Raw genomic sequence first — 144,179 nt, 5'->3', positions numbered from 1 at the left:
AAGGCCTGTAGACGGGGTGTATCTAGATAAAGGAAGGCCCGTAGACATGGTGTATCTGGATAAAGGAAGGCCCGTAGACATGGTGTATCTAGATAAAGGAAGGCCCGTAGACATGGTGTATCTGGATAAAGGAAGACCCGTAGACGTGGTGTATCTGGATTTTGCAAAAGCATTTGACACAGTTCCCCATGGATAGATTCATGCTATGCTATGCATGAATCTATCCTTTGGTCATAGAGGGGGTGGCTGGAGAGAGGGGGCGGTACCTGTGCGCCCTTTTGGATGCACCGCCACTGATAAACACATGCACATTCACATACATACATACATGCACACTCATATACATGCGCACACACACATGCATACACACACACACACAAGCATGCTCACACACACACATGCAAGCATGCTCACACACACACACACACACATACAAGCATGCTCACACACACACATACATACAAGCATGCTCACACACACATACAAGCATGCTCACACATACATACACACACACGTATGCTCACACACACACACACACACACATACAAGCATGCTCACACACATACATGCATGCTCACACGCACACACACACACATACATGCATGCTCACACGCACACATAAAAGCATGCTCACACACACACATGCATGCTCACACACACACATACAAGCATGCTCACACACACATACATTAGGGTTGCCACCTTTTCTTCAAGCCAAACCCGAACACTTTCACGGCGCACAGCAAATTTTTTGTAGTACGCGCTATAGGGTTTTAAAATACCTTGGACACCTTTTGGGTTACCCAAAGAGAGTAGCAATGAGGTGTGCTACGGTGAAAAGTGGCTGTGGCCAAATTGCATTAAGAGTGGACAGTGTCAGTAGAGCAGTGGACGGTGTCAGTAAGGCAGTGGACGGTGTCAGTAGGGCAGAGGACGGTGTCAGTAGGGCAGTGGATGGTGTCAGTAAAGCAGTGGACGGTGTCAGTAGGGATGTGGACGGCAGTGCATGGTGTCAGTAGAGCAGTGCACGGTGTCAGTGGATGGTTTTCAGTGGATGGTGTCAGTAGAGCAGTGGACGGTATCAGCAGAGCAGTGGACGGTGTCAGTAGAGCAGTGCACGATGTCAGTGGATGGTTTTCAGTGGATGGTGTCAGTAGAGAAGTGGACGGTTTTCAGTAGAGCAGAGGACAATGTCAGTAGAGCAGTGGACGATGATGTCAGTAGGGCAGTGGACGGTGTCAGTAGGGCAGTGGATGGTGTCAGTAGGGCAGTGGACGTGTCAGTAGAGCAGAGGATGGTGTCAGTAGGGCAGAGGATGGTGTCAGTAGAACAGTGGACGTGTCAGTACGGCAGAGGACGGTGTCAGTAGGGCAGTGAATGGTGTCAGTAGAGCAGTGGATGGTGTCAGTAGGGCAGTGGACGGTGTCAGTAAAGCAGTGGAAGGTGTCAGTAGGGCAGTGAATGGTGTCAGTAGAGCAGTGGACGGTGTCAGTAGGGCAGTGGACAGTGTCAGTAAAGCAGTGGAAGGTGTCAGTAGGGCAGTGGACGTGTCAGTAGGGCAGTGGACGGTGTCAGTAGGGCAGTGGACAGTGTCAGCAAAGCAGTGGAAGGTGTCAGTAGGGCAGAGGACGGTGTCCGTAGGGCAGTGGATGATGTCAGTAGGGCAGTGGACGGTGTCAGTAGGGCAGTGGATGGTGTCAGTAGGGCAGTGGACGTGTCAGTAGAGCAGAGGATGGTGTCAGTAGGGCAGAGGATGGTGTCAGTAGAGCAGAGGACGGTGTCAGTAGGGCAGTGGACGGTGTCAGTAGGGCAGAGGAGGGTGTAAGTAGGGCAGGGGATGGTGTCAGTAGGGCAGAGGACGGTGTCCGTAGGGCAGTGGATGATGTCAGTAGGGCAGTGGATGGTGTCAGTAGAGCAGTGGACGGTGTCAGTAAAGCAGTGGAAGGTGTCAGTAGGGCAGTGGACGTGTCAGTAGGGCAGTGGACGGTGTCAGTAGGGCAGTGGACAGTGTCAGCAAAGCAGTGGAAGGTGTCAGTAGGGCAGTGGACGTGTCAGTAGAGCAGAGGATGGTGTCAGTAGGGCAGAGGATGGTGTCAGTAGAGCAGTGGACGTGTCAGTACGGCAGAGGACGGTGTCAGTAGGGCAGTGAATGGTGTCAGTAGAGCAGTGGATGGTGTCAGTAAGGCAGTGGACGGTGTCAGTAAAGCAGTGGAAGGTGTCAGTAGGGCAGTGGATGGTGTCAGTAGGGCAGTGGATGTGTCAGTAGGGCAGTGAACGTGTCAGTACGGCAGAGGACAGTGTCAGTAGGGCAGTGGACAGTGTCAGTAGAGCAGTGGACGGTGTCAGTAGGTCAGTGAATGGTGTCAGTAGAGCAGTGGACGGTGTCAGTAGGGCAGTGGACGGTGTCAGTAAAGCAGTGGAAGGTGTCAGTAGGGCAGTGGACGTGTCAGTAGGGCAGTGGACGGTGTCAGTAGGGCAGTGGACGGTGTCAGCAAAGCAGTGGAAGGTGTCAGTAGGGCAGTGGACGGTGTCCGTAGGGCAGTGGATGATGTCAGTAGGGCAGTGGACGGTGTCAGTAGGGCAGTGGATGGTGTCAGTAGGGCAGTGGACGTGTCAGTAGAGCAGAGGATGGTGTCAGTAGGGCAGAGGATGGTGTCAGTAGAGCAGTGGACGTGTCAGTACGGCAGAGGACGGTGTCAGTAGGGCAGTGAATGGTGTCAGTAGAGCAGTGGATGGTGTCAGTAGGGCAGTGGACGGTGTCAGTAAAGCAGTGGAAGGTGTCAGTAGGTCAGTGAATGGTGTCAGTAGAGCAGTGGACGGTGTCAGTAGGGCAGTGGACGGTGTCAGTAAAGCAGTGGAAGGTGTCAGTAGGGCAGTGGACGTGTCAGTAGGGCAGTGGACGGTGTCAGTAGGGCAGTGGACAGTGTCAGCAAAGCAGTGGAAGGTGTCAGTAGGGCAGAGGACGGTGTCCGTAGGGCAGTGGATGATGTCAGTAGGGCAGTGGACGGTGTCAGTAGGGCAGTGGATGGTGTCAGTAGGTCAGTGGACGTGTCAGTAGAGCAGAGGATGGTGTCAGTAGGGCAGAGGATGGTGTCAGTAGAGCAGTGGACGTGTCAGTGTGGCAGAGGACGGTGTTTCAGTAGAGCAGTGGATGGTGTCAGTAGGGCAGTGGACGGTGTCAGTAAAGCAGTGGAAGGTGTCAGTTGGGCAGTGGATGGTGTCAGTAGGGCAGTGGATGTGTCAGTAGGGCAGTGAACGTGTCAGTACGGCAGAGGACAGTGTCAGTAGGGCAGTGGATGGTGTCAGTAGGGCAGAGGATGGTGTCAGTAGAGCAGTGGACGTGTCAGTACGGCAGAGGACGGTGTGTCAGTAGAGCAGTGGATGGTGTCAGTAGGGCAGTGGACGGTGTCAGTAAAGCAGTGGAAGGTGTCAGTAGGGCAGTGGATGGTGTCAGTAGGGCAGTGGATGTGTCAGTAGGGCAGTGAACGTGTCAGTACGGCAGAGGACAGTGTCAGTAGGGCAGTGGACAGTGTCAGTAGAGCAGTGGACGGTGTCAGTAGGTCAGTGAATGGTGTCAGTAGAGCAGTGGACGGTGTCAGTAGGGCAGTGGACGGTGTCAGTAAAGCAGTGGAAGGTGTCAGTAGGGCAGTGGACGTGTCAGTAGGGCAGTGGACGGTGTCAGTAGGGCAGTGGACAGTGTCAGCAAAGCAGTGGAAGGTGTCAGTAGGGCAGTGGATGGTGTCAGTAGGGCAGAGGACGGCGTCCGTAGGGCAGTGGATGATCTTAGTAGGGCAGTGGATGGTGTCAATAGAGCAGTGGATGGTGTCAGTAGAGCAGTGGACGTGTCAGTAGGGCAGTGGACGGTGTCAGTAGAGCAGTGGAAGGTGTCAGTAGGGCTGTGGGTGGTGTCAGTAGAGCAGTGGAAGGTGTCAGTAGAGCAGTGGAAGGTGTCAGTAGGGCAGTGGACGGTGTCAGTAGGGCAGTGGACAGTGTCAGTAAATCAGTGGAAGGTGTCAGTAGGGCAGTGGATGGTGTCAGTAGGGCAGAGGACGGCGTCCGTAGGGCAGTGGATGATCTTAGTAGGGCAGTGGATGGTGTCAATAGAGCAGTGGATGGTGTCAGTAGAGCAGTGGACGTGTCAGTAGGGCAGTGGACGGTGTCAGTAGAGCAGTGGAAGGTGTCAGTAGGGCTGTGGGTGGTGTCAGTAGAGCAGTGGAAGGTGTCAGTAGAGCAGTGGAAGGTGTCAGTAGGGCTGTGGGCGGTGTCAGTAGAGCAGGGGAAGGTGTCTGTAGGGCAGTGGACGGTGTCAGTAGAGCAGTGGACAGTTTTCAGTAGGGCAATGGAAGGTGTCAGTAGGGCAGTGGATGGTGTCAGTAGAGCAGTGGACAGTTTTCAGTAGGGCAGTGGAAGGTGTCAGTAGGGCAGTGGACGGTGTCAGTAGGGCAGTGGAAGATGTCAGTAGAGCAGTGGATGGTGTCAGTAGAGCAGCGGACCGTTTTCAGTAGAGCAGTGGACGGTGTCAGTAGAGCAGTGGAGCAGTGGACGGTGTCAGTAGAGCAGTGGAGCAGTGGACGGTGTCAGTAGAGCAGTGGATGGTGTCAGTAGAGCAGATATAGAGCAGTGGAAAGTAACAGATTAAATATCAGACAGTGCCTGTGCCCCCCCCAATAGAGATCTCCATTACAGAGAGACAAAAAAAAACCCTTACCTTCTAGAAGCCACTGCAAAGATGTGTGTGTGTGTGTGAACCTGTTAGGGGGCAGAGTCTGTAATACCATGTTTTCTCCTGAAAAAGCATCCCTGGTTGCTAGGATACCAGTCCAGTGGCCCTCCATTCACTGTCTCTGGTGGCATCGGTGACTGGGAGGGAGAGAGAGCACACAGACAGTGCAGTGTGACCTGGCTGCAGGACATTAGCCCCGTTGGAGCAGGGGAGGAAGGGGGGAGGTGCATGGTGTTTGGGGGTAGCTGACAGAGGGGGGGGTGACAGAGAAGAGTGTGGCTGACAGAGGAGGGGGGGTGAGGGGGGCTGACAGATAAAGGGGGCTGACAGAGAGGAGGGCTGACAAAGAGGAGGGGGGCTGGCAGATGAGGGGGGATTGGCAGATGAGGGGGGCTGACAGAGGAGGGGGGCTGGCAGAGGAGGGGGCTGACAGAGGAGGGGGGCTGGCAGAGGGGGGGCTGGCAGAGGAGGGGGGCTGACAGATGAGGTGGGCTGGCAGAGGAGTGGGGCTGGCAGAGGAGTGGGGCTGGCAGATGAGAGGGGCTGGCAGAGGAGGGGGGCTGGCTGAGAAGGGGGGCTGACAGATGAGGGGGGCTGGCAGAGGAGTGGGGCTGGCAGATGAGAGGGGCTGGCAGAGGAGGGGGGCTGGCAGATGAGGGGAGCTGGCAGAGGAGGTGAGCTGGCAGAGGAGGGGGACTGACAGATGAGTGGGGCTGGCAGATGAGGGGGGCTGGCAGAGGAGGGGGCTGACAGATGAGTGGGGCTGGCAGATGAGGGGGGCTGGCAGAGGAGGGGGCTGACAGAGGAGGGGGCTGACAGATGAGTGGGGCTGGCAGAGGAGGGGGGCTGGCAGATGAGGGGGGCTTTCAGAGGAGGGGAGCCGGCAGAGGAAGGGGGCTGACAGATGAGGGGGGCTGGCAGATGAGAGGGGCTGGCAGAGGAGGGGGGCTGGCAGAGGAGGGGGGCTGACAGATGAGGGGGGGTGGCAGAGGATGGGAGCTGGCAGAGGAGGGAGGCTGACAGATGAGGGGGGATGGCAGAGGAGGGGGGCTGGCAGATGAGGGGGGCTGGCTTGGTGCTGGGGGAAGAGAGCACACAGTGAGCTGCAGCATTCAGGATTCAGCGAGGGTGAGAGGGACCGGACCAGGTCCGACTCACCACTGTCACCATTCACCAGTGGCAGTGAAACTGCCAAAAATCATTAGCCCTACTGAAGCAGGGGAAGGAGGGGACCTGGGGTTGTGTGCTGCTGGCGGGAGAGAACGCATTTAAGACAGGTGGATGGAGGGGAATGCTCAGCAGTGAAGCCACACAGGACAGGAGCCGTAGGGAGGGGCAGGTGATGTTGGAGAGTGTGTATCACTATCCAGCGACAGGGGGGGTTGGGCTATGCTGCTGCCGGTGTTCTGCCTAATGGAGTCCGGCCATCCATATGTGTCCGCTCCGTACTGCGCATGCGCAGTACGGAGCAGACGAAGCTTCGGAAAATCTCCGAAGCTGAACGGCGCCTGCGCCGTGAGTGGAGGAGGTAGCCGCACTATCCAAGCGGACATAGGGTTTAGAATTTTAGAGGGCCCCTCGCGGGCGAGCTTCGCTCGCCACGCTTCGGGCTCGGCCTCGCTGCGCTCGGCTCTTTTTTATTCTAACTCTATGTCCACTTGGATAGTGGGGTTAGAACCTGGACTCACGGCGCAGGCGCCGTTCGTCCTCGGCAATTTTCGGAATCTGTGCTCCTGTGTACTGCGCATGCGCAGTACGCAGGGGACAGCGTCTGATGGAGGACCCTATTTGACAAGACACCGGGACACAGGACGGAGTACAGTAACTACAGGAGGGGGAGGCTATGCTGCTGGTGGGCTGGAGGTATGAACACCCACTTCCCACACTCACTGGGACCTATGCTGCTGTGTCTGGATTTCAGAAGGAGAGAAACACACTGTCAAAACCCGGACTGTCCGTGTCATTCCCATACAGGTGGCAACCCTAACATACATGCATGCTCACACACACATACATGCATGCTCACACGCACACACACATACAAGCATGCTCACACACACATACAAGCATGCTCACACACACATACATGCATGCTCACACGCACACACACATACATGCATGCACACACACATACAAGCATGCTCACACACACATACATGCATGCACACACACATACAAGCATGCTCACACACACATACATGCATGCTCACACACACATACATGCATGCTCACATACAAGCATGCTCACACACACATACAAGCATGCTTACACACACATATATGCATGCTAACACGCACACACACTTACAAGCATGCTCACACACACACAGACATACCAGCATGCACACACACACACATACAAGCATGCTCACACACATGCATGCATTCTCACACGCACACACACACACATACAAGCATGCTCACACACATGCATGCATTCTCACACGCACACACACATACAAGCATGCTCACACACATACATATAAAGACAAATGCAGTAGATAGTCTTATAAAAAAAAAAAGCCATACATTTACTTTTGCTTTTCCTGCCGGGTACTGCACTCTAGGGGGAGACAAAGAGCACACACTGTGCTTTTACTTAGGTTAATGCAGTGTTTCTCAAATGCAGTCCTCAGGCCCCCCCAACAGGTCATGTTTTCAGGTTTTCCATTATTTTTCACAGGTGATTTGATCAGTTTCACGACCTTAGCAATTACCACAGCCTTTTCATCTGAGGGAAATCCTGAAAACATGACCTGTTGGGGGGGCCTGAGGACTGGATTTGAGAAACACTGGGTTAATGTGAGGAGCTCCCGCACAGTGCCGATTTCAGTTCGGCTGATGATCGGGGAGCTCCTCTCAGCCTCCCCTCCTATCCAAGAGTACAGGGGGCCCTCAAGGACCCCCTGCAGCAAGGGGCCCAGTCGCCATGGCGATCTTGGCGACCCCTATAATTCCGCCACTGGTGAGCAGGTGAGGAGAGCTTGCACAAAGAGAAAAGCAACTTGCTTTAAAGTGACAGTGTTACTTTTTTTGCTGGACGGTGCAAAAGTCTGGTGGAGAGACTGCGAAGATGAAGCGAGGGTTTGAGCCTGCTGGAGAGTATTGCAGACGTTTTTTTGCTACACCAACCCCAGTTAAAGGGGACGTGCATGTTGTTGCCCCTGACAACGCTGGTGCAAGCAGGCCAGCTATGAATGTGCGGAAGCCTAAGTTTGAAAGAGGATGCAATTGGGGAAGCCCTATTAAGGCTCTGAAGCAAGAGCGCTGTTTGCGGTGCGGTGAGTGGGGTCATGTTGTGCCCATTGTCTCTCTCTCCAATACAAAGTGACATGGCCAGACAAAAGTCTACAACAATGTTTGGGAAGCCTGATTTGTGTGCCAGGAGGGATCAGCATGCTGAACGGAAGTTGGAGAGGTATGTGGTTCCCCGTAGCAACAGTGGTCATTTCAAGGCTGCAGACCACCACATGAGAAAAGTATTGCCTGCAGAGGGTTGTGGCAAGGTGAAAGCAACAATGCATCAAGGAGTGCAAAATCGCTGCATTTGGGAGAGTCAAAGTACAGCTGGAAGAGTGCCATCTCCCTTAGCAACAAGAAATGGGTGTTAACTGGAAGGAGGAGCTACAGTGGAGATGTGGAGTGGCGTCCCACTAAAGATATGTGCAGAAATGTACCATGCCTGGAATGTGGTCAACTGGAGCATGGAATTTTTTCTTGTCCCAGGTTATGGAACATGCCTGGAGATGTGGTTACTGGGCAGAAGTCTTTGTCCGCAAGCCCAGATTTTTGCAAACGTGTTTTCAGTCACCTCTGGCAACAGTGAGGAAGTACCTGTTGTGTTTGCAGGGGGTGCTAAGGAGTCAGAAGTGTCTGCTGCAGTTTCGTTCCATGGCAACCAGGGAGAGTTGCCCGGTAAAAGTGTGATAAAGGAGAGACAACGTACTCAAATGAAGACCGAGTTACCTGCTACAGATTATGGTAAGACTGTTGCAGTTTGTGGGACTGATTCCAGTGAAGTGGGAGTATATCCGGCTGGGAGATCAGCAGAAGGTGTAAAAATGGACTTGCTGCAGTGTGCTACCCTGAGTAGTGGGGAGACACAGGCAGGCATGTACTGGCCGTCGGGACTACCAGGAGTTTCCCGGTGGGCCGATGGCTCAGTGGGCCACTCTGATGTAAGGGGGCTGGTGATAGGACACTCTGATGTAAGGGGGCTGCTGATGGGATACTCTGATGTAAGGTGACTGCCGATGGGACACTCTGATGTAAGGGGGCTGCTGATGGGACACTCTGATGTAAGGGGGCTGCTGATGGGACACTCTGATGTAAGGGGGCTGCCGATGGGACGCTCTGATGTAAGGGGGCTGCCGATGGGACACTCTGATGTAGGGGGCTGCTGATGGGACACTCTGATGTAAGGGGGCTGCTCATTGGACACTCTGATGTAAGGGGGCTGCTCATTGGACACTCTGATGTAAGGGGGCTGCTCATTGGACACTCTGATGTAAAGGGGCTGCTCATTGGACACTCTGATGTAAGGGGGTGCTTATGGGACACTCTGATTTAAAGGTGCTGGTAATGGGACACTCTGATGTAAGGGGGCTGGTGATGGGACACTCTGATGTAAGGGGGCTGGTGATGGGACACTCTGATGTAAGGGGACTGCCGATGGGACACTCTGCTGTAAGGGGGCTGGTGATGGGACACTCTGATGTAAGGGGGCTGTCGATGGGACACTCTGATGTAAGGGGGCTGCCGATGGGACACTCTGATGTAAGGGGGCTGGTTATGGGACACTCTGATGTAAGGGGGCTGGTGATGGGACACTCTGATGTAAGGGGGCTGGTGATGGGACACTCTGATGTAAGGGGGCTGGTGATGGGACACTCTGATGTAAGGGGGCTGGTGATGGGACACTCTGTTGTAAGGGGGCTGGTGATGGGACACTCTGATGTAAGGGGGCTGGTGATGGGACACTCTGATGTAAGGGGGCTGGTGACGGGACACTCTGATGTAAGGGGGCTGGTGACGGGACACTCTGATGTAAGGGGGCTGGTGATGGGACACTCTGATGTAAGGGGGCTGGTGATGGGACACTCTGATGTAAGGGGGCTGGTGATGGGACACTCTGATGTAAGGGGGCTGGTGATGGGACACTCTGATGTAAGGGGGCTGCTGATGGGACACTCTGATGTAAGGGGGCTAGTGATGGGACACTCTGATGTAAGGGGGTGCTGATGGGAAAAAAAATCTGTGCTCAAAATTTAAGTGGGCGGGTCTGGATTAAGTCCAGGGCCAAATTTCTGTCCCAGTCCAGCCCTGGACACAGGTTGAAGCTAAACCTGCAGCAAGGTTAAGAACTCAAAAGCGAACTTCCGGTTCCGGCGCCGCATGGAGTGACTGCTCCTCCACTCAGCTCCCGCAGCGCGACCCTCTATTCGGCTTATAAAATCGGCCGAGCGGTTGGGAAACCACCAATCCACCCTTCTCATAGCCCTCTAAGCCATGGACAAGTTCCTGGAGAAGTCCGGCGCGCGAACGAACGCGGCGCCGCCCGCGACCGCGGCGCGGCCGCAAATTGAGGCCCCGGCTTCGGCCTACTCGGCTACCTTCTCCTCACAGCGCTCTACAGACATGGAGGTGAGCAGTGACCCATCCTCCCCTCGCCCTGCTCATTCCCCACTGACCTCTCAAGCTCATCCACCCCAGGGCACTCTCCCCACATCCCCTGCTGGTGATTCAACTACGGAACGCATTGCCCAGGCCGTGGCTGCTCTATTATCCCCCATGATCTCTGCATCGGTGGAAAAGGCCGTAAATGCAGGCATGCAACAGTTAAAGGCCCAAATAGGCGAACACCACACCAGACTAAATGACCTGGAACACCGCGTGTCAGACATGGAGGAGGAATTGTACCAGGCCCAAGCCACTGAACGCTCCCAGGACAGGACGAACCAATACATCTTACAGAAGCTCGATGACTTGGAGAATAGGGCCAGACGGAGTAACCTGCGATTCGTTGGCATCCCTGAGTCGCTTCAGACCTCCGAATTATCTGACTTTTGTGCGATCCGCATCCCAGAAGCCCTGGGCCTCCCGGGCCCCTGCACGGTAGAGAGGGCCCACCGTATGGGTCCCGCCGCACCTGAACGCAAATCCCCCAGACCCATAATTGCAAAGTACCTCAATTACTCTGACAAGGCCCTGATCCTACAGAAGTTCAGACAAACCCGTTCTCTTCAACTAGATGGGATCAAGGTCCTGATTTTCGCCGATTATTCCATCGAGGTCTCCAAGAAGAGGAAAGCATTTCAGCAGGTGTGCTCGGAACTTTTCAAAATGCAACTCAAGTTTTCCCTGGCCTTTCCGGCTGTCCTGCGCCTCAAAGCCCCAAACGGCGACCAGCTGACTTTTCAAGATCCCTCCGAAGCGGAGGCATTTCTACGCTCTCTTCACTCGGATTCGCACCCCCACACCCCATCCAAGTCATCATCGCTTAACCGCTCCCTGGACCAACGGAGCCCGTGGAAAGACTCGCCCAAACGGTTCAGGCCCTCTGCCCCGGACCGCCATCCCCGTGACACCCCTCGGTGAGGACATGGCAGTCTCCCTGATTCCTCCTCTGCTCGCCTTTCCGGCGACCCTTTTGCCGGGTTCACCAGACTTGTAAGTTGCCTTGTTAGATTTTCCAGTCATCCGACCAGGCAAGGATGGTTACTCTGCCTGATGCTTACCCGATTTCTATTATTTTTTTTAGGCCCTGTGCCAAGTTATGCTCCTATGTAGCAATCAAACCACCGTTGTTCTGTCTTCCTGGCCACCTCTACATCGACTGACTCTTTGTCCTCGCTTAGACGTGGCCCTGCCGCCATTGCGGCCATTATATTTGTTGTAATTTTTGGTTACACTAGTATCATTGTATGTTTCTTTGTTTTTATATGCTCTTTTGTTACGTATAATTCTACGGTCCACATTTTTTCTCTTCCTTTTATATATACGCTCCCCCCGTAAATTACCCGGTTTTCTTTTTTTTTGGGTCTTTTTCCTAAATCGCTTAAGCCGCATATCTATATGAAGCTCCCTCCTTACATGACTTATGACAATATTGTGCTCCCTCTGGACTCACTGTGCAAGACTAGCGCCGTACCATGGCACGTATTCTCTTTTTTTTTTTTTTTTTTGGCTCTCCCCTAGCACTTTTTACTGTGCTCATACTCCCACCCGAGTGCTTTTTCTTCATGCCTTGGGTCGTGCACTGGGGGCTGGCCTACACAGTGACTCCATGCGGAAAAAAGCGAAGTTCGCTCCAATGTTTTTGTTTACGTATGTGTTTCAGTTTATTCCCCATCCCCCCTGCCCCCCCACCTATCTTCCCATTGTAGACTACGTCCCCCCTCTCTACGCCACACTTTACGGGTTCCACTGCTACACAAGATTCTTTCTATCCAATCCACAATCTAGCCTACTCGGTCCACCGGCTAGCGTTAAATATACAACATCGGCCCATTTCCCCTTCTCGCCCCCCCTGACATGAACATAATATCCTGGAATGTGAAAGGCCTAAGATCGCCCAATAAGAGAATGAAGATCCTACGGCACCTAAAAAGATTGAAAACAGACATTGCCCTCCTTCAGGAAACCCACCTATCCGCTCCAGACTTTCATCGCATGCAGAAACTCTGGGTTGGAAAGGTCCTAGGTTCAGATGCCGTTAACCGTAAGGCGGGTGTTCTCCTGCTGATACATAAAAACCTCCCCTGCGAAGTATTGTCCACACACTCAGATTCTCAGGGCAGGCTCCTCTCAGTGCATATTCGCCTGGGAACCAAAGACCTAGTGATCACTAACGTATACGCTCCCAATAGCCCCGGTAAATCCTTTTACAGCAATCTGACCTCCTGGCTCCTTCGTTTCACCCAAACCCCCCATTTGGTCGGCGGTGACTTCAATGACATCCTTCACCACGTAGACGACAGATCCCCTCCCCCACGACATAGATTAAAAAATGCTCCCTCTGACACCTCCGTTTTTGCCTCCACCATGGAGTCCCTACATCTTCGCGATTTGTGGCGCCTGTCTCACCCGGCAGACAGGGAATTTACCTTTTACTCCCACCCCCATAACATGTTCTCGAGAATCGACTATTTTTTCGGATCTGACGACCTCATCCCCAATCTGTCTGAAGCAGAAATTCTCGACATTGCTATTTCTGACCATGCCCCGATTTTGACTCGACTTGACAACTTAGATCTTCCACCACACCCTAGACTGTGGCGCTTCCCCTCCTATCTCCACAACAATCCTGACTTCCAACACTTTATGGCGATATCCTGGCGCGAATACTCGGAAGCGAATTCCCCCCACTCTGATTCCCCCAACCTCTTCTGGGACGCTGGTAAAGCGTTTCTCAGGGGCCGAATCATCTCTTATGCGTCTTCCTTCAAAAGAAACGCCCTGTCCCATTATAAACGGGCCAGCGCAAGACTACATTTAGCCCAAAGATCCCTCTCCACTACTGACTCCCCCAACAATAGAGCTGAATGGCAGGCAGCCAAGCAAGATTTTGACACTTGGGCGGACACAATCGAACGCGCGAAAAGATCTCAACTTGACGCAACGCTCCACAAGTTTGGTAATAAGGCGGGCAAACTCCTGGCGAGGCTATGCAAAGGCGCCTTTCATCCGACGCACATCACCTCTCTCAAAGATACACAGGGTGCCCTTCACTCCACCCCGCAAGCAATTAATAAGGTGATGCTGAACTACTACACGGCCCTTTATGCTCCAGACCCTATAGATAATGCCTCCGCCCGCTCCTTCCTAGATAGTGTGCCCCTAACTAAAGTCACTTCTGAACAATTAGAAGCCCTTAATGCCCCCATCTCACTCACCGAAATCTCCTCCACGATCCGCACACTAACCCCATCCAAAGCTCCCGGTCCCGATGGTTTCACCAGTGAATTTTATAAAACCCTCTCCTCCATCACAGAGCCCACATTACACAAGGTATATAATGGCATCTGGTCCGGTGGTCCATATCTCCCCTCAGGGAACCAGGCTGTTATTAAACTCCTCTACAAAAAGGGGAAGGATCCTCTCGAACCAGGCTCGTATAGACCGATTTCCCTCCTTAACCTGGATGTCAAGATACTGTCCAAAATAATAGCCACCAGACTAGCTGCCATTATTCCCTCCCTAATTCATCCTGCCCAATCTGGCTTTGTGAAGGGCAGAACTGCCACCTTGAACATCCGTAAGGTTATGCTCGCTTTGGAACATGCAAAAAACAACCCTGATGGGGACTTTGCCATTATAACATTAGATGCGGAAAAGGCATTCGATAATGTCAGTTTTGATTGGCTCTCTATGTCCCTATCCGAAATGGGCTTCAAAGGCCACTTCTGCCACCTTATCAAAGCCATGTATTCCTCCCCTGTAGCTAAATTTGTTGCGGCTGGTGTTCTTTCAGATGAATTTCGCCTGCACAAGGGCACTCGCCAGGGGTGCCCACTCTCCCCGCTCCTCTTTAACATCGCCTTAGAACCCCTGTCCAGATATCTAACACACAAGGCCCCCCTTCACGGTATCCGCATAGGTCAACATGATCTGCGCACCTCCCTCTTTGCAGATGATGTGCTCATTTTTTCGTCGGACCCTGCCTCCGACATGCTCACCATTAAAGAGGTCTTTGACGTATTCAGATCCTGCTCAGGGCTTCGAATAAATTACAGCAAAAGCGAAATCCTCCCGATAGGCTCCCATCGTACACCCCCCTGGACGCAACACTCTATCTTCTCCACCGCTAGCTCCCACATCACCTACCTTGGTATTAAAATTGGTAAATTGCCTTCCTCCCTTTACCACCTCAACTACCCCCCTCTGATCACAAAAATTTCTCAGGAAATGGTGAACTGGATGGATCTGCCTCTCTCGCTTCTGGGAAGATGCCACCTTCTAAAAATGGTTAGTTTTGCCAGGCTACTGTACCCACTCCAAACCATCCCTCTGCTCCTTCTCCACAAAGATGTCAAGACTCTAGAGTCAGCTTTTTCTTCCTTTCTGTGGCAGGGCAAACGCCCACGTATAGCCCTAAAAAAGTTGCATCTTCCCAGACACGAGGGGGGTATTAGCTTGCCTAACTTAAGATTGTATAATTTGTCATGTTTGTTACGCACTGGCTTGGATTGGATATCCCAATCCTCCAAATACTCCAACTACTCTATGGAAGCCGCCATGGTCTCTCCATTTTCGTTGACAGCTCTCCTCCACTGTCGGTGGAAATCGGTACCACCACTGCTCCAACACAATCTCCTACTCCGGGACACTGCCATAGCTTGGAGGGAAACCAGGAAGTGCCTCAAGCTCCCCCCTTTTGTTTCCAGGCACCTCCCGATACAGGGGAACCCTACTTTCTCCCCTGGCCTTCTCCACAAGACATTCCACCTCTGGAAAGAGAAGGGCATCACAAGCTTTGCTACACTCTGTGACCTGGACTCTGGCCGCCCTCTGCCTTTTGCTCTCCTAGCAGAAAAGTTTTCCCTCCCACCAGCCCATGCCTTTCATTATAGGCAATGTACCAGCTACTTAAACGGCATCTGCAGAGAGGAACATAAACGCTTCACCTTAACTTTCTTGGACCGTCTGCTCAGAGATGATACCTACAAAATATCAGACGTCTACAAACCTTTGCTCCAGCGATGTTCCTCCCCCCTGACTTCTTCATCTGTCGCCAACTGGAAGAAAGACTTTCCTGACCCGGATCTAGTAGACAAAATTCTGCACGGTCTCAACAAAGTCTACCGACTGACTCCCAACGAACTTTGGAGAGAAACGCAATTGAAAATTGCCCACCGGGCATACCTTCCCTTCCTTCCATCTGCCACTGACCAGGACACCACCAAGTGTCCCCACTGTCTTCTTAACAGGCCCTCGCTGGCTCACCGCTTCTGGTCCTGCTCCTACATCTCATCATTCTGGGATCGGATACTCGCCTACATCTTCAAAGTTACCTTATTGAAACTGCCAAAGGACCCCCTCCTTCTCATTTTTGGTTATTGGGACCCCCTCTTGCTTCCGTGGTCTCCCACCGGTGGCCTCGTGCCCCCTAATTGCACACCTTGCAAACCTTCCCACAAAGACTGGGCTCTCCTCTGCTTGCTACTAGCCAGAAAATCTATTCTGAAAAACTGGACTTCTTCTCTTCCCCCTTCCGTGGATCAGACGCAGAAAGACCTCCTTTTACTCCTCTACAAGGACCGATGCAACGCAAATTTTCGGGACGTAAAAAGCAAAGTCTCGCTTCTACGCACTGTGGCTTCCCTTCATACAATTCACTCTCCCCCCGGTGGACATTACCAATCTGGATCACTACACTTTTTTCTACTATGGCGCTTCTCCATCTGCTCTGGGGATCAGCCCCCTCTCCCCCCCTAATGGCTAATCCGCTCTCAACAACCCACTACCCCCCAGGATCCACTCTACGGAACCCCCCGCCTCTGGGACTAAACACGAGAATCCATGGCTCCTTGCCCCCTCCCCCTCCTTCACCCCCCCCCCCCCGTTTACCCCCCCTCCTGTTTGCGTCCCTTCCTTCCTTCCCCCCCCCCTCCCCCCCCCTTTTTTTTATCTTTACTAAATCTTGGGAAATGTCATTTTCTTGGTTAACTCTATATTGCTATTGCAACAACCTTTAGCCTCAGGATCCATCCAGTTATTGTTGGTTTTGTCGCTCTGTTTTACTTGAGTTATTACTTGATATTTGATTCCTTTGTTACAGTATGTGTTGTACGATTAATATGTTGCAGTCTTATTCTGCTCTCCTTCTCTTCGCATACCTCATCTGTGTTGATGGTCCTACTGTACTGCACTTACTTTTGTTGCATATATATTATTATGTCTGTTTCATTTCTCAATAAATACTCTTTAAAAAAAAAAAAAAAAAAAAAGAACTCAAAAGCTGGACTCTGTGTGTGCCTGGTGTAATCCACCAGAGTGCTGGAAGTGGTAACTTAGGGGTGACCAATACAGTTTGTGTGCCAGGTTCCCTAGTGACTGGTGCTACAGAGATGCCCAGGGAAACCTACCAGGAGCCTGCAGTGGTGAGGCACGTGGTTTCGCAGGACAACTGTGAAGCCGCCCTAATGTCCAAAATAATGCCTTTGGAGAGGAAGGGTGGTGTACTGAGCGGTACACGGGGTGCTGAGTGTACTGACCAAAAACAGCCTGTTAAAGTTTATAACACTGCTATGTCTATGAATGCTGATGGTAAAGGGTTAAGTCCACTGGACAAAGCTGAAGGTACACAGCTGAGTGGGTTAGCACCCCGGAAGCAAGGTGGTGATGGTGTATTGCAGCCTGCCTTGTTTGAAGCATTAGCAAAGAGTAAAAGCATGTTGTCAAAATGTGATTTATATAGAACTGACAAAGGTACTGATTGTGCTGCAGAATCCCAGGTGCCTCCTAAAGCAGATGATGAGGTGCTGCTGAGCCCTCATAATGGAAGCACAATGGATTGGGACAGTTGGGCCAAACAATTGCTAGCCATGTTAGACAAGGCTATGTTGGGCGACAGGGGTGTGAATACAATTGCTATGCCAGACAGGGAGATTGCAGAGCGACCGATGGTTGAGGTTATGCGTTGGTCACTGCAAGGGATGTTTCCCTGCACTTGGAAGGACCAGATCAGGGCGCATGCATGGCAGATGTGGTGCTCACAACCCAGCCGCTTAATGTCAAGTGTCAAGTTGACATGGTAATCAATTTTGACTTGCAGAGGCTTATTAGTGAGTTAGAGGGGATGAATGGGAGACCTGCATCTAACAGTGTTCCAGAGGAGCATCAGGTGGTGATGGATACCTCCAGTGAGGTGGAGGCCCCCTTAAATGTTGTGACCCCTCACGCTGCAGTGAATGAGCCCCTCTATGTCTCTGATAAGGGAAAGGTCCCCAAAAATGTTTTGCATATTGATGTGGAGTGTGTAGAATTTACAGATATACTAGTGGAACTGTTTGAACTGATGAAAGCACATTCCTTGTACACCTGGGTGCCTCTGTTACAGTCAGATGTGGTAATGCTGCCTGGTACCAAAGGGTGGAGCCAGGTAATGCAAGCTGTGCTGGGTAACATTAATCACCAGTGGAACTGGGTGGTATGGTGCTTAATAGTCTGGAAAGTGATGTCACAGTTCCCTGTGAGAGTGCTTCCGGATACGGTTCAGTACGGAAGGTGCTCTAGGGGGCTGCTGGAGACATCAGAGGTCTCTCCGCCTGGTTCGGTGATAGACATGTGATAGACATGTGATAGACATGTCTGCTGGTGCAGTCCGAGGTGCGGCTGAGCAGGGTATAGTAAATGGTGTGGATACTGCCTCACCCGCTAGACCTCGTAAGAAGGAAGGGCCAGATATGGACATGGCAAAAGCAGAGATTCTGTCTATCACCCGCAGAGAGGTACAAGTTTGGGTACCCGGAGACGCTCTCAAATATAGAATGGAGAGGAACAAAAATCGTGACATGGAAAAGGGTGAGCTGGCAAAGCTTGGTACTGGTGAAAATAGGTCATGCGTTGTTCAATGTCAATTGTTAGGACAATTGCCCTCAGAGATTTGGACAACAGGTGAAGTGAAGCCTTGTGAAGATCCCATAGGGGATAGCTGCTCACATGTGTGTTGTCCCTCCTTGGACCTGGCCCTAACAAATCCCGAGCAAGAAAGAACTGACGGTATTGGTAATTGGAGAAATGGTGGTGTATTCCTGAATGTTCGTGTAAATAATGGCCTTGATATGAACATGAATAATTTCTTGGAAAATGAGCGTGATACACAGATTTTGAGCTCTGGGGAGTTGGTGGTCAAGGGTAAAGGCAAAGGAGTTGGTAAACCCAAGAGACCTTTTGTGATGGGGAAAACAGGTACCAGTGAGGGAAAAGGTAGTTCCTCATCAGGTGTAGTGTCTGAAGCAGGTTCAATACGGAATCTGGAAACTGAGTTGAAAGGAAGTAGCAGGAAAGGCGATGGGCCACCAGAAAATAAATGTGAGCTCAGGAACCCCAAGGACAGAGGGGGTAGGCTGAGGATACAGAACTGTAGGACTCCTTTGCAATCCAGTGTAGGGCGTGCCTGGAAGCACACCCAAAAAAAGGGTCTGGCCTACGTAGCTGATGGCCAGCACAGAGGTGTCCCAACTGCTATGGTGGGTGCAGGTGTTTCTCCCTCCGGGTCGAAACAAGGGGGGGGGGATATGTGGTAGTGTGGTACCTCACAAGTGTATGGACCCAGTATTTTCAACCAGGCGGGTTGAGGGGCTCCAGTGAGCGTGCAACGTTATTATTATTTACTAAATTCTGTTTTGGGATCTGGAGCCCGGGGATTTCGTAGTGATCTGGGTGGGATGAAATCCCCAGTCCTGGGTCCAGATTTTGGGATTCACCAGCACACTGACTGGTCAGGTGTGTGTTGGTCTATTTCTAGACACCTGACCACGGTTCTGGGCTCCACCCTCCCGAGGAGTCCAGGCAAGCAAGGGAGAAGCATGCATGTCTGCATGATGTAGTCAGAGGGCCCAAAGCTGTGGGATGAGCAGTGAGGAAGAGTAAAAGAGGTACAGTCCGTGATCTCTGTTATATGGCCAAGAGGGCTGAAGGGTAAAGCCCAAATGGCAGTATGGCTGGCCATAAAGCCAGGTGGCTTGGTATTTTTCGTTTACTACTACTACTACTACTACTGCTGTGAAATTGAAACCCCTGCGTGGGAATTATTGATGGACATTTTCTTTTCTTTTTTTTTTTTAAATAAAAGTGGGTCAAAAAGCCCTTAAATTGAGTTTCCGGTGTGGATTGGTCTCGCTAGCGGGTGCTACACTTGAGTTAAACAACCCCCAATATTACAACACACACACACAAATCTCTGTGCTGGGTCTCATGCCTGCGATCGCGGGTCACCCGCCAGCGGCTCTTAAAGGGTACAACATACCCATACAGGGTTTTGCCCAGAAAAGCCCTTCTGCCAAACTATATGGGCGTGAGACGGTTGGCAAGTGGTCAGATCATTCATTGCTGATTGTTAATAACATAACACGATGACAGCAGAAAGGAATTCCTTTTTTGCTCTCATTGTGTTATGTTATTAAAGCCGAGTTCTGGGCTTTTTCTGTTTATTAAAAGTCAGCAGCTACAAAAAGTTTAGCTGCTGACTTTTAATAAACAGACGCTCACCTGTTCCACAGTCTGGGTGATGTGGCCGCACGGAGCCTCACTCCCCCCTTCTCTCCTTGGCACCTCCATTGAAACTGGGCACCGGGCCGTGCACAGCTTGTGGCTTAAAAAAATAAGAAAGAAAATTGGATAGGGGTGGAGACAAGGAATGGTGCTTGGAGATGAGTAGTGGGTGAAGACATGGGATGGTGCTTGGAGGTGGGTAGGGGTGGAGACAAGGAACAGTGCTTGGAGGTGGGTAGGGGGTGGAGACCAGGAATGGTGCTTGGAGGTGGGTAGGGGTAGAGACAAGGAATGGTGCTTAGAGGTGGGTAGGGGGTGGAGACCAGGAATGGTGCTTGGAGGTGGGTAGGGGTGGAGACAAGGGATGGTGCTTGGAGGTGGGTAGGGGTGGAGACAAGGGATGGTGCTTGGAGATGGGTAGGAAGTGGAGACAAGGAATGGTGCTTGGAGGTGGGTAGGGGTAGAGACAAGGGATGGTGCTTAGAGGTGGGAAGGGGTGGAGACAAGGAATGGTGCTTGGAGGTGGGCAGAGGTGGAGACAAGGAATGGTGCTTGGAGGTGGGTAGGGGGTGGAAACAAGGAATGGTGCTTGGAGGTGGGTAGGGGTAGAGACAATGAATGGTGCTTAGAGGTGGGTAGGGGTGGAGACAAGGAATGGTGCTTGGAGGTGGGTAGGGGTAGAGACAAGGGATGGTGCTTAGAGGTGGGTAGGGTGGAGACAAGGAATGGTGCTTGGAGGTGGGCAGAGGTGGAGACAAGGAATGGTGCTTGGAGGTGGGTAGGGGGTGGAAACAAGGAATGGTGCTTGGAGGTGGGTAGGGGTAGAGACAATGAATGGTGCTTAGAGGTGGGTAGGGGTGGAGACAAGGAATGGTGCTTGGAGGTGGGTAGGAGGTGGAGACAAGGAATGGTGCTTGGAGGGTGGGTAGGGGGTGGAGACAAGGGATGGTGCTTGGAGGCGGAGACAAGGAATGGTGCTTGGAGGGTGGGTAGGGGCTGGAGACAAGGGATGGTGCTTGGAGGCGGAGACAAGGAATGGTGCTTGGAGGGTGGGTAGGGGTAGAGACAAGGGATGGTGCTTGGAGGTGGGTAGGAGGCGGAGACAAGGGGTAACTTGGGAGACGAGAGTTCCCCCACCTATTCTCTGAGAAAAAAAACCCTGATTAGATCCTATAACATAAAAGTTCTTTAACCACTTCAGCCCCAGAAGGATTTACCCCCTTTCTGACCATACATCTTCTGACAGAACCCACTGTCACTGTGTACATTGTTTCATAGTTGCATAGTTAGTAAGGTTGAATAAAGACACCAGTCCATTCAGTTCAACCTGAGCGAGTGTCTCCCCCTATGCCTGTAAATTGCACACTCACATTGGTCCCTACCTTCAAGGAGCCTACAATCCAAGGTCCTTATTCATATACTAGGGCCAATTTTGAACAGAAGCCAATTAACCTACCTGCATGTCTTTGGAGTGTGGAAGGAAACCAGAGTACCCGGAGGAAACCCACGCAGGCACATGGAGAACATGCAAATTCCATGCAGGTAGTGTCATGGTTGGGATTTGAACCAGTGACCCTTTTTACTGCTAGGTGAGAGTGCTAACCACTACACCACTGTGCCACCCACTGTGTGTTTTGGAGGGGGCTGTGGGCTCGCCTCCTACCCACAGACTATGGTGGCCCAGCAGAGAATATGAGATTTGGAGGGCTATTTGCCGTCTTCCACCACATGGAGAAGATGCCACCTCCAGACATTTGTGTCCAGAGCCGCCAGTTCATCGGAACCGGGTGAATGCGGTATCTATGGCTGGGCTTGTGGAGTCGTTTCTGGCTACCTAAACCTATTGGCCCGGCTGGGCTAAATATATACTTTTATTCCACAAACAATGTACTTTTGGCTGATAAAGACATACAAGATGGCGGTATTCCCAAAACATGGGGCTATGAGACTTTGGGACAAAATGGCATTGAGATAATGTAATGTAATGCTGCATCCCTTCTCCCCCATCCCCCCCCCTGTTGCTTTGTTTAATTGTGTTGGGTCATGTCATGTAGACAGAAGGTCTGGAGACACATCTAAGCAGGGGATGTGTAAGGAGGGGCTGCCTGCTTGTCATAATCCCTTTATGTGTTTCAATTGTAGTTGTTTGAATATACAAGTGTTGAGTTTCCATTGGTTCTTCCTTGTCCCCTCCCCCCTCTATGACAAGGCTAAGGGGAGGGTTGCTAACTGTGTTTAAAGTGTATTTTTGAAACTTAATAAAGAGTTTATGCTCTGCATGTTTAACCCTCAACACCTGTGTGGCTTGTCTGATGATTGAGGGATTAAGGACTGGTTATGGCGAATCTGCAGGCTATGGGTACGTTTGGAGGACAGGAGACACAGGTCTGGCGGAGGTGCTCAGCAGGGGTATCCAAGATCCATCACAGTGGTGGCAGAAGTGGGATGTCTCCTGCAGTCCGGAAAAACATACAAATCACCACTGGGATTCAAGGTCCGGGCAGCCACCGAGGAGCGATACGGGGACCAACCAGCATGAGAGTGGAGTTCGGGAGGAGCCTGCAAGGCATGCGGAAGAAACATCGGGGACCAGCGACAGAGAACACCATGCTCAGCTGGGAGGATGTGATCCGCCAGAAACTCTAGCAAGAGACGCTAAGCCACGAGCGGCACCATCAGGGGAAGATCCTTCCCTCATCCACAGAGATGTACTGGACGCAGTACCATACGCGAGAGGTGTTCCTAAGGGAACAACCACGAGATGAGTGGAAGACGGAGCTCAGATGATTGGTCCAGGAGGAGATGAGGCTGGACGTCAGCTACAGAGCCTTCCGGTGGTTCGCGGCTCAACTGTGGCCAGGTACAGCAGATGGCAGCCCGACAGAAGGCGTTGGCTTTGGCGGCATAGGGCTACTCCATCAAAAAATGTACAGAGACCCAGACTTTGGGAGCATCGAAGAGTGGTGGCTGGAAGACATCCTGGACTTCAGAGATGAGGTGCTGGACCTCCCAGAAGAGGCTTGTGACCTGGAGGAATTGGAGTTCCAGGTTGAGCAGGAATGGGAGCTCGAGATTGCAAACAAGCAGCTGTTTGACGATGATCAGCAGCCTGGCATGGCTCCCGTTGCCTGGGACTGTCCGGGAGAAATAACGGACAGTTGCAAAGATGCGGAGCAAATGGGGCCAGGGGTGCCCCTACGTTTTCCCATCCTAACCGCAATGGAAGAAGCGGCGATGATACAGAGGGCACTTACAGTGCTAGAATGCCGGAACGCATCGGAGGTTCCCCAGGCAATGAGACAAACTAATAGCATAAAAGTCTTGGAAGGGGGAATTGAGATGGGTGCTGGAAGGCTGGCAGATGGTGATCAGCAGCAAGTCCAGAGTATCGCATCTGGTGCCCCAGCAGATGCACTGGCTATGGGGCAGAGCGCTGCTGGCCTCTGCCCACCATCAGAGTTAGATCCAGGGAGTCCGAGGGATGACCTCAGTAAGCTGTTTCCCCAGTAGTAGATATTCCCCCGGGAGTGGATAAAGCAATTCTCCCTCCCAAGCACTTGGACCCTACCCCATTGTTTATATCCCCAGCAGAAGCGCTCGCAACGCAGCAGAATGCCGCTAGCCTCTGCCCACCCTCAGAATTGGATCCGGAGAGTCCAAGAGTTGATCTTTGGGAGCTGTTTCCCCAGTAGCGGATAACCCCACCGGGAGTTGAGAAAGCCATTCTACCTCCCCAGCAATTGGACACTACCCCAGTGTTCACCTTCCCAGCAGAAGCGCTGGCGATGGAGCAGAGCGCCGCTGGCCTCTGCCCACCCTCAGAGTTAGATCCAGGGAATTCGATAGATGATCTCAGTGAGCTGTTTCCCCAGCAGCAGATATCCCTACCAGAAATGGAGAAAGCAATCCCCCCTCCCCAGCACTTGAATACTACCCCAGTGTTTATCCCCTCAGCAGAAGCGCTGGCTGCGGGGCAGAGTGCCGCTGGCCCCTGCCCAGCCCTCAGTATGCTTTTGGAGGGTTTGGAAGATGGCCCCTGTCAGAAGTCGCCCTGGTGGCTGGTCACAGAACCGGGAGAGGATAATACCCTCTCCAGCGGCTGAACTCTACCTTTGCATATGTCCCCCCAGCAGAAGCACTGGTTACGGGGCAGAGCGCTGTTGGTCTCTGCGCAGCATCAGAAAAAGAGATGGAGAGTCCGGGAGATAGCAGCTGGTAACTACACTAGGAGAAAATAAAGTACCTTTTCCTCCCCAGTGGCTTAGCACTACCAGCCTAAGCTCCCTACCAGCTGAAGCGCTGGCATTGGGGCAGAGAATAATTCAGCTCCCCCCAATACCTGCAACCAGCCCCCGTATCAGGGGAGTGCGGACAGCTGGTTCCACTCTGCAGTGGCTGCTTTTATTCACAGAACACCGCATGTGCGGTTTTGCTCGCCAGAGTCATACTTTTCCTTTTCCTGTTTGACCGAGGTGGGAATTTGTGACTAACGTGGGTCCTGGCCAGTTGAGGGTCAGCGACTTGGTTAGTCTGTTTTTTTAAAAGGGGAGAAATGTGACAGAACCCACTGTCACTGTGTGTTTTGGAGGGGGCTGTGGGCTCGCCTCTGTAATGGAAATTTGTAGGTTCTGTATATAATTGTATTCTATTTTATATGTATTGCACAATGCCCTCACTGTGCACACGGCACTAATAATGTTTTCAGTACATGTTTTGCATTCTTTCGAGTCCTGATTAGAATTAGCCTGCCTATGTTACGCCCCTTGTTACCATAAATGTACAATTGTAATATTAATGTGATACCTACATAATCATGTGTATAAAAACCTTCAAATGCATCATAATAAAGGAGAACGGTTATTTGGAAAGATGCTGAGCGTATCTTTTGTGTCTGTTCCCTACTGCAGTAGTTATTATTAATTTGGAACCACTAATCAATATGAGGATAGGCGTTGTCTATCTATAAAATATCCATTTCACCTCCTACCCACAGACTATGGCCCAGCAGAGAATATGAGATTTGGAGGGCTATTTGCCATCACTTACCACCTGGAGAAGATGCCACCTCCAGACATTTGTGTCCAGAGTCGCCAGTTCATCGGGAAACCGGGTGAATGCAGTATCTGTGGCTGGGCTTGTGGAGTCGTTCCTGGCTACCTAAACCTATTGGCCCGGCTGGACTAAATATATACTTTTATTCCACAAACAATGTACTTTTAGCTAATAAAGACATATACAAGATGGCAGTATTCCCAAAACATGGGGCTATGAGACTTTGGGACAAAATGGCATTGAGATAATGTAATGTAATGCTGCATCCCTTTGTGTTGGGTCATGGCATGTAGACAGAAGGTCTGGGGGTGTGTAAGTAGGGGCTGCCTGCTTGTCATAATCCCTTTATGTGTTTCAACTGTAGTTGTTTGAATATACAAGTGTTGAGTTTCCATTGGTTCTTCCTTGTCCCCTACCCCCTCTATGACAAGGCTAAGGGGAGTGTTGCTAACTGTGTTTAAAGTGTATTTTTGAAACTTAATAAAGAGTTTATGCTCTGCACGTTTAACCCTCAACACCTGTGTGGCTTGTCTCATGATTGAGGGATTAAGGGCTGGTTATGGCGAATCTTCAGGCTGTGGGTACGTTTGGAGGACAGGAGACACAGGTCTGGCGGAGGTGCTCAGCAGGGGTATCCGAGATCCATCACACATCTACATAGATATTTGATCCCACAACTAAAATGACATCGTTATTTATTTTTCTGGAAGGCGGTGGGTGACACTTCCGTCTCTTGAAGAGCGATGGGTGATGGGTATCTCGGGTATCTGACACTTTATGGTGTTTTGGATACTTTGTCCCCCTCTGGTCTCTGCGGTTCCTCCTCACTAAGTGATCACACTCTTCTCTAATGATATAACGGCTGGTGGGAGGAACCACTACAACCCGCAGGAGACGAGGATTCCAACAAACCCAACATGTCTGATCCCAGCAGTGTGCAGAACAAAAATTAAACCCACCGTCCACCTCAGAGGTAAGTATGAAATGTTCAGATTTAATAATGTAATTCATTAGCAAAATACTACAATGACCAATAATAGAGATAATGCTATAGCTGCTGGTAACCCAGCGTTGCTCCATACTTATTAGTGGATACATGTTTTTGTATTCAGGTCAGGTCTGAACAGAATTATGTAACATTTGGGGAAAAATATACAACCAAGAAGTCCAGAACTTGAGGCTATTAGAGCAAAAACCTCCACAGCCACCATGTATTTCCCTCTGGTGCTCAGATAGGCCGGGATCATGGCGATCCAGACACTGCAGAACACCAGCATGCTGAAGGTGATGTACTTGGCTTCATTAAAACTGTCCGGTAATGTCCTGGCTAAAAAAGCGATAATGAAACTCACAGCGGCCAGAAGCCCCATATATCCCAGGACAGAGTAGAAGCCGATAACTGAACCCTCATTACACTGAATGATGACCTTCCCCTGATAAGAGTGAGTGTCCCGATCCTGGAAGGGAGGAGAAATAGACAACCAAGTGACACAGATTAAGACTTGAACCAGTGATAAGACACAAATGATAAAAGTCGGTAGTTTGGCTCCCATCCATTTCCTCCAGGGGCTCCCAGGTTTGGTGGCTTTAAAAGCAATACACACCATGATACTTTTAGCAAGAAGAGAAGAGACGGCAACTGAAAAGATGACACCAAAAGAGGAGACATGGAGCATGCAGGTCACATCTACTGGATGGCCGAGGAACAAGAAGACACAGAGGAAGCTCAGCATGATGGAGACCAGGAGAAGATAGCTCAGGTTCCGGTTATTAGCTTTAACAATGGGGGTGTCCTGGTAATGTATAAATATCCCCAATATTAAACCAGTCAGAAGACAACAGAGGATGGAGACAGCCGAAAATACTACAACAATGGTGTCATCAGTGTAGGAGAGAAATTCCACCAGTCTTGGAACACACCGATCCTTCTTCTCATTTGGCCATTCTTCATCAGGACATTTCATGCAGTTTTCACTGTCTGCAGGAAGAACAATACAAACACAATGAACATCGGGGTCAGAGCTTCAATCAGTGCATTTTAGGGCCTCAGGAAATGAGATTGGCCGTCACTACATCAGGATTGATCGATTCTCACATATACAATATATCCCATAGTCTGTAGACTCTATAACTTTCACACAGATAATATACACTGATTTGGGGAATTTTCACCAGAGAAATGGAACAGAATACATTGCCCTAAATATATGAAGAAGGATCATTTATTTGCAAAATTTTATAACAGAAACAAAGCGAAATGTGTCTGAGTGATTGTCATTCAAAGTGTGAGAGTGCTGAAAGCTGAAAATTGGCCTGGGCAGAAAGCGGGTGAAAGTGTCTCTGGTATTGAAGGGGTTAAACACATCAGAATCAGGTGTCCCAATACTTTTGGTAATATAGTATCTGTAATGGATCTGATCAGTCTTTACATTTCAGCTGTTTTGGAAGAGGAGAAGTTTTCTTTTTGTTCTATTGTCTTTAATGCTCCATCAGTTGGGGGGCGGCAGACAGACCTGACCATGTACCCTAGACTCCTAATATTGCACATGTACAATGATCACACTGAAGGAAAGCTTGCGTAATGTCTAGAGCACCTTAAATACTTCACTAGGTATTGGCACATCTCCTATAACTAATGCTGCCAGGTAATTTACTTTCTACAGGAAGTAGTGTCCTCTGAGAATCGGTAATTGCCCTTCATACTCACCTGTAACTATTTTGATCTGCTCTATCTCAGGGTTGGTCATCGAGGTCCTTTCCTTTGATCTTTTCTAGCACTTCGAACTCTTGGATACACCAAGTATGTCCCCTCCCACTCAGTTCAATAAGGGTGATGGTGATGATGGAGGTATAGTCCAGCATTACTGATCAATTGTAGACCTGCACTGATGGGAATGGGTGTCCTGGATCTGTTGCAGGGCATATAATCCTATAGATAAGAGTTTTTGCCTCTCTTTCTCTCCCTCTCCCCTTCCTTCTGTACACCCCCCCCCCCTTGCTGCCCCCCCTCGCTCCATCCTTTCCCCGTCCCCTTTCCCACTCCTGCCCCCTCCCCTTCCTCCCCTTTCTCCCCCCCCTCTTCTTCTTCCCCCCCCCCCCCCTTTTTTTTTTTTTTCTCTTCAGGCACTGTACATCCTGGAGCAGACTCCAATCAGTTATGGAGTATTTCAAGTCTAGCTTAATATGGAACCTGCAGGCAGAGGGTTACCCTTAGACTATCAAAGTTACCGAAAGCTTCCATAAGTCTTTGAGGCACTATTCTTCTTGTTTAATGGTTTAAAGTTGAAGTCACTTGTTATATGTTGTACGTTTTGTTTTTTTTTCGCTTCTGTCCCTACTCAGCGGTCCCATTTGGGCCCTCGCTGACACACCAGCTCCCCCTTCTATAGGTGGAATAATATCTCTATCTCCACCTCTGGTACATCCCTAGACCCCATACCCTCCTTCCCTTAACTCTTTCACACATTTTCTTCTCTCTCTCCCCTCCTCCCCCCCCTCCCCTTTTCTTTTTTTTCCTTTCCCGTCTCTGTCCCTCCCACGAGCCTTTCACCCCTCCTACCTTGTCTCTGCCCCCGTACTCCTTCTTCTGGAGCCGAGGAGGGGCCACTTTCCCCCTCACTGATTCTCCTCCCCGGCTGACCGAGTTCCACACCCATCAATCTACCAAACTATCCGAGGTTCTTTCCTGCTTAATTGCTGCATAATAGCCATGAGAAAGAACGTGGCGCCCACTCCACTCCTGTCGTTTGAAGCGTGTGTCGTTGAACGTGAAGTGCCTTAATCTTCCCGAAAAGAGGTCTCAAATCTTAACCTCTCTGACCAAACATAAAGCCCACTTCATTTTCCTTCAGGAAACTAATTTCCGCTCTGACGTGGTCCATAAACTATCTAATCACATCTACCGTACATTAGTTCACGCCACTAACCCAGAAGCTAAAACAAAGGGAGTCTCTATCTTAATCTGTAGACATGCCAACTTCCACCAGACTGACTCCCTTGTCGATCCAGAAGGCAGATTTGTTTTTATCAAAGGCACATATGCCTCAAAACCTATTACACTCGCCAACATATACTCCCCCAATGAACGCCAGGTTCCCTTTTTTAGGAACATTTGCAACCTTCTCTCCTCTTTTCAATCAGGCCTGGTTCTACTGGGAGGAGATTTCAATGTTCCGCTGAACCCGGTTTTAGACTCCTCTTCGGGAACCTCCTCCTTGCCATACCAAGCCCGTAAGGCAAATTAAACTGCAATTACAAAACTTAACACTTCACGACGCCCAGGCGCACTATGTTCCCCTCTGAGAGGGACTATACTTTTTACTCAGCACCGCATGGTAAATATTCAAGAATAGACTATTTCTTTCTTTCCAAATCAGACTTACCCCTCCTCAATCAAACAACTATAGAACCAATGTTCCTTTCCGACCATCACCCCATCACGATCACCCTTACCTACCCGAGTCCTGCACCACAACTAAAACCTGGAGATTTAACCCCTCTCTACTTATTGACCCAGCGACCTTAGACTATTTGAAAACACACCTGCGTCTGTATTTCGAGGAAAATACTACCCCTGACATCTCCACTGTGTCCCTGTGGGAAATGCACAAATGTGTAATTCGCGGTGAGCTTATCACAGTAGCAGGGAAAGCTAAGAGGATCCACCAAGAAACCATTTCCTCCCTGATCAGGAAAATGAAACACTTAGAAATATCCCACAAACAGTCGCACGCGCAGTCCACACTACAAGATTTGTTACATTCCCGTTCTCTCCTCTTGGAGGAATTAGGCAAACAAACTAGGAAACGCTATATCCTTGGTCAAAGAGTCTTCTAAGAGCATGGGAACAAAAACGGGTGCTTTCTGGCTCGCACAATCCAAGCTTCCAAATCCTCATCTACAATTCACCACTTACGAAGTGCTCACGGAACATTCTTGTCCAGGAACGATGATATAGCTAAAAAAATTGAGAACTTTAAAATTATATAAATTGCAACAGACTCACCCGGGCTTAACTCCATCGGCCTCACGCACAGATCGCATTAAAGAATTTCTCCCACAATACTCTCCAAATCCAATATCCTCCCAACAAGCCCAGGGCATGGAGACCCCCCTAACTTTAGGAGAACTGGAGCTAGCAATTAAACAGATGAAAACTGGTAAGAGTCCAGGCCCAGATGGCTTCACTCCAGTATTATAAGTCATTCCTCGACTCCCTTGCCCCTAGACTTCTTTTCACCTTCAATTCACACGCTGATTCCCAGGTGCTGCCTGAAGGAGTGCTTATGGCACATGTAGCTGTAATTCTGAAGGAAGGCAAGGACCCTACCCAAGTTTCAAAATACAGGCCTATCTCCCTCTTAAATGTGGATATTAAAATCTACGCTAAAATCTTGGCCAACCGACTGCTCCCTTTGATTCCCAAGCTTATTTCCTTAGATCAGGTGGGTTTTGTCCCTGGTAGGGAGGCCGGGGAAAATACCATTCATACCCTGAACCTCCACCACTGGCTCACATCCTCCAAGACACATGAATTCTTCCTCTCTCTCGATGCCGAGAAGGCATTTGATAGAGTGGCCTGTGATTATTTGCGGGAAGTGCTAGGGGCAATAGGTCTGGCACCCCGCATGCTCTCACACTCATACTGACCTTATACTCAAACCCCTCAACTAAAGTGAGGGTTAATGGCCACCTATCGGATGCCTTCTCCATCAGTAATGGCACACGTCAGGGCTGTCCTTTGTCCCCCCTAATTTATATTTTAACTCTGGAGCTCCTTCTCAACAGAATTAAAGACAACTCTGACATTGGGGGTCTGACAGTGGAGGGGAGAGAATTTAAGGTCGCTGCCTTTGCAGACGACATCTTGTTGTCCCTGAAATCTCCTCGCATGTCATTGCTCAATTTATTGAAAGATCTTGAGCTCTTTGGTAGTTTGGCCAATCTCAAGATCAATTACTCAAAATCCCAGGCTCTAAATGTATCGCTTCCTACTCGGGAGGTTCTTCATTGTCAAGAGGCTTTCCCTTTCCGATGGGAGAGGGAGGCGATAACGTACTTGGCAATCAGAATCACCGACCGGCTGTCAGACCTCTATATGTCAGAGGCGGCGTACACACGGGCGGACTGTCTGCCGAAACTAAGTTCGTCAAACAGTCCGCTCAAACTTTTGAATGAACAGACTTGCCCACACACGGCACTTTTTTTGAGCGGATTTAGTTCGTCATACTAAGTCCGCGCAACTTTTGAAATGAACGGACTCGCCCACACACGAGGGAACAGTCCGCTCATTTCGAGCGCGTGTCAAGGTAGGCGGGGCCCGCGACGGAGACGTTGCGGGCTCCGCCACCTGGAATTGACTTAAAGGGGAACCCCCAACGCCGAAAAAAATCGGCGTGGGGGGTCCCCCCAAAGTCCACAACAGACCCTTGTCTGAGCACGCTACCCGGCCGGCCAGGAAAGGGGGGTGAGCGAGCGCGCCCCCCCTCCTGAGCCGTACCAGGCCGCGTGCCCTCAACATGGGGGGTGCCTTGGGGAAGGGGGGCCGCGCGGCCCCCCCACCCCAAAGCACCTTGTCCCCATGTTGATGAGGACAAGGGCCTCTTCCCGACAACCCTGGCCGTTGGTTGTCAGGGTCTGCGGGCGGGGGGCTTATCGGAATCCGGGAGCCCCCTTTAATAAGGGGGCCCCCGGATACCGGCCCCCCACCCTATGTGAATGAGTATGGGGTACAATGTACCCCTACCCATTCACCTGTAAAATAAAAGTACCCAAAAAAAACCACAACACATGAGATAAAATATTTTATTGCACAGCTCCGGGGGTCTTCCGTCTTCGGGGGTCTTGTCCCCCTCTTCGGTTCTTCTGCCAGGCCACCACACCTTCTTATAGCTCTTTTACAGACGGTGGCCCGGTCTTCTGTCGCCGCCTTCCGTTCTTCTGCCGGGCCACCGCGCCTTCTTATAGCTCTTTTAGAGGCGGTGGCCTGGTCTTCTGTCGCCGCTGTCGCCTTCCGGTCGCCTTCCGGTCACCTTCCGTTCTTCTTCTTCTTCTTCTTCTTCTTCTTCTTCTCCAGGAGATGTTGACACGTCGCTCTCTCCGGCCGGAATGCCAGAGCCGCGCTGCGCGGCCACTTATATAGTGACAATGGGGCGGTGTCACATGGTATATGTCACATGGGTTGGTCACATGGTGACCCCGCCCCCTTACGATGTCATAGTCCCCATGTGACATCAACCCATGTGACCAACCCATGTGACATATACCATGTGACACCGCCCCATTGTCACTATATAAGTGGCCGTGCAGCGCGGCTCTGGAATTCCAGCCGGAGAGAGCGACGTGTCAACATCTCCTGGAGAAGAAGAAGAACGGAAGGCGACCGGAAGGCGACAGCGGCGACAGAAGACCGGGCCACCGCCTCTAAAAGAGCTATAAGAAGGCGCGGTGGCCCGGCAGAAGAACGGAAGGCGGCGACAGAAGACCGGGCCACCGCCTCTAAAAGAGCTATAAGAAGGCGCGGTGGCCCGGCAGAAGAACCGAAGAGGGGGACAAGACCCCCGAAGACGGAAGACCCCCGGAGCTGTGCAATAAAATATTTTATCTCGTGTGTTGTGTTTTTTTTGGGTACTTTTATTTTACAGGTGAATGGGTAGGGGTACATTGTACCCCATACTCATTCACATAGGGTGGGGGGCCGGTATCCGGGGGCCCCCTTATTAAACGGGGCTCCCGGATTCCGATAAGCCCCCTGCCCGCAGACCCCGACAACCAACGGCCAGGGTTGTCGGGAAGAGGCCCTTGTCCTCATCAACATGGGGACAAGGTGCTTTGGGGTGGGGGGGCCACGCGGCCCCCCCTTCCCCAAGGCACCCCCCATGTTGAGGGCACGCGGCCTGGTACGGCTCAGGAGGGGGGGGCTGCGCTCGCTCGCCCCCCTTTCCTGGCTGGCCGGGTAGCGTGCTCGGACAAGGGTCTGTTGTGGACTTTGGGGGGACCCCCGCGCCGATTTTTTTCGGCGTTGGGGTTCCCCTTTAAGTCCATACCAGGCGGCGGGGCCCGCGACGTCTCCTTCGCGGGCCCCGCCTACCTGGAGACGCGCTCGAAATGAGCAGACTTTCCTCCGGACGGGAACAGTTCGCTCATTTCGAAAGTACAGCGGACTGGCCTACACACGGGCGGACTGTCCGCTCAAACACTGTTCAGCGGACAAAGTTGAGTGAACAGTCCGCCCGTGTGTACGCGGCCTAACTTTCACATAGCCCTTTCCAGAATTCAGACTCATTTCAAGGAGTGGATGGGCTTGAATGTTTGCTGGTTTGGTCGTTCTGCACTGATTAAAATTATCATTCTTCCGAGACTACGTTACCTTATGCAACTATCCCCATCCACCTCACCCCAGCTTTTTTCTCTACCTATCGCAAAGCCTGTTCTGCTTTTATCTGGAAAAACTCCCCACCTCACATAAAGTACTCTCGTCTTACGCTTCTGAAAAAGGAGGGAGGCATAGGCCTGCCAGACCTATTTAAATATTACCTGGCGTGTCATCTCACTAGGATAGTGGACTGGAACGTACACACCACCAGAAAGACCTGGGTGTCGCTGGAAAAATCTCTTGCACCAGGCTCTTTACATTTACTGCCCTGGTTAGATCGCAAAACTGGCCACAGGCGACAGTCACACATCCTCTAATCTATCCTTCCCTTTTGGCCTTTCGTGGATCGATGGGGTCCGGGTTGTATACCTCAGTGCCAGGTCCTTTAACTTCTCTAAGAGAGAACCCAGCTTTTCCCCTGGGGGACTCTCGCTCCTTTTTTCTCCATGAGTGGCCACAAGATGATGTCCTAGCTATCCACTTTTTCTCGAAAGGAACCCCTCTTACCTTCGAGAACCTGGTAAATATCTCTAAAACTGCTTCTTTCTCCTTTTGGTCATATAGGCAAATTCATAAATTTCTCTCGATCCACTCACACCAGTCCTGTTGGACCAGACAACTCACCCCCTTCGAATCCCTTTGTCACCAAAAAACAATGCAAAGGCACCTAATATCCACCCTCTATGCTCTTCTCTCATCCTCATCGACCCCACAAGTGCTCCCTAAATGTAGCCATCCAGGAAAATAGTTACAAAATTGCCACAAGATGGTACAGGACCCCCTCAAGGCTCCATAAATGTTCCCCCTCCATCCCCAACACCTGTTGGAGGTGCGGAAGACAAGAAGAAACTATGCTCCATGTCTGTTGGGCCTGCGAGCACCTTCAACTCATTTGGAGAGAGGTTAGCGAAATTATTTCACATGTCACCACATATACCTTGGATTACACCCCTGTACAATTTCTCCTGCATCACACGTCTTTGTCAAAGAAAAAAATACTATAAGGCCGCGTACACACGGGCGGACTGTTCGCCCAACTTTGTCCGCTGAACAGTGTTTCAGCGGACAGTCCGCTCGTGTGTGGGCTTGAGCGGACAGTTTCAGCGGACTGTTTGACAAACAAAGTCTTACGGAATTTCCGTAAAACTGTTCGCTGAAACTTTGTTTCAGCGGACAGTCCGCCCGTGTGTGTGCCAGTCCGCTGTACTTTTGAAATGAGCGGACTGTTCCCGCCCGGAGAAAAGTCTGCTCATTTCGAGCACGTCTCCAGGTAGGCGGGGCCCGCGACGGAGACGTCGCGGGCTCCGCCGCCTGGAATGGACTTAAAGGGAAACCCCAACGCCGAAAAAAATCGGCGTGAGGGTCCCCCCAAAGTCCACAACAGACCCTTGTCCGAGCACGCTACCCGGCCGGCCAGGAAAGGGGGGTGAGCGAGCGCGCCCCCCCTCCTGAGCCGTACCAGGCCGCGTGCCCTCAACATGGGGGGTGCCTTGGGGAAGGGGGGCCGCGCGGCCCCCCCACCCCAAAGCACCTTGTCCCCATGTTGATGAGGACAAGGGCCTCTTCCCGACAACCCTAGCCGTTGCTTGTCGGGGTCTGCAGGCGGGGGGCTTATTGGAATCCAGGAGCCCCCTTTAATAAGGGGGCCCCCGGATACCGGCCCCCCCACCCTATGTGAATGAGTATGGGGTACAATGTACCCCTACCCATTCACCTGTAAAATAAAAGTACCCAAAAAAAAACACACGAGATAAAATATTTTATTGCACAGCTCCGGGGGTCTTCCGTCTTCGGGGGTCTTCTCGCCGGACTCCTCCGCTATCTTCTTGTAGCTCTTTTGCTAGCGGAGGAGTCCGGCTTTCTTCCTCCCCGCCGCCGGCCTCTTCTCCCGACTTCGGGGGTCTTGTCCCCCTCTTCTGTTCTTCTGCCGGGCCACCACGCCTCTTATAGCTTTTAGAGGCGGTGGCCCGGTCTTCTGTCGCCGCTGTCGCCGCCGCCTTCCGTTCTTCTTCTTCTTCTTCTTTTTCTTCTTCTCCAGGAGATGTTGACACGTCGCTCTCTCCGGCCGGAATGCCAGAGCCGCGCTGCGCGGCCACTTATATAGTGACAATGGGGCGGTGTCACATGGTATATGTCACATGGGTTGGTCACATGGGTTGATGTCACATGGGGACTATGACATCGTAAGGGGGCCGGGTCACCATGTGACCAACCCATGTGACATATACCATGTGACACCGCCCCATTGTCACTATATAAGTGGCCGTGCAGCGCGGCTCTGGCATTCCGGCCGGAAAGAGCGACATGTCAACATCTCCTGGAGAAGAAGAAGAACGGAAGGCGGCGGCGACAGCGGCGACAGAAGACCGGGCCACCGCCTCTAAAAGAGCTATAAGAAGGCGCGGTGGCCCGGCAGAAGAACCGAAGAGGGGGACAAGACCCCCGAAGTCGGGAGAAGAGGCCGGCGGCGGGGAGAAAGAAAGCTGGACTCCTCCGCTAGCAAAAGAGCTACAAGAAGATAGCGGAGGAGTCCGGCGAGAAGACCCCCGAAGACGGAAGACCCCCGGAGCTGTGCAATAAAATATTTTATCTCGTGTGTTGTGTTTTTTTTTTGGGTACTTTTATTTTACAGGTGAATGGGTAGGGGTACATTGTACCCCATACTCATTCACATAGGGTGGGGGGCCGGTATCCGGGGGCCCCCTTATTAAAGGGGGCTCCTGGATTCCAATAAGCCCCCCGCCCGCAGACCCCGACAACCAACGGCCAGGGTTGTCGGGAAGAGGCCCTTGTCCTCATCAACATGGGGACAAGGTGCTTTGGGGTGGGGGGGCCGCGCGGCCCCCCCTTCCCCAAGGCACCCCCCATGTTGAGGGCACGCGGCCTGGTATGGCTCAGGAGGGGGGGCGCGCTCGCTCACCCCCCTTTCCTGGCCGGCCGGGTAGCGTGCTCGGACAAGGGTCTGTTGTGGACTTTGGGGGGACCCCCACGCCGAATTTTTCGGCGTTGGGGTTCCCCTTTAAGTCCATTCCAGGCGGCGGAGCCCGCGACGTCTCCGTCGCGGGCCCCGCCTACCTTGACACACGCTCGAAATGAGCGGACTGTCCCCTCGTGTGTGGGGAGTCTGTTCATTTCAAAAGTTGCGCGGACTTAGTACGACGAACTTAGTTTGCCGTATTTGTCTGCTCAAAAAGTGCCGTGTGTGGGCAAGTTCGTTCATTCAAAAGTTTGAGCGGACTGTTTGACGAACTTAGTTTCGGCAGACAGTCCGCCCGTGTGTACGCCGCCTAAGTCATTGGCTATGCATATGGTGAACGCTGGAGAACGCTAGGAGAATATCCAAAATAAAAGAAATGGAGGAAATGATCCACATTTCACAGGAAAGAACACACAAATTCTCAGTCACCTGGTTGTGCTGGATCCACTTCACGACCTCTGAATGCTTTCATCAATATGTATCATAATTGAAGACACATGAATTCTGCTCCTAACTGTGGGCTCTTACCGGCCGGGGGGATGGGGTGGGGAATGGCCCTTCCAGGGGGCATCAGCGGCGGTTCCCACTCGACCTTCTCCCACCCTGACCCCTTCCCTCTCCTTCCCCCCCCTTTTTTTTTCTTTTTGCGATGTTCTCCCTCCTCTCCCTGCATGACCTGCTTTTGCTATTTTGACATTTCTATCCTTCTTAAAAAAACAAAAAAACAAATAAAATGTTTGGGAGTTTTGAGTAATTAGTTGATTTTTCCATGTAGGAGAGGAGTGCCGGAATCGCTCTATAAAAGGATAAAACACGGGGATGACAGAGATGTACAGTACTTCATAAAGACAAATACAAACCTTACCAGAAATGTTGGAGATCTCTCCTTCTGGACATGAGACACACTCATAGCAACATTTATGAATTGAAGATCCAAACTTTTTTCTGGTGCCGGGAATACAGGGATCCGAACATCGAGATACCGGAACCTGAAATCAGATATTATTATTAATATTATTATTATTATTATTATATTTTAAAGATCCATCATATTTCATGAGGCTTTTCAAAAGTGTTACAACTGAGGTTTGGCTTTGCCTTCACCATGGGTTCAAGTTGAATTCTTCAGGTTTGATATCCAATCAGGTGGGGGGGGGGGGGTCCTCAGCAACCTGTAGATTGCGGACAAGTGACTGGTGGATCGGGGTTTGGGTTTGCTGACCCGCCATTTCAGAGCAGTAAGGGACGCCTTATAAAGTTGGAGGAGCAGTAAGTAAGGACCAAGAGCCGCATAATCCGATGTCTCCTCTGTAGTGTCGGCTCCTGCCCCATGCCAAGTGACACCGACTGCACTCCACCTCTAATCCCAGCTAGTGGTCTCCAGAGTGGTGCCAGCAGCAGAAGGAAGAGATGTTCAGGTCAATGTGAAGCAATACACCAAGCATTTTAGTATAGGGCTGCTTTCACAGTGATGTGCTGCGGTTTACCCACACCGCGGGTGCAGTGCAGTGTACCTGAAGCTTTCCTGGGGGTTTGCTGCACTTAGCCATAGACTTCTATTATATCCTGCGGGTTTGCTTCACTTATCCATAGGCTTCTATTATATCTTGAGTGTGTGGTGCATTTCTGAATGCAGGAGGTTTTTATACGCTTTCAGAAAGTGTCCCACACCTGCAGGATATAAAAGAAGTCTATGGCAAAGTGCAGCAAACTCTGGAGAGTTGCAGATGCATTGCGCTGTACCCATGGTGCAGGTTAACTGCAGCACATCAGTGTGAAAGCAGCCTTATAGGGGCTCAGAACACTAAGGGTTAATTTACATTTGTAGTTTGGGGGGTGGTAAAACCTTAAAGCTAAGATGTGTTTTTACTGCTCCAACCACGCCCCCTTTCCCTGCATTTGACAGGAGTGTACACATATCACAGCCGTAGCAAACGTTATAAGCCCTGCTATGGTTGATGGGTGTAGCACCTGCCAAGCATGACCCATTTAAGTGAATGAGGCTGCTCTGTAAGGGTCCTACAACCTTGTGCAAAACAGCAAACAAAGGGTTAAAGCAGGCAGCGTTGTGTTGCTTTCTCACCACCTGCTTTAACCCCTTGGACCCCACAGAAGCATGCAGTTACATGGTGCTTGCGGAGTGGCCCTGTTTACTTAAATAGGTTGCTGTTGGCAGGCGGTAGCACCCACCAAAAGTGATTTGAGTGTGTCTGACAGGTGGTAAGGAAGCGATATGCACACAATTGCGATACAGTAGCACAGCAATTAGAGGTTTGAATCGGGTGTGAGGAGGAGACACTGGACGACACTGCCTGGTGATCTTTGACTTCTCCCATGTTGTTCAGGTAGATCTCCACCTCTTTAAGGTTGCCTACCTCTGCAATCAGGGGTCAGTATTTTGGGGTATTCATTTTTTGGGGGTGTTTATTATATGTAGCACCCGCCTAGATAGGTGCTAGAATGTAGTTAATTAATATAGTGGGGTCTCCTAATCCTCCCATTGAATCTCTCCAACAAACACAAATCTCTACTAAAAAGAGTCTCCCCTTTACCTGGACTGACCAAGCTGTCCCATTCCTGTGAATTAAACTTTCTCCACTCCCAAACCAGCTAGACGACAAACTATAGAGCCTTCAAAAAACAACTTCCCCAAATACTCCATCAATTGCGAGTTTCTGGACTATCCAGCCCGGGGAGAATGGTCTCATTCAAGATGATCATTTTGGCCAAACTCATATACCTAGTTCGCAAAGTAGTATTGCCAGTTCCCCAAGCTTTTTTTACTCCATACATGACAGATTACAAAATTCATATGGAATAAAAAGCCACCTAGATGCGCTCACCACATATTAGTAAGACACCATAACCAGGGCGGGGTAGGGATTCTTCACATCCGTATCTACTACTATGCCTCTATCTTGGACCAATTATACTACTAGTGGCACCCATCCTCCAACAAAACTTGGTCAACTGTGGAATCCCCACATCCCACAACTTACAATCTGCTGGACACCCTTCTCCTCACCACTGCAGGTTCCTCGTTACCTACAACACCCTCCTCCCCATCATCTAGAGCATCATTACTGGCTTGGAAGAAGTACACACGGAACACACCACCCAACCAACCCTGACATGCCCACCCCATCCCTCTTAGATGACTAGCAGGTAAAATTACGAATCTTAGCCTCCAGCACTGGCACACATGTGGAATCAACTCCCTACTAGATCTCAAGTCTCAACAGCCCTTAAATACCTTCAATGACCTCCAAAACAAATTTCCTCTCCCAGACTCTGAAGCATATACTCATGTAAGGATCAGCCACTTCCTTTAAGTTTCTAAACTCCCCCATGTAGTCTCAACCCCCAAAACACTAAACAGACTCTACTCCCAGCCCACATACCCAAAGCATGGAATATCCACAATATATACAGCTTTAAATGACTGGTGACCCTACTTCCAACTTAAATACTTTATCGAAATGGGAAGCAGAATTTAATCTCAGTACAACCCCTACCATGTGGCAGAATGCCTTCAAATACACATCTGCAGCATCCCATTGCTCCAATCATTGGGAAACCTATCAAAAAACCCTACACAGGTGGTACCTAACACCCTACAGATAATCAAAAATTTACCAGAACTCTCCCCCTACTTGCTGAAGGACCTGCATCAATATAGGTACTATTGCACATCTTCTTTGGTTTTGCAGATCCCTTAGCTCCTTCTGGAGGAAAATCTTTTCCTTAATTTCCTCTATATCACAGATCTCTTGAGCACCCACCCAATCGTTAGCCTTACTCCACTTGGGTATAGAAAAATGTCCTCCCAGGTCATGAGTAATAATACATCTCCTACTTGCAGCAAAAGTAAATATTGCTAGATACTAGAGAACTACAGAACACCCCTCCCTGGCGTCTACACTTGCAGACCTCAATCTCCAATGTGAGATGGAGTGAATAGTAATTAGGAAAAATGTAGCCATGGACAAGTTTCTTTTCAAGTGGTCTTCTTGGATATCACATTCTAGATGTACTGTACAAGTATAATGTTCTTGTTGAATGTTCCTTGATGAAATGAACTTCACTGGATCAATATGATGGTACTCCTGTTCCCCCCCTACTTCCTTTCCGCCCTTATCCTATCCCAATCCCCCCTCCTCTGGAGCCTCCCTCACCAATATATCTGCCTGTAAAAATATTACACTGACCTGTTTTGAATTTACTTTTCTTGTCAATATTCTAATGCCCCGTACACACGGTTGGATATTCCAACGGAAAATGTCCGATCGGACCATCTTGTCGGGAAAATCCGCCCGTGTGTGGGCTCCATCTGACTTTTTCCATCGGAATTTCCTACGGAAAAATTTTGAGAGCTGGATCTCAAATTTTTCGACAACAAAATCTGACTTTTTCCGATCGTGTGTAGGGAATTCCGACGGACAAAGTGCCACGCAGGCTCAGATCAAATTATGAGACCAATGCTATTGGCTACTAGCTTCTACGTAGTTCCATAGTACACAACGAATGTCACCACATTCGGAATGATCAGATTTTCTGTTCATTTATGTTTTAGGAGTTATTCTTTGTTAAGCTCCAGTTGGAACATCTGCCAAGATTTACCATGTAATCAGTGGCACATCATCCATGTGTGCAGAGTGTTCACTGTACATGGGCTCCCAAAAGGGGGGGACCACACTGCACACATGGATGATTGTTCCTTGATCGGAAAGATAATCGGTGTGTGGCGGGGGGGCAGTTGCAAGCTATGATCTCCCTGCATGGCTTTTCAGACAGCTGCTTCTCCTTCTCTCCCTTCAGCTGGAATCCCATACAGGGAGATTGGTGTTCGCCAATTGTCCCTCTGCCACACCGATCACCCCCCCCCAATGTCAGCCGTGTCCTTCTTCTCCAGCCCCGTATTCTCCAGACCCCCGTCCTCCTCCTCTGATGGCTGTATCCTCCTCCTCCAGCCATCATGTTCTCTGCCCCCGTCCTCCTCCGTCCCCACTCATTCCCCACACACACAACTGGCTCCCTCCTCTCGCGACAGCTGCGGGGGGTGTGTCAGGATGGAGAGTGGAGGAAGGAGCAGGTAAATATGTAATTTACAGGCTCCTTCCTTTTATGAATTGTAAATAGAGAGTGATCGCTACCGAACGCTCTCTATGTCCTGTAATAACTGAGCAGAGTAATCTGTGTGTTACTCAGCTTCAGGTTATGAATGGATGGGAGCCTCTGTCTTCTGTCCATTCATTTTCAATGCCGAGAAAGGGACTGGGGGATCTGTGTCTTCAGCCTCTTTCTCTGTCTCAAAGGGGAGACGTAAAGGATCTGCAGAGATTCCACATCCTAAAAACACTTAATCAGCAATATCGGCATGAGGGGCTTCATAGCTGCTGGTAATCCAGGACTAATTCATTTTGATAAATGTCAGATGGTCCACGAAGTCTGTGGACAAACACGTTCTATTACCGGTAACAAAACCTTCATCAGCACTAAATGTCCAATTGAAAAGCACGGTGGATGCAGGGCTGCCCAGCAGCTCGATTGCATACTAGGCAATTTCTGGCCAGTGGTCTATTCTTATGACCCAGTAAGCCAGTGGATCTTCGACTGGAAAGCTCTCCATCCATGTATTCACCCCTAGATAATCATCCACCATGTGATGCTGATGGGATGTGGAAGCTGATAGCTCTGGGTGGTGGATACAAAAAAAATTGTGAAATGCATCACTTAGGTGGCCACCTTCTTCACTGCTCCTCTCTTGACCAACAGAAGCCTCAAAAATATGTTTTCCTTGACACTTTAACCTACCAGAGTCAGGAAAAGCATTAGATAAAATACTTTTTAATGTGTCTTCAAGAGATTTCATCTTCTGCTCTCTCTGTGGAGATAGGATGAGTTCTGAGACTTTTCCCTTGTAACTCTCGTCAAGGAGGGTTGCCAACCAATAGTGATCCTTCTCCTTTATGCCACGTATTCTTCAGTCCTTTTGCAGGCTTTGAAGCATGAGGGATCCCATGAGCCCAAATTTGCGATGGCATGAGAAGCAGACTTCTCTAGGTCACTGAGGATTACAGTATCTGGAACTGCCTCCTCCCAGACACCTACTACTTCCAAGGGTCCTGGGGATGGAGAACCATCTCTTACTGTTTGACGTATGTCTTCCTCTGCTTCAATGCCTCCAAAACTGCCAGAAACCTCCTCCCTCTTTAGTAAAGATGGTATATTTACCTAAATTCCTATACTTTTTTCGTAACTCTCCTCTGCTACCCTCAGCTTACTTTTTTGATGAATCTAATGGCATTATATCTTCCCTCATGTGGAATGGGAGACCCCCACGTCTGGCTATTTCCATGCTACAGTTGCCTCTCACACGGAGAGGTCTGTCATTGCCTAATTTTCTTAATTATTAATTCAGTGTTTTGCTGGCTTATATAAGGATTCCAATTTCTCTCATAAATGGCTGGATTATCATCAGTTCTGTATCCTGTGTTTCTTGCTCCTGTTTGATTACCTGTTACTAGGGATGAGCTTCGTGTTTGAGTCGAACATACGTTCGACGCGAACATCGGCTGTTCGCCCGTTCGGCGAATTCCGAACGTTATGGGCCGTTCGCGCCAAATTCGTGTGGCGCTCACGGCCCCATCACAGTACATTGCTGGTTCATGATTGGCCAAGCATGCACTGTGACCTCGCATGCTTGGACAATCACAGCGCCAGCAGCGAGGAGAGTCATTATTGGCCACAGGCAGGATGCCTGTGGCCAATCATAGCTCAGGCTGTGTAGTGCATGCCCCACACTATATAAGGCCGCCAGCGCGGCAGCCTTGTGTAGTGTGTTGGCGTCTGAAGCAGTTAGTGGGTGTTCTGTGTACCTTCAACACAGTACACACCGATCATTATCGGCCGATTTTTTCGATCTTGCTCTTCTGTAGTGGTTGTTGTCTGCGTGCCCTGACCGCAGTATACACCACTATATTCACCTCACCTATATAGCTAGTGATCTATCTTTTATAATAGAGCTTGCAGTCAGTAGTGTTAGGAGCTTGTGCGTGCTGTCTGCGTGCTCTGTACCCAGTACACACCGCTATATCCACCTACATAGCTCTTCTCTATTTGAGCCCACTTACCATCTGCAGGAGTTATTGGAAGTTGTGTGTGCCTCCAGCACAGCACAGTATACATCTGTATATACCCCTTTATCTCTGGTGTTCTATAATAAAGGCATCTGCAGGAGTTAGTGGGTGTTTTGTGCCTCCAGCACAATATACACCTGTATCTACCCTTTATTGCTGTTCTCTAATAGAGCCATCTGCAGGGCTTAGTGGGTGTTGTGTGACTCCATTACAGTATACCCCTTTATCTCTGGTGTTCTATAATAAAGGCATCTGCAGGAGCTAGTGGGTGTTGTGTGCCTCCAGCACAATATACACCTGTATCTACCCTTTATTGCTGTTCTCTAATAGAGCCATCTGCAGGGCTTAGTGGGTGTTGTGTGACTCCATTACAGTATACCCCTTTATCTCTGGTGTTCTATAATAAAGGCATCTGCAGGAGTTAGTGGGTGTTGTATGCCTCCAGCACAATATACACTACCCAACTGCTGTTTTACCCAACTCCCTTCAGGCCATTACCATGTCTGGAAGGCCAGCAAGGAGAGGCAGACAGGCGTGAGCTGATAAAAGAGGGCAAGCAGGCTATGTGTCTAGAGACAACAGTGCTGGTCGTGGACGCAGTGCATTGTCATCAGCACGTGGCCATGGGACATGCTTGTCCTTCTTTTCGGCAGCTGGACATGTTGAACCGCAACATGCCAACGACTTGGTAGAGTGGATGACCAAGCCCTCTTCATCCTCCTCATCCTCTCTCACCCAGTCTCAGGGTACTAGCAAAGCAGCTGCCAACGCATCGTCTTCCCTTGTCTCAATGTCATCATCAGTGACTCCTTACCTAGACCCACCACGTCCTCCTGAGGAGTCTCCTGAACTCTTTGAGCACAGTGTTGGGTACATGCTCCAGGAGGATGCCCAGTGTTTTGTAGGCTCTGATGATGACACTCAGCTAGAGGAAGGGAGTAGCGTGAATGCAGAGACAGGGGATGCTCAAGAAGGACAGCAATCTGGCAGTCATGTTCCACAAGCTGCAGCATATTGCCAGGTTTGCTACAGCAATGAAGAGGAAGCGGATGATGAGGGCACTGACTCCACGTGGGTGCCTGGTAGGAGAGAGGAGGAGGAGGCACATGTCCAATGAGGCAGGATGCCCTCCGTGGGCCAGCTTAGGGGCAGCACACCGACTGAATCACACCGCAGAGCTCCGCCTGTGCAGGGCGCTGCCTCTGCGCGTTATTCTAAAAGTTCTTTGGTGTGGGCCTTTTTTGAGACGAGTGCATCAGATCGCACCGCTACTATTTGCAACATATGTCTCAAGCGTATCTCGTGTGGCCGAAACATCAGCCGTTTGGGCATCACATGCTTGATCAGACATATGTTGACCTGCCATGCAGCTCGTTGGCAAGCGTACCTCAAAGACCCACATCAAAGAACAAAGCGGACCTCTCCTTGCTCCTCATGAGCTGGCATCTCCAACCCCACTAGACCTTCAGTCCTCTCTGAAACCTGCTCTGAGAGGAATGAAGGTGTAGAATAGTGATGGACGAACTTCCGACGGGACGTTTCGCGAACGCGAAACGCGAACGGACACAAACGTTCGCGAAAACGACCGTTCGCCGCGGGCTCCATTGACTTCAATGGGAGGCGAATTTCGCAAACCTTTAGGTCGAATTTGCGGCCACGGGGTAATTATTAGGGGGTAGCACGTAGTCCCACCACCTGGACAATAGCATAATACATGTATGAGGTGAATTTGGGATCGATAACTACAAGCATTTTTTTTTTATTTGGGAAATTGTTCTGACAATTCAGGACTATGGAGCTAATGAAGGCAATGGAGGAGAGGGAAGGTCAGGGACCAGGGTAGGCAAACAAGAGGGTGCAGGAGATACAGAGCACTGACAGCAGCACCGTAATACAGAGCACTGACATCAGCACCGTGACATACAGCGCTGACAGCAGCTCCGTGACATACAGCGCTGACAGCAGCTCCGTGACATACAGCGCTGACAGCAGCTCCGTGACATACAGCGCTGACAGCAGCTCCGTGACATACAGCGCTGACAGCAGCTCCGTGACATACAGCGCTGACAGCAGCACCGTGACATACAGCGCTGACAGCAGCTCCGTGACATACAGCGCTGACAGCAGCTCCGTGACATACAGCGCTGACAGCAGCTCCGTGACATACAGCGCTGACAGCAGCTCCGTGACATACAGCGCTGACAGCAGCTCCGTGACATACAGCGCTGACAGCAGCTCCGTGACATACAGCGCTGACAGCAGCTCCGTGACATACAGCGCTGACAGCAGCTCCGTGACATACAGCGCTGACAGCAGCTCCGTGACATACAGCGCTGACAGCAGCACCGTGACATACAGCGCTGACAGCAGCTCCGTGACATACAGCGCTGACAGCAGCTCCGTGACATACAGCGCTGACAGCAGCTCCGTGACATACAGCACTGACAGCAGCTCCGTGACATACAGCGCTGACAGCAGCTCCGTGACATACAGCGCTGACAGCAGCTCCGTGACATACAGCACTGACAGCAGCTCCGTGACATACAGCGCTGACAGCAGCTCCGTGACATACAGCGCTGACAGCAGCTCCGTGACATACAGCGCTGACAGCAGCTCCGTGACATACAGCGCTGACAGCAGCTCCGTGACATACAGCGCTGACAGCAGCTCCGTGACATACAGCGCTGACAGCAGCTCCGTGACATACAGCGCTGACAGCAGCACCGTGACATACAGCGCTGACAGCAGCTCCGTGACATACAGCGCTGACAGCAGCTCCGTGACATACAGCGCTGACAGCAGCTCCGTGACATACAGCGCTGACAGCAGCTCCGTGACATACAGCGCTGACAGCAGCTCCGTGACATACAGCGCTGACAGCAGCTCCGTGACATACAGCGCTGACAGCAGCTCCGTGACATACAGCGCTGACAGCAGCTCCGTGACATACAGCGCTGACAGCAGCTCCGTGACATACAGCGCTGACAGCAGCTCCGTGACATACAGCGCTGACAGCAGCACCGTGACATACAGCGCTGACAGCAGCTCCGTGACATACAGCGCTGACAGCAGCTCCGTGACATACAGCGCTGACAGCAGCTCCGTGACATACAGCACTGACAGCAGCTCCGTGACATACAGCGCTGACAGCAGCTCCGTGACATACAGCGCTGACAGCAGCTCCGTGACATACAGCACTGACAGCAGCTCCGTGACATACAGCGCTGACAGCAGCTCCGTGACATACAGCGCTGACAGCAGCTCCGTGACATACAGCGCTGACAGCAGCTCCGTGACATACAGCGCTGACAGCAGCTCCGTGACATACAGCGCTGACAGCAGCTCCGTGACATACAGCGCTGACAGCAGCTCCGTGACATACAGCGCTGACAGCAGCTCCGTGACATACAGCGCTGACAGCAGCTCCGTGACATACAGCGCTGACAGCAGCTCCGTGACATACAGCGCTGACAGCAGCACCGTGACATACAGCGCTGACAGCAGCTCCGTGACATACAGCGCTGACAGCAGCTCCGTGACATACAGCGCTGACAGCAGCTCCGTGACATACAGCACTGACAGCAGCTCCGTGACATACAGCGCTGACAGCAGCTCCGTGACATACAGCGCTGACAGCAGCACCGTGACATACAGCGCTGACAGCAGCTCCGTGACATACAGCGCTGACAGCAGCTCCGTGACATACAGCGCTGACAGCAGCTCCGTGACATACAGCGCTGACAGCAGCTCCGTGACATACAGCGCTGACAGCAGCTCCGTGACATACAGCGCTGACAGCAGCTCCGTGACATACAGCGCTGACAGCAGCTCCGTGACATACAGCGCTGACAGCAGCTCCGTGACATACAGCGCTGACAGCAGCTCCGTGACATACAGCGCTGACAGCAGCTCCGTGACATACAGCGCTGACAGCAGCACCGTAAGCAGCCCCAGGAGGAAGTCAGCACAGCACAGGGATGGTGTGATCCCCTCATAATAAGAACCCCCAGGAGGAAGTCAGCACAGCACAGGGATGGTGGGAGCCCCTCATAATAAGAACACCCAGGAGGAAGTCAGCACAGCACAGGGATGGTGGGAACCCCTCATAATAAGCAGCCCCAGTAGAAATATGACACCGCTCAACCTCTTCAAAGAGGAGGGTAGGGGCATATAGTACGGTGTGCTTTTTTGGGTCAGGGAAGTGAGCCAAATGAATTAAGAAGGTCTGTGTGCTTGATTCCAAAAATTGTTTATAGACATATACATGGTCTACTGATCACATGTGTTGAATTCCTCCGAGATCCATGCCTCATTCATTTTTAGAAATGTGAGGTAGTTAACACTGTGGTGAGCTAGGCGAGTACGCTTATCGGTCACAATCCCCCCTGCTGCGCTGAACGTCCTTTCGGACAGGACACTGGATGAGGGGCAAGCCAACAGTTCGATTGCAAATTGGGCAAGCTCTGGCCAGAGGTCAAGCCTGCCCACCCAGTAGTCTAGGGGTTCATCACTCCTCAGAGCGTCCACATCGGCCGTTAACCCAATGTAGTCGGACACCTGACGGTCTAGGCGTTCCCTGATGCTGGATCCGGATGACACCTGTCGATGGGTCGGCTGAAAGAATGACCTCATATCCGAAGTCACCAACACATCTTCAAACCGGCCTCTTCTTGCAGGCGCTGTTGGATTGGTACCCGCAAATCCTTCTCTGGGAGTGGGAATTGCTCCTCTGCCAGCGCACGCAAAAGCAGAATGCAGCATTTCTCGAAGCAAGGCCTGGAAGTGCTGCATTCTGACAGCCCTCTGCGACGGCGGTAACATTTCCGCCATTTTGTGTTTGTACCGGGGGTCTAAGTACGTTGCCACCCAGTACTGGTCCTTGACCCTCATGCTTTTTATACGGGGGTCCCTATTAAAACACTGGAGCATGAAGGCCCCCATTTGCACTAAAGTGGAAGCGGTGTGGTGGCCTGGCTCCTGCTCATCATCCAGGATAATGTCGTCCTCTTCATTCTCCTCTCCCCATCCTCGCACAACAGGGATCCCAGAAAGGTTTAAAGCATGCTCTTCTTGCTCCTGCTCATCCGCCCCGGCACCATCCTCCTCTGACTCCTCATCAGACTCCTGTTGTTGACTTGTCTCAGATAGAGTAGCCCCCCCTGGGAATTCATCCAGCATTGCGACTTCCTCATCTTCCCGCTCCTGCTCCTCCACAGCCTGATCAATGACACGACGCAATGCACGCTCCAGAAAGAAGGCATAAGGTACCATGTCACTGATGGCGCCATGGCTGCGACTGACCAGTTTGGTGATCTCCTCAAATGGCCGCAGAAGTCTGCATGTGTCGCGCATGAGCAGCCACTGGCGCGGTGAAAAAAAACCCAGCTCCCCAGAACCGTTTCTTTCGCAGAGTTCATACAGGTAGACGTTAACTGCACGTTTCTGCTGGAGCAGCCTATCAAGCATATAGAAGGTTGAGTTCCATCGCGTCGGGCAATCGCAAATAAGACGTCTGACCGGCAGATGGTGTCGCCGCTGAATGTCAGCAAGGCGAGCCATGGCCGTGTAAGATCTTCTGAAATGGGCCGAGATTTTCCTTGCCTGCCGCAAGATGTCCTGGACCCCAGGGTATTTGACAAGGAATCGCTGCACGACCAAGTTTAAGACGTGTGCCATGCACGGCACGTGCGTGATTTTGCCCTGTTTCAATGCGCTAAGCAGATTGGCACCGTTGTCACACACCACTTTACCAACTGTCAAATTGAGCGGTGTTAGCCACTCATCTGCCTGTGAACGCAAAGCTGAAAGGAGTGCCGGGCCAGTGTGGCTCTTTGCTTCCAGGCACAACAGACGCAGCACGGCATGGCAACGTCTCACCTGGCATGTGGAATAGGTTCTGGGGAGCTTGGGCGGTGCAGTGGAAGAGACGCTAGCAGCGGAAAAGGAGGAGGCAGCTGAGGAGGAGAGGGAGGAGGATGGAGTAGGAGGAGGAGAAGAAGAGTCAGGCCTGCATGCAATCCGTGGCGGTAAAACCAAATCTACACGGGTGCCACGGGTTACATGCTTGACGGCCGTCAGAAGGTTCACCCAGTGGGCAGTAAAACTGATATACCTTCCCTGCCCGTGTTTGCTAGACCACGTGTCTGTGGTCAGATGTATCTTGGCACCGACACTGTGTGCCAGAGATACATTCACTTGCCGCTGAACATGGCCATATAGCTCTGGGATGCCCTTCTCTGAGAAATACTTCCTTCCTGGGACCTTCCATTGTGGTGTTCCAATGGCCACAAATTTGCGAAAGGCCTCCGAGTCCACCAGTTTATATGGCAGTAGTTGGCGGGCTATGAGTTCTGACAAGCCAGCCGCCAACCGTTGGGCAAGAGGGTTATCCGGCGTCATCATTTTTTTACGCTCAAACATTAGGCCCACGGAAGCCTGCCTTTTTGCAGAAAAATGTGAGCTTGGCGTGATGGAAGGTGGAGTGGAGGACAATTGTGAGGAGAGAGGAGAAGGAGAAGTAGAAGACGAGGCTGGACGGTGAGAGCCTGCAGTGTGGCTTTGTGTGTTCCGTTGCTCCCACTGGGCTCGGTGATGGCTGCTCATGTGCCTTCTTAAGGCGGTCGTCCCTAGGTGAGTATTGGGCTTACCGCGACTAACGCGTTGACTGCAAAGATTGCAGATGGCAACGCTATTGTCAGCAGCGGACACGTTAAAAAAAGCCCACACTGCGGAGCCATGTGCCGGTGTCCTGGGAGCGCCAGATGTGACCGTACATGGTCGATGACTCGCTCCTGATACATTTGCAGTCTGCTTTGTCCCTGCTGTGCAATGTAAGTCATTGCTGCTTCTCCTCCCTATCTGCTGGTCCATATCTCCCTCTGAACTCCCCTCCTCTTCCTCTCTTGTGGGCACCCACGTGACATCACTAGACACGTCATCATCAACGTCACCTTCCCCACCGCTATAAGTAGAGTAGGCAGCAACACCGGGGACCAACCTCCTCCTTGGGCTGATCTGGGTACTGGCGTCAGACTGCTGAGTAGCGCTTGTTGCTACCTCCTCTTCCTGATCCAATACCAAGAGTGGCTGCGCATCAGAAATGTCCTCTTGATATGGATCGGAAAATAATTCCAGTGACTCAAGCGGAAGGTATGTGGTGGTGGTGGTGGTGGTCGTGTTGTTGGTGGTAGTGTCTTTGGGGGTGCACATAGCAGAGAGTGAAGAAGAGGGTGCAGATCGAGAGGATGAGGAGGGTGCAGAAGAGTAAGGCTGAGCGAGCCACTCAACCAAGTCTGGTGCATCCTTTAAAGTAATTGAACGCACCTTCTGCAACTTCCCACTTTGGCTCAAGCCTGTTGCTCCTGCCCTACCCCTACCACCCCTGCGGAAGGGCCTGCCTCTTCCTCTGCATGTCATTTTTTAAATGACCCTGTGACAAAACTCTTAGTCCCTATACCGCTGAAGGACTGCTGCAGTATAGGTGAGCGGTCAGCAGTGGTGCACGTCAACCCTATCTATTGTGGACCTATAGCGGTCCTTACAGAACAGCAGACTGTACCGCACTCAAGCCTATGTACCGTAGCACCCTATACCAAGTTACCAGTCCTTATAAGAACTTTTGTGGACCAAGCAGGTTGTGTATTAGTGTTTAGCAGACTGTACGTCAGTCCCTATACCGCTGAAGGACTGCTGCAGTATAGGGCAGCGGTCAGCAGTGGTGCACGTCAACCCTATCTATTGTGGACCGATAGCGGTCCTTACAGAACAGCAGACTGTACCGCACTCAAGCCTATGTACCGTAGCACCCTATACCAAGTTACCAGTCCTTATAAGAACTTTTGTGGACCAAGCAGGTTGTGTATTAGTGTTTAGCAGACTGTACGTCAGTCCCTATACCGCTGAAGGACTGCTGCAGTATAGGGCAGCGGTCAGCAGTGGTGCACGTCAACCCTATCTATTGTGGACCGATAGCGGTCCTTACAGAACAGCAGACTGTACCGCACTCAAGCCTATGTACCGTAGCACCCTATACCAAGTTACCAGTCCTTATAAGAACTTTTGTGGAACAAGCAGGTTGTGTGTTAGTGATTAGCAGACTGTACGTCAGTCCCTATACCAATGAAGGACTGCTGCAGTATAGGGCAGCGGTCAGCAGTAGTGCACGGCAACCCTATGTATTGTGGACCGATAGCGGTCCTTACAGAACAGCAGACTGTACTGCACTCAGGCCTATGTACCGTAGCACCCTATACCAAGTTACCAGTCCTTATAAGAACTTTTGTGGACCAAGCAGGTTGTGTGTTAGTGTTTAGCAGACTGTGCGTCAGTCCCTATACCGCTGAAGGACTGCTGCAGTATAGGGCAGCGGTCAGCAGTAGTGCACGGCAACCCTATGTATTGTGGACCGATAGCGGTCCTTACAGAACAGCAGACTGTAACGCACTCAGGCCTATGTACCGTAGCACCCTATACCAAGTTACCAGTCCTTATAAGAACTTTTGTGGACCAAGCAGGTTGTGTGTTAGTGATTAGCAGACTGTACGTCAGTCCCTATACCAATGAAGGACTGCTGCAGTATAGGGCAGCGGTCAGCAGTAGTGCACGGCAACCCTATGTATTGTGGACCGATAGCGGTCCTTACAGAACAGCAGACTGTAACGCACTCAGGCCTATGTACCGTAGCACCCTATACCAAGTTACCAGTCCTTATAAAAACTTTTGTGGACCAAGCAGGTTGTGTGTTAGTGTTTAGCAGACTGTGCGTCAGTCCCTATACCGCTGAAGGACTGCTGCAGTATAGGGCAGCGGTCAGCAGTGGTGCACGTCAACCCTATCTATTGTGGACCGATAGCGGTCCTTACAGAACAGCAGACTGTACCGCACTCAAGCCTATGTACCGTAGCACCCTATACCAAGTTACCAGTCCTTATAAGAACTTTTGTGGACCAAGCAGGTTGTGTATTAGTGTTTAGCAGACTGTACGTCAGTCCCTATACCGCTGAAGGACTGCTGCAGTATAGGGCAGCGGTCAGCAGTGGTGCACGTCAACCCTATCTATTGTGGACCGATAGCGGTCCTTACAGAACAGCAGACTGTACCGCACTCAAGCCTATGTACCGTAGCACCCTATACCAAGTTACCAGTCCTTATAAGAACTTTTGTGGAACAAGCAGGTTGTGTGTTAGTGATTAGCAGACTGTACGTCAGTCCCTATACCAATGAAGGACTGCTGCAGTATAGGGCAGCGGTCAGCAGTAGTGCACGGCAACCCTATGTATTGTGGACCGATAGCGGTCCTTACAGAACAGCAGACTGTAACGCACTCAGGCCTATGTACCGTAGCACCCTATACCAAGTTACCAGTCCTTATAAGAACTTTTGTGGACCAAGCAGGTTGTGTGTTAGTGATTAGCAGACTGTACGTCAGTCCCTATACCAATGAAGGACTGCTGCAGTATAGGGCAGCGGTCAGCAGTAGTGCACGGCAACCCTATGTATTGTGGACCGATAGCGGTCCTTACAGAACAGCAGACTGTACTGCACTCAGGCCTATGTACCGTAGCACCCTATACCAAGTTACCAGTCCTTATAAAAACTTTTGTGGACCAAGCAGGTTGTGTGTTAGTGTTTAGCAGACTGTGCGTCAGTCCCTATACCGCTGAAGGACTGCTGCAGTATAGGGCAGCGGTCAGCAGTAGTGCACGGCAACCCTATGTATTGTGGACCGATAGCGGTCCTTACAGAACAGCAGACTGTAACGCACTCAGGCCTATGTACCGTAGCACCCTATACCAAGTTACCAGTCCTTATAAGAACTTTTGTGGACCAAGCAGGTTGTGTGTTAGTGATTAGCAGACTGTACGTCAGTCCCTATACCAATGAAGGACTGCTGCAGTATAGGGCAGCGGTCAGCAGTAGTGCACGGCAACCCTATGTATTGTGGACCGATAGCGGTCCTTACAGAACAGCAGACTGTACCGCACCCAAGCCTATGTACCGTAGCACCCTAGACAGACCAAGTTACCAGTCCTGATAAAGAGCTTTGTGGAACAAGTGAGTTGTGAATGATTAGCAGACTGCAGCAGAAGGGCAGCAGTCAAGTATAATATTCTTTCTATATTTGGAAGAAAGAATATTATACGTGTACAAGCCTATTACCGTACCACTGATACCAGTCCTGAAAAGAACCTTTGTGGAACTAATAGTAACAGCAAGTCTTTAAAATTATCCTCACTGCCTGACACACTGCTTCCTGCCTGTCCCTATACAAATTGGCAAAAAAGAGTAGGCTGGAACGATTAGCTGGAACAGCTCTTTTGTGGACCTGATAGTAACAGCTAATGATGATGATGATGATGATGATGAAGAAAGACTAATCTGGCTGAGCTGTCCCTAAAATAGCAGCATACAGCGCTCTGTCCCTTTATCTAAACTGACAAAAGAAACTCAGGCTGCTGACCTAACACCTATACCAGTCCTGAAAAGAACTTTTGTGTACCAAATAGCTAGCGTTTTCTCTGTCCCTACTCCACACAGGATCCTTTCCCTACAGTGACAGAAGAAAGAATGTAAAATGGCCACCGGATCGGGTGTATTTATAGGTTAGGGGGAATGTCCAAGTGTCCATGAGCTGTCATGTCTCAATTGGTTGTCCTGTAACACATGATAAACGTGTCACGAAAGGTTAAAGTTCTTGTATACATTAAACACGTAAGTCCGCCGGGGCGAACGACGGAAAAAGGCGTTCGAACCCGCGGACGGCGAAAGTCGGAAATTCGCCGCGAAACGACCGCCGGGCGAACCGTTCGGCCATCACTAGTGTAGAATTAGGTGTGTCACAGCCAAGTGCTTCCGGGAACTCTGCTAGCGGTACACCCACGTCCGATTATAGCAGGCAAATGTCCCTGCCCCAGCTGCTGGACCGCTGAACGAAGTTCACTCCCAGCCATCCACATGCCCAGCGGTTGAATGCTAGCTTGGCTAAATTGCAAGCACTTCAACTGCTGCCTTTTCAATTGATAGACTCGGCCCGCTTCCGTGAGTTTGTACAATGTGCGGTTCCTCAGTGGCAGGTCCCCAAATGCCACTTTTTCTCACGGAAGGCGATTCCGGCTCTCTACCGGCATGTGGAAGGCAATGTCCTTGCCTCGCTGGACAGGGCGGTCAGCGGTAAGGTGCATATTAGCGCTGACTCATGGTCCAGCAGGCATGGACAGGGGCGTTACCTGTCTTTCACGACCCATTGGGTCACTCTTCTGGCAGCTGGGAAGGATGCAGGACAAGGTGCAGTAGTGTTGGAGGTTGTTCCGCCACCACGCCTCCAAAATGCTACTATTGGTTGTGACACACCTCTCTCCTCCACCCCCTCCTCTTCTTCTTCCTCCATGGCCTCTTCCAGTGCTCTGTCCTCAGAACCAGCGGTGCTCCGTAGGCGTTCCAGGGGCTACGGAAGTACGCAGGCAAAACGATGCCATGCCATGCTTGCGCTGGTTTGTTTGGGGGACAGGAGCCACACTGGGGCGGATGTTTTGTCAGCTCTGCAGGGGCAGGCCGAGAGGTGGTTGACGCCACGCCAGCTTAAGCCAGGAATGGTGGTTTGCGACAATGGCACCAACCTCCTCTCCGCCCTCCGACAGGGACAACTGACCCATGTGCCCTGTGTGGCTCACGTCCTTAACCTGGTGGTGCAGCGGTTCTTGGGAAGGTACCCGGGCTTACATGATGTCCTGAAGCAGGCCAGGAAAGTCTGTGTGCATTTCTGCCAATCATTTAATGCCTGTGCTCGGCTGGCTGAGCTCCAAAAGGAGTTGAACCTGCCCAAAAACCGCCTTATATGTGACATGCCCACCAAGTGGAACTCAACATTGGCCATGCTGCAGCGGCTGCACATGCAGCAGAGGGCCATCAATGAGTACCTGTGCGACTACGGCATCAGGACAGGGTCAGGGGAGCTCGGTTTTTTCTCACCACGCCAGTGGGGCATGATCAGGGATGCATGCACTGTCCTGTCACCGTTTGAGGAGGCCACAAGGATGGTGAGCAGTGACAGTGCATGCATCAGTGACACTGTACCTCTTGTCCACCTCTTGGAGCATACACTGCATGGAATAATGGACAGGGCACTAGAGGCAGAACAGAGGCAGGAAGAGGAGGACTTCCTTGCCTCTCAAAGCCCCCTTTATCCAGACAGTGTTCCTGCTGTGCCACCCATCACACAGGAAGAGGATGAGGAGGAGGAAGATGAGGAGGAGGATGATTGTGTCAGCATGGATGTGGAGGCTGGCACTCAGCATCAGCAGCAGCAGTCTTGTAGTGATGATTTACATTCCCAAGAAACACGTGGACTTCTACGTGGCTGGGAGGAGGTAGCTGCGGATCATGTTGTCCTTAGTGACCCAGAGGACTCCGGACCAAATGCCTCAGCTAACCTACGCTGCATGGCCTCCCTGATCCTGCAAAGCCTGCGGAAGGATCCTCGTATTCTTCGGAACAAGGAGAGGGACCATTACTGGCTGGCCTCTCTCCTTGATCCACGGTACAAGGGTAAGGTTGCTGACCTTATCTTGCCATTGCAGAGGGAGCAAAGGATGAGACATCTCCGGGAGGCCTTGCAGAAAGGTCTGTGCAACGCGTTCCCAGAGACTGGGAGGTCACAAACTCCTGGTCCTGGACAACATGTTGCTGAGGCATCGTTCAGAAGGAGCGGTGGAGAAGGTGGCCGTCTGACTGATGCTTTCAGACAATTTTTTAGTCCGCAGCCCCAAGGTATGATCGGTTCCAGCAACCATCGCCAGCGTCTGATTTACATGGTGCAGGAACTACTGGCCTGTCCTGCATCCAGCGTTCTTTCGGAACGCACCTTCAGTGCTCCTGGTGGTTTTGTTACCGATCACAGGGTGCGCCTGTCCACCGAATCAGTTGATCGACTGACCTTCATCAAGATGAATCAGTCTTGGATCACCCACAGCTACCAAGCACCTGAAGCTGATGTAACCGAATAATTTTTATTGAAATATCACATCCCTTCAAGACTACCTATGCTGATGCTGAGTGACTGTCCTGTTATGTTGATTGTCTATCCTCTTTCTCCTCCGCTGATATGTTGGAAGAACATTTCTGGTTCTGGGTGATGCCATCAGCCCAATTTTTCTGCCCCTGTTTAACAGGGGCGTTTAATTACAATTTTTGATGCAATGCTTTGCAGCAGGGCTAATTGCTGCAATAAAACTAGAGTATATGGGAGAGGTTGCAGTGTGGTGGCACCAGCACCAGTGCCTAAGGCCCAATTTTTCTGCCCCTGTTTAACAGGGACATGTAATTACAATTCTTGATATAATATTTCACAGGAGGGCCCGTTCCTGTGCCCACCCAGAGTAACTGTGAGGACTTATAGTGTTGTGGCACCACAACCACCAAAGGTCAATTTTTCTACCACTGTTCAACAATGGCATGTAATTACAATTCTTGATATAATCGTTCACAGCAGGGCGCTCCAGCGCCCACCAAGAGTAACTTTGAGGGCTTACAATGTTGTGGCAAAACCAACACCTTGTTCCGCCATTTCTGCAGAGCATATAGGGCAGGCCCCTACTTTCAAACATCCAACTTACAAACATCTCCTACTTGCAAATGGAAGGAGACAACAGCAAGTGAGATGAAAAAAGATGGACGACAAAACAAATTATACAGGGGTGATAACCCTTCCCTATGTTTTCCAAAAAGCTTAAAAATAGTTTTTTTTGACTGGAGCTACACTTTAAAAATGTACCAGTTGAAAATTACAAACAGATTCAACTTAACACAACAAACCTACACAGTCCCTGTCTTGTTTGCACTGCCTGTATACTGCTGAATATATAGGGCCTGGGGGCCACACGCATTTACTTTTTTTAATATGGGTACTGGGTTGCCCTTAATATGCGTGCAAGACCCAAAGGGGCTGGTAATGGGCAGGGATGGCTACCCATGCCATTTTTCTCAATGATTTTCAACCATATTGTAGGAACCAGATATAAAATTAAAACCGCAAGCAGTTTTAAATGATGTTATTTCTGTTTAATGTCATTTTGTGCAGGGACTGTTCTAAACACGGGAAACACGTGGCACTTCACAGGCATACTACAGACACCCCCCAGGTACCATATTTAAAGGAATATTTCACTTTTTTTTCACTTTAATCGTCATTAAAATCAGTGCTCCCGCCAAAACAGCCATTTTTAAAAACATTTTAGGCATTGACCCATGCCCCCTGGGGCAGGAGCCAGGTCCCCAAACCCTTTTTAGGACAATATCTTGCATATTAGCCATTAAAATTAGCACTTTTAATTTTGAACGTTCGAGTCCCATAGACTTCAATGGGGTTCTAAAGTTTGTACGAATTTGGGGTCCGTTCGAAAGTTCTGGTGCGAACCGATCCAGGAGGTGTTCGGCTCATCCCTACCTGTTACTAAGGATGAGCCGAACACCCCCCGGTTCGGTTCTCACCAGAACCTGCGAACAGATCTAAACTTCGTGTGAACTTTAGAACCCTATTGAAGTCTATGGGAAAGTTCAAAATCTAAAGTGATAATTTTAAATGCTAATATGCAAGTTATTGTCATAAAAAGTGTTTGGGGACCTGGGTCCTGCCCCAGGGGACATGTATGAATGCAAAAAAAGTTTTAAAAATGTCAGTTTTTGTCGGGAGCACTGATTTTAATAATGCTTAAAGTGAAAAAGTGTAACATTCCTTTAAATTTTGTACCTGGGGGGTGTCTATAGTATGCTTGTAAACGGGTGCATGTTTCCCATACTTAGAACTGTCCCTGCACAAAGTGTAATTTCTGTAGGAAAAAAGTAATTTAAAATCACTATAATTTAATTTATAATTAAATTTATAGTTAAATTAATTTATAATTTAAAATCACTATAATGAATTGTCGGCTCCCGTAATACAGAGAACACTCATTGAAAGTCATTGATAAAAAAAAAAAGTGTGGGGTTCCCCCAAATTCAATTACCGGGCCATTCAGGTCTGGTATGGATTTTAAGAGGAACTCCAGGCCAAATTTAAAACAACAATGGCATGGAGTCCCCCCTAAAAATCCATACCAGATTTTTTTTAAATCACTGGATAGCAAGAGTGGATTACCACCGCTGAAATCATTTTTTTTTTTTAATAAAGGACTTTTGCAACGGCGTGTCTTTTTTAACATTCTTACACTTTTTTGTGAAATGGTAGGGGTATTTGTACCCCCTTACCATTTCAAACAGGGGGGCAGGATCTGGGGGTCCCCTAGTTAAAGGGGGCTTCCAGATTCTGATAAGTCCCACAGCCACCGGCCAGGGTTGTGGGGATAAGGCCCTTGTCCTCATCAACATGGGGACAAGGGGCTTTGAGGGGTCACAGACCCCCAAAGCATGCTCCCAATGTTGAGGGCATGTGGCCTGGTATGGTTCAGGAGGGGGGGGTGCTCTCCCGTTCCCCCCTCTTTTCCTGTGGCCTGCCAGGTTGTGTGCCCAGATAAAGGGTCTGGTATAGATTTTTAGAGGGAACTCCACATCATTTTTTTTTTATTTGGCGTGGAGTTTCCCTTAAAATCCATACCAGACCTGAAGGGTCTGGTAATTAAATTTGGGGGAACCCCACACTTTTTTTTTATCAATGACTTTCAATGACTGTCCTCTGTATTACGGGGAGCCGACAATTCATTCCAGCCGTGAGTGATTTTAAATTACTTTTTCTCCTGCAGAAATGACATTTTGTGCAGGGACAGTTCTAAGCACGGGAAACATGCGCCCCTTTACAGGCATACTATACACACCCCCAGGTACAAAATTTAAAGGAATATTACACTTTTATTGTTTCAGTTTAAGCATTATTAAAATCACTACTCCCCAAAAAACCTCAGTTTTTAAAACTTTTTTTGCATTGATCCATGTCCCCTGAGGCAGGACCCAGGTCCCCAAACACTTTTTAGGACAATAACTTGCATATTAGCCTTTAAAATTTGCATTTTAGATTTCTCCCTTTTCGAATCTGCCGCGAACACCCCAAATTGTTCACTGTTTGCCGAACAGGCGAACAGGCAATGTTCGAGTCGAACATGAGTTTGACTCAAACTCAAAGCTCATCCCTACCTGTTACCGACCCGGCTTATCCTGACCTGCTCTGGCTTCTCTCCTGGCTCTGAATCGGCTTGTTTCACGGACCTGCTCTTGTCTGTTCCAGATTGACTTCCTGTGTTTGACCTCAGCTTCATCACAACTATACCTCCGGCCTCTGCTTCTGACTGCCTTCCTGTGTTTGACCCCCGGCCTGACTTCTGCTTTTCCACCTGTTAAGATCCACCAGTACCTCCAGGGAATCATTGGCTGTGACCACCTTCTCTGCTCCTGGGTGTCCGCTCCTGTAACCATCAGACAGCTTCACCGGCAGGCAACCCATGCATGTCTGCGCATAGCACCCTCTGTCTCCAAGTGCAGGGGTACTCTGCACTCAGCCGCAAGGGTAGCCCTCTCTTCACCTCAGCCTCCAGCCTGGTACATGACAGTGACGCACAGTGGGAGCAACCTTATATAGCCACATAGCACCTTAAACCAGGTGGAGCTGATCCCTGAAACCTGCTAGAGTCTAGGAGACACCTTGTGGTGGACACTGGAACTGCAGTAATTCAGAGTACCACAGTGCCACCATCAGGCAAACTCAATCCTAACAACAGGGTCCCCCCTACCCCCTATTATATTTTCTATGGTAATGGTACCATTACTACAAGTGATCACAGCAGATCAGGATGTACAGTGCATCCGGAAAGTATTCACGGCGTTTCACTTTTCCACATTTTGTTATTACAGCCAAAATTGATTAAATTAATTATTTTCTTCAGAATTCTACAAACAATCCCCCATAATGATAACATGAAAGAAGTTTGTTTAAAATCTTTTCAAATTTAATAAAAAAAGGAAAAAATCCCATGTACATAAGTATCACAGCCTTTGCCATGACACTCAAAATTGAGCTCAGGTGCCTCCTATTTCCACTGATCATCCTTGAGATGTTTCTAGAACTTGATTGGTGTCCATCTGTGGTAAATTCAGTTGACTGAACATGATTTGGAAAGGCACACACCTGTCTATAGAAGGTCCCACAGTTAACAGTGCATGTCAGAGCACAAAGCAAGCCATGAAGTCCAAGAAATTGTCTGTAGACCCCCGAGACAGAATTTTATGGAGGCGCAGATATGGGGAAGGGTACAGAAAATGTTCTGCATTTTCTGGTCCCGATGAGCACAGTGGCCTCCATCATCCATAAATGAAAGAAGTTTGGAACAACCAGGACTCTTCCTAGAGCGGGCCGCCTGGCCAAACTGAGCGATCGGGCAGGAAGAGCCTTCATCAGGGAGATGACCAAGAACCCTATGGTCACTGTGACAGAGCTCCAGCATTTCTCTGTGGAGAAAGAAGAACCTTCCAGAAAAACAACCATCTCTGCGGCACTCCACCAATTGGGCCTGCATGGTAGAGTGGCCAGACAGAAGCCACTCCTCAGTAAAAGGGACATGACAGCCAAAAGTCACCTGAATGAGTCTCAGACCATGAGAAACAGAATTCTGTGGTCTTATAAAACAAATATTGATCTCTTTGGCCTGAATGGCAAGCGCCATGTCTAGAGCAAACCAGGCACAGCTCATCACCTGGCCAATACCATCCTCACAGTGAAGCATGGTGGCAGCAGCATCAAGCTGTGGGGATGTTTGTGAGCAGCAGGAATTGGGAGACTAGTCAGGATCGAGGGAAAGATGAATGCAGCAATGTACAGAGACATCCTTGATGAAAACCTGCTCCAGGGTGCTCTGGACCTCAGATTGGGGTGAAGGTTCATCTCCCAACAGGACAATGACCCTAAAGCCCCGTACACACTATCAGATTGTCTGCTGAGTTTTTCCTTCAGATTTACCAAAACCATATAATATGAGGTCAAACCTTAGGAGTGTCAATGTGTATGCAATCAGGCAGGCCCTTCTACTACATGGTTTTGGTAAATCTGAAGGAAAAAACTCAGCAGACAATCTGATAGTGTGTATGGGGCTTTAGCAATCAGCCAAGATAACAAAGAAGTGGCTACGGTACAGCTCTGTGAATGTCCTTGAGTGGCCCAGCCAGAGCCCAGACTTTAACCCGATTGAATATCTCTGGAGACATATGAAAATGGCTGTGCGCCGACCCTCCCCATACAACCCGAAGGAGTTTGAGAGGTCCTGCAAAAAAGAATGAGAGAAACTGCCCAAAAATAGGTGTGCCAAGCTTGTAGCATCATACTCAAAAAGACTTGAGGCTGTAATTGGGGCCAAAGGAGCTTCACCAAAGTATTGAGCCAAGGCTGTGATTCGTCTGTACATGGGAGGAGTCTGTGATACTTATGTACATGGGAGGAGTCTGTGATATTTATGTACATGGGAGGAGTCTGTGATATTTATGTACATGGGAGGAGTCTGTGATATTTATGTACATGGGGGGAGTCTGTGATATTTATGTACATGGGAGGAGTCTGTGATACTTATGTACATGGGAGGAGCCTGTGATATTTATGTACATGGGAGGAGTCTGTGATACTTATGTACATGGGAGGAGCCTGTGATATTTATGTACATGGGAGGAGTCTGTGATATTTATGTACATGGGAGGAGTCTGTGATACTTATGTACATGGGAGGAGTCTGTGATACTTATGCACATGGGAGGAGCCTGTAATATTTATGTACATGGGAGGAGTCTGTTATATTTATGTACATGGGAGGAGTCTGTTATATTTATATACATGGGATTTTTATTTTTTTTAATACATTTTGAAGATTTCAAACAAACTTCTTTCACATTTGTCATTATGGAGAATTGTTTGTAGAATTTTGAGGAAAATAATAAATTTTGGAATAAGGCTGTAACATAACAAAATGTGGAAAAAGTGAAGCGCTGTGAATACTTTCCTGATGCTCTGTACTGAACATAAAAATAAGGAATAGGGAACATTCATCTAATCTAGATATTTCACTCACAGCTGTGCAATGTATGCTCAGTAGAATTGAAATTCTGACAAATTTGTTATTATTCAGACATTCAGATGTATTTTAATTTTCTGAATTACAATAATATTGCATTTAAACTAATCCGAAATAATGAATCAAAATTTTTGACGAAATTCAAATAGTTTTCTAATTGTATTTGAACAGTATGCTAATCAAATTGAATTCAAATAGTTTTCAAATTTGAGTTTCCAAAGAAAATAAAATAGAATAGAAAATACAGGAATAGAAAAAAATATAATAAAATAGAAAATAATAGAAAATAAAAGAATACAATATAATAGAGTAAAACAGAACAGAATAGAAAATAAAAGAATAATAAATAGAATGGAAAAAAAGGGATAGAACAGAAAATAAAAGAATAGACTAAAACAGAACAAAATAAAATAGAAAATAAAAAAACTGAATAAATTAGAATAAAGAATAAAGGAATAAACTAGAATAAAAAATAAAATAGAACAAAATACAATAAAAAGAATATAACCATCTTCTGAAACTTTAATTTTGAATAGAATAAATTCAAATAGAAAAGAATATAATAGAATAGAAAAAAATGGAATAGAGAATAATAAAATATAAAATACATTTATATAAAAGAATAAAACTGAATAATCAATAGCAAAGAATAGTAAAGAATAGAAAGAATATACAAATATAACCATTTTCTGAAATTCTAATATCAAACAGAATAGATAATAATATATGTAGCACTGACCCCCGAAGGAGCTGCTTGATTGATTTGGGCCTGCACTCTGCTAATGAACCCCCTACTGACTTGGCTCAGTCCCCTTGACACAGCTGTGGTGCGATGTTGGTGTGGAATGAAGTGGTGAGACACAATCCCCACAATACACAATACAATGACAATATACAGTGGTGTGAAAAAGTGTTTGCCCCCTTCCTCATTTCCTGTTCCTTTGCATGTTTGTCACACTTAAGTGTTTTGGAACATCAAACCAATTTAAACAATAGTCAAGGACAACACAAGTAAACACAAAATGCAATTTGTAAATGAAGGTGTTTATTATTAAAGGTGAAAAAAAATCCAAACCATCATGGCCCTGTGTGAAAAAGTGATTGCCCCCCTTGTTAAAACATACTATAACTGTGGTTGCCCACACCTGAGTTCAATTTCTCTAGCCACACCCAGGCCTGATTATTGCCACACCTGTTCACAATCAAGGCATCACTTAAATAGGAGCTGCTTGACACATTAAGGTCCACCAGAAGATCCTTAAAAGCTACACATCATGCCGAGACCCAAAGAAATTCAGGAACAATTGAGAAAGAAAGTAATTGAGATCTATCAGTCTGAAAAGGGTTATAAAGCCATTCCCAAAGCTTTGGGAATCCAGCGAACCACAGTGAGAGCCATTATCCACAAATGGCGAAGACATGGAACAGTGGTGAACCTTCCCAGGAGAGGCCGGCCGCCCAAAATTACCCCAAGAGCGCAGCGACGACTCATCCAAGAGGTCACAAAAGACCCCACAACAACGTCCAAGGAACTGCAGGCCTCACTTGCCTCAGTTAAGGTCAGCGTTCATGCCTCCACCATCAGGAAAAGACTGGGCAAAAATGGCCTGCATGGCAGAGTTCCAAGGAGAAAACCACTGCTGAGCAAAAAGAACATCAAAGCTCGTCTCAATTTCTCCACAACACATCTTGATGATCCCCAAGACTTTTGGGACAACATTCTGTGGACCGATGAGACAAAAGTGGAACTCTTTGGAAGGTGTGTGTCCAAGTATATCTGGCGTAGAAGGAACACTGCATTTCATAAAAACAACATTATACCAACAGTAAAATATGGTGGTGGTAGTGTGATGGTCTGGGGCTGTTTTGCTGCTTCAGGACCTGGAAGACTTGCCGTGATAAAAGGAACTATGAATTCTGCTGTCTACCAAGAGATCCTGAAGGAGAATGTCCGACCATCTGTTCGTGTACTCAAGCTGAAACGAACTTGGGTTCTGCAGCAGGACAATGATCCTAAACACACCAGCAAGTCCACCACCGAATGGCTGAAGAAAAACAAAATGAAGACTTTGGAGTGGCCTAGCCAAAGTCCTAACCTGAATCCTATTGAGATGTTGTGGTATGACCTTAAAAAGGCCGTTCATGCTCGAAAACCCTCTAATGTAACTGAATTAGGACAATTCTGCAAAGATGAGTGGGCCAAAATTCCTCCAGGACGCTGTAAAAGCCTCATTGCACGTTATCGCAAACGCTTGGTTGCAGTTGTTGCTGCTAAGGGTGGCCCAACCAGTTATTAGGTTTAGGGGGCAATCACTTTTTCACACAGGGCCACGATGGTTTGGATTTTTTTTCACCTTTAATAATAAACACCTTCATTTACTAATTGCATTTTGTGTTTACTTGTGTTGTCCTTGACTATTGTTTAAATTGGTTTGATGTTCAGAAACACTTAAGTGTGACAAACATGCAAAGGAACAGGAAATGAGGAAGGGGGCAAACACTTTTTCACACCACTGTACCTGTATTATCACCTGGGTATCCAATGGCTCCACCTACTGGGAGAAGAACAATACTCCACACAAAAATACTTAACCAAAAGTATATTTTACTGTAGTTATGATAATAAGGTGGTTACAATAATTGTGCTGTTACATCAACATAACATGACAAGACAATGAATCTGAACAACAAATGAATATAGTGTAACTACAAGGGAGCTCCCCCTACTTTTTTTTTTAAAAGGTGTTTATTTTAAAAAATTTTGAACATACATACAGCATATAATGCAAACAGTACACATGTCAGAAAGTCTCCCACACGAGATGAATACAGAGGCATTGAGAAAAATACCCCACCGGAGTAAGCCAAACTGTTACCATTATATGCTTAAACACAGAAAAACCCCAACAACAAAAAAGCACAACAGCAGACATACCAACATTCCCACACACACACCCATCACACTCATACCTGTCACCGTCCCACAACGCCGTAGCAATGTTAACATCAATAGCTGCCACAGAAGGTCATACAATAGCTGATTACCCCCCTGTTTCGTGTCCCCCCCCAAACCCGGAACCAACCTCTACAGAGCCCGAGCCTCCGGCCCTACTCCCGCAGCCCCCCCAGGGGGGTCCTGCGAGGATAGGACCGTCCCCCAGAATGAACCAGAGACATCCAACCATGGCTGCCACACCTTATGAAACTTTTTCAAGCAAGCTCTGTGTTTATACACTAATTTAAATTTAGGGAGTTCACCATTAATAATGCCATACAGTGATTGAACTCTAGGAGGAACATTGTCTTTCCAGTGCAATAAAATTACTTTACGTGCATAAAATAAAATGATACGCAAAAGAGTCCGAGCTGACGACCTGTGAACAAAGTCATTCAGTACACCCAGCAGCCCCACCTCAGGGGTTTGAGGCACCGGGAGAGCAAGATGATCATCAAAGAATGTAAACAGGTCCGTCCAATATGCATCCAGTCCAGGACAACTCCAAAACATATGAAATAGATCAGCATTATCGTGAGTACATCTAGGACACAAGGCCTCAGCTCTCAGTCCCATCCTAGCCAGTCTAGCCGGAGTATAATGCAACTGATGAATAAACTTAAACTGAACATATTGGTCGGAAGTACTGATAATATCCTGGAAGCAGGTTTCTGTAGTTTCCTCCCACCCCTCCTCTTCCAGGGCAGGTATCAAACGCTTCCACTTCACATATGAATTGCAAAATGGGTCTGCTCCTACCCTGGAGAGGTGGTCATAAAAAGTAGTAACCTGTTTAGTAAGGTCCGGGCAAGACAGCAGGTCCTCCATAGGGGACTCCTGAAGCTCTATGTGCAGGAAACCAAACTGCGCCCGAATGGCATGTCTAAGAAGTAGATACTTATAAAAAAAATTATGATCAATTGAGAAGGTACCACGTAAATTTTCAAATGATTCAAACTGGTTTCCCTTAATAACATGGGACAAGCGCAGAACATGCAGCCTAGACCACCATTGGGAGTCCGGATGCTCCTGTAGTTCAGGTATACTGGGATTGTCCCATAACGGGGTTTGTGGTGACCTGCCCGGGGTAGAAATCGAAAGGAGCTTCTCTCCCTCTCTCCAGGCCAAAAGACCCACCTCCATAGGAGAAAATCTAGAGCATTTAGAATTTAGAGCCCTGTGCAGTATGTCATTAACCGAGTCAAACGGGGCATGGAGGATTGACATGAGAGTGGCAGAGGGGGGCTGAGGGTTGGAATGCAGCCAATCATATATATACGTCAGTTGGGAGGCAAAAAAATACTTGCCTAAATTCGGGTGGGCCAGACCTCCCTTCGATTTAGAGGATTGCAAAGATGTCTTGGCAAACCGCGGATGGGAGTTTTGCCAGATAAAGGAGGACACACTGGATTCTATCTTCATAAATACCTTTTTTGGGAGATAGACCGGGGCAGCTCGAAAACAATATAGAAATTTGGGGAGGAATATCATTTTAAAGATGTTAATACGACCTATTAAGTTGAGAGGGAGAGTTGCCCATGTTTGAAGTCTGTCAACCATCTGCTTCGTGATTGGGGTAATATTCAGGGCTTCATATTTGGGGAACTCGTTATGTATCTGAATACCCAGATACTTAAATGACTGGGACGTCTGAAGTTTAGAGGTGTACAAGTAATCGTAGGAGCAGAGAGGGCCAATGGGAAAAGCTATCGACTTATCCCAACCTACCCTCAGACCAGACACATCCCCAAACTCCTCAACCACCCGCATGAGACCATGGAAGGAGCTTTCCTTACCATCTAAATAAATCAAGGCATCGTCAGCGTACAAAGATATCTTTTCCTCCAGTAATCCTACTCGGATGCTCCCTATCCCCGAAGCCTGCCGCACCGCCAGGGCCAAGGGCTCTATGGCGAACAGGAGCGGGGACAGGGGACACCCTTGTCTAGTCCCCCTAAACAACCGAAATGGTGACGAGACATCTCTGTTAGTTCTCACCCTCGCACTCGGTTTAGCGTATAACAAGCGGACCCATTTTGTAAATAGTGGGCCAAAGCCCATGTTAGCCATTGTCTCCCACAAAAATGACCAACGCACTGTATCAAATGCCTTTAACACATCTAAGGACAATACCAGACTACTATGTTTATCCCTACAAGCTCTATGGATATGAAGATATAACCTGCGTATGTTGTCAAAAGTGCTACGTCCAGGCATAAATCCAGACTGATCTGGCGAGATTAATGTAAGTATGACTTTTTGCAGACGTAGTGCCAATATCTTGGCCAAAATTTTTGCGTCATGATTTAGGAGGGAGATAGGGCGGTAGGACTCGCATAACATTTTGTTCTTGCCCGGCTTGGGCAAAACTACTATCAGGGCTTCATTCATGGAGTCAGGAAGAGAACCCACACCCAGAGACGTTCTGTATGTGAGGAGTAGTTTAGGGGCTATCAGTGCAGTATAGGACTGGTACCACGCCGAAGGGATACCATCAAGGCCGGGAGCCTTCGATGGCGGTAAAGAGCCTATCGCTGTCTCCACCTCCTCAAGAGTGATTTCCTGCTCAAGGAGGTCTCGCTGAGCCTCCTCCAATCCAGGAAACACCAACAACGAGAAAAACCCCCGAAACGTGGCCTCCGATGGGGGCACTGGATCGTCATAAAGTTTGCTGTAGTATGAGGTGAATTCCTGATTTATCGCCACCGGGTCTTCTGTAGTAGAACCATTGGGCAGTTGTATGGCAGAGATGGAGCTATCCAGATAGTCCGTATGAGCGCGGAAGGCTAACAGCCTCCCATTCTTACCCCCATGTTCATGTAGTTTTTCTGACAGGTTAAGTTGTTGTATTTTAGTCGTGTCTACAAGATGCAACTGCAATAACTTATGGGCATTCGTCAGTTCACCTCGAGTAGTCTCTGTCGGGTGGGACGTGTGCCTATTTTTGGCCTCTTCAAGGGAACGTTCGAGATCCAGTTGTTGGGCCCTCCCCGCTTGTCTATGATGCTTAATACGGGATATGTACGAACCGCGCAATACCGCCTTAAAGGCATCCCAGGTAGGACCCGCCGCCGCGGTGCCAACATTCGCCGACCAGTAGTCTGTCATATCTGAGGGAATGGCCTCTTGTATCCCCGGCGTGGACACCCACACGGGGCTGAGTTTCCACACCCGAAATGAAGGGCAATGCCCCAGGGAAAGGGTGACCTGCAGTAGTGAGTGATCCGACACTGTTTGAGAGATATATTTAATTGCCCTGACGACCGTCAGGAAACTCCCGGTGGCCAGTGCATAGTCTAGTCTGGACAGAGAGCCATACGTCCTGGATTGACAGGAGAATACCTTCTCCCCCGAGAATTTCCAACGCCAAATATCAACATATCCATATGCCTCACACCATTTACTAAAAAATCTTGATTCATTACCATGGGGTTTCAACCGATCCAATTCAGGCTGTAGCACTGAGTTGAAATCTCCCACAATAAATGTAGGGCAAACAGGCAACAGTGATAACTTAGTACTCAAATCGGAGAATACCGTGGCCGTGGCTGGCGGAGGAACATACATTGTGACCAGAATGAGAGGAGTTCTCAGCACCGTTGCATGTAACGCTAGAAATTGACCCCTGGGGTCCGAGACCACCTGATGGCACTCAAACTGTAGCCCTTTGCGTATTAAGATGGCCACCCCACGAGCATAGTTAGAGTAAGTGGAGTGAAAGTTGTGAGCCACCCAGCACTTTTTTAATGCAAGGATTTTTGAGCCCACCAGATGAGTCTCCTGAAGACAAAGAATATGCGGGTGTAGACGTTTAATCTGCTCAAACACCAATGCACGCTTAAATTTGGAATTCAGCCCCCGCACATTCCAGGAGCATATGTTTACCTCAGCCATGGGGGGGTTGGGAATAGCGTACAAGCGGGAATAAGCGGGGGTCACCCGCCCAGGAACCCCAAAGCAGTCTATCGCCAACCAGCCAGAGCCACAGTACCTCCGGCGGGACAAGGTGACACATACATACTCCCAACCAGCCACACTCCACACACTCCACATCCATACAACAAACAACAAATAAAGAGCTGCAAAGTAGCAGCAACAACCCTGCCCTGCTCCCACGGAAATGGAGCGGGCTTGTACCCAAAACTAGGGCCATGCGTGGGGCGCATGGCCTGATAGCCATGCAATTTAACCGCAACTAGTCAACTTCACCACAATGTGGCTCAAGATCGTTCTGCCTGGAGCAGCTCCCAGGTGCTCATCCAAAAAATGGATGCGAAAAAAAGTCCCGCAACAGAAAAAAATAAATCTTGTCAGTCCCAACATGTTTCAATAGGAGCAGCAGAGACCCGCCACCCTGACAATAGGCAGTTGCACAAAAAAAGGGGGGTGGGGGGCAAAGAAGAAAACAGAAACGATGATCCACCAGGCCAATATCCCTCAGGCAGGAGCTTGAGGAGGTTGGGGTAGGGATTCCCACCATGCAAGGACGTTCTTGGGTGACTGGAAGAAAAGAACCTTCTCCTGATAGACAATGCGCAGGGTAGCCGGGAATATCATAGAGTACTTCACTGCGTGTTCCCTCAGCTTTTGCTTAACAGACTGAAATTGCGCCCGTTGATTGCGAACAGCCACAGAATAATCAGGATACAGTGACACAGCAGCATTATTGATCTTCAAGCTGCCTTTCACTCTGGCCGCCCGCAGTATAGCATTTCTGTCTCTGTAGTTCAGCAACCTAATAACCATAGTACGTGGCGGATTGCCTGCGGGGAGAGGTCTGCCTGGGACTCTGTGAGCCCGTTCTATCACAAAGCAGGGGGACAGGGTGTCACGGCCAAACTCCTGCTCAAGCCAACTTTCCAAAAAGGCCACTGGGTCAGACCCCTCAACCCACTCAGGAAGACCCACCAACCTCAGATTGTTGCGTCTGAGGCGGTTCTCGAGGTCGTCCACCTTGTTTTCCAGGGAGGCTATTTTACCCCCCGCAGTATTAAGCTTAGGCCATATGGGGTCAACTGCATCCTCCAAGTCACTAATTCGTTTCTCAGTCTCATCCACCCTTCCATGTATTTTCTGGACATCCTGTCTCAGCAATGTAAAGTCACTCCTAATTTCAGCCACAGTCCCCATTAGAGCCGCATGGTTTACCTTGATGGTGTGCAGCACGTCGGCCAGTGTCGGGTCCCGGCCGCTCCCCTCCGCCTCCTCTCCCTCTGAGACCTGCGACTCGAGGATCGGGGGGTCCGGATGTCCCGGGGAGGACGGCGGAGAGGATTCCCCGAAGAGATCCGGCGTGGAGGCCGGAGAATCACAGGGCTCCGCGGTGGTGGTCCGGCGGCCATCTTGGCCCGAGCGTGTGTGCGCAGACATTCGTGCCAGCGGCTGCCTTCTGCGTTTGCCCATCCGCCAATTGTACCTGCCAGGGAAGCGGGGGGGTCCTCCGGTGCAGTCGGTGTCTGTAGATCGGTGTTTAGTGCGGGATTAACCCAGGATGGAGCAGGATTGTAGCGGGAGAGGACGGAGCTGCTCAGAAAGACGTCCACTCACATGACCACCTAGGCCACGCCCCTAGCTCCCCCTACTTTAATAGCTAACTGCAAGATCTTGCAATAATTCACAGTCTTTAATCTTCTTTTCTTCTGCTAGCTATACCGGTCTGTAGTAACTTGTAATCCAAAGAGTAAAGAGTGAGGATTAATGGAAAAGAAAGATCCTGGTTCTGTTTCTTTAGATGCTCCAATGAGTGTTTCCTCTACTATAGCACAGTGTTAAGATGCAGTAAAGATTATGCCTTAAGCCCGCCTAATGTCAGTCTCTGTGAGATCCTCTTCCGTGGGACTACAGGCCCCAGGAACACTGTGTATGGGTCTAGCTGAATGCTAGTGCGTAATAAACTGTTGGCCACAGCCCGCTCACCAACTGGTTCTGAAGTTCTGTACCACAGCTCTGGTCCGGTGCACTGTGTCTTGCTTCCTGCCGGCTGGCTCCGTTACACCGCTCCGCTGGGTGAGCCGGGTTCCTCTGATGCTTCAATAAGTGTCTCTGGATCTTTCCCGATCCGGTCACTATGTTTCTCAAATAATGATTCACAAAGTCTGTTTTAGCTGCGCTCCGCATTGGCTGTAAGCTGCTCCCTCTGGAGACCTCCTCACATGTCCTTACAGGCAGGCCATGCGTCCAGAAGAGACCTAAGATGGCTGTGCGGGGTCCTTTTATATCCTACCCAGCATGCATTGCAAGAGAGGGTGTCCATGGGTAGGCCACCTGGCATTCTGGGTAGGTAGGTCAAATAGCCAAAGTAAATAACAGTCACTCCCTGTGTTTAGTTCAGTGCTTTGGAAAAAGATTTGATTTTGAATGGAATTCAATTTGAATGGAATTAGAAAAATTTGAATAGATTAGAATTCAAATAAACAAAATTCATTCTGAAAATGAATTAACAAATTAAACAAATTTAACTAAACAGATTTATGTAAATAACGTATCGAAACAAAATCTGTTTTTCCGTTCTGCAGATGTTTAATGCTCAGTGCTTTTTGTGAAATGTTCTACTATAATAAATAATATGAAACTAAATCACAAATCCATTCCCCACAACGGAAAGAGTCTCTCTGAACCCACTACCACTATGTCTGGGAAATGGTAGTCATTACGATGTCTGTTTATGTAACAGAGAAAAGTTGTGATCTTCGGGATCACGGCTGATCTCTGGTGTGTAGCGGTTTATGTAGCCAAGATGAGGAGAACATGTTCTCGGTCACCACAGTACATGACCGTTCTGTCACTAACGGCTAGTTTATGCTAGTGAGATCCGTTTATCCGATGATCTCACTGGCCATTACTCTGAAATATCTCCGTCTCAGATACTCCAGCTCAGAGGAGAGAAGTTTATGCAGTTAGAGAAAGAAGACTTCTTCTGGACCATGGACACTAGAGATTTGAACATGATGATCACAATTGTATGCATTCTATAACAGAACCAAAGTGTCACTTCAAAACATACAAGAAATGTAATATACACTCACCGGACACTTTATTAGGTCCCCCTTGCTAGTAGCGGGTTGGACCCCCTTTTGCCTTCATTCTTCATGGCATAGATTTAACAAGGTAATCGAAACGTTCCTCAGAGATTTTGCTCCATAGAGACATGATAGCATCATACTGTTGCTGCAGATTTGTCAACTGCACATCCATGATGCCAATCTCCCTTTCTACCACATCCCAAACACGCTCTATTGGATGAGATGTGGTGAGTGTGGAGGCCATTGGACTACAGTGACCTCATTGTCCAGTGGTGAGATGAATGGAGCTTTGTGACATGGTGCATTATCCTGCTGGAAGGAGCCATCAGAAGATGGGGACACTGTAGTCATAAAGGGATGGACATGAGCAACAAAACTCAGGTAGGCCATGCCATTTAAACCATACTCAGTTGGTACTAAGGGGCCCAAGGTCTACCAAGAAAATATCCCCCACACCATTACACCTCCAGCCGGAACCATTGATACAAGGCAGGATGGATCCATACACCAAATTCTGACCTCATCATCTGAAAGTCGCAGCTGAAATCGAGACTCATCAGACCAGGCAACATTTTTCCAAACTTCTGAAGCAGCCACAACCCTTGCTGGGTGGCCTTGACTTGTTGGGCTTACCAGTTACCTTCTCTTGGCCTGCTCTTCCACTTCTAGGGGTTCCCAGGGTTGATACCCAACGACTTGAACACTGATACGGATAAAGTCCTTTAACAAAGGTTTTGTTTTGCAATAGAGACATCCAATAACACAGCCTCTCATGGGAACAGAGGGCACCTTGAACTGCAGGTCTAGTAAAGTCTCTTATTCCACCCCGAGAGTAGCCACTCGCAGCTGGGTACTTCAAGGCTGAACAGATCTCTAGCCAGAGATCATGGCAGTCAGCATGTTGACTCAAAACTTGAAGTAATCCTATGAACGTAATCAAGATGTACCTAGGGGTGAGCAGGAACCTTTTTCCTCAGTACCTGGAATGTTTCCCGTCTCCTCAATGGTACTGTAAAAAACGTGAATTTGTCAATGTCCTTCCCAACTCAGTAACCAGGCACTTCCCAGGATGCCACTTGTCGGCCCTCCTCTGAAGAATCCTCCCCCGGTCACTTCCACGAGCTGTGGTGCCTCTCCAAGCTGAGAGCACACCCGGACACCTTGAATCCTCCCTCAGTTACTGCTCTCTTCGGACCAGCGGGGTCCGAGACTCGGGAACAGACAAATCCCTACCCCAGACCAGGCAGGTCTATCAGGGGCATCTAACCAGAACATGTTGCGGGATGTTGAACATCCCATGACCGGGACCCCTCACGGGGCTACCCCGGTCCTGGAACCGGAACAGACCACACGGGCCTCACAAGCTCCTCTCCTCAAACACGTGACCCCCACATCTTAAGTACCCCTTCCCAGACTCCTCAGCTGGCCCGGCACTCCCACTGATTGGTTCAGAGAAGGCTGATACTGAAACCGTCCAACCAGGCCTTGTTCTGGCCTGTCATGTGCACCTCACTGCTCACATGACCAGGCAGAACTTCCAACACAGCCCAGCCAGACTGATATCAAGGCCAGCCTAGGTAATTAACCCTCAGAACCTCTAATGTTCTGAGGCAAAAACTAAATTTACATGCGTATGACATTTTGTCCAAAATGTCATCCGCTACACATCCCCCCAGTCATTTAGACGATGTCCCCATCATCTAGGTAACAACTAGGGTAAAAATTCCATCACAAAAAAAATGAAGTAGTGCCCGAGTTTTTGTTTTGGCTGCTGGGGAAGGGAAAGAAGGGAAAACATGTTTAAACATTAACATTTATCACAATGACATATTCAATACTGTATGCATACCACCCAGCTAACTGTCTAAGCCCACCCAGACTCTGATGACCTTGACAGCCGATCTTGATGCATGCTGAAAGAAAACATAATACAAAAGACAGCACTGTACACTATACACTCTGGTTTTGAAGAGCGAAATTCCATCATTGACACGATGGAATTTCCTCCTTCATAAGCACATGAAGTATCTCTCTCACACGCTCTAATTGCTTGCGAAAGAAAAGTCTCTGCCTACTACTACTACTTTTCTGTTGACTCACGCCACCTAGTGCTCAGAGCCGCTGTAACTGCAAGTCCCTTAACAAATGAACACGGTAGGCCAAAAGCCTGAAGAACTTGACATGCATATTCCTGTAGACTACCTGTCTAACTACCTCAGAGTCTTTGTGGATTGCAGAAACACTGAAAAAATTTGAAGACACAAGGAAGCGCTCCTCTTCTTTCTGCAAAACTTCTCAAAGACTTGACTCCAGGAACAGCTCACCAATAGAACCTTGGGTCAGGTAGAGCCAGATCTTTCCCTTGAGCATAAACTCTATTAATGAAGTAAATGGTGCTCTCTTTATCCGATCGGCATATTATAACTTTGTCACTGTAGATGTGCCGACCGTAGCTCCAGTGTAACAAGCATCCTTTAAATCTGTCCGGAAGAACATCGCTAGCCATGACTCCAAGATTTTAGGCTAGCCTTGTACACTTTCCTCATATCACTTCCTTTACAATGTCCATGACTTTGTCCATACTCTGTTGCCACCTAGCTTATATAAAGTCTCAGGGGCTTAACAGCTCTGTCGTCCTCGGGCAGTAGGGATGAGCCGAACACCCCCTGGTTCGGTTCGCACCATAACTTTCGAACGGACCCCAAATTCGTACGAACGTTAGAACCCCATTGAAGTCTATGGGACTCGAACGTTCGAAATTAAAAGTGCTAATTTTAACTGCTAATATGCAAGATACTGTCCTAAAAAGGGTTTGGGGACCTGGCTCATGCCCCAGGGGACATGGGTCAATGCCTAAAATGTTTTTAAAAATGGCCGTTTTGGCGGTAGCATTGATTTTAATGACGATTAAAGTGAAAAAAAAAGTGAAATATTCCTTTAAATATTGTGCCTGGGGGGTGTCTATAGTATGCCTGTGAAGTGCCACATGTTTCCCGTGTTTAGAACAGTCCCTGCACAAAATGACATTTAACGGAAATAACGTCATTTAAAACTGCTTGCGGTTTTAATGTTATATCTGGTTCCTGCAATATGGTTGAAAATTATTGAGAAAAATGGCATGGGTAGCCCTCCCTGCCCATTACCAGCCCCTTTGGGTCTTGTACGGATATTAAGGGGAACCCCGTACCCATATTAAAAAAAGGAAATACGTGTGGCCACCAGGCCCTAAATACTCAGAACAGCAGTATACAGGCGGTGCAAACAAGACAGGGACTGTGTAGGTTTGTTGTGTTAAGTTGAATCTGTTTGTAATTTTCAACTGGTACATTTTTAAAGTGTAGCTCCAGTCAAAAAATCTATTTTTAAGCTTTTTGGAAAACATAGGGAAGGGTTATCACCCCTGTATAATTTGTTTTGCCGTCAGTCTTTTTTCATCTCACTTCCTGTTGTCTCCTTCCGTTTGCAAGTAGGAGATGTTTGTAAGTTGTATGTTTGAAAGTAGGGGCCTGCCCTATATGCTCTGCAGAAATGGCGGAACAAGGTGTTGGTTTTGCCACAACATTGTAAGTCCTCAAAGTGACTCTTGGTGGGCCCTGGAGCGCCCTGCTGTGAACAATTATATCAAGAATTGTAATTACATGCCATTGTTGAACAGTGGTAGAAAAATTGACCTTTGGTGGTTGTGGTGCTGGTGCCACAACACTATAAGTCCTCACAGTTACTCTGGGTGGGCACAGGAACGGGCCCTCCTGTGAAATATTATATCAAGAATTGTAATTACATGCCCCTGTTAAACAGGGGCTGAAAAATTGGGCCTTAGGCACTGGTGCTGGTGCCACGACACTGCAACCTCTCCCATATACTCTAGTTGTAGGGCAGGAATGAGCCCTGCTGCAAAGCATTGCATCAAAAATTGGAATTAAACGCCCCTGTTAAACAGGTGCAGAAAAATTGGGCCTTAGGCACTGGTGCTGGTGCCACGACACTGCAACCTCTCCCATATACTCTAGTTGTAGTGCAGGAATGAGCCCTGCTGCAAAGCATTGCATCAAAATTTGTAATTAAATGCCCCTGTTAAACAGGGGCAGAAAAATTGGGCTGGTGGCATCACCCAGAACCAAAAATGTTCTTCCAACATATCAGCGGAGGAGGAAGAGGATAGACAATCAACATAACAGGACAGTCACTCAGCATCAGCATAGGCAGTCTTGAAGGGATGTGATATTTCTAAAAAAAAATTATTCGGTTACATCAGCTTCAGGTGCTTGGTAGCTGTGGGTGATCCAAGACTCATTCATCTTGATGAAGGTCAGTCGATCAACTAAGTCGGTGTACAGGTGCACCCTGTGATCGGTAACAAAGCCACCAGCAGCACTGAAGATGCCTTCTGAAAGAACGCTGGATGCAGGACAGGCCAGTAGCTCAATTGCATACTGTGATCCATCCTCAAGACCCAGTAAGTCAGAGGATTTTCGGTGGGAAAGGTGTTCAAGTCTGACCTTGCCCCTAGGTACTCCTGCACCATGTAAATCAGACGCTGGCGATGGTTGCTGGAACCGATCATACCTTGGGGCTGCGGACTAAAAAATTGTCTGAAAGCATCGGTCAGACAGCCACCTTCTCCACTGCTCCTTCTGACCGATGCCTCAGCAACACGTTGTCCAGGACCAGGAGTTTGTAGCCTCGCAGTCTCTGGGAATGCGTTGCACAGACCTTTCTGAAAGGCCTCCCAGAGATGTCTCATCCTCTGCTCCCTCTGCGATGGCAAGATAAGGTCGGCAACCTTACCCTTGTACCGTGGATGAAGGAGAGTGGCCAGCCAGTAATGGTCCCTCCCCTTGATCCGGAGAATATGAGGATCCTTCCGCAGGCTTTGCAGGATCAGGGAGGTCACGCAGCTTAGGTTAGCTGAGGCATTCGGTCCGGAGTCCTCTGGGTCACTAAGGACAACATGATCCACAGCTATCTCCTCCCAGCCACGTACAAGTCCATGGATTTCTTGGGACTGTAAATCATTCCTACAAGACTGCTGCTGATGCTGAGTGCCAGCCTCCACCTCCATGCTGACACAATCATCCTCCTCCTCCTCCTCCTCCTCCTCATCCTCTTCCTGTGTGATGGGTGGCACAGCAGGAACACTGTCTGGATAAAGGGGGCCTTGAGAGCCAAGGAAGTCCTCTTCTTCCTGCCTCTGTTCTGCCTCAAGTGCCTTGTCCATTATTCCACACAGCGTATGCTCCAAAAGGTGGACAAGAGGTACAGTGTCACTGATGCATGCACTGTCACTGCTCACCATCCTTGTGGCCTCCTCAAACTTTGACAGGACAGTGCATGCATCCCTGATAAGGCCCCACTGGCGTGGTGAGAAAAAACCGAGCTCCCCTGACCCTGTCCTGGTGCCGTAGTCGCACAGGTACTCATTGATGGCCCTCTGCTGCATGTGCAGCCGCTGCAGCATGGCCAAAGTTGAGTTCCACCTGGTGGGCATGTCACATATAAGGCGGTTCTTGGGCAGGTTCAACTCCTTTTGGAGCTCAGCCAGCCGAGCACAGGCATTAAATGATCGGCGGAAATGCACACAGACTTTCCTGGCCTGCTTCAGGACATCCTGTTAGCCCGGGTACCTGCCCAAGAACCGCTGCACCACCAGGTTAAGGACGTGAGCCACACAGGGCACATGGGTCAGTTGTCCCTGTCGGAGGGCAGAGAGGAGGTTGGTGCCATTGTCGCAAACCACCATTCCTGGCTTAAGCTGGCGTGGTGTCAACCACCTCTCGGCCTGCCCCTGCAGAGCTGACAAAACATCCGCCCCAGTGTGGCTCCTGTCCCCTAAACAAACCAGCGCAAGCACGGCATGGCATTGTTTTGCCTGCATACTTGCGTAGCCCCTGCAACACCTACGGAGCACCGCTGGTTCTGAGGACAGAGCACTGGAAGAGGCCATGGAGGAAGAAGAAGAGGAGGGGGTGGAGGAGAGAGGTGTGTCACAACCAATAGTAGCATTTTGGAGGCGTGGTGGCAGAACAACCTCCAACACTACTGCACCTTGTCCTGCATCCTTCCCAGCTGCCAGAAGAGTGACCCAATGGGCCGTGAAAGACAGGTAACGTCCCTGTCCATGCCTGCTGGACCATGAGTCAGCGGTAATATGCACCTTACCACTGACCGCCCTGTCCAGCAAGGCAAGGACATTGCCTTCCACATGCCGGTAGAGAGCCAGAATCTCCTTCCGTGAGAAAAAGCATTTGGGGACCTGCCACTGAGGAATTGCACATTGTACAAACTCACAGAAGGGGGCCGAGTCTACCAACTGAAAAGGCAGCAGTTGAAGTGCTAGCAATTTATCCAAGCTAGCATTCAACCGCTGGGCATGTGGATGGCTGGGAGTGAATTTCTTTCGCCGGTCCAGCAGCTGGGGCAGGGACATTTGCCTGCTGTAATCGGACGTGGGTGTACTGCTAGCAGAGTGCCCAGAAGCACTTGGCTGTGACACACCTAATTCTACACCTTCAATTCTCTCAGAGCAGGTTTCAGAGAGAACTGAAGGTCTAGTGGGGTTGGCGATCCCAGCTGATGAGGAGCAAGGAGAGGTCCTCTTTGTTCTTTGGTGTGGGTCTTTGAAGTACGCTTGCCAACGAGCTGCATGGCAGGTCAATATATGTCTGGTCAAGCATGTGGTGCCCAAGCGGCTGATGTTCTGGCCACGCGAGATACGCTTGAGACATATGTTGCAAATAGCAGCGGTGCGATCTGATGCACTCGTTTCAAAAAAGGCCCACACCAAAGAACTTTTAGAATAACGAGCAGAGGCAGCGCCCTGCACAGGCGGAGCTCTGCGGAGTGATTCAGTCAATGTGTTGCCCCTAAGCTGGCCCCCGGAGGGCATCCTGCCTCATTGGACATGTGCCTCCTCCTCCTCTCTCCTACCAGGCACCCACGTGGAGTCAGTGACCTCATCATCCCCTCCCTCTTCATCGCTGGAGAAAACCTGGCAGTATGCTGCAGCTTGTGGGATGTAAACAGGTATGGTTTCAGCAGCGTGAGAAGGTCCTTCCTCCCCCTCTGGGACTGAGGTCCATAAAAATTGATGAGGCGGAGGGATTCCCCCCTCACGACTGCGTCCACAATCAAACACCTACCGATTTCTAATTCAATCACTCGTCGACAAGCCACCGAACCTGGCACCCCCTGAACGCCTTGGGGCACCGACTAAAGGGGTGTCCCATTTCCCCACAGAGGTTGCAGACAATAAGCCTGCAACCCTCAGGTGAGTGGCCGAAGCCATTACACCTCACACAGCGGGGCATTGTGCAGTCCGCGCTGAGGTGCACGGGACTGCCGCATTTGAAACAGCGACGGGCTGTCCAGGGTAGAAGACCAGGATCTGGTCTCTACCTATGAAGGCGCTGCCAGGTACATGCGCCACGGTATTGTTGTGGCACTTGAGCCGGATCCTGACCAACCACGCACCTGTCCAGATCCCGCGCTCATCCAAACTTTTCCTTAGCCCTGTCTGGAGCTGCCCGTACCGCGCCAGCCAGGTCACAATGTCCTCAGGTGGGAGGGACTCATTCCTGACCAGTACAGTCACATTCTTTACCTCCTCCTGCCTCGAAAGAGGTATCACCCGGAAACTTTTCCATGGATCTGACTTCCTGACGAGCTCGTACAGTGTCAGGAAAAGCTCCATGGAGACCAAGGAGACAAAACTTACATCAAACTCCTTAGAGTTTGTGGGATGTATGACTGCAAATAAGTCCGAAACTTTAAAGCGCAGCCCCAGCAGATAGTCGATGACCTGACCCCTGCTGGGACATGCAGACGTCCCTTCCCACCTGAGCTGCACCACATTCCGCCTGTGCCTCTCAGGGCCCCCCGTACCCCTCGTCCAGGCCTGCGCACCCTGGGGCTGATCCCCAGGGGGAGCCCGTAAATTCTGGGCGCCAAACTGGCCGTACAGGGGACCCAGGGGGACAGAGGAACCTGCCACCTGTGCAAACGAGCGCCCAGCCTTCAGGGCACCTAAGAGGTTTGCCTCCTCCTGTGTGCCCAAGATGAAAACTGGGTCTGTGGGGGAAGGGCCAGACCCCTGATGGACCGGACTCCCTGGTTCAGTACCTCTACCCACCGCATCCCCACCAACCGGCATCTCACTCCTTACCGCGGGGGAAGGAGCAGTACCCCCTACAGCTATATGATCCTGGGGGAGAGCCACCTCCATTTCTTCAGGACCCCGCTCCTGTGACCCCTCCAAACCCCGTATGAAATCCAGGGCCGAGCACTCGCTCCTCAAATCCCCCATCGGGGACTCACCCCAGCATACTTGTCCTGCTGGAAGAAAATCCCCAGAGGACGCTAAAGCTGTTATCTCCAGGGAGGTCTCCGACACCACCGCCTCCTCTCCCCCAATGAGCGACACCAACAGCCCCCCTAGCTGAAATTCCGGTGTCCCCACTTCCGTTTTAGGCCCTTTTAGGACTTCCAGGGTCACCGCTGACATCACTTCCGGTTCCCGGAAGTCGATGAGGTCACTTCCTGTCTCGTCATCCGGAACAGGAAGTGATGCACCCGCCCCCATCCCACCACTCCTCCCAGTGTCAGCAGAAGATGCTTGTCCACATTGTCTATCCGAGACCGCACATGTGTCCGTTCCCATCAGCACCTCCCCCTCTCTCCATGTGGCCGCGGCGGGGGCCGCCATTATGGCCGGTTTTCCTCGCACCGCTATGGGTCTGGCGGGAGTTGTCGGGGTCACAGATGGGGCCCCGGGGGGGGTCGGACTGCACTGTCCACTGGGGACTTCTGACCATTGGCCTTTACTGGCCCCTCCGACGGCTCTCTGGTGAGGACCACCATCAGTTTCTTGTGACTTGCGATTCCACCGGAGCTTTTACGCGCTTCATCGGGTACCCTACCCGGATCCTCCTGGACTGCGGCCATAGGCATGGCAGGTGTTAACACAGGAATCCGGGGACCCTCCGCACTGACAGCTCCGGGGGTCATACATTCCTGACCGGCCATGGATTGGTCGTCTCCGAAAAACGTTGCTTCCACTGGGGTCTGTTGTACTGCTACATCAGGTGAGAGTTTCAGGGGGGACTTCAGGGGGGCATTTCCTCGTCTCACCGTCTGGGTTCCTTCCTGGCTGGTCTTTAGAAGTTCTTTCTTCACCTCTGCCAAAAAACTTCGCTCACCCTTTCCACGCTCGCAGAGACCGCCCAGCAGCCGCCAGAGGTCCCTGCATTCAAGCTTCAGGCCGTCTATGGTCTCCCTATATTCACCACGCTTGCTGCTGGCTGAGCGGTCCTTGCGATTTCATAGGTTGGCCAGTCGCTCTGAGCGCTGTGCATAAGTCGCCACGGCCTTCTGTATAAGGGTTTTTACCCTCTCTCTCCTTTTCTGGAGCTTGCTTGGGCCCTCTCCCGGCTGGGCCCAGGTCCAGTCCATTAACTCAGACTGTGTGACCAAGAACAATTTCTCCTCCCTGGAGAGGTCTCTCACCCCAGGGGGGGTTGTCTGAGACCCAGGCCGGGAAAGAGGCCCCGAGCCTGGGCTGGCCAACGCCATAAGGCCGGATGTCCAAAACAGCCGTGGTTCTCCACAGAGCTCTTCCACACACGTCTGCTCTCCTGGAAAGCCTCTCCTGGTGTGTGCTGGGTTCAGAGCACGCAGACAGCACGCACAATCTCCTACCACTGACTGCAAGCTCTATTTAATAAGAGCAAGATAGTTAGCTATATAGGTGGATATAGCGGTGTATACTGGGTTCAGGGCACGCAGACAGCACGCACAATCTCCTACAACTGACTGCCAGCTCTATTTAAAACAAGCAAGATAGCTAGCTATATAGGTGGATATTTTTTATTCCAGTAAACTGCTACCAAATTACAAGCTTAATATAACAAAACAAATATCAGTTTACATTCACTTTACAAAACAACTAACAACAATAAACTATACAGTCAAAAAGGGAAAAACAATTTTTACATGTCAACTTCCCCCTCCTCTTCCCCAGAAGAAAAATTTATAAGCAGAGCATCACCTCTACTGCTAGGCCCTGCTGGTGGCCCAGGATCCACCTCAGGTGGCGGGGCCTTCTTTTTCTTCTTCTTCCCCAGCTTTTTCCTAATTGTGACCCAAGCCACTTCACCCTCTTCATCCGATACCTCTTTTGGGCGTTTCTGAGCCCCCTTAACCGAGACTTCCATCTCCTCCTCCCCAGACCTATCATCCCCAGCCGAAGACTCGGACGAGGGGACAGTGACCAGGCGCCTGCCCGGCCTACATCTCCGAGGAAGGGGAGTGGGAACAGAAACCTGGGGACTAGAACCCTGTGCCCCCCCCCACCCGGAAGGGGAGGCCCAACTTCCTCCGCCTGACCAATATCTGGACCTGACACCTGAGCTTCAGCGACAGGGGCCTGGGTAGCCTCTGCAGGCCGTGTCCCCTTCTCTCTTTGAGGGGCCCTACTTGCCCTTTGAGTTTGAGGCGCACCCTGTGGCTCCGCTGCAGGAGCACTATCCTGCCTTTCCCTTTCAGAACTCTGCCCAGCAGGAGGAGGTACACCATCCCCACCTGGCCCACCACCTGCTGCAGCTTCACCCCTGTAGGCCCTGGGGCATCTGCTAAAGGGATGCCCCATTTGACCACAAAGGTTACAGCAGATCAACCCGCACGTGTCACCTGAGTGTCCAAACCTATTACACTTAGTGCAGCGCACAACTGTGCAATCTGCACTCATGTGGGTTGGGCACCCACACCTAAAACACCTACGGGGCTGGCCTGGGTAGAACACCAGGATTCTATCCCGTCCCAGGAAAGCACTCCCTGGGACATGCGCAACCATGTTGCCAGATCTTTTCAAGCGAATCCTGGTATTCCATGCTCCAGTCCATACCCCACGCTCGTCTAAGCATTTATTTAGAGGACACTGCAACTGGCCGTGTCTTCCCAGCCAAGTTGCTATGTCCTCTGGGGGCAGGCTCTCATTCCTCACTAACACCGTCAGGTTTTTGATCTCCTCCTGCCTACTCAGAGGGATTAGACGGAACCCTTTCCAGGGATCAGCCCCTTTAACCAACCCAAAAGCAGTTATAAAACGCTCCATGGTCACAGCATTGGTGAAACTGACATCAAAGTCAGGGGAGCCAGCTGGGTGGATTACAGCAAATAGCTCAGCCACCCTGAACCCCAACGCCAGGACCATGTCGACCACCTGACCCCTCGTGGGGCACTGACCTTCACCTTCCCACCTCAGCTGGACTACGTTCCTACGCTTGCGCTCCGGACCACCTGTCCCCCTAGACCAAGTATTGGCCCCAGGGGTCTGACCAGTCGGGGGTACCCGAAAATTACTGGCCCCAAACTGGTGGTACAGGTGGTCCAGAGGCACACTAGACCCAGTCACATTGGCGTAGGAACGCCTCTCACCAAGTGCCGTCAGCAACCTTACCTCCGGTGTCCCCCTTAGCACGGGCCCCGGAGGAGGAGCCTCTGCCACAGACACTGGGGGTACAACATGAGAAGCAGCCCCCCCACTCCCGGCATGAGAAGTCACACTCCCCACATTGTTTACCCCAGCCTGAACCTTAGGACAAGTCTCATCCTCAGAGCTGTAAAGCAAGGCTTCCAAAGCTTCCTGCCATTCTACCTCCATATGGGCCCCGCAGGAATCCACTGGCACTTGACCCTGCTTTGGTTGAGAACCCTCCAAGCCGCGAATGAACACCATTGCAGGGTTCTCCCCATCAAGCTCACCCATTGGGCAGTCACCCCAGGCCGAAGCCCGCTCTGGCACTATACAGCTAGACATTTCAACATTATTGTTATTGTTTACACATTCTTGACCAGAAGGAAGACCGGAAGCCTTTTGAAAATGACCCGCGTGGTCAACTTCCGGTCCCGCTACCGTCACTTCCGGCCGCGGGCTATTCCCGCCATGAACCAACTCGCGCACCGGAAGTGCGTCATCACCTCTACCCACGCTACTATTGGCCTCGCGGTCAGTAGCACCACCCCTCCTCCCGCGGGAAGACGGCGTTTTTTTATTCACGGCCGCCATTCCCAAACTTTCAGATGCCATGCCGCCGGCCGACACTGCACCGCTGCCCACAGCGGCAGCCAAGCTGGCTTGACCTTCACATACCCCATTCCCCTTACCCTGAGACCGGCTTGCAGCAGTGGCAGCCGACAACGCAACTGACGGTATGCCCTGCTTGCAACCACCGGTTGGGATCACTGGGGATTGTACAGGTAAGTCCGATTTTTCTTTGCTTACTAGTCTAGCAAGCTGAACCACAGGTATCTTCTTTTCTTTCATGACACATTTTTCTTTATTGTCCTTCTGCTGTCTCCTTCCTGCTTCACCGGAGTCTAACCTGCCTTCTGGGGATACAGCCTCGCTCATAGACTGACAACCCCTAGGCTTACCCGACCCCTCTGCAGTACTAACGGAGTTAGCAGTCTTGTTACTGGGAGCACTCTTCACACTTGCAGCCTTCTCTGCACTCTTTCTCACCAGTGCTGTCTCTTTACAAGCCATTGGCTTTTTCTCCACCACCTCTTCACGGGTGGCCATCTCAGAGGGACCCGCTATTTCCTCCTCTTGCGTTGTGTTCGGGGCTGGATACAGTCTGCGGCGTCTCCCTGCCTGGGTCCCCTCGTCACACGCAACTCTCATTGCTTTGTCCACATTAGATAGAAAATCTTTCTCACTAGAAGCACTGTCAATCAGGTTGGATAACAGCTCACCAATCATGTTGCACTGCTTCTTCAATCCGTCTATCACCGTCTTATACTCCTGTCTCTTTACAACGCCCGATCTGTCTCTCCGGTTCCTTAGTTCCGCCAGGACCTTCATTTTCTCGCAGTAGCTGCGGGAAGCCTTCACAATTAAGCTTTTAGCTTTCTTCCTTCTGTCTGCAGATTTCTCTGCATCCTCTCCTGGCTGTCTCAGAGACCAATCTGCAAGATCCAGCTGGTTCTCCAAGAACAACCTCTCCTCCTTGACGAGCTCCAGGAGCTTAGGGGCTCCACGCCCTTCACTAGGCTGAGAAACAGCCACCTGGCCTGGGCTGACTGAAGCCATCAGCTCCCTCTCCTCCTCCACCACTCTGGAAGTCCTCAGAGATCAGAGCACGCAGCCAACACACACAAGCTCCTACAACTGACTGCAAGCTCTATTTAATAAGAGCAAGATAGTTAGCTATATAGGTGGATATAGCGGTGTGTACTGGGTTCAGGGCACGCAGACAGCACGTACAATCTCCTACAACTGACTGCAAGCTCTATTTAAAACGAGCAAGATAGCTAGCTATATAGGTGGATATAGCAGTGTATACTGGGTTCAGAGCACGCAGACAGCACGCACAATCTTCTACAACTGACTGCAAGCTTTATTTAAAACGAGCAAGCTGAGTGCGCATGCGCGGGACTTCCGGAACGAAGCACTAGCCGGGAGCTCCGCACCGCTCCCGTCTTTCGCGGCACCTCACTAGCGCTATTGCAAGCAGCCACCTCTGGGGAGACCTCCCCCGTACAGCGGAACACCTCGGGCATCCACACATATGCCGGGAAAGGTCTCCAAGAAGGACGTTAGCCGTCAGCTGGACTTTGGCCCGAAGGCCCCACAGCCTCCCAAGATGGCGGCCGCCATCCCCACATGCGGTGAGAACGTGACGCTGACTAGCACAGCTACCTATGCTACGATCGCAGCTATGCCTGTGACCCACCAGCAGAACCCCTTACCCTCTCCAGCTTCCACAGAATCACTCCTGGGCAGACTGCAAACGGAGAATCCATTCTCCCCGCTGGCTAGCACACCTAACAGTGTTGTGGATTCTCTGCTAACCTCCCCCATCCTACCTGATCATCCCCCTGACATGACCCAGCTACTGAACAGCTTCTCTGATATGCTAGCTGTCGGTCTAGCCCAAAACGCTGCACAAATCACCTCTGCCATTAAAGCTGACATCCAGAGTCTGGGAGCCAGAATGGATGCCATTGAACAAACTGTTGATAATGCAGCTGCTCGCACGGACCAGAACACGGCCTGTATCCAGACCCTACAAGACCAGCTTGACACAGCCCTCTCTAAAATTGACGATTTAGAGAACAGAAGTAGACGTTATAACTTTCGCATCAGAGGCATTCCAGAATCGCAAACAGATACTCAGGCGATTGTCCGAGCTCTAATTAAGGATCTTATTCCTGACATCTCTGAAAGCAGGCTTGAGCTTGACAGAGCCCACAGAGTTTTACAACCCCCCCGCCAAGATGGCCTTCCTCGGGACATTGTGGTCAAGCCGCACTTTTATAGTGTTAAAGAGGAAATAATGAAAAGCTCCAGAAACAGGGGAGACATCTCCCTCAACGGCGCCAAAATTCAAATCTTTGCGGACATATCTCCTACTACTATCCAGAAACGAAGAGCCCTCAAACCCCTACTGGATATCCTCTCGCAGAAGATGATCAAATATAGATGGGCCTTCCCTTTCCATCTGCAGTTTACCTACAAGGAGAAATCGTATAACATCACGAATTTCCAGAATGGCGAACGTTTACTTCTACACCTGGGGCTCATCTCTCAGGAACTTTCTCCCCAACAAATGGAGACCCGTCCGAGTTCCTTCAAGAGGCCACCGCCGACCAGCCCTCTGACCCCCCTCTGGGTTAAACAGCAACCGAAGAGACAGAGGGACGCCGTCCCACCAAGATGAACTCCCTCCCTTCCCGACCCCTTGGGGTCTGACCCTTTTTCTTCACCCTCGCCAGATCCTCTCTGGGCGCAGGACTGTCCACCTCAACCACTGAGTCCACCCGGGACATTTTTCCAGTAACCCCTTTGTTCCCTGTTTTCTACCCCCCCCCCTTTTTTGAATTTTCAGGGACATGCAAGCACGGCCAAGAGCCGTGTTTTCTCAACGTGTCACGTTCTGAATCCTGGGGGCCTCCCCCTAGGGACTCTTTTGTTTTCAAACATTTTTTGCTGTTTTGGTTAACAATTCTCTGAAGTTAATGTTATGTTGTTATTTAAACGGTGCGGATTGCCGCTCGACCGGCGCGGGTATGCCTGCCACTCCACCTGTTGTAGCCTTGGGGATTTATTTTCCCACGGTGGCACCAGGAATGCAACCTTCTAATGGGTTGCCCTTCTACCGATCCCTACAATCCAAAGGGATTCGAAGCAGGCTCCACCCTGCCTTTCCCTTCCCTGGGGAACCCAGGTCTCCTTTCTTCCTGGACCTTCCCCCCCTTCTCCCCACTCTCTTCTTTCCTTTTCTGGTCTCCCCTTCTTCTCTCTACTCATTTGTCTTATCCCCCACAGATGCCTTCAAGGAGAGCGGGACGTTTCGAACCTCCCCGGTTTCTGGGAACAGAACTCGCCCTCAACCTCGAGACCAGGACCCGCTCGGGACAGGTAACCAAAGCCAGCACATGCTCACACCTTACACCTCATGTCTATGGCTGACGACACATCCCATACACAATCCCTTAAAGTGGCATCCCACAACACCCAAGGTCTAAACTCCCCCATCAAAAGACGCAAGGCCCTACATAGCTACCATTCTAAGAATTTTGACATTGTTCTTCTACAGGAAACACACTTCCCGAAAAGCTTTAATCCCTCCTTCCTCCACTGTAATTATCCCACCTTTTACCTTGCCAACGCTGACGATAAAAAAAGAGGGGTCGCTATCCTCATCTCCAAACGCACATCCTTTACCCTATCTCATACGATTAGGGACACAGAAGGACGTTACATTCTTGTCAAGGGACATGTTAATGGGTCTCTCTTCTCCCTCATTTCTTATTACGCCCCTAACAAAGGCCAAACTAGGTTCTTTTCTTCAATGTTGACCTCCCTTTCCCCTCACCTGGAGGGTAAGGTGATCATGGGCGGCGACTCTAACGTCGCCTTCGATCACGTGCTAGACAAGTCCTCTTCAAAAAAGTCTCTCCTGAAGAGGCCTCCCAAGCAGAGTCTTCGCATTGCAAGGCTCTTTCACGCCTTGGGTATGATAGACTCCTGGAGGGAGCTGAATCCCTCAGCCCAAGACTATACGCACTTTTCTGCACCCCATAGTACCTACGCCCGCATAGACCACATTTTCATTCACTCCACTGATATTCCTCTAACCTCCCACGCCGCTATAACTGATGTCCCTTGGTCTGATCACGCAATAGTCTCCTTGAAGATTTCCGGGTGCCTGAATCGAACAACTCCTCCGCAATGGCGGCTGAAAGAGTCCTTGCTTTCCCACCCGGCACATCGCACTAGCCTCGAAATTGACCTTAAAGAATATTTCCGTATTAATGACACTGAGGACATTTCCCCTAGTGTTCTGTGGGGGGCACATAAGGCAGTTATGAGGGGTAAGCTCATCCAGCTCTCCTCCCGCCTTAAACGGGAAAAACAAGCAGACATTGTCAACTTGGAGAAAAACTTCCAGATCCTATGTAAAGCGCACAAAAAACACCCCTCTGCTTCCTCTCTTGCTCGCCTCGATGCTGCCAAGATCGCTCTTAACACCGCCCTCACATCCAGTGCCGAGAACCATACCCGATGGGTGAGTGGTAGATTTTATCTTAACTCAGATAAATTCGGACCACTCCTCGCAGCGAAACTCTCCCCCAAATTTAGAGCTCAGGCCCTCCCAAAAATCAAATCCCCATCTGGTGCTCTTACACAAAACCCCAAACATATCCTGAAGGCCTTCCACGAATTCTATGCTAAGCTTTACTCTGGCCCGAACCATATAAGCTCTCAGTCCACCGAAAACTACCTCGACAGCGTCCCTCTCCCAAAGATATCGGACTCTCATCGTTCGATCATGGAGGCCCCCATCTCGGAAACAGAAGTTAGAGCAGTTATTAAAGACCTTAGGAAGGGGTCTGCCCCGGGCCCGGACGGATTTTCAACACATTATTATAAGACCTTTTCCGACATATTATCTCCTTATCTGGCCCGATTTTTTAACTCCTTGTCCCAAGCTTCACCCCTAGACCACGCAGCAAATTTGGCATATATCTCGGTTATCCCTAAACCGGGGAAAGACCAGAGTCTAGTCAGTAACTATAGGCCCATCTCCTTAATCAACAACGACCTGAAAATAATGACCAAAATTCTCTCCAACCGACTGGGATCTTTCATTAGCAATTATATCCATAAGGACCAAGTGGGATTTATTCCCGGAAGACAGGGACCGGACCAGATAAGGAGAGCGGTGGATATTATTTCCCTTCTCAACTCGGGGTGGGACGGAGGGCCTCCTCAGGAGGGCTTCCTCCTTTCTATAGACTTGCAGAAAGCGTTTGACACTATCACCTGGCCTTACTTATTTGGCGTTCTACGAAAATGGGGTTTTGGTCCCCACTTCATTCACCTCCTAGGGGCTCTTTACTCTCACCCTCGAGCACAGGTTAGACTCCAGGGCCACCTCTCAGACCCCTTCCTAATTAGTAAAGGAACCAGACAGGGATGCCCACTCTCCCCCCTTCTCTTCGCCATTGGTATTGAAACGTTAGCTATATCCATCAGGAATCATCCGGACATTCAGGGAGTACGTTGCGGCAACACGATTCACAAATGCGCTCTGTTCGCGGACGACGTCCTCCTCTTTATTACCTCCCCTACAGTCTCGACCCCTCATGTCCTTCAACTCCTCCAAGAATTTGGACAAGCCTCAGGACTCCAAGTTAATATGGCCAAGTCAACAGCCCTCAATGTTTCCTTGACCCCTGAAGTAGTAAATAGGCTAAAAGAACACTTCCCTTTCGCCTGGAGTTCCTCCTCTATCCCCTACCTAGGGGTTCACCTTACATCTAACTTTGGCCAGTTGTTCCACCAGAATTACCCACCCATGATCAAAAAACTTAAAAATGATCTTGAACAATGGTCCCTCCATAAGATATCCTGGATAGGGAAAATTAACGCTGTAAAAATGACCCTTCTTCCTAGGTTACTGTACCTCTTCCGCTCTCTACCCATTCCGGTACCTAAGTCTCTTATACAGAACCTTCAATCGGCAATTATTAAATTTACCTGGGGCAGATCCAACCACAGACTCCCCAAGAAAACATTATTTAGACCCAGAAGAAAAGGCGGTCTAGGACTGCCCAATCTCTGGTGGTATTATCAAGCAGCACAACTCTGCCAGATATCTAATGTTTACTCAAGCGGGCCTAAACCCGAATGGATAGAGATGGAAAGACAGGCTATCCCTAAATTTACCATTGATTTCCTTTTATGGCGCCCCCCAAAATCCAGACCCCCAGTCATGTCTCCTACCCTCTCTCACTCCCTTGCTCTTTGTGATAAGATTTACAAGTCCAATACCCTTACCTCCAGGTGGCAACCTCTCGCACATATCTTCAATAACCCCTCATTTCAGCCGGGGCTGAATATCAAAGCGTTCCAATGGTGGATAGACAAAGGTCTTTACAGAATAGGACATTATCTCAATCCGGCAGGGCCACTTAAGTTGAAACAATGCATCTCTAAGTTGGAGATGCCTCCTACAGAAAGGTTCCGGTTCCATCAATTATCCCACTTTCTGCATAAGCTAACTTCCCAATACCCCCTTCCCCTCACAGTTTCACCTTACGAACTCTGGTGTTCTTCAGCCATAGACATGAGGGGAGGGATTTCGCTGATCTATTCGGCATTTGCTGAACCAATGGATAAACCTGGACTCCTGGCACACCCATTTCAATACTGCATTTAAGGGGATCTTCAACACATCTCTGGTGGAGGCGGACGTCAAAGTCCTTACCCGTTGGTACCTTGTACCCACACGCCTTGCTAAGTATTACCCTCAATCCTCCCCCTTATGTTTCAGAGGGTGTGGGCACCTGGGATCGCTCATTCACATTTTGTGGGAGTGTCCCAGGATTAGAAACTTCTGGAATAAGACTTTTGCATTGATCCGCAAGGTCACCGGCCAAGCAGCTCCCCAATCCCCAACATTCGCCCTCTTAAATGAAGGAATCCCCCACATCCCCAAACATACTCAATCTTTGATTCACTTCATCCTATTGGGTGCTAAATTGACTATAACCAGGTCCTGGAAATCCCCTAGGGTTTCCTTCCCGAATCTGAAACAAAAAATCACCTGGATTATGTTTCAAGAAAAAATTTCCTACACTATTCTGGACAAAATGAGTAAATTTAAAAGGGTTTGGGAGCCCTGGGCTAGTCACATTGGGATCCTTCTTTAGTTTTTGGTCTCGGTGTTTTGGCCTAGTGATTGCTCCATCTATAGAGCTGCACTCCCTTCTGATCGCCCCCGGCTCTCCTTGACCCAGGCTCCTTCAGTTTAGCATTGTTCCCTCCCCCTCTTCCCCTCTCTTTTATCTCCTTCTCTCTTTCCCCCTCTTGTCCCTCCCCCCCCTCCCCCTGGTCAAGCCAGGCTGAGGGGGGGTGGGGGACGCTTTCCTGAACAAGCTTTGGTTTAACAATTATACTTAGGCATGTATTACTAGCAATATCCTTTGTTTGCTAGGCTCTCCCAGGGGCCAGACCTCATGTCCAGCTGGGAGCTAAGCCTTTGAACAGGACCCCCTTGGGGTTTTTCCCAGGTTCTTCCTATTAGCTTTTATGTTAGTTATGTTCTCAGTTTATGCTAAACGGGGTACGATGTGACCTGACATTAGCTTATCCTCGGTCCCAGGTGAGCCATGGGGCTCCGACACAGTGAGATCCCTGTCGGGGTGTCGGGGCGTCAGGCCGCCGGGAGAGGGGGTTCATTTATGCTTATTATTTTTTACTTTGTCTCTCCTTTTGGGCACACCTAGTACTCCTAGTTCCTTTTCCTTTTTATATCTCTACCTTGGTTTTCTTCAGGAGTTTATTATTCACTTTAGTTGTGCAGGTTAAACTATACTCCTGATCCACCCCGGTACTAGGTTCTCCCTGCTGATACCCCTATAGTTTTTTACCCGATGCCGGAGTAAGGAACTTACTCCTTATTGTTCATGTGTACAACCTGTTATGTTATCTTTTCATCTTTTTATGGCTTTCCCCTGCGTGGGAGCTTCAATTCTGTAATGCCAACTATTTTTCAATAAAACTCTTTTAAACTTTAAAAAAAAAAAAAAAAAAAAAAACGAGCAAGCTAGTTAGCTATATAGATGGATATAGCGGTGTATACTGGGTTCAGAGCATGCAGACAGTACGCACAATCTCCTACAACTGACTGCAAGCTCTATTTAAAACGAGCAAGATAGCTAGCTATATAGATGAATATAGCGGTGTATACTGGGTTCAGAGCACGCAGACAGCACGTACAATCTCCTACAACTGACTGCAAGCTTTATTTAAAACGAGCAAGATAGCTAGCTATATAGATGGATATAGCGGTGTATACTGGGTTCAGAGCACGCAGACAGCACGCACAATCTCCTACAACTGACTGCAAGCTCTATTTAAAACGAGCAAGATAGCTAGCTATATAGATGGATATAGCGGTGTATACTGGGTTCAGAGCACGCAGACAGCACGCACAATCTCCTACAACTGACTTCAAGCTCTATTTAAAACGAGCAAAATAGCTAGCTATATAGGTGGATATAGCGGTGTATACTGGGTTCAGGGCACGCAGACAGCACGCACAATCTCCTACAACTGACTGCAAGCTCTATTTAAAACGAGCAAGATAGCTAGCTATATAGATGGATATAGCGGTGTATACTGGGTTCAGAGCACGCAGACAGCACGCACAATTTCCTACAACTGACTGCAAGCTCTATTTAAAAAGAGCAAGATAGTTAGCTATATATAGGTGGATATTTTTTTATTAATAGAACTTCTTCCAAATATACAAAGACTTTCTTAGAAATGATACCATAGCAACATACATATGATGAAAGACAATAAAATATCAAACAACCGCATGTCTCCTCAACCCTCCAGCAGTCTCCGCAGCGACTAGCCGCACTACTGCATGATCATCGGATTTCTTTATGGTACAACTTATCCACTAAACTTTAGTTTTAAAATATACAACTCATCCATCTAATCACACTACACACAAGATACAGACGGGAATGTAAAGAGTGAAGCATGCCTGTACCTGTTTGCCGAAAAAAAAAGAGAGACTCAAAAAAAATCTATGGGGGGGGGGGTGAAAGGATGGAAAGACACCACCCCCGAAAGAGAAAGGACCGTGGGAGTCATTAAGGAGGCCAGAAGAAAAAACCCCTCCACAACCTGGCACTCCTTTTTTCCCCAATCCTCTCTCTTTCCAGACACTTTACTTTCTCCACTTCCCGAAAAATATCTCCCACCACCTCATGCACGGACAGAACTTTGCCCCTAGTGGACACTAAACACCTCGCGTGCCAGGTGAAGTAAAGACAAACTTTACTAACTAGATAAAGTGATGATAACTCAAAGCCCCTTTGCACCCTGAAGTTACCATATACTCGCTCAGAAGCCGATAGGGCCTGGAGGCGGGGATAGCCGACGGTCTCCCCAACCCCCACCAGAACCTCCACGTTAAAAGGACAAAAAAAGTGGTCCATGGTCTCTAATGTCCCTCCACACTCTGGACACCCTCTGTCCCCAGGCTCCGATATTTCAAGTTGGATCGTACGTAGAGGCGTCCATGGAACGCTCTCCATGCAAGATCCCAGAACTTGGGAGGAATTCTCACAGAATTCAGAAGGGCTAGTCCCTCCGCGAGAACCATGTCTGGGCAATCCCTTAAGGCCAGTGGTCTCAAAAAGTCAGAGGACATGACCTTAAGGTACAGCTCGCGCCGACCCATAGAGCCCACCTCTAGAGCAGTTATCATCCACTTCCTTAGTACCTTCAGAGCAGTCGGGACATAGGACGGTAGGTACCCATGGGATCTACACCCCCCTCCCAACTACTCAGGAAAAGCAAGAGCCAACCCTTACCTGAACGTTCCCACAGAGAAGGCGTGTCCACAAAGATAGACTGTAGATTGAATTTCACAAATACAGTGGTGAAAAACACCATTGGGTTTATCATGTCCAACGCACCCTGCCTCCTCCGAAGGTACGTAACCTCCCTCTTTATGAGGTTCAGCCTGTTTCCCCACAGTAGTATGAAGAACAGGCTGTAGATCCGTGTATAGAGCGATTCTGGCAGAAGACAAACGTAGTTGACATAGAGAAATTCAGGCAGCAGATAGGTCTTGATCAGGCTTACCCTTTCCCTCAATGACAGCTTCCAGCCCTTCCAGGCCTTTACTTTCTGGGTAGCACCCGACAGCCTGCGCTCCCAGTTTTGCTTGGGATAGTCGCCCGAGCCAAAAAGGATGCCTAAGATCTTTATCTCTGGTTGGGGCTGGGGGAAAACGTCCGGAAGGGCAAACTGCTCGCCTTCCTTCCACATCCAGAGAACCTTACTCTTGTCCCAGTTGACTAACGAACCTGATGCCTCGGAGTAGCCCCCAATCTGTGTTTCCACAAAAAGGGCCTCCTCTCGGCTAGACACCACCACCGAGACATCGTCTGCGTAGGCCACCACCCTCACCGATGGCTCCGGGCCCCCACAGGGCTCTACCAGAACCCCCCTCAAACGCCCACGGTCAAGCCTCCTCACGAAGGGATCTACCGCGAAGATGTAGAGTAGGGGGCTCAACGGGCAACCCTACCTGACACCAGAGTCCACCGGGAAGGCAGAGCCCACCCAACCATTGACAAGGGGGAAGCTCTCAGCCCCCCTATACAATACTTTCAGCCAATCAATGAATTTAGCTGGCAGACCGTACTTACCCAGGAGTAGCCAGAGGTACTCATGGCTTACCCTATCAAAAGCTTTCACCTGATCTAGTGCCAGCAGATACTGACCATCACCCGTTGCCCTGCACCTTTCCACAGCCTCCCGGACGTTCAGGACAGCACTAAAGGTGCTACGGCCGGGAACTGCACAGTACTGGGAGGTGGAAAGTAACTTGTCCGCGACAGCAGACATACGCACAAACAATATCTTCGCCGGAATCTTCCTATCCGTGGAGAGAAGGGCAATAGGATGCCAATTCTCTACCCTGGACAAATCTTTCCCCTTTGACAAGAGGATCAGGGCAGACCTTCTCATTGAGGGAGGAAGCAAACCAGATGCCAAACATTCATTGAACACCTCCCTCAAAAGAGGAGCCAAAAGGCTCTTAAAGGTCTTATAGAATAGCCCATCAGGCCCCGGCGATTTCTTTGGTGACAAAGAGTCGATGGCTTGCTCAACCTCTGCCGTTGAGATCCCATCTGTCAAGGAGCCTGGAAGGTCAGACACTGCCTCCAGCGGTGTCTCATCAAGGAACGCCCTGGCTCTCTCAAGGTCTAAAGGCTTCTTCTTCAGCTCTTGTAAGGATCCAGGGAGACGAACTTCCAGTAATCCCTCTCAAGGACCAGGGAGGCGAGACGGTCGTACTGACACTCCTTCATCTGAAGCTTCAGAGCAGAGATCTGTTCCTGAGTGCCCCCAAAGGAGATGAGGCGATCTAATTGCCTCCGCAGCCTTTGGTAGGCCAGGTATTTTGAGAAAGCCCGGTGCCTCGAGACCTCTCAGAAGAAGCCCTCAAACCTCTTCTTCACCACTTCCCACCATTCCTGATGGGAGAAGCCGCCCTCAAGGAGCGTGGCTTGTTCCAAAAAAAAGGTCTCGAAAGCCTCCCTCACTTCAGGGTCCTCGAGCAGCGACCCATTTAGGCGCCACAAGCCCCGACCCTTCTGAGGAGTATCGGCCACATTCAAGGTAATGGACACCATACAGTGATCAGAGAACTCAACCGCACACAGCACAGGGGCCGTGAAGGAAGAGTCCCCCTTCAAAAAAAGCCTGTCTATCCTACTCTTACTGCTACCTCTGGCGTAGGTGAAACGCGTGTGGTTGGGGAGATGATGAACGTGCACATCCACCAACCCGGCTTCCCTCACTATACTATTCAAAAAGATACTGTCATATCCCAGGGGGCCAGAGGTTCCTGTCTGGTCCTTTGACCTGGTGACCATGTTGAAGTCACCACCAAAGACCACCTGCTGGGATGTAAACAGGTAAGGTTTCACTGCCGTAAGAAGGTCCTTCCTCCCCCTCTGAGATTGAGGGCCATAAAAATTTATTAAACGGAGGAATTCTCCCCTCACGACAGCATCCACCACTAGACACCTACCAACCTCAACCTCAATCACTCGTTGGCAGGCCACCGAACCAGTCTTAAAAAGGACCGCAACACCACTGCAGGGCTCAGCCGCAAGAGACCAGAGAGAGGGCCCACATCTCCACTCTCTCTTTGCTAGATGCATCTCTGCCACAGATGCCAGCCAGGTCTCTTGCAAAAACAAAATATCAGCATCAATCCGGCTGAAAAAATCAAAGGCTGCAAAACGAGCCGCCGCAGAACGCACACTTGCAACATTAATCGTTGCAAGGCGTATTGGCACGGGTACCGCCATCCTTAGTGATTGGCTTACAATCCCTTCTGCTTACATTACTTGCAGACCCCCTCATCCTCTGAGTCAGAGGGTAGGCCCTCAAAACGATTGCCCAGTAGGATAAGAGGCCGGTCAACACTCCCATCCTCACTGGGGCAAGGGCCTGCGTCTTCCGTTTTCTTTTTCTGACCGCTTTTTTCCTTACCCACTCCCACCGTCCAGGCCCAGGAGGCTCACCACCCTCCTCCTCAGAATGCCCGCTAGATGCAAGGCGCTTCTGGGAGGTCTTGGCAGCCCCCTGCACCTCCATCATCTCCTGCCCGGCGACCGACGCCGGTATGACAGGGAGACGAGGAGAGGAAGAAGGACGTGGAGATACCAGGGGGGTAAGAGGGGGGCAGAGGAGGGGGACGGAAGGGGGGAGGGAAGGGGAGGGGGATGGGGAAGGAACAGCAGGAGGGGGACAAGGGGGGATCCGGGAAAGAAGCCTTTCTAGAAGGTCTCTCTTTGGGCCCGGCAGTCAGCTGATTGGTAGACGCCTTCCTACCCACAGATGACTTATTGGGCTGTTTCTTTTTCTCCTTGGGAACTGCCCCCAAGGACCTAGATGTTCCAACAACCTTCTTACCAGCCACACTATTCCCTAACTCCTCCTTTCTCCCCCTCCCAGACCTCACCCTTTGGGGCAGCTGATCACCTGGCCCCGCCGCTCCCCCTGCCCCTGAGTCCCCCACCAACCACCGACCCGGGCCTGGGTCCCCAGATGGTGCCCGGGGTTGGCCAGGTTCGCCCTCCTCTGTCGGGAAGTACCTGAATGCTTTGGGGCACCGGCTGAAAGGGTGCCCCAGCACCCCACAGAGATTGCAGACTATAAGCCTGCAAGTCTCCTGTGGGTGCTGTGGCAGCACGCAGGTAAAGTCACCTGGTTGTATCCAGGATGGGAAATATGTGTGCCCTAGATTCAGGCTTTATGCAGACCTTTACAATTAGAGGGGAAGAGTTAATGAGCCCAGCTGAAGTAAGTGGGCTCATTAAGACCTCTACAAAAAACCCCAGCATGCTTAGGGAGATGCTCCATCCTGGAACCAGTTTTGTGTTGTATAGACTGGGGAGTGTGATATCTGTTCTGTGCGGTGAGTTAACGCCTGTGTGGCAAACCTCTACAACAGAGACAGGGACTGGTGCAGCACAAGGCTGCACTCAGTTGTTAGACAGGGAATCTAAGTGTGTAGTTAGAGGTCAAGCTGACCAGGATTTATTTTCATGTTTTATTTTTGTTTGGCTGTTATATGTATCACTGCATGTAGCATAAATAAACCGCATCTTTTGTTTTTTGCACCTACAATGCTGTCTGCTGTGCCTGATTTTGTTTTGTGAACCCATCCAGGGGGTCACACACACCCGCTGCCGAGCTAACCCCTCACAGTGCCCAAACCCATTGCAGCTGATGCAGCGGGGCGTCACGCAGTCTGCGCTCAGGTGCGCTGGGCTTCCGCATTTAAAGCAGCGATGAGGCTGGCCCGGGTAGAAGACCAGGATCCGGTCTCTGCCAATGAAGGCGCTACCAGGGACGTGAGATACTGTATTGCCCTGGGCCAGATCCTGGCCTGCCAAGCCCCAGTCCAGACCCCTCGCTCGTCCAGGGACTTCTGCAACAGAGTCTGCAGCTGGCCAAATCTCCCGAGCCAGGTCATGATGTCTTCTGGAGGGAGGGACTCATTCCTAACCAGGACGGTGATATTTTTCACCTCCTCCTTTCGGTACAGGGGGACCACACGGAACCCCCTCCAGGGGTCAGACCTCCTCAGGATTTTGTATACAGTCAGAAACCTCTCCATCGAGATGACGGAAAGGAAACTGACGTCGAATTCTTTGGATCCTGTTGGATGGATGACAGCAAAGAGATCCGCCACCCGGAAACCGGCACCCAGTATCCATCCCACTACCTGACCCCTGGAGGGACATGCCCCTTCGCCCTCCCAATTAAGCTGCACGACATTCCTACGTCTTCTCTCCGGGCCCCTCGTACCCCTTGACCAGGCGTCCGGCCCTGTAAGCTGGGCGGAGGGCGGCGCCCTAAAATTCTGAGCGCCAAACTGGCCATACAGGGGGCCCAGAGGAACACTAGAACCGGCCACTTGCGCAAAAGAGTGTCCTGCTTTAAGTGCACCCAATAGTGCTGCCTCCTCCTCCACACCCAAGAGGCGTTCCACAGGAGCCGACATCACAGGGTTACCCCCAGACTTTGAGGCAGCCGGGGAGACCACTCCTGGCTCCATGGTCTGACTCATATCTCCCGACCCTGGCGACCGGTGCGCCACTTCCCGAACCTCACTGGTAGACTGGGGGGTCTCTTCCTGGCCACAGCCAAAGAAGGCATCCAATTGGCTCCCGAGGAGGCCCGCCCATTCTATTTTGGAGCTCCTGCCAACCTCAGCGTGAGCCTCGCAAGAATTGACCACTATACACTCCTCTACTTGGGTGCCCTCCAACTGATGGATAAACTCCATCGCAGGGCACTCACTGTCCAAAGCCCCCATGGGCAACTCACCCCACACCTGCCGATTCACCATCCCGTAATCCACCGGAGCTGCGGCAGACGAAGCTCCGCCCACCTCCTGTCCCGTCGGCAAACCAAAAGCGGCGGGATCCGCCCCCAGCCCCGGCGGACTTCCTGTAGGTGCCTGCCCCTCAAAGGCCCGCACCAATCCTGGAGCAGAGTGTGGGACCCCCTCCCCACGGAGGACGGCGTCCCACAGCAACCATCCCCAACCCGCCGCACAACACCCCCCATGGCGGGAGACCCACTCAACACCACCCCATCTGCACTGTCCAACTGTTCCGATAGTCTGGGCCTGCTGACCTGGGGATCTGGAACGAGGACATCCGGGAGTGGGGGGTTGTCCACGTCTAGCAGGGAATCCGGCTTGTCCACCGGAGCCCCTGTGACAAGTAAGCCCAAAGTTTCCAAGCGTCTCTCCACTAGGCCCAGGAGGCTCCCCCCACCAGCCTCACCCCCTGCGGACATCCTGACCTCATCGGGTGCCCTACCCAGACCTGCAGCAGCCTCTACCTGAGGACCGGCAGGATCCTGGGGACCCTCAGTCATTTTGTCCAGGGCTGGGTTTGGCATGATGTTCCAGGGGGAGAGTCCAGCACTCCTGCCCCGTCTCCTGGGTCGGCCATCCTTCTCACCCCCCTGGTGTTTCCCGGGGGTCTCTGGTACTGCACCAACTTCCCCTATCTGGGAAGGCTTCTCCTCTTGGGAGTCAGCTTGCGGGGTCTGGCTCCCCTTCTGGCACCGAGACGCCTGTCTCCCCTCCTCATTTGCTCTCAACAGCTCATGCTTTAGCTCATCCAAAAAGCACTCCTCGCCTGGGCCATGGTCACATAGGTTCACCAGGAGGTCGAATAACTCTGCATTCTGCTGCTTTAGACTTGCAATGGCCACTCGGAATTCTGATCTCTTGGAGATGCCGGAACGATCCCGCCGGTTCCGAAGAGAGGTTAAACAGGCCATGCGGCCATTGTATGCATGCGTTGCCTTCTCCATTAGGTTCTTAACCTTCTCGATCCTCACTTTCCATTTCTTATCATCCTCTCCTGCCTGGGCTTTGGTCCAGCTGGTAAGACCGACCTGAGTCCCCAGAAAGAGCCTCTCCACCCTGGATAGGTCTTCAATTCCAGGGAGGGTAGCTGGAGCCCCAGGCCAGGAAAGCAACCCTGGGCCTGGGCTAGAGGAGGCCATCCTCCCCCTCACCTGTGGACACTGAAACTCTGCAGAGAGCATGCAGACAACACCCACAACCTCCTACAGCTGACTGCAAGCTCTATTTAAAACGAGCAAGATAGCTAGATATATAGGTGGATATAGCGGTGTATACTGGGTTCAGGGCACGCAGACAGCACGCACAATCTCCTACAACTGACTGCAAGCTCTATTTAAAACGAGCAAGATAGCTAGCTATATAGATGGATATAGCAGTGTATACTTGGTTCAGAGCACGCAGACAGCACGTACAATCTCCTACAACTGACTGCAAGCTCTATTTAAAATGAGCAAGATAGCTAGCTATATAGGTGGATATAGCGGTGTATACTGGGTTCGGAGCACGCAGACAGCACGCACAATCTCCTACACCTGACTGCAAGCTCTATTTAAAAAAAGCAAGATAGTTAGCTATATAGGTGGCTATAGCGGTGTATACTGGGTTCAGAGCACGCAGACAGCATGCACAATCTCCTACAACTGACTGCAAGCTCTATTTAAAAAGAGCAAGATAGTTAGCTATATATAGGTGGATATAGCGGTGTATACTGGGTTCAGAGCACACAGACAGCACGCACAATCTCCTACCACTGACTGCAAGCTCTATTAAAAAAGAGAAATATAGCTAGCTATATAGGTGGATATTTTTTATTCCAGTAAACTGCTACCAAATTACAAGCTTAATATAACAAAACAAATATCAGTTTACATTCACTTTACAAAACAACTAACAACAATAAACTATACAGTCAAAAAGGGAAAAACAATTTTTACATGTCAACTTCCCCCTCCTCTTCCCCAGAAGAAAAATTTATAAGCAGAGCATCACCTCTACTGCTAGGCCCCGCTGGTGGCCCAGGATCCACCTCAGGTGGCGGGGCCTTCTTTTTCTTCTTCTTCCCCAGCTTTTTCCTAATTGTGACCCAAGCCACTTCACCCTCTTCATCCGATACCTCTTTTGGGCGTTTCTGAGCCCCCTTAACCGAGACTTCCATCTCCTCCTCCCCAGACCTATCATCCCCAGCCGAAGACTCGGACGAGGGGACAGTGACCAGACGCCTGCCCGGCCTACATCTCCGAGGAAGGGGAGTGGGAACAGAAACCTGGGGACTAGAACCCTGTGCCCCCCCCCACCCGGAAGGGGAGGCCCAACTTCCTCCGCCTGACCAATATCTGGACCTGACACCTCAGCTTCAGCGACAGGGGCCTGGGTAGCCTCTGCAGGCCGTGTCCCCTTCTCTCTTTGAGGGGCCCTACTTGCCCTTTGGGTTCGAGGCGCACCCTGTGGCTCCGCTGCAGGAGCACTATCCTGCCTTTCCCTTTCAGAACTCTGCCCAGCAGGAGGAGGTACACCATCCCCACCTGGCCCACCACCCGCTGCAGCTTCACCCCTGTAGGCCCTGGGGCATCTGCTAAAGGGATGCCCCATTTGACCACAAAGGTTACAGCAGATCAACCCGCACGTGTCACCTGAGTGTCCAAACCTATTACACTTAGTGCAGCGCACAACTGTGCAATCTGCACTCATGTGGGTTGGGCACCCACACCTAAAACACCTACGGGGCTGGCCTGGGTAGAACACCAGGATTCTATCCCGTCCCAGGAAAGCACTCCCTGGGACATGCGCAACCGTGTTGCCAGATCTTTTCAAGCGAATCCTGGTATTCCATGCTCCAGTCCATACCCCACGCTCGTCTAAGCATTTATTTAGAGGACACTGCAACTGGCCGTGTCTTCCCAGCCAAGTTGCTATGTTCTCTGGGGGCAGGCTCTCGTTCCTCACTAACACCGTCAGGTTTTTGATCTCCTCCTGCCTACTCAGAGGGATTAGACGGAACCCTTTCCAGGGATCAGCCCCTTTAACCAACCCAAAAGCAGTTATAAAACGCTCCATGGTCACAGCATTGGTGAAACTGACATCAAAGTCAGGGGAGCCAGCTGGGTGGATTACAGCAAATAGCTCAGCCACCCTGAACCCCAACGCCAGGACGATGTCGACCACCTGACCCCTCGTGGGGCACTGACCTTCACCTTCCCACCTCAGCTGGACTACGTTCCTACGCTTGCGCTCCGGACCACCTGTCCCCCTAGACCAAGTATTGGCCCCAGGGGTCTGACCAGTCGGGGGTACCCGAAAATTACTGGCCCCAAACTGGTGGTACAGGTGGTCCAGAGGCACACTAGACCCAGCCACATTGGCGTAGGAACGCCTCTCACCAAGTGCCGTCAGCAACCTTACCTCCGGTGTCCCCCTTAGCACGGGCCCCGGAGGAGGAGCCTCTGCCACAGACACTGGGGGTACAACATGAGAAGCAGCCCCCCCACTCCCGGCATGAGAAGTCACACTCCCCACATTGTTTACCCCAGCCTGAACCTTAGGACAAGTCTCATCCTCAGAGCTGTAAAGCAAGGCTTCCAAAGCTTCCTGCCATTCTACCTCCATATGGGCCCCGCAGGAATCCACTGGCACTTGACCCTGCTTTGGTTGAGAACCCTCCAAGCCGCGAATAAACGCCATTGCAGGGTTCTCCCCATCAAGCTCACCCATTGGGCAGTCACCCCAGGCCGAAGCCCGCTCTGGCACTATACAGCTAGACATTTCAACATTATTGTTATTGTTTACACATTCTTGACCAGAAGGAATACCGGAAGCCTTTTGAAAACGACCCGCGTGGTCAACTTCCGGTCCCGCTACCGTCACTTCCGGCCGCGGGCTATTCCCGCCATGAACCAACTCGCGCACCGGAAGTGCGTCATCACCTCTACCCACGCTACTATTGGCCTCGTGGTCAGTAGCACCACCCCTCCTCCCGCGGGAAGACGGCGTTTTTTTATTCACGGCCGCCATTCCCAAACTTTCAGATGCCATGCCGCCGGCCGACACTGCACCGCTGCCCACAGCGGCAGCCAAGCTGGCTTGACCTTCACATACCCCATTCCCCTTACCCTGAGACCGGCTTGCAGCAGTGGCAGCCGACAACGCAACTGACGGTATGCCCTGCTTGCAACCACCGGTTGGGATCACTGGGGATTGTACAGGTAAGTCCGATTTTTCTTTGCTTACTAGTCTAGCAAGCTGAACCACAGGTATCTTCTTTTCTTTCATGACACATTTTTCTTTATTGTCCTTCTGCTGTCTCCTTCCTGCTTCACCGGAGTCTAACCTGCCTTCTGGGGATACAGCCTCGCTCATAGACTGACAACCCCTAGGCTTACCCGACCCCTCTGCAGTACTAACGGAGTTAGCAGTCTTGTCACTGGGAGCACTCTTCACACTTGCAGCCTTCTCTGCACTCTTTATCACCGGTGCTGTCTCTTTACAAGCCATTGGCTTTTTCTCCACCACCTCTTCACGGGTGGCCATCTCAGAGGGACCCGCTATTTCCTCCTCTTGCGTTGTGTTCGGGGCTGGATACAGTCTACGGCGTCTCCCTGCCTGGGTCCCCTCGTCACACGCAACTCTCATTGCTTTGTCCACATTAGATAGAAAATCTTTCTCACTAGAAGCACTGTCAATCAGGTTGGATAACAGCTCACCAATCATGTTGCACTGCTTCTTCAATCCGTCTATCACCGTCTTATACTCCTGTCTCTTTACAACGCCCGATCTGTCTCTCCGGTTCCTTAGTTCCGCCAGGACCTTCATTTTCTCGCAGTAGCTGCGGGAAGCCTTCACAATTAAGCTTTTAGCTTTCTTCCTTCTGTCTGCAGATTTCTCTGCATCCTCTCCTGGCTGTCTCAGAGACCAATCTGCAAGATCCAGCTGGTTCTCCAAGAACAACCTCTCCTCCTTGACGAGCTCCAGGAGCTTAGGGGCTCCACGCCCTTCACTAGGCTGAGAAACAGCCACCTGGCCTGGGCTGACTGAAGCCATCAGCTCCCTCTCCTCCTCCACCACTCTGGAAGTCCTCAGAGATCAGAGCACGCAGCCAGCACACACAAGCTCCTACAACTGACTGCAAGCTCTATTTAAAACGAGCAAGATAGCTAGCTATATAGATGGATATAGCAGTGTATACTGGGTTCAGAGCACGCAGACAGCACGTACAATCTCCTACAACTGACTGCAAGCTCTATTTAAAATGAGCAAGATAGCTAGCTATATAGGTGGATATAGCGGTATATACTGGGTTCGGAGCACGCAGACAGCACGCACAATCTCCTACACCTGACTGCAAGCTCTATTTAAAAAAAGCAAGATAGTTAGCTATATAGGTGGCTATAGCAGTGTATACTGGGTTCAGAGCACGCAGACAGCATGCACAATCTCCTACAACTGACTGCAAGCTCTATTTAAAAAGAGCAAGATAGTTAGCTATATATAGGTGGATATAGCGGTGTATACTGGGTTCAGAGCACACAGACAGCACGCACAATCTCCTACCACTGACTGCAAGCTCTATTAAAAAAGAGAAATATAGCTAGCTATATAGGTGGATATAGCGGTGTATACTGAGTTCAGGGCACGCAGACAACAACCACTACAGAAGAGCAAGAACACAAAATCGGCCGATAACGATCGGTGTATACTGTGTTGAAGGTACACAGAACACCCACTAACTCCTACAGACGCCAACACACTACACAAGGCCACCACGCTGGCGGCCTTATATAGTATGGGACGTGTACTACACAGCCTGAGCTATGATTGGCCACAGGCATCCTGCCTGTGGCCAATCATGGCTCTCCTTACTGCCGGTGCTGTGATTGGCCAAGCATGCGGGGTCACAGTGCATGCTTGGCCAATCATGAGCCAGCAATGCACTGCGATGGCGCAGTGCATTGTGGGCCGTGAGCGCCACAGGAATTTGGCGCGAACGGTCCATAACGTTCGGAATTTGCCGAACGGGCGAACAGCCGAACACGAAGCTCATCCCTACCGGGCAGTGTCTATGCACAGGCAACATTTAGAACCAAGCTAAAGGCTTTTAAAAAGTTAAAACCTTTACTCACGGCAGTCTAGGTTCAAAATGCCAATCGTCTCCCTCATCGGAGCTGGTCTCAGTTGGTGAACCAGGCGAGGAATCTCCGGCGGGCCAATAGCTTCCCGCAGCAGCATCCACAGCTCCCTGTGGTCGTCATTTAAACACTTTCTCCAGATATCCGGTCTACGGGTGCAGGAGGCAGGCCTGCCTCTGCGGTGGCAGGGGTTGCTAAGCCACTCCTTCACTTTAGGCACTGGTGCTCCAGCAGCAGCTTTCTCCTGCAGGGTCATGTCCGCAACTTCTGTACAAGTCTCTGGAACCTCAGAAGGGGCAGAATCCCTTCTGGCATTCTGAGCGCCGAAAGACAACGCCGGGGCATATCCGATGGACTCCTCAATGGAGATACCCGTGGCCCAGTCATACTGGAAGGCCCGGGGTTGCACAATGAGTTGTTCAACTTTGAATATGTACTCACCGCACTTCCGACACCTGGGGAACGGCTGAGGGTTTGTGACCAAACCCATCACATCTTCCGTACAACATTCCAAGGGCCTCGACATCCCCGATGTTGCACAGAAAAAACTGCCCCTGCGGCAGCAACCGAATGCCCCTGTCTGTGATTACTGTGCCGGGCATCTGCACACTTGCTGGACCCCTCGCTGTCGACATCCTGGAACCTGGTGCTGGCTGCACGTGTGGAAGCCGATGCATCCCTTTTTTTTCTCTCCGAGCTCCGTTGAAAGAGACTCACTCCTTCCTTCCGTGACACCCACTCACACGGTGCCTTGTGTGGGGAAAAGATAAGCTCAGACTCCTCCCACTGGGCACTGGCTCCTGTGTACTTTTGTGGGCTTTTGATACAGGCTCCTCCCGTGCTTACGCACCTCAGTGAAAGTCTCTCCAAAATGGTGCTGATTTTTGTGGCGCAGTTCAAAAAACATTCTTCACCCTCTGTTCCAAGGCCCTGCGAGGTAACTGTAAATCCCAGACTGCGGGCCCCCACATGTAGTGGCCACAACCCTTTCTGGGCAGCCTTGACTGGTTGGGCTTACCAGATACCTTCTCTTGGCCTGCTCTTCCACATTTAGGGGTTTCCAAGGTTGATACCCAAAAACTTGAACACTGACATGGATAAAGTCCTTTAACAAAGGTTTTATTTTGTAGTAGAAACATCCAATAACACAGTCTCTCATGGGAACAGAGGGCACGGGTGAAGAACTCAGGCACCTTGAACTGCAGGTCAAGCAAAGTCTCTAATTCCACCCAAAGAGTAGCCACTCGCAGCTGGGTACTTCAAGGCTGAACAGATCTCTAGCCAGAGATCATGGCAGTCAGCACGTTGACTCAAAACTTGAAACAATCCTATGAACGTATGCAAGTTGTAACTAAAGGTGAGCAGGAACCTTTTTCCTCAGTACCTGGAATGTTTGCCGCCTCCTCAATGGTACTGGAAAAGTGTGGATTCGTCAATGTCCTTCCCAACTCAGTAACAAGGCACTTCTCAAGATGCCACTTGCCGGTCCTCCTCCAAAGAGTCCTCCCCCGGTCACTTCCACGAGCTGTGGTGCCTCTCCAAGCCGAGAGCACACCCGGACACCTTGAATCCTCCCTCAGTTACTGCACCTCGCACCAGCAGGGTCCGAGAATCGGGAACAGACGGATCCCTACCCCAGACCAGGCAGGTCTATCAGGGGCCTCACGGGGCTGCCCCAGTCCTGGAACCAGAACAGACCACATGGGCCTCACAAACTCCTCTCCTCAAACACGTGAGTGGTACCCGGTGTGGTCTTCTGCTGCTGTAGCCCACTTGCTTCAAGGTTGGATGTGTTGTGTGTTGGGAGATGGTATTCTGCATACCTTGGGTGTAGCGAGTGGTTATTTGAGTTACTGTTGTCTTTCTATCATCTGCAACCAGTCTGCCCATTCTCCTCTGACTTCAACAAGGCATTTTCCTCCACACAACTGATGCTCACTGGATATTTTCGCTTTTTCCCGCCATTCTATGTAAACCTGAGAGATGGTTGTGTGTGAAAATCCCAGAAATACTCAGACTAGCCCATCTCGCACCAACAACCATGCCACGTTCACTGCCATTCATTGGATATTTTCTCTTATTCGGACCATTCTCTGTAAACCCAACAGATGGTTGTGCGTGAAAATCCCAGTAGATCAGCAGTTTTTGATATACCCTGGCCAGCCCATCTGGCGTGAACAACCATGCCACATTGAAAGACACTTAAATCCCCTTTCTTCCCCATTCTGATGCTCAGTTTAAACTTCAGAAAGTCGTCTTTACCAAGTTTAGATGCCTAAATGCATTGAGTTGCTCCCATGTGATTGGTTGTTTGTGTATATAATTCTTTTATTTGATATACAGTATTTCTTGATCATACATCACGGGACACAGGAGCTTCATTACATAGTGGGTTATATAGGCACCTCTGGTGATTGGACACTGGTTGACCCAATTAAAGAGAATTCCTCCCCTATATAACCCCTCCCATCAGGGAGGCACCTCAGTTTTTTTCGCCAGTGTCTGGTGGACGGTCACGTAAAACTTAGCTCTATGTGGGTCCCAGCGAGGGCCGAAGGGCTACATCAAACCGGATCCATACCTCGGGCCGATATTTGACTCCCAAGATGGTATGGTACCCGGGCCTCGTCTGCCGAAGAAACGAGGTTCTGCCTGTAAGTCCTCTCCATTGGAAGACTGGGCTCTGGGACAACCAGACTTGGGGTACTGTTGACTCAGGGCGCCCGAAAGTTTCTGGCAGAGCTTTTTACATGCCCCAGGTAGGAGGATCTTTTCGTAAGAACCCCAGATACGCCTGAAGGTTGGCTAACAATACCCGCCGTGATGGGTGAAGGCTGGAATTGGTCTGAGATCAGCAATTCCTGCGGCGGGGACAGGTAAGGGAAGTCATCCTATATATTTTAATATATGAATGGATTTCTTCATTGTGAGTAGTTGTATGTCTTACCTGGTTTCCACCACTAGATGGAGTAAGAGCAGCCTGATGCACACTTACATGCCTTTCAAACAAACACGCTCAGTGAATGCCTGGTTCTCCAGCTACTCACGTCTCCCTTACAGTTCCTGCCACAAGTTAAGGTAAAAAAGGGGTCCCATGCAGGTCCAGGGGTTCCACGTTGCTCCCTTTGGGTTCTCCTTCCCCCCCCCGGATCCCGCGGTCCTCGTGCGCGCTCCCGGCGGTGTGGTTGCCAGCTGTGCACGTTTAGTGTGCTCAATGCTATGGTGCAGGCGCCAAACGGCCGTTTTAAAAAGCCCAGAGCGTCAGGGGACTGTAACGTGAAACACAGGAGCTGTGGGCTGTAAGCTTCCGTGGGAATTGGATCCAGGCAAAACCTTAAGACACCTACTCGGCATCAGGTTGTGCAGTTAAGCATATATTGATTTATTGTGAGACTTTAAGCACAAACAAACTGATTGCATTTGTACTAGTACCTCTGCTTTGTAGCTTAGGACTATGTCTCCTCGTAAGAGGGTTTCAGGGGCAGGTAATAAAAGCAATTACCATCCCCCTCTGCAAAAGTGAAGCCTGCATCTCAAGACGAGTCAGTGCCCCTTTCAGGCTTTGCAGCCTCTCCTAATGTCGCAGCCCCGGTATATGTCACTGAGGACTCCCTTAGGGCTACATTGGAGAGTTTTGAAGGGAGGATAATGAATTTTATTTCTGCCTCCCTAAAAGATAGCAAGAAAAGGGGTAGAGCCCCTCCCTCTGCTGAAATCCCTCTCTCGGACAGTTGTTCTGAAAATGAGGAGAGATCCCTATCTTTAGATAGGGATCATGAGCAGTCGGATGAGTCAGAGGAAGAGGAGTCAGTCCCCTCCTCCCAGGCACTCAGAAAGCAGGTGCAGTATTATACTGAGTTGGTGCGTACCACATTCAGAATGCCGGCTGCTGAAGTCGCTACATCCTCTGTCTCTTCCCTGGGAGTCAGGAAAGCCCCACAGACTGCTTGTTCCTTCCCAATTCATCCTTTAATGGGTGACTTGATGTATGAGGACTGGGGACATCCCGATAAACTGTTTACTCCTCCCAAGAGGTTTTCCATGTATTATCCCGTGGAGGAAAGTTTCACCAAGAAATGGGGGGCCCCATCTGTCGATGCGGCTATCTCTTGTGTGAATAAAAACCTAACTTGTCCTTGGACAATGCGCAGGTATTTAAGGATCCAGCTGACAAAGGGCTGGAAACCTTGTTAAAAGCCTCCTTTTCCATGGCCAGTGCTGTGGTGCAACCTACAGTCGCAGCCGTGGGGTTGTGTCAGTTCCTTAAGGAACAGGTTAAACAGATGTTTGAACTCCTTCCCAGTGAGGAAGTAGAGAAATATGCAGAGATGCCTCACATCTTACGTTTCATAATTGATGCGATTTTGGATTCTGTCCAACAAGCATCACGTTTATCCCTCATGTTGGTACACATGCGTAGGGCTCTATGGCTAAAAAATTGGGCTGCTGAAATGTCATGCAAGAAGAGTAAACGTCCTTCATTCAGGCGTACTCTTTCTCCCGAAGCATCAAGCTCTAAACAGTGGCGACGGCCTTCCCAGCCCTCCTCGGCTAGAAAGCCTCAGGGCCGAGCCCAGGGACAGAGAAAGACTTGGGGGCGGAAGCCTGCCAAGCAGACCTCCAAGACCTCCTTGTAAAGGGGCGCCCCCGCTCGGCCGAGTGGGGGGAAGGCTCCTGCAGTTTGCAGGCGCCTGGCGGGAGGAGATTCAGGACAAATGGGTGATCTCTTCAGTGTCTCTGGGCTACAGGCTAGAGTTTCAGGAGATTCCACCTTCTCGTTTTCTAAGGTCAAGGATCCCCAGGGATCCGATAAAGCAGAAATCGCTATTTCTGGCCTTAGATCAATTACTATCCCAGGGTGTGATAGTAGAAGTGAGCCCGAAAGATCAGGGTTCAGGTTTTTATTCGAATCTCTTCACCGTTCCAAAACGGAAGTGTCAGACCTATCTTGGATCTGAGAGACTTAAACCGGTTTCTACACATCCAGACCTTCCGGATGCAGTCAATACGCACTGTGGTCTCCTCCCTGCAAGGAGGAGAATTCATGGCATCAATAGATATCAAAGATGCATATCTCTATGTGCCAATATTTCCCGCACACCAGAGGTTTCTGAGGTTCGCGGTAGAGCAGCGCCATTTTCAATTTGTGGCCCTGCCGTGCGGCCTAGCCACGGCCCCCCGAGTCTTCACGAAGATTCTAGACCCTCTCTTAGCAATCTTAAGGGTTCAGGGCATAGCCGTCATGGCTTACCTAGACGACTTGCTTCTCGTAGAGAGAACTGCAACGTGCCTAAGTCGCAGCGTCACCAAAACGCTAGAACATCTGGGCCGCCTAGGTTGGATTATAAACCTAGAAAAGTCGTCTTTACAACCGACCACCAGGTTGGATTACCTGGGTCTGATTATCGACACCGCTCAAGGCAGGGTGTTCCTTCCAAGGCCAAAGGCCTTGGCCATTGGAGATCTGGTGCGCCTGATTCTGGGCAGAAGATCTTCCTCCATTCGGTTGTGCATGAGACTGTTGGGAAAGATGGTCGCCTCATTCGAGGCCGTCCCATTCGCCCAGTTCCACTCAAGGCCCCTGCAAAGATGCATCCTTGCGATTTGGAACAGGAAGCCCCGATCCCTGGATCTTCCTATGCGTTTATCCCCTCGGGCACGCAAAAGTCTTGTCTGGTGGTTACAGACCAAAAATTTGCTGAAAGGCAAAACTTTTCTTCCCCTCTCATGGAAGATTGTCACCACGGATGCCAGCCTGACAGGCTGGGGAGCCGTGTTGCAGGGAACATGTTCGCAGGGAAAATGGTCTGCGACCGAAAGTCTGCTACCCATAAATATCTTGGAGATTCGGGCAGTTTACATGGCACTCAGAGAGTGGTCTCACAGACTGCGAGGTTTCCCAGTTCGGATTCAGTCCGACAATGCCACAGTGGTGGCTTACATCAATCACCAGGGCGGTACCAGAAGTCTGGTGGCCCAAAAGGAGGTGAATCGCATACTTGTCCGGGCAGAAGAGCATGTTCCGTGCCTCTCTGCAGTCTTCATCCCAGGAGTGGAAAATTGGCAGGCGGATTATCTCAGCCGTCAGCAGTTGTGCCCAGGAGAATGGGCTCTGCACCCCGATGTGTTTCGAGACATATGTTACAAGTGGGGTACTCTAGACGTGGATCTGTTTGCGTCCAGATTCAACAGGAAACTGGACAACTTTGTGTCAAGGACAAGAGATGCGCTTGCTCAGGGGTCAGATGCTCTGACGGTTCCCTGGGATCAGTACAATCTGATCTATGCCTTCCCCCCGAACCCGCTGCTATCGTGGTTCCTGGGAAGGGTCAAGAGGGAGACGAAGTCGGTCCTTCTAGTGGCCTCGGTTTGGCCCAGGCGACCATGGTTCATAGAAATCATGAAGTTGGTAGTGGGCAGGCCATGGACCCTCCCTCTCCGGCCAGATCTGCTCTCACAGGGTCCAATTTACCATCCTGCTTTACGCAGTCTGAATTTGACGGTCTGGCTGCTGAGACCCACATTTTGAGAGGCCGTGGTCTTTCGGGGCCAGTCCTTTCCACTCTGGTCAATGCCAGAAAGCCGGCCTCCAGGCGTATCTATTACAAGATCTGGAGGACATATGTTTCCTGGTGTGAACCCAGGAGATGGCATCCTAGAAGGTATGTCATTAGCAGAATCTTGGCCTTTCTCCAATCAGGCCTTGAAATGAATTTGGCCATAAGCACCATCAAGGTGCAGATTTCGGCCCTATCGGTCTTTTTTCAAAGACCGCTTGCATCACATTCCCTAGTACGGGCTTTTATCCAGGGGGCTATGCGGCTAAAACCGCCAGTCAAACCTCCGGTATGCCCTTGGGATCTGAATTTGGTTCTCTCGGCCTTAGAAGCCCATCCATTTGAACCTCTGCATCTGGCTTCTTTAGCTCTCTTGACAAAGAAGCTGGTTTTCCTAGTAGCCATATCCACGGCTAGAAGGGTATCAGAATTGGCAGCTCTTTCCTGTAAAGAGCCCTATTTAATTATCCATAAGGACCGAGTGGTTATGCGTCCCAACAGGTCCTTTCTACCTAAGGTAGTTTCAGGTTTCCACCTGAATCAGGATATAATCCTACCATCCTTTTTTCCGAATCCTCAGTCCACAGAGGAAGAATCCTTACACACTTTAGATGTGGTTAGAGCAATCAGTCTTTATCTTCAAGCAACTGCTCAGATAAGGAAAACTGACTGTTTATTTATTTCTGCCAGAAGGCCCTAGAAGGGGTCAGGCAGCGTCAAGGTCCACTCTCTCAAGGTGGATCAGACAGGTTATTTCTCAGGCCTATGACTTAAAGGGGAAGATTCCTCCTTTCAGGTGAAAGCGCACTCTACTAGGGCTGTCAGTGCTTCTTGGGCAGTGCATCACCAGGCCTCCCTGGCTCAGATCTGTAAGGCTGCGACTTGGTCATCAGTCCACACATTCACCAGATTCCATCAGGTGGATGTCAGAGGGCAAGAGGATATCGCCTTCGGGCGCAGTGTACTGCAGGCTGCAGTTTAGGTCCTCAGGTCCCTGGCGGTCTATAATTATGATCTGTGTCTCCCTCCCCTCAACCTGAGCATTGCTATGGGACATTCCACTATGTAATGAAGCTCCTGTGTCCCGTGATGAATGATCAAGAAAATAGGATTTTTATATACAGCTTACCTGTAAAATCCTTTTCTTGAGAGTACATCACGGGACACAGGGCTCCCGCCCCTCTTGGGTTTTACGTGGTTGCTTATTGCTTTGCTACAAAACTGAGGTGCCTCCCTGATGGGAGGGGTTATATAGGGGAAGAATTCTCTTTAATTGGGTCAACCAGTGTCCAATCACCAGAGGTGCCTATATAACCCACTATGTAATGAAGCTCCTGTGTCCCGTGATATACTCTCAAGAAAAGGATTTTACAGGTAAGCTGTATATAAAAATCCTATTATTGTGTTCACTTTTCTATACCGTGTGCTGCAATAAAAATAATGATTTTGTTCAGTTGGATGTATTTATGGGTCCCCGATAGTTATCAATAGAGTCGCTTATATAAAAAAAAAAGTTTCTGCTTTCTTACATAGGATGATATCCGGGGTCACCATTTTAGAAGGTAGTATAGTTTGCTAAGTTCATAAACGTATTTGTCTCCAAAAATGACCCCATTCATGAACAGGTACATTGGCTAGTATCGGTGTAAAAAAGGGAGAAAGGCTGGTGCCATGGAAGTTGACATGCAGGTTTAAAAAGCCAATGCATTTTAGCCATCAGGCTTTAATCCTGATTAAATCCTGATGGCAGAAACACGTTGGCATTTTTGACTGTTGTTCACCTGCATTAATAAAACAATGTTTTAGCCAACTTCCATGGCACCAGCCTTCCTCCATTTTATTGCACGGATTGTGCATGGAGGTTTGCAGAGATTTCCCAGGCTGTGTGCCGTGTTCTTGAGGCTCACCAGCAGGGGCGGAAGGGACACATGCCCTGGGCGGTACCATTTGTTATAGGAGAGGGGGCACAGCCTGTAAGTAAAGTTCTGCCACGGCCGCCACCCTCACAGACAGTCAATCAGTGCCCAGCGGCACTGACAGATTGTGTGTGCCATGCCGAGTGCGCTCCGCCACTCCTGCATCCTCCATTCCCTCTGCTGGCTTCAAGTGTTGTGTTACTCCCCCTACGGAGGAGTCTCGTAGACTAGTCCCTGCCAGCAGCGTGACGTCACTCACGGCCAAGGGGGCAATGTGGGAGGACTCAGGAGCGCAGGGAGCTGTGACTAGGCGCGCTGTGACCTAGAGGAGCGAGGAGCTGCTGCCGCCCGCCTGGCTAGCTGAAAGGAAGCGAGAAGACTGCAGCCGACAGTGTGCTACTGGCTGCTACAGCCCGGCCCATAGGTACTTAGATGACAATGACAGACTTGCTGTTCACTTCACATAATACTCCTCTCCACTTTATGTGCATCTGTGCTAATGTCAAGTAAAGTTCAAGAAGATTCTCACATCTTTGCTGTGTTTTCTTTTTGTCATGTAATTTTTTAAATAAATCTTTATTTTTTTCAATTTGTATACCTTGTGTTGTGTCAATTAATATATTAAATACAAAATTATCACTGGATCTATATATCGGTATATTATATATTTATATATGTGTGTGTGTCTATGTTTCATGTTGATGTACCTGTTCCATTGACTAATACCGTATATACTCGAGTATAAGCCGAGATTTTCAGCCTCTTTTTTGAGGCTGAAAGTGCCCCCCTCGGCTTATACTCGAGTCATCGCTGTCTGCCCGCTCGATCAGCGTGTCGAGCAGACAGACAGCGGCCATTCTGATTCAAAAGCCGCGCCTCCGGCTCCCCCTTCGCCTGTGATAGGCGGAACACTGAATTTCCCAGCAGCCTGTGTTCCGCCTATCACGGACTTCGTATCATCCTCGTACTACGGACGAGGATGATACGACGTCTGTGATAGGCGGAACACAGGCTGCTGGGAAATTCAGTGTTCCGCCTATCACAGGCGAAGGCGGCGGCGCAGCTTTTGAATTTTACAATGGCCGCCGACGAACGAAGAGGGCACGGGACGGAGGCAAGGCACAGGACGGCACGGCACGGGACGGGACGGGACGGGACCGGAGGCAAGGCACGGCGGCGAGGCACGGCGGCGAGGCACGGCGGCGAGGCACGGAGGCAAGGAGGCTCGGCACGGGACGGAGGCTCGGGACAAAGGCTCAGGACACAGGTAGGCTGGACACACACACACACACACACACACACACACACACACACACACACACACACACGGATACACACACACACACAGGGATGGATGGATGGATGGAGACACACACACACAGGGATGGACGGACACACAGGGATGGACGGACACACAGGGATGGACGGACACACAGGGATGGACGGACACACACACAGGGATGGACAGGCATGTCTTACCCTCGGCTTATACACGAGTCAATAAGTTTGCCAGTTTTTTTGGGGGTAAATTGGGGGCCTCGGCTTATATTCGGGTCGGCCTATACTCGAGTATATACGGTATATCTTAAAACAAGAAGAAGAAATTCCTTATGAATCCAAAATATGAACATCCTCGGCAAATGATATGAAGAGAAAACAATCCAGTGATTCCTTACTTTGCCTTCTTTCCAGTAGACGGGGTCACTCGTATTGATAAATGTTTCAGGGACGTAATCTGGGCCTTTTATAATGGAAATTATTCTAGTCCAAGAAAATGAAGTATTAATATAATACCAATGGTGTAAAATAAGATCGGATGGAACTTCTCTTCTCTCATTAAAGTAGATTTCCTCACCGTGTGGGTTCTGGTAATAAAAATGTCTCACATATTTGTGCAGCTTTGAATGGAAGACATAAAGACACAGTTATACACAGTATATACAGATATAAGATAATAAAAAAAGACAGTCACTTCCAGCGCTAAGGCCCCTTTCACACTGTGGCGCTTTGCAGGCGCTACAGCGATAAAAATAGCGCCTGCAAAGCTCCCTGATACAGCCGCTGCTGGAGCGGTGCGCTTGCAGGACGTTAGGAAAACTCCTACAAACAGCATCTTTGGAGCGGTGAAGGAGCGGTGTATACACCGCTCCTTCACCGCTCCTGCCCATTAAAATCAATGGGGCAGCGCGGCTATACCGCCGGCAAAGTGCTGCTTCAGCGGCGCTTTGCAGGAGGTTTTAACCCTTTCTCGGCCTCTAGCGGGGGTTAAAACTGCCCTGCTAGCGGCTGAATAATGCTGCTAAAATGACGGTAAAGCGGAGCTAAAAATAGCACAGTTTTACCGCCGATGCTGCTCCCGCCCCAGTGTGAAAGGGGCCTAAGGGGTTTTCTAAATTGAAGGGCAACAGGGACATCAGTAGCTCAGGACTGGGTGGATGTTGCCTTCCTCAGATGGGGTGATCCAATAGATACTAAATGTAACGAAACGTTCCACAATCCGCTTGAGTACTTTTGTCATATACCACTTCCTCCCAGTCTGAATATAGATATCAGATATTCCAACCACCAACAACCACAAAAAAGGCAATACTCGTTTGGTTGCTGAAATTGAACTGTTTTATTGAAAAACACATGTACATAGGTAATATTCTAGAACAATCCCCCCTTTGCATTCCGGGCAGGGGTAGACTGTCCAATCAGCAGTGAGAGCTGTTGGAGGAATTCGCCCCCACCAATATCACAGCTAATCTACATACACTTCCCATAATATCCAAGGCAGACAGACACAATAGAACATTGAAATACTGCCACACCCCAAATGACCCAGCAAAGAGCACACAACAAAATGAGACAATATACAACAAGGGTCCTCAAACTACGGCCCTCCAGCTGTTGTGGAACTCCACATCCCATGAGGCATTGTAAAACTCTGACATTCACAGACATGACTAGGCATGATGGGAATTGTAGTTCCTGAACAACTGGAGGGCCAAAGTTTGAAGATCCCTGATATACAATATATATACATACAGTATATACTCAACATTCCAGTGTGGCTGTACAATGAGTCCGATTAGTACAGATCAGACTAGATTTCTCGGTCACCATGTGCCCCTATTAGAGACACAGGGTGATTTAGACATAGGAGGTGCATATGGGAGCTGAATCAAGGTTTTCATAACCACCCCAAGGGGTTCTGGGTTGCCATGGGCCCCCTGCGCAAATTCACTCCGTCACACTAAAAAGAGAAAAAAATGGAAGACTCGCACACCTAGTGCGTTACCAATGACATTTAATAAAAAAATTCATAAAAAGTGGGTACTCACAAACAGCAACTGGGGCTGTTTCAGGGGGCGCACCCCCTTCTTCAGAGCTGCACCCCCGAAAGACGTTTTACCCTGTAATGGTATATGGCACATGGTCTATTGCTGTGTGTTTTTATGGCACAATCCAGTTGCTGTTGGTGAGTACCCACTTTTTTATGAATTCTATTATTAAATGTCATTGGTGATGCACTAGGTGCACTTACCTTCCATTTTTTTTTATACAGATATAAGAGTTCTGAAATGAAAGATTGCATAAAAAAATACAAAAAAGTGATAGAGCTGGATTCAAGTTACTTGGAGGTCATTCTATAAATGTAAATTAGAATGACTGAATCAGGAGAATCCCATCCATCCAAGAGAAACAGAAGTATCTGGCAGCTGCACATGGAATACATGACCCATTTCTGCCGTGGCATCATGACCTATAGGTGATTACATTGTCATATTCCACATAACGAGCCCGTGGCTCTCCATTTTACCCTTTCATATTCTCACAACTCGGAGTCTGTGGGTCGTTCTTAACCCGGTGGTGCAGTGTGTCACTCTGACATACTGGATTTACAATCGTGGTAAACTTCCTATGACATAGGCTCTTTACCATGTGATCAGCTGTGTCCAATCACAGCTAATCACATCGTAACCAGGAAGTGCCGGTTATCGGCTTTTCCTCTATTCGCGCTGACAATGCGGATGACAAGGCCGGTATATTCACCATTTTAACAATCTGGATATGTATTGTTACTTTTTATTAGTGTAGTGCTGGCTCCTGACGAGCACACACTATGTGTTTTTCAAAGTTAATGTTCCTGAAACCACAGTTAGGTTTTTAGGGCTAATTATGTGAAATTATGGTCTCAGCATCAGTCTAGCTGGAACTGCACTGAGTTCTCCTTGGCAGCAGGTGTCGCTGTCACCGCCGGCAAGTGTAAGAATGCACTTTGGCTGGGTGTATTGGATACCCTTCTTTCTCTAGGAACCAGCCCAGTGGGAGTGTTTATCCTGCTGTGCATTCTGGGAGAAGGTATTTAAGGTACTGAGATCACGTGTTTCTGGGTTCTGGTCCTGTCCAGAAGATACCTTCTGTTTGTTTGGTCCTGGTCCTCCTGACCAGCCCTCATGGCCCTCCTGGCCTGGGGTGCGGATCCATGCAATTCCGAGTCTTGGGGCTGGATAGCCTGAGGCAAAGCAACTGCAAGGAGAGGCCTGAATGGATATCGGGGCCTAATCATCCAAAAGTGGTCCGGTGCCGTCTCATCTAAGGAGAGGCCCAGCAACTGGAGAAGCATCCAGGGGAAGACTCCTTGGAAGAGGGCCATGCACAAGGCTGGTTTCTCTGAAGGAGCCTGGAGGCTCAGGTGAAGGACACTAAATGGATCTACACTCATATGGTATCGCCGGATCGGCTGCAAGATACTGGTACCGTATGATAGCTCTCTAAAAATTTTCTGAGTCCCTCAGTTACATACAAGTCTGTGGCAGAGACTTTCATTTATCTAGCACCTCACCGGCTGCTAGGCCTAGTGAGAGGAGATCTATCCAGGACTGGTAAGAATCCAGCTGTGAAGCAGCTAATTCTGGATTCCTACAATAAGAGACTTTCTAATTTTGCAGGTCCAAAGTACCTGAACTTTTCCTCCTAACCCTCTACCCTACGTTGAGAGTCTGTTTTATCTTTTGAATAAATAACCCAAAAAAGGAAGATAAAATGTCAGTTTCTACATTTCCTTGTGTCATCTACCACGGGAACCCCTAGACAGAGATGAGGTGAAGAAGGTAACGGTAAGCCCAATAAAACCAGCATCTCCTTCGGGGGTCAGTGCTACATTGGTAAAATAATAAATTAACACATTTTAACCCGAACATAATGTTTTATTCTTACTTAAAATGCCACATATAAAGGCCTGCTTGTCTATAAACGATTGTGTATATTGGAGAAGAGGATCAGTGTCTGCAATAAGTCAGTACAGCCAGCCCTCCTGCTGAGAAGGTGCCCGGGTCCCCCTTTTGAATTGATGGCATATTTACTGGTCACAGTCGCAGCATGCCCCGGGCCTTGACGTCATAATGGGTGGGGTCACCATGTGACATCACCCGGTGACCACGCCCCATGCTTATATAAGTCATTGCACACGTCGCACATGGCATTACAGTGGGAGAGAGCGTTGTGTCAACATTGGAAGAAGAGAGAAGAGGGAAGAAGTACGGAGAAGATCCGGCCACCGCAAGTAAAAGAGCTGGAAGAAGATAGCGGAGAAGCCCAGCAGAAGAACCTGAGAGCGGGAGAAGAACCAGAGACCGGGAGAAGAGAGCAGAGGATTCAGAAGAGACCCCCAAAGTCGGAAGACCAATGGAGCTGCCTAATAAATTACTTTAAAAACCTGTCTAGTGTGTTTTTTATTGACACTTTTTCCCCAGGTGAATGGGTAGGGGTACTATGTACCACATACTCATTCACATAGGGTGGGGGGCTGGGATCTGGGGGCCCCCTTTTTAAAGCCCCCCTCCCACAGACCCTGACAACCAATGGCCAGGGTTGTCAGAAAGAGGCCCTTGTCCTCATCAACATGGGGACAAGGTGCTTTGGAGTGGGGGGCTGCAGGGCACCCCCTTCCCCAAAGCACCCACCCCCATGTTGAGGGCATGTAGCCTGGTACAGTTCAGGAGGGGGGGGGCACTCGCTCATCCCCTACCCCTTTCCTGACCGGCCAGGCTGTGTGCTCCGATAAGGGTCTGGTATGGATTTTGGGGAGACCCCCACACCGTTTTTTTGGAGTAGGGGGTTCACCTTAAAATCCATACCAGACGTAAGGGTCTGGTATGCTCTTGGAGGGGAACCCATGCAGGTTTTTTTTTTTTTACTCAAAAAAGTTTTTATTCATACATAACATAAACAGATACATAGCACAGTACATGGATAAACAAAAGCAGCTTCCATGACTTTGTGGTATATTGATAAAGTCTACATACAGTGATACATGGCTGATTAGGCAAGAACAAATAGAATACAGAATGTAATGAGCCTAAGAAGTCAGTAAACAGAGAAAACTAACATATGAACTACCAGCAGTTACATAAAGTCAAGAGGCTTTGGGTGAGTAGCAGTGCGTGTATATCAAACAATGAATATGGGAACCCCCCTCATCGGGTCCTCCCAGGGACCGACGAGGGTCGGGGGACTTGCCCCCCGGAGTATAAAGGAGTAAAAACATTAAGTGCCTCCTAGTATCTTTGGTACACAGAGGTGGGGGGCCTCGGTGTTGGGTAGTGTGCCAATGGGGTATGGTATACTTATGAGGGGTGTAAAGAAGGAGTAGAGAAAGGGTGAAAGTGGGGGGGGATACAGAAGGGAAGGGAGGGCCAAGAGGGGCCAAAGAGGGCTATGGGGGGGTTGGTGAAGAATCAGAGGGGGAGATGAGGGGGTAGGGGTGGGGTCGCTCCTCTCCCCAGCCCCGGCTCGTCATACAGTTAGTACCAGATTTCAACTCGGGTGATTAATGTGGAAAGCAAGACTTGTATCTGTCTGTGGACTTAAAGTGCGTCCAGCAGGCCCATGTGGCGGAGAATTTCTGCGTGCGGTCCTGAGAAATAGAAATCAGCTCTTCTATCTCTTCAATTTTAGCAACTCTTGTCAGCCAATCTCTGATAGTATGAATCTGGGAGGAACGCCAAAGCGCAGGGATGCACAGTCTCGCCGCATTGACCATGTGCATGGCCAGGGACTTGTGATACGTTCGTCTGGGCAAGGAGGTGTGGTGAAGGAGGTACTGACCAGCAGTGAAATCTAGTGTATAAGTAGTGACTTGCGATATTATGGAATGCACCTCTTTCCAGAATGGTTGGAGCTTAGCGCAATCCTACCATATGTGGAGCATAGAGCCTTCGTCATTGTTACATCTCCAGCAGACATTTGGGACTGAGGGGGAGAATTTATGAAGGTGGGAAGGGGTCCTGTACCATTTTGTGATTATTTTGTAGCCATTTTCTTGAATGGCGACGTTCATTGACCTTTTGTGTGCATACGTGGCGATGGCACTCCAGTCTTCCTCTGTGAACTGTATATGTAGATCTCTACCCCATGATGCTTTAGAGGACTCCGTCTGTGAGGAGCGTGTTTTGTCTTGTAGGATAGAGTAGAGTAGGGATATGAGGTGTCTTTGTGGCATGGCCTGGGTGTGAAGGGATTCGAATGGGGTAAGTCGTCTTGTCCAAACGTCTGTGTGGGACTTGGAAGTGAAGAAATGCACCAATTGTCTGTATGTCCAGAAAGGAAATTCCTCTGTGCGAGACATGGATTTAAGGGCGTCATAGGATCAAAGTCGTCCTCTATGAAAAAAGTGCTGTGCTAAGACATCAGGATGTGGCCATTCCCTCGAAAGGAATGTTGTCGATTCACCCGGAAGGAAATCTGGGTTTCCCCTCAGAGGTGTCAATGGGCCTAGGTATGAGGAGATCTGGTGAGAGGTTACTGCTTTCTTGAAGGCTAGCAGGGAAGTGTGGATGAGCGGGTGCGTCTTGACGGAGAAGGGCCAATGTGTCTGTACAAGCCAAGAGAGGGTGTGTAAGGGGTAAGTCGAGAAGGAACCCTCCAAGTCCACCCATATCTTACCCTTCCTATGGAATTTCCAGTCCAACAGTCTTCTTAAATGGCATGCTAAGTAATAATGATAGAGATCAGGTAGGGCTATGCCGCCATTTGTTTTAGGACAAGTCAGGCGAGAATATTTAATGTGTGGGGCATTCCCTTTCCAGATGAACGTGGAGCATAGCTTCTTGTATGTCAGGAAGAAGGATGGAGGGATATGAATTGGGATCGTCTGGAGGAGGTACAGAATGCGCGGAAGAACTATCATCTTAATTAGCGCAGAACGGCCAAACCAGGAGACATTAAGGGTGGACCAATTTTTCAAGTCCGTTTGGATTCTAGTTAGGGTTGTCAGAAAGTTGTGGGCATAGAGTTCAGTCAGGTCCTTGGTTATTTGAATGCCAAGATAAGTTATAGCATTTCTCTGCCATTGAAAGGGGAAGGACGTTTGGCAATGGGATACCTCCTGAGGGGGTAAGGAAATGTTAAGGGCGTGGGATTTGGAGTAATTGATTTTAAGATTGGGTAAAGAACCAAAGTCCTTAATGTCTTTTAAGAGGTTAGGCAAAGATGTCCGGGGCGACTGCAGAGATAGTAAAATATCATCCGCGAACGCGGCAATTTTGTATTCTGTGCGATTAATAATGACCCCTTGGATGTCTGTGTTGGTCCGTAATCTATTGAGAAAGGGTTCCAACGTCAGGACAAATATCAGAGGGGAGAGAGGGCAGCCCTGCCGGGTGCCGTTACGTATAGAGAAGGCGTTTGACAGGAGGCCGTTTGCCTTCACCCTTGCAGAAGGGTTGGTATATAGGGCATTAATATAGGCAAGCATACGGGAGGGGAGGCCAATGGTCCTCAGGACCTCCCGCATATAATCCCAGGCCACCCTGTCAAATGCCTTCTCCGCGTCCAGTGAAAGAAAGAATCCCTCAGTCCTATTCGTGGAAAGCCAGTGTTGAATATTTAGCGTTCGAATAGTGTTGTCCCTGGCCTCCCTCCCCGGGACAAACCCCACCTGGTCAGGGGAGACGAGGCCAGGGACAAGTGGTGAAAGTCTATTCGCAATCATCTTGGCATAGAGCTTAAGATCCACGTTCAGTAGAGAGATAGGCCTGTAATTAGAGACCTGGGATGGATCTTTCCCCTCTTTAGGGATAACGGCAATGTGGGCTGCCAGCATATCCCCTGCAGAGGTGGATGGGTCTGTAAGGGAATTCAGGGTTGTCAGGAGCCGGGGGAGAGAGCTTCGGAGAAGACCTTGTAGTAAGCAAGGGGAAAGCCGTCAGGACCCAGGCTTTTGCCTGGTTTCATTTGCTTTATAGCGAGGGACAATTCCTCGGGGGAGAGTGGGTGGTCCAAGGTCGCGGCCTGCTGTGGGGTAATTGATTTGGGACTATATTGGGTCAGGAATTCTCTAATGCGCGATAGGCGGTCAGGTGCGTCAGGGGGCCCTACGTTATTGTCCGGTAGATTATAGAGTGCAGAGTAGAAGTTTTCAAAGTGTGCCGCTATGTCTTCGTTTTTAGAAAGAAGTGAGCCCTGGCCGTCTCAAAGGGTGTGAATCAGGGATGGAGCCTTGGCCGTTTGAATCGTACGGGCCAATAGCCTCCCACTTTTATTACCGTGTTCATAGAACACTTTTTACTGGAGGACATATCTACGTCTAGTGCGTTTACCCAATTCATCCATTAAGGAGGACCGTGCGCACAGGAGGTCTTGTAAGGTAGCTTGCGAGGCCGAATGCTTATGTGCCGTTTCAAGTCTCTGGATTATGTTAATAAGGGACGTGATCCTGTCTTGGCGTTGTCTTTTGGCCTTCGCAGTCATAGAGATGAGCTCACCCCTCAAAACGCACTGATGTGCTTCCCAAATTTAGACGGGTGAGACGTCAGGGGAGATGTTTTCCTGGAAGTACAGGCGAATTTCGGCCTCTAATTTTTGAACGTTTGCCGGGTCTTTTAAAAGAGAGGGGTTCATCCGCCAGGTTTTGGTTACTTGTCTAGAGTCAGGGAAAGTGAGGGTCATGGTGATGGGATGGTGATCGGAGAGGAACATCGGCTCTATCGTGGCTCTGGAAAGGAGAGAGAGGTCAGTCTGAGAGAGGAAGAGGTAGTCTATTCTTGAATATTTCTGGTGTGGGTGGGAATAAAAGGTGTAGTCTTTGTCAGTCGGGAACAGGGTGCGCCATGTGTCGTGGAGAGTCAGACCCTGCAGTTGAATCTTAATCTGTCTCAAAGCGCGGTAGGGGAGTGCAGAAGTGCCCGTAGAGGAGTCTAGGATCGGGTTGAGTGGGACGTTAAAATCACCTCCCAAAATCAAAATTCCCTCCTTAAATGAGGACAGAAGGTCACATGTTTTTCTAAAGAAGGACACTTGGTGTTCATTCGGACAATAAATGTTGGCCACCGTAATAGGTCTGGAAGCGTACATGCCCTTAATAAAGACATATCTACCTTCTTGGTCATATAAGGAGTCAGTCAGTTGGAAGTCAGCAAACTTGGAAATAAGGATAGAGACCCCTTTTGTCTTGGAGGTTGGATTAGTGGAGTGAAGCGCTCGTTTGTATATATGGTTCGTCAGCTTAGGGATTGCGTCCGAGCGGAAATGTGTTTCCAGAAGCATGAGGAAGTGAGCCTTATGTTTGGAGAGGGCTGAAAGGAGTTGTGATCTCTTTTCTGGGAGGTTTAAGCCTTTCACATTGAGGGAGAGGCATTTTAGGGAGAGGTGCGTCCGAACGTCCGAATCCTTCTGCATTATATTGATATGAGAGATCCGGACAGCAGGGGCGCTAAAAGCGGTGATTATATGATAAAAGCGTTATATTTAGTAGGGGTCAGTCGCACGACCCGAGAGTGGGGGGACAGGGAGAGGAGCGACCCAGTTAGAAGAGGGGGGGAGGGGGAAAGGGAGATAGATAGGTGGGCAAGAGGGGGGGAAAAGAAGGGGGGGGGCAAATCAGAGAGAGGACAGAGAGGGGGGAGAGATAACAGCAGAAGGGGGAGAAAAGTAGGCAGGAATCCAAGCAGATCCCTGATAGAAATTACACCGGAGGCGGACGTAGGCGTGCCTATCCACCTAGTGGGAGAAAGCCGGACTGTCAGCTCAGGTCGTATGACCAGCTGTGTGGGGTCAGTAAGCCTGGGAATGAACCGGAGGAGTAGCACCAAGGAGAACGAGGAGAGCAAATTGATGCGACAGAGGAATGTATGCGACGTGCAGGGCGAAACCTAGGCACGCGCAGTGGTCAGGGGCTTGCTCAGGAGGGCAGGGTGCGAGGCACCACTTTCGGCTGTTGCCTATTATATTAGCTTAAGCAGGGGTAAGTAGCGAGCAGGGATCGTAGGAACATGGGATCAAGGCCAGCCGAGCATGAGAGAAATGAGAAAATCTGTTTTGTGCACAGGACATGGATGGGAGCATGGGAATCACAAATAGAGTTCCAAAGGCAAGATACTAGTTTAGAGCGGGAACAAACACAAAGAAGCAACTATAACATGGCACACATCCGTTGCAGATCCCAAAAACATGAAGGGAGAAACGAAACGTGAACTAAACATAACAGCAACATAAATGATCAGTTATACATTAGAGAAATAACACAGTTCCCCAAACAAAAACGCCAGGTAAAAATAAATAACAACAAAGAACAAAAAAAAATGTGGGGGGGGGGAGAAAATAAAAAAAGGGGGGGAAGGAGGAGAGAGGGGGACGGGGGGAAGGGGGGGGGGTGGAGGGGGGGAGGGAGGGGAGGGGGGGAAAGGGAAGGGGGTGGTAAGCAGATGAGGGGGTCTCAGCGTACCGACGCTATCATTAGGACAGTCTTGAAAACAGAGTGGGAAGCGGTAAACTAGCCCATGGGAGGCGGGTGCAGGAGCATTGACAGTACCTGGAGCCAAGTAGATTAGGATGTCCAAAGCAAAAGACCCAGAAGAGTCACCTACGTCAGAGTTCCAGAGACAAGGTACTGGATCCGGGTAGACTGGGATTCCCAAAGTCAAAGTTCCAGAATATTCATCCTCGTAAGAAGTTCTTGTAAGACGTTGAAATACCTCGGTTGTTCGTGCCTAAAGGAATCTGGAGAGAGGGAAGAAGAAAGAAAAAAGAAGAAAAAAAAAAAAAAGGGGGGGGGAGAGGGGGACAAAAATAGGGGGGGGGGAGAAGAAAAATGGGAGGGAGGAGGTCGCTCCTACAACTGGCGTTCTTTTGGGATGGAGCTGATGAAGAATGTTGTTGCCTTCAGTTGGTGAACAGGAGCACTAAAGAAGGTGGTAGGGTAGCTTTAAGCATCCTGGCGATCCCTTCTTGGGGTGTCAGCAAGGTGCGCGCTGCGTGAAGAGAGATCCCGTCTGGACTGGCGGTCACCAGGGGAGGTGGGGTCCAGTCTGCGACGTCTGGAGCTCGGTCGTTGACTCTTAGGCGATGCATTAAGAACCACTGACTTCCACGGCTCAGTAGGGAAGTAGAAGGCACACCACTCCGGTATGTCTACCAGCGGTATGTCCAGTTGTTCACAGAATGTGGGCAGATCTTCCGGGGTTCTGAGCAATGCAGTGCGTCCTCTGGAGGTAGCAGATAGACAAAATGGGAACTTCCATCTATATTGGATGTTACGTGTGCGCAATACGTCCAGCAGGGGGCGCAGGGTGCGCCTGTTCTGCAGAGTTATTTGTGAGAGGTCCTGAAAAAGCTTTACTTCTGACCCATTGAACAGAATGCGTCCCCGTTCTCTCGCCTTCCTAAGGATTTCTTCCTTAAGGGGGAAGTTAACAATACAACAGATAATGTCTCTAGGAGGTTCAGAGTCCCTGGGGGGGGGGGGTCTCAGTGCGCGGTGAATACGTTCCATTTCTATAGGGGAATCAGCAGGCCGGTCCAGCAGATCATTAAAAATGGCACATACTGTCTGTGGCATGGAGGCCGCATCTACTCCCTCAGGAACCCCTCTCAGTCTAAGGTTATGTCTGCGCCCCCTGTTGTCTAAATCCTCCACAGCTCAAATATGTGGGGCAGCTGCATATCATAAGACCTCTGTACTTGCCTGATCGCTGCTGCTTGTAGCTGGGAGGTATCCTCTACTGCCGCCAGGCGATGATTCATGGCGTGGATATCCGTTTTCAGTTCAGCGATGGCGGATGTCAGGGTGTGTTTAATATCCAGGGCCACACTCTGTAAATCTCGCTGGAGGTCCAAGAGGCTCAGGGCTGCGGGATGTTCCGGCGTCCGGTCCACGGCGTATCTACGCGAGGCCGGGGATGCGGCCTGCGCGTCTTGGGAGGCCTGCGAGGCCTGCGTCTCCACGTGTTGGCCCGCCAGGCGGGAGCGGAACATCTCCGGGATATTGTTGCAGAGATGTGCCCCGGGGTCCTTAACAGGTTCCTTCACATTGTGAGGGGTCGAGGTGCTTCTATTCGACCTGCCCATGGTGGCTGCTAGCTTATATCCTCTGGAGAAGCCGCTTTTCTTCTCCTTGGTGCGGGAGCTCTCCTTTCAAGGAGCCATCTCGGGTCCCGTCCAAGCCACGCCCCCCATGCAGGTTTTTTATTTAAAATTTGGCGTGGAGTTCCCCCTCAAGAGCTGATTATTCTGTAATTAGCCACGGCCAAAGTCGCCTGGCCTGGGGGTGACTTAAAGTCACATTGTAAGCCCCCCAAGTCATGTTGATGTCGCCCCCAGTTATGCTGTGATTCATACTCAAGTTGTGTCCAAGTTGCCTCCCAAAGTCTGGAAGTCGTGTTGCCCCTGTGTGAACCGGCTTTTAGAGTCTTTCACCCATTGTTGTTTGTGTTAATTAACTATATTGCTATTGTGTGAAGGAGTTCTTTGTTGATATTTATGATAATGTGTATTGTAGTTAGGGAGCCACGAAAAAACAAGGCTAGGACCTGAAAGGTCATATCTCGGAGTCACCTAGTCTGAAAATGATTAGTTAGTATTGTTAGCCCTTGTACACACGGTCGGACATTCCGACAACAAAATCCATCAGATTTTGTCAGATGGATTTTGTCCTAAACTGTTGTTGCATACACACGGTCGGACAAAGTTGTCAGAAAATCCGATCGTACGTAACGTGATGACATTATTTTGTTACGACGGGACCACGTTCAGGCTAGTAGCCAATAGCTTTGGTCTAGGAATTTGATCTGAGCATGCGTGGCACTTTGTATGATTGGAATTCTCTACACACAATCGGACAAAGTCCGATCGGATCATGTTGTCGGAAAGTTTTATAGCCCAGCTCTAAAACTTTGTCCATCGGATATTCTGATGGAAACAGTCCGATAGAGCCCACACACAGTTGGATTATCCAACAACACGGTCCGAATGGACATTTTCCATCGGAATGTCCGACCGTGTGTACAAGGGCTAAGAGTGATATGAGTGGGGAGGGGGACCTCCTCTTACACTGTATATAAGACTGTATTCTTGTTCTAATAAACAGTTCATGTTCAGCAACCAAAGGAGTATTGCCTTGTTTGTTGTTGGGAGCGGCTGGAATATCTGATATTTATATTCAGACTGGGAGGAAACGGTATATGACGAAAGCATTCAAGCGGAGTGTGGTACGTTTCAATTTTTGGTTGTAACCTCATGAAATGTGGAAAATGTCAAGGGGTATGAATACTTTTTCAAAGGCACTATAAACAATCCATTGATTCACACATGTGATTTATTAATTATACAGGATTTATATAGTGCCAACAGTTAGCGCAGTGCTTTACAATATAAAGGGGGACAGTACAATTACTATACAATTCAATACAGAAGGAATAAGAGCCCTGCTCATGGAACTTACAATCTAAAGGGGGGGGGGGGGTGGTACAAGAGGTGATAGCTGTGGCTATGATCTGATAGAGGTGACTCGGGTTCACTTCTTACTTAGAGGTGGGTGGGCTTCCCTGAATAAGTGGGTTTTCAGGGATCTCCTAAAGGTGGACAGGGTGGGGGCTTATTGGACATACTGGGGCTGGGAGTTCCAGAGGATGGGAGAGGTTCTGGAGTTAACAAGGGAGCTAGAGAGTAGGAGGTCTTGGAAGGAGCAGAGAGGATGATTTGGGCGATATCTGCAGATGAGGTTGGTGATGGAGCTGGATGCGATGTTGTGGATGGCCTTGTATGCCGTGGTTAGTATTTTGAATATTATACGGTGGGGTAGGGGAAGCCAGTGAAGTGATTGGCAGAGAGGGGCAGCAGTCACAGATTGGTTAGTAAGGTATGTTAGTCTAGCAGCAGCATTAGACTGAAGTAAGGGTTGGTCAGTGAGAAGGGAGTTGCAGTAGTCAAGTCGAGGAAATAACCAAGGAGTGAATAAGTTCTTTTGTGGTGTCGTTAGTCAGGAAGGGTTGAATTCTGGAAATGTTGTGGAGGTTAAGGCGGCAAGATTTAGCCAGTGATTGGATGTTGGGGCCGAAGGAGGGGTGGGAGCCTAGGATTACACCCAGGACCCTGGCATGTGTAGAGGGACCAATGATTGTGCTGTTGATATCAATGGTAAAGTCACGTAGAAAAGATCGGGGAGGAGGAAATATTACAAGCTCAGTTTTAGAAAGATTGAGTTTAAGGAAGTGGTGTGACATCCATACTGATATGTGCAACTGGTGCCGCTCAGCCTCCCACGGCTCCGCACCTCCTGCCCTTGAGATACACACAGACAGGCTCTCAGGGAAAGAGAGAGCCTGTCAAGCTGCTGCAGGGGTTTTCATCCCCTCACTCTCACTGACACTGCCACCTGCCTTGTTCCCTCCCCCTGTTTTCCTTTAGGTAGGAAGAAGAGAGACAATTCGCTGAAAGACTGCAGGAGCTGCAAGGCATCCTGGGGCATTGTCAGAAATCATGAATCAGACTGAGACAGAAGTACAATTAAATCACACTTATTTATTAATAAAAATAAAAAGGCAAATAGAAAAAGCGTAGTCAAGCACAGCCAGAGTACAGTAACCAGATCAGGTAATCAGCCAGGCCAGAAGTTAGGGATCAAAGTAGAGCAACCAGAAGCAGGATAAGGAGCCAGAAGGGATGTCAGCAAGCCAGTCTTTAAACAAACCACAGGAGATGGTTTCTAGTGATGTGACCAAGGCAAAAGGCAGAGGTGAAGTGAGCTGGAAGGCTGACAGTACCCCCTCCTCAATGACCCCTCTCCCTCAAAAGATGACCGGGCTTGAGGGGAAACCGTCTATGGAACTGGCTGGGGAGGACAGGGGCATGTACATCAGAGGATGAAACCCAGGAGCGTTCCTCCGGACCGTACCCCTTCCAATGCACTAGGTACTGTATGCTCCCACAGAACCTGCAGGAGTCAACAATGGATTGTACCTCATACTCCTCATGGTTCTCAACCTGAATAGGATGAGGACATGGCACTGAGGTGGTAAATCGGTTACAGACCAAAGGTTTCAATAAGGAGACATGAAACACATTTTAAGATGCACATACTAGGAGGAAAGTCCAACGCATAAGCCACTGGGTTAATCCTGCGAAGGATAAGGAAAGGCCCTATAAACCGAGGAGCAAACTTTAGTGAGGGAACATGAAGCAGGCGGTTGCGAGATGACAGCCAGACCCCATCCCCAACCTGGTAGGAAGGCACAGGCAGGCGTCTGCAGTCAGCAAGGAGTCTGTACCTATCATTAGCATGACGCAAAGCCTCCTGGACTTGTACCCAGGTGGAACGAAGACCACCGAGATGCTCCTCTACTGCAGGAATACTCTGCGGAACAAACGAGTCAGGCAACATGGAAGGTTGGAAACCATAATTCGCCATAAATGGAGACAATCGGGAGCCAGAATTCAAGGCACTGTTGTGAGCAAACTCTGCCCAAGGTAATAGGTCTGACCAGTTGTTATGATGGTCAGAAATATAGCAACATAGGAATTGCTCCAAGGACTGATTGGCTCATTCTGCAGCCCCATTAGACTGCGGGTGATACACAGAAGAGAACGCAAGCTGGATTCCCAACTCTGCACAAAAGGCTCGCCAGAACCCGGGAGACAAACTGACTGCCCCTATCCGAGACAATCAACCTGGGTTGCCCATGTAAGCAAAAGATCGCCCAAGCAAAAATGGAAGCCAGTTCCTTAGAGGTGGGCAACTTCTTAAGTGGAATACAATGACACATCTTTGAGAACCGGCAACCACCATAAGGATAAGTGTTGCCTTGTGAGTTGGGCAATTCCACAATAAAATCCATAGACAGGTGAGTCCAGGGCCTCTCTCCATTGGGTAAGGGTTGTAGGAGGCCCACTGGAAGGTGTCATGGAGTCTTACTCTAAGCACACACGGGACAGGCAGCTACGAAGGCAGTAACATCAGCCCGTAGACTAGGCCATCAGAACTGTTGTGAAATGGCCTAAATGAGTTGATTCTTCCCAGGATGGCCAGCTGCCTTGGGAGAATGGTAAGTCTGGAGCACAGCAGTACGGAGACTCTCTGGGACAAAGCAGCGGTCACAAGGTTTATCAGGAGGAGCATGGACCTGAGCAGCAACAATTTTGTCACCCAAAGGAGAAGTAAGTCTGGTGCGAACCTTAGCCAAGATACGATCAGGAGGAATCATAGGAACCGGAACCAACTCCGACTTGGAAGTAGAGGAAAATTGTCGTGACAAGGCATCAGACCTTACATTCTTAGTATCGGGTAAGAATGAGACAATGTAATTAAAGCTTGACAAGAAAAGAGCCCATCGTGACCTTCTGGGAGAGAGTCGCTAAACCTCAGACAAGAATGTAAGATTCTTATGGTCAGTAAGAATAAGAACAGGCACAGTGGTACCTTCAAAGAGATGTCTCCATTATTTCAGGGCTAAAATGATCGCCAACAGCTCTCTGTCACCAATCTCATAATTGCACTCAGCAGGTGACAATTTCTTGGAAAAGTAGCCACACGGATGCATAGCGCTCTCAGAGTTAGGACGTTGAGACAGAAGAGCGCCAACTCCAGTCTCAGAAGCATCAACTTCTAGGATAAAAGGCAACGTAGGATCAGGATGTGCCAACACAGGAGCAGAAACAAAGGCAGCCTTGAGAGTCTCAAAGGCCTTAATGGACTCCAGAGACCAACTCTGTGGGTTACCGTTCTTTCTGGTCATATCAGTCAGAGGCTTGACCAGAGATGAGACGTTACAAATAAACTTCCGATAGTAGTTGGCAAAACCCAGGAAACGCTGCAGAGGATGTAAACCCACAGGTCGAGGCCAACGTAGGACTGCAGAAAGTTTCTCTGAGTCCATCGAAAAAACCACCAGTGGAAATGACATAGCCCAGGAATGTAACCTGTTTACGATGGAATTCGCACTTCTCCAGTTTATAATAGAGATTTTTTTCTCTTAGTTTCTGAAGTACACGACAGACATCTGTGTTGTGGCTCTCCAGGGTCTTGGAAAATATGAGAATATCATCGAGATAAACCACCACACACAACTGCAACAAATCTGGGAGGACATCGTTAATAAATTCCAGGAAAACTGCCGGGGCGTTACAAAGGCCAAAAGGCATTACCAGGAATTCATAATGGCCTGTTCTAGTATTAAACGCTGTTTTCCACTCATCGCCCTACTTAATGTGCATGAGATTGTATGCCCCTCTCAGGTCAAGCTTTGTGAAAACCGTTGCTCCCTTGAGGCGGTCAAATAACTCTGTAATCAATGGAATTGGGTAGGCATTCTTAAACGTGACACGATTGAGACCCCTATAATCTATACAAGGTCTCAGTTCACCGCTCTTCTTTTTCACAAAGAAGAAACCACCACCAGCAGGAGACGAGGATTTGCAGATGAAACCTCGAGAAAGTGCGTCAGCAACATACTCCTCCATGGCCCTATCCTCCAAGACCGACAAAGGGTAAACCCAGCCACGAGGAGGTATGGCACCAGGTTGAAGGTCAATTGTGCAATCATAAGACCGGTGTGGAGGCAAACTACCGGCTTGACCTTTATCAAAGACATCACTAAAATCGCGGTACTCCTCTGGCAGGGAGGGGAGTGAAGAGGTGCACAGGACCTTGGATGCCTTCCGGAAGCATGTCTCACTGCATTGTGGTGACCAGGAGAGAACCTCAGCAGGGAGCCAATCAAAAGAGGGGTTGTGCCTCTGTAACCAAGGATAACCAATAACCAGTGAAAACCTGGGTGAGGAAATGACTTGGAATTGGATTATCTCATGGTGAAGAGCCCCTACAGCCATGGACAACGCAACCGTCTCATGAGTCATATGGGCAGGCTGTAAAGGTCTCCCATCAAGAGCCTCAATGGCAAGTGGAGTGTCATGCAGCTGCAGAGGAATCGAGTGCTGCGAAACAAATGCAGCATCAATGAACAGCACAGTGGGCAGTGGTTAGCACTCTCACCTAGCAGTAAAAAGGGTCACTGCTTAGAATCCCAACCATGACACTACCTGCCTGGAGTTTTCATGTTCTCCCTGTGCCTGTGTGGGTTTCCTCCGGGTACTCCAGTTTCCTCCCACACTCCAAAGACATGCTGATAGGTTAATTGGCTTCTCTCCAATATTGGCCCTAGTATATGAATGGAGACCTTGGATTGTGGGCTCCTTGAGGGTAGGGACTGATGTGAGTGTGCAATGTACAGGGATAGGGACAATTGTAGACACTCACTCAGGTTAAAATAGATGGACTGGTGTCTTTATTCAACCTTACTAACTATGTAACTATGTAACAGGCCTGCAGCCCCAGAGTTGATTAGAGCCTGTATCTCGATGGACGACTCAGCCCAAGAAAGGGTGACCAAAACCAGGGGCTTATCCTTCTGGATAACTGGGGATGAAAAAAAAGCCACTTAAGGTCTGTCTATGACAGGGTCTCAGGGTTCGGGCGTTCCCTGGATGGGTAGGACAAGACTTCAAAAAGTAACCTGCCTGGCCACAATAAAGGCACCATCTCTCCTTCCTCCTAAAGGCTCTCTCATCCGCAGAGAGATGAGTGAAGCCCAGGTGCATAGGTTCATCTTCACTGACCAACTCAGTACCAGGAGGCATGGGAGGTGAGGGATGCATGGGTGGACTACAAAGCTTGGAGGCAAATGCACAGGAGGCTTCCGCAAGTGCTCCTTAAGAGAAAGTCTTTCTCTGAGTATGGAGTCAATGAGGATGGCAAACAAGATCAAGCTCTCCAGCTCAGTGGGTATATCTCGGGCTGCTATCTCATCCTTGATGGAATCCAAGAGACCGTGAGAAAAAGCAGCCATGAGGGCCTCATTGTTCCTCCTCTGCTGCCAGAGTACGGAATTCAATGGCATAGTCAGCAACAGTTCTCGCACTCTGTTTGGTGGACATGAGGCACTTGGCAGCAGAAGCAGAGCGTGCGGGAATGTCAAATACCCTTTTAAATGAGGCGACAAACTGAGAGTAACTGCGTCTCCCATAGAGGGTTAGCCCAGGCCAAGGCTTTCTCAGAAAGCAAAGATATCACAAAACCTACTTTGCTTCTGTCCGTGGGAAACACCTGGGGCAGCATCTTGAAGTATATCTCAACCTGATTGAGAAACCCTCTGCATTGAACTGGATCACCCCCAAATCACTGGGGAAGCGGAGCAGAACCAGACATACCTCTTATAGAGGTAATACTCGAGGCGGGTGCCTGCACAGAGACTGACACAGCAGCAGGGATGGCCTGCAACTCAGGTTGTACCAGAGCAGCCACCATGGGGGATTCCAGGTGAGCCGTGCGATTCAGGATTGTTTGTAATGATCCATGCGGTGATCTTGCTCAAATATTACCACCCGGTGACCCCTCCCCCTCTGTCATCACAGGAAAGCCATAGGGAAGTCCCCGTCAAGTCCCTGTGCATCAGAGGGGGGCAGTGGTCACCGGGTGGCCCCCTCCCCTGTTATATAAGAACTGTCAGAAGAAGAGAAGCCCCACACAGCGGGAGCCTCCCATTGTGCGGAGAACGAAGCAAGGAAGAAGAGACACTGTGGAGGAAGATGCCGGACAAGAACACCGGAGAAAGAAGCAGAGGATCGGAGGAAGAAGAATATGGAGGAAGAAAAAGATGGAGGAAGAAACTGAAGGATGAAGGAAAGAAGAAGGAAGTAGATGGAAAGAAGAAGACTTAAATAAAGGAATTGTCAAAAACTGGCTGTTGTCAGTTTTAACACTTTTGTCACTTTTTTGGGTGAAATGGCAGGGATACAAAAGTACCCCCTTACGATTTCACACGGGGGCGGGATCTGGGGATCCCCTTGTTAAAGGGGGCTTCCAGATTTCGATAAGCCCCTGCCTGCAGACCCCCACAACCACCTGCCAGGGTTGTGGGGATGAGGCCCTTGTCCTCATCAACATGGGGACATGGTGCTCTGGGGGGGTCACAGACCCCCAAAGCATCCTCCCCATGTTGAGGGTATGGTTCAGGAGGGGGGGGCGCTCTCCCGTGGCCTGCCAAGTTGCGTGCTTGGATAAAGGGTCTGGCATGGATTTTTGGGAGAACTCCACACCTGAAGGGCCTGGTAATTGAATTTAGGGGGAACCCCACACTTTTTTTTTTTTTTATCAATGACTTTCAATAACTGTTCTCTGTATTACGGGAGCCAACAATTCATTATAGTCACAAGTGATTTTAAATGACTTTCTTTCTTTCTTTCGGAAATGACACTTTGTGCAGGGACAGTTCTAAGCACGGGAAACATGAGCCCCTTTACAGGCATACTATACACACCCCGCAGGTACGAAATTTAAAGGAATATTTCTCTTTTATTGTTTCACTTTAAGCATTATTAAAATCACTGCTCCCGAAAAAACAGACATTTTTAAAACTTTTCTTTGCATTGATACATGTCCCCTGGGGCAGGACCCGGGTCCCCAAACACTTTTTAGGACAATAACTTTTGAAAAAGTGCCATTACATTGCCGAACACCGAACTCTAACCCGAACATACAGTAAATTGTTCGGGTCAGGGACCCAAAAACCCAAAAGTCCGGTAACAACCCGAATTTTACAGTTCAGGTTCGCTCAACCCTACTCAATACCCTTTCAGTAAACTTTTTCTAACATCAACTTACAATACAGTGAGTTTGTCTTATTGTAAGTGTAGCATTGGCTCCTGACAAGCACACGCTATGTGTTTTTCAAAGTTAATATTCCTGAAACCACTGTTGGATTTTAGGGCTAATTATGCCAAATTATGATCTCAGTATCAGTCTAGCTGGATTGCACTGACTTCTCCTTGGCCGCGGGGCTCGCTGTCAATGCCGGCAAGTATGAAAACGCAGTTTAGCTGGGTATATTGAATGCCCTTCTTTCTCTCGGAATTAGCCCAGTGGGAGTGTGTGCCCTGCTGTGCATTCCGGGAGGGGGTATTTAAGGTACTGAGATCATGTGTTTCAGGGTTACGGTCCAGTCCAGAAGAGATATTCTGTCTGTTTGGTTCTGGTCCTCCTGACCAGCCCCAGTGGCCCTCCTGGCCTGGGGTGCGGATCCATGCAATTCCGAGTCTCGGGGCTAGATAGCCCGAGACAAAGCAACTGCAAGGACAGGCCTGAATGGATATCGGTGCCTAATTATCCAAGGGTGGTCCGCGCCATCTCGTCTAAAGAGAGGTCCAGCAACTGGAGAAGCATCCAGGGGAGGACTCTTCGGGAGAAGGCCATGTACAAGGCTGGTTTCTCTGAAGGAGCCTGGAGGCTCAGTTTAAGGACACTTTATGGATCTACATTCATACGGTATCACCGGACTGGCTGTGAGATACTGGTATCGTATAATAGCTCTCTAAATTTATCTACTGTAAGTCCCTCAGTTACATTCAAGTCTGTGCCAGATACTTTTTGCTCAAGTATTCTACATACAAGTCTGTGGCAGAGACTTTGCTTTACCTAACACTTCACCGGCTGCTAGGCCTAGTGAGAGGAAGTCTATCCGGGGGTTGTGATAATCCAGCTGTGAAACATTTGTTCTCTGGATTTCTTCTATAAGAGACTTTCTATCTTCGCAGTTCCAAAAGTACCTGAACTTTCACCTGAACCCTCTACCTTACCTTCAAGAGAATGTTTTATCTTTTGAATAAATAACCCAAAATGGAAGATAAAGTATCAGTTTCTACATTTCTTTGGGCCATCTACCACAGGAAACCCTAGACAGAGACGAAGTGAAGAAGGTAGCGGTAAGCCCAATAAAACCAGCAGCTCCTTCGGGGGTCAGTGCTACATAGGAATGGAACCCGAAGTGTCAGAGATAAGGATAGCCAGTGGGAAAATGAACAATTCAGCAACTCCCAAGGGAGTAGTGCGCTACATTACAAATGATGTGAGCAGGCTGCAGTTCCTCTTTGATGTGTCTCTTAACATACAAAGCAATTAGTATAAAAATAAACAAAAAAAAACATATGAATAAAAGACCAAAAATATCCCATCACATTTGCATTTTTCCTGATTGCCCAGACAGTGAGAGAGTGGAGAGAGACGGCCGATCATTCTGATAATTATTATATAATATAGGACAGGGTCAGAGTAATATAAACACTTATTATCCAACTTACTCTGTGCTGGAATCCATTGTGTTCAGATTTATTTTTCGTGTAGTACATGTCGTGTAGAGCACTGGCCAGAAGATATGCAGCCCTGTATGCAAAGGAAGGTATTGGTGTTGTATCAGCAAATATGAGTGACACATCTCTTAAACCGGTACAAACTTCTGGCAAAAAAGATTGCGATAAAGACAAAAGATTAATTTTTTTGTTGTTTGGGGAAAGACAATTAAAGCTATAAATCCAAATATCTTCCATTATCGGGTCATATAAGCAGTCGGAGATGTTGAAACCATGGGGATAAATATTGACGTTTACAGATATTTGTTCTGACCAAACAAATATGAAGCTGCAGTTGGCTGCTATAGAGTCATTTTCATTCATAACTTTTAGTTTACTCCATGAAGGTGGCAAAATCATTGTGATCCGATTTAAAATCGAGCGCATATAAGGAGTAAAAAAGTGCATTGCGGTAGTTCCACACACTATGGCAACTTTAGCTGTTGATTTATCAAGAATTGTCCTTCTCTGAATATCATCTTTATCTTCTTCTTGGATTTGAAAGATATATTCTGTACAGATCCCGTGTTGGCTCATCATCTTACTCAGCTCTTGGGCCTCCTCATCACCGCTGCCGTCAAATGCTGTTAATATTCCAACCCAGTTCCATCCAAAATGCTGCAACAGTTTTATAAGGGTTGTATAATACAGCCAATCGTCTGGGGTCACACGGAATAAAGTTGGATACATTTTCCCATCACTCAGGCGAGGGTCGGTGACTCGATAACTGATCTGGATAAGATATTGAGAACAATTCTAATGGGATGGCATTATATAGACCAGTGTTTCTCATCCGGGGTTCTGCGAGAAGCCGTCAGGGGTTTTGCCGCAAATTGTTTTTATGGTGGATGTATACCGCCCAATATTTTCTCTAGTCTGTTCTTAATGCTCACTGACAGTCAGTATTGTCAGCTGGCATTAATACCCCATGGTTCCTCTGTAATTCTGACTCCTATCCAGTCAGGGGGCGGATCAGGGAGGAGTGCGGAGAGTGGGAGCTGAAGGAGGGCATTTAGATGATTATGGCAATGCTGACCATGTGGCTGGATTGGTGGGTGAGCTCTTACTGTACTACTCCCAATTCAGCTGCTCTCTGCCACCCCCCCCCCCCCCACACACACACACTGTGCATCATCACAACTATAAGTTGTTCTAAGACTTCTATAGCTGTGGTAATGCAGAGTTCGGGGGGTGGGGGAGGAGGTGGAGAGCTGCTGGAGCACATGTCTGATTACTGGACCAGGAGATGAAATCCGCCAGAGCACATGGATGATATGGTTGAATCGGGAGATGAGAGCTGTGGAGGGCAGAGAACCACCATGGCTGGATTGGGAGGTGAGAGCTGTGAGGGGCAGAGAGCCACCAGGGCACATGGCTGGATCGGGAGGTGAGAACTGTGATGGGCAAAGAGCCACATGGCTGGATCAGGGGGTGAGAGCTGTGAGGGACAGATAGTCACCAGGGCACATGGCTGGACCAAGGGGTAAGAGCTGGGGGGGCAGAGAGCCACCAGGGCACATGGCTGGATTAAGAGGGGAGAACTATGGAAGGTAGAGAGCCACCAGGGCACATGACTTGATCAGGAGGTGAGAACTGTGATGGGCAAAGAGGCACATGGCTGGATCAGGGGGTGAGAGCTGCGAGGGACAGATAGTCACCAGGGCACATGGCTGGACCAAGGGGTAAGAGCTGGGGGGGCAGAGAGCCACCAGGGCACATGGCTGGATTAAGAGGGGAGAACTATGGAAGGTAGAGAGCCACCAGGGCACATGACTTGATCAGGAGGTGAGAACTGTGATGGGCAAAGAGGCACATGGCTGGATCAGGGGGTGAGAGCTGCGAGGGACAGATAGTCACCAGGGCACATGGCTGGACCACGGGGTAAGAGTTGGGGGGGGCTGAGAGCCACCAGGGCACATGGCTGGATTAATAGGGGAGAACTATGGAAGGTAGAGAGCCACCAGGGCACATGGCTGGATTGGGAGGTGAGAGCTGTGAAGGGCAGAGAGCCACCAGATCACATGGCTGGATCAGGGGGTGAGAGCTGCGAGGGACAGATAGTCACCAGAGCACATGGCTGGACCAAGGGGTATGAGCTGAGGGGGCAGAAAGCCACTAGGGCACATGGCAAATGGTTAGATTGGGGGGTGTGAGCTGTTGGGGGCAGAGAGCCACCAGAGCACATCACTGATGGCTGGATCAGAAGGTGAGAGCTACATAGGACAGAGAACCACCATGACACATCAGGGGTGAGAACTGCAAGGGGCAGAGAACCACCAGGGCACATGGCTGGATTGGGGGTGAGCTGTGGAGGACAGAGAGCCACCAGGGCATATGGCACATGGCTATATTTGGGGGGTGAGAGCTGTGGAGGGCAGAGAGCCACCAGGGCATATGGCACATGGCTAGATTGGGGGGTGAGAACTGTGGAGAGCAGAGCCACCAGGGCTCATGGCACATGGCTGGATCAGGAAATGAAAGCTGCATGGGGGGCAGAGAGCCACCAGGGCTCATAGTAAATGGCTGGATCAGGAAGTGAGAACTGTGGGGGGCAGGCATAGAGCCACCAGGGAACATGGCACATGGCTGGATCGGGAGTTGAGAGCTGCGGGGGCAAAGAGCCACCAGGGCACATGGCCATAATTGGGAGGTGAGAACTGCAGGGGGGCAGAGAGCCACCAGTAGTACTTCATATTCCCATCGCACACGTTCCTGAATGTACTCTCAGATTTGGGTGCTGTAGCAACAACCAGCTGGATACTGGTTCAAGTCACAGTGAAGATATTTGCCAGTACACCATGGAACGACACAAATAGGATCCAAACGGGTAGTTTATTGCATGATCACACAGGACCCCTTCGTCAGGCATGTGATATATGTGGGGTGACAGTGAAAACTATTTAAAAAGCTATCAACCAATCAGAAAAAGGAAAAAAAGGCAAAAAGTTGAAAAAAACAAGCTCCTCCCACCCCGGAATGATATGACGTCACAAATCCTGCCAAAACAGTTAAATATTTAAAATGCATGAGCACAAATCAGAAAAAGAATGTATAGCCAAAAGTAAGGGTTAATAAAATGACATACGGAAAGTGCCATAAAGTACCTTTTCAATAGTGTCACTGTGCGGACAGACCAGCTGTTGAGTAACATCAGAATACACTGTGGTCAGCGGGAGAAGAGGTTGTGAGGCAGATCGCGGCATAATGAACATGAACCACGCTTGGGCAATGCAGAGGCGGTTACTATAGCAGCAAATTACCTGTGGCCAATTATGGCTCAAGGGGTTTAGTACACGCCCCACGCTATATAAGGCCGTCTGCACGATGGCCTTGCGTTCTGTGTTGCGGCTCATAGAGAGAGATAGTCAGAGAGACAGTGTCTTAATTTCCTTTGATGCTATTGCAATTACAGTCTGTGTATTGTGCCCCCTGCACAGTGTACACCTGAAGCTAGCACAATTGCTGGTGTTGTTCTGGTTCTATACCACAGGCAGCTCCAGTAATTACAGTCAGTGCACTGTGTCATTTGCACAGTGTGCACCTAAAGCTACCCCAATTGCTGGTGTTCTGCTGATCCTATACCATAGGCAGCTACAGTAATTACAGTTGGTGTATTGTATAATCTGCACAGTGTGCACCTAAAGCTACCCCAATTGCTGGTGTTCTTCATCCTGTATCCTTCAGTGCAGTAGTGGTGGAGGTTATTCCGCCACCACGCCTCCAAAATGCTACTACTGGTGATTGTGACACACCTCTCTCTTTCACCCCCTCCTCTTCTTCTTCGTCCATGGCCTCTTCCTGTGCTGATTTGTCCTCGGAACCAGCAGTGCTCCGTAGGCTTTCAAGGGACTAAGCAAATACAAAGGCAAAAAGATGCCATGCCGTGCTTGCGCTGGTGTGCTTGGGGTTACTATAGCAGCAAATTACCTGTGGCCAATTATGGATCAGGAGGTGAGAACTGTGATGGGCAAAGAGGCACATGGCTGGATCAGGGGGTGAGAGCTGCGAGGGACAGATAATCACCAGGGCACATGGCTGGACCACGGGGTAAGAGTTGGGGGGGGCTGAGAGCCACCAGGGCACATGGCTGGATTAATAGGGGAGAACTATGGAAGGTAGAGAGCCACCAGGGCACATGGCTGGATTGGGAGGTGAGAGCTGTGAAGGGCAGAGAGCCACCAGATCACATGGCTGGATCAGGGGGTGAGAGCTGTGAGGGACAGATAGTCACCAGAGCACATGGCTGGAACAAGGGGTATGAGCTGAGGGGGCAGAAAGCCACTAGGGCACATGGCAAATGGTTAGATTGGGGGGTGTGAGCTGTTGGGGGCAGAGAGCCACCAGAGCACATCACTGATGGCTGGATCAGAAGGTGAGAGCTACATAGGACAGAGAATCACCATGACACATCAGGAGTGAGAACTGCAAGGGGCAGAGAGAGACAGTGTCTTAATTTCCTTTGATGCTATTGCAATTACAGTCTGTGTATTGTGCCCCCTGCACAGTGTACACCTGAAGCTAGCACAATTGCTGGTGTTGTTCTGGTTCTATACCACAGGCAGCTCCAGTAATTACAGTCAGTGCACTGTGTCATCTGCACAGTGTGCACCTAAAGCTACCCCAATTGCTGGTGTTCTGCTGATCCTATACCATAGGCAGCTACAGTAATTACAGTTGGTGTATTGTATAATCTGCACAGTGTGCACCTAAAGCTACCCCAATTGCTGGTGTTCTTCATCCTGTATCCTTCAGTGCAGTAGTGGTGGGGGTTATTCCGCCACCACGCCTCCAAAATGCTACTACTGGTGATTGTGACACACCTCTCTCTTTCACCCCCTCCTCTTCTTCTTCGTCCATGGCCTCTTCCTGTGCTGATTTGTCCTCGGAACCAGCAGTGCTCCGTAGGCTTTCAAGGGACTAAGCAAATACAAAGGCAAAAAGATGCCATGCCGTGCTTGCGCTGGTGTGCTTGGGGTTACTATAGAAGCAAATTACCTGTGGCCAATTATGGATCAGGAGGTGAGAACTGTGATGGGCAAAGAGGCACATGGCTGGATCAGGGGGTGAGAGCTGCGAGGGACAGATAGTCACCAGGGCACATGGCTGGACCACGGGGTAAGAGTTGGGGGGGGCTGAGAGCCACCAGGGCACATGGCTGGATTAATAGGGGAGAACTATGGAAGGTAGAGAGCCACCAGGGCACATGGCTGGATTGGGAGGTGAGAGCTGTGAAGGGCAGAGAGCCACCAGATCACATGGCTGGATCAGGGGGTGAGAGCTGCGAGGGACAGATAGTCACCAGAGCACATGGCTGGACCAAGGGGTATGAGCTGAGGGGGCAGAAAGCCACTAGGGCACATGGCAAATGGTTAGATTGGGGGGTGTGAGCTGTTGGGGGCAGAGAGCCACCAGAGCACATCACTGATGGCTGGATCAGAAGGTGAGAGCTACATAGGACAGAGAACCACCATGACACATCAGGGGTGAGAACTGCAAGGGGCAGAGAACCACCAGGGCACATGGCTGGATTGGGGGTGAGCTGTGGAGGACAGAGAGCCACCAGGGCATATGGCACATGGCTATATTTGGGGGGTGAGAGCTGTGGAGGGCAGAGAGCCACCAGGGCATATGGCACATGGCTAGATTGGGGGGTGAGAACTGTGGAGAGCAGAGCCACCAGGGCTCATGGCACATGGCTGGATCAGGAAATGAAAGCTGCATGGGGGGCAGAGAGCCACCAGGGCTCATAGTAAATGGCTGGATCAGGAAGTGAGAACTGTGGGGGGCAGGCATAGAGCCACCAGGGAACATGGCACATGGCTGGATCGGGAGTTGAGAGCTGCGGGGGCAAAGAGCCACCAGGGCACATGTCCATAATTGGGAGGTGAGAACTGCAGGGGGGCAGAGAGCCACCAGTAGTACTTCATATTCCCATCGCACACGTTCCTGAATGTACTCTCAGATTTGGGTGCAGTAGCAACAACCAGCTGGATACTGGTTCAAGTCACAGTGAAGATATTTGCCAGTACACCATGGAACGACACAAATAGGATCCAAACGGGTAGTTTATTGCATGATCACACAGGACCCCTTCGTCAGGCATGTGATATATGTGGGGTGACAGTGAAAACTATTTAAAAAGCTATCAACCAATCAGAAAAAGGAAAAAAAGGCAAAAAGTTGAAAAAAACAAGCTCCTCCCACCCCGGAATGATATGACGTCACAAATCCTGCCAAAACAGTTAAATATTTAAAATGCATGAGCACAAATCAGAAAAAGAATGTATAGCCAAAAGTAAGGGTTAATAAAATGACATACGGAAAGTGCCATAAAGTACCTTTTCAATAGTGTCACTGTGCGGACAGACCAGCTGTTGAGTAACATCAGAATACACTGTGGTCAGCGGGAGAAGAGGTTGTGAGGCAGATCGCGGCATAATGAACATGAACCACGCTTGGGCAATGCAGAGGCGGTTACTATAGCAGCAAATTACCTGTGGCCAATTATGGCTCAAGGGGTTTAGTACACGCCCCACGCTATATAAGGCCGTCTGCACGATGGCCTTGCGTTCTGTGTTGCGGCTCATAGAGAGAGATAGCCAGAGAGACAGTGTC

The 144,179-nt window shown here is 49.8% G+C and overlaps 1 protein-coding gene across 1 annotated transcript; it reads right to left on the bottom strand.

Moving 5' to 3' along the window:
- Positions 1-26,042: 26,042 nt before the first annotated feature.
- Positions 26,043-138,330, bottom strand: LOC143926817 (vomeronasal type-2 receptor 26-like). The gene is made up of 4 exons (XM_077450858.1): positions 137,517-138,330; positions 115,805-116,026; positions 37,208-37,331; positions 26,043-26,969 (listed from the first exon to the last, which is right to left on the bottom strand). The coding sequence occupies exons 1-4, from the start codon at positions 138,252-138,254 to the stop codon at positions 26,077-26,079; spliced, it is 1,977 nt and encodes a 658-aa protein (XP_077306984.1). The 5' UTR covers positions 138,255-138,330; the 3' UTR covers positions 26,043-26,076.
- Between the last annotated feature and the right edge of the window lie 5,849 nt (positions 138,331-144,179).

This window comes from Lithobates pipiens, unplaced genomic scaffold, assembly GCF_037356315.1.
Source record: "Lithobates pipiens isolate NorthernLeopardFrog02 unplaced genomic scaffold, aLitPip1_a1.2 Scaffold_23, whole genome shotgun sequence".
Taxonomy (NCBI): Eukaryota; Metazoa; Chordata; class Amphibia; order Anura; family Ranidae; genus Lithobates; species Lithobates pipiens.
The sequence above is the reverse complement of the archived record's forward strand: the minus strand, read 5'-3'. Positions and strand labels throughout refer to the sequence as shown.

What these genes read in the sequence shown, in the direction of transcription:
- LOC143926817 (XM_077450858.1), bottom strand. Translation starts at nt 138,254, where the DNA reads ATGTATCCAACTTTATTCCGTGTGACCCCAGACGATTGGCTGTATTAT. An exon ending in TCTACTGGAAAGAAGGCAAA is followed by an intron (nt 37,332 to 115,804) that starts GTAAGGAATCAC and finishes ATCTGATTTCAG; the next exon opens with GTTCCGGTATCTCGATGTTC. An exon ending in AGAGATCTCCAACATTTCTG is followed by an intron (nt 26,970 to 37,207) that starts GTAAGGTTTGTA and finishes TTCTTCCTGCAG; the next exon opens with ACAGTGAAAACTGCATGAAA.